Source organism: Ovis aries, chromosome 20 (assembly GCF_016772045.2).
Source record: "Ovis aries strain OAR_USU_Benz2616 breed Rambouillet chromosome 20, ARS-UI_Ramb_v3.0, whole genome shotgun sequence".
Lineage (NCBI taxonomy): Eukaryota > Metazoa > Chordata > Mammalia > Artiodactyla > Bovidae > Ovis > Ovis aries.
Window position 1 is genome coordinate 20,643,068 of NC_056073.1, and position 144,179 is coordinate 20,787,246.

Below are 144,179 nucleotides of genomic sequence, written 5' to 3' on the forward strand. Positions count from 1 at the left end.
GTCTGTTAGTTTGGGGGTGGGGGGATAAAAATAATTAAATCTAGGTCTCTGATCTAACAGAGCTCACAATCTGCCATGAGAGACAGTTAAGTATCAAAGAGTTGTCACCAGAGGTATTTATTCATCCAATCACTTGAGTAACACATTTATCGAGCTCCTACAAGACACCAGCTACTGTTCTATGTGCTGAAAATACAGCAGTGATAAAATTGGACAGGCTCCCGCCTCCATGGTGTTTACTTTCTAGTGGGGGAAGAAAACCAACCAATATTTCAATAAGCATGATAATTTGCACTGGTGATATGTATGAAGACAATACATGGAATATCATAGACAATGACTGGGGTGCTGCTTTGGGGAGGGTACTAGAGTATCAGTCAAGCTACTCTGACAACATATAGTAGAAAATCTTATGATCATATCAATCCTGGGAGCACTAATTATTTATCAGAAAAGTCCAGAAGTTATCAATCCCAGGGTGGGTTCAGTAAGTTAGTGGTATCATTAAGGACCAAGACTTTTTTCAATTTTTTTATTTCCCCATCTTCAATATATTGACATTTTCCTTTCAGTTGCAAGATGACTTCTATAGCTGCAGATGTTACATCCTCTTACAGCTGCCAAAGCCAGAAGGGAGAAAAGGGTAGATGAAGAGGGGCAAGATAAATTTCCCCCCTAGTGTAGCTCTCTCATTTTATCAGGAGAAATCCTTTCTAGAAGTTCCCTTATCCCCCAGCAGACTTCCCACTAAACCTCACTGAATACAAATGGCATCCATCTACATCTAATTCAGTGATCAGTAAGAGGACTTGTACTGTCACCTGTTGGTTGAAAATAATAATGAGTCATCAAGTCTAGATTTTTGGCAAGAAAGAAGAGAGAATGACCTTGGCTAAGTAAATAATGGCTACCAAATCAGAGGATGCCGCTCTGAAATGACATTTGAGCCAAAACCTAACTGATGAAGTGGTGCCAATCTTGTGTACCACATATCTTGGTGGTGTAGAGAGGGACCTGGGCCAGGTTCGTTGGTGGTGGATGGTCTAAAAGCGGAGTAGACACTTGAGGATAAGAATGAGTCAGCAGGTGAAGCCCTGGGTGGAGATGGGTGGAGGCCTTTCAGGTGGCAGGAGAGACCAATGGAAAGGAAAAGGGATGTGACACAGTTTGTAAGCAAGAGCGAAACGAACAAGACGGGTTAGGTGGCAACCCTGGTGAAGATGACTTCAGATGGGAAGATTCCAATCCCAACATTACAAAAGCCATGATAAGGTAATTATATGCACAAGGAGGGCACTCAGTTTCACTTTAAGCTGTGGAGACTCCCTCAAGAAAGAGACAGTGGGTTTGGCGTTTTGGAGACTTGGAACAACGTGATGAAAAGCTTCAACCAGTGTGCCATGTATGAGTCAGGGAGAAACTGGTGATGAGATTCAAGCCATGCTGGTGAGCTCTGCTTTATTTAGTTTAGGCCAAGACTTGCCTTTTCCAAAGTTGAGAGTCCCTGGTAAAAATAGCTGAACTGGTTTTCTCCTGTGGGCAGTATGAGGTTGGGCTTGGATGATCCCCAAGAACACCTCTATCTTTCATATTCTATGTCTCTAGTAGATGCTCATGAAAAGTTAACCCAGCATATGAACTATGAGCTTCAGTTTCTCCTGTTGCCACAACTTTGCCATCACTACAAACTGGAGGTGCCCTTCCAGGCCTGCAGGCTGCATCAAGTGACCCTGGACCAGTCTTCATCAACCCATCCTTGCTTTGGTCTTATGCATTTTCCACGTTTATGTTTCTCTTATTGATTGATTGATTAAGGGTGCTGGGTCTTCGTTGCTGTGCTTAGTTGCTTTCTCTAGTTGCGGCGAGCAGGTGGCTACTCCCTAACCGCGGTGCACAGGCTTCTCATTGCAGTGGCTTCTCTTGTCGTGGAGCACAGCTCTAGGGCACTCGGGCTCAGTAGCTGTGGCACACAGCATTAGTTGCTCCAAGGTATGTGGGAGCTAGTTCCCCAACTAGGAATCGAACCTGTATCCCCTGTATTGGCAAGTGGATTCTTAGCCACTGGACAACCAGGGAAGTCTCACATCTATGTTTCTTTTTTTTCCCCAACAAGACGGTGAGCTCTGAGAGGTCAGCAGTGAAATTTACATAATTTACATATATCCACTAATATAGGGGATGCTCGGGTGTATGGTACATATACAATGAAAATACTGAATTTTCCCATCTGCTGGTGGAACTTGAGTGGGTTTTGGCCCCAAAGGGGATTCTCAGACTTCTTTCCCTAGAAGATCCAGAGCAAAAGAAGATCCAGGAAGCAAAATTAGGATGAGGGATCTCTGGGATTAAAAATGAGTGCCTCTTTCTGTGTTACAAGAACCCTTTAATACAGATTTTGAAAAATGCCACATCTTAGATAAATGTGAGTGTGGTTTTTGAACATGGACTTGGGAGAGCTAGAAAGTCCATAAATGCTAAAAAAAATTGAAAAAGATTTGTGAGGGTTTCAAAGTTAGAAATATGTGTAACTACCTATGTCATCTTCCAAGAGCCTTGGTCCTTGTATCTATTAGTAGAGGCTGTTATGCTGAAGTAACAAATAGCCCACAAATTTCAGCAACTAGAAATAATCGTCAACTTTTACTCATGCCCATCACAGGTCAGCAGGCCCCATACTTGTTACTCAGGATGGAGTGGCTACCATTTTAAATTGCTGGTCCCCATGGCAGAACAACTTGTATGACCCCATCCAACTACAAGGAGGTTGGGAATGGCAGTGCCACCTTGTGCCTGAACTAGGGACATCCAGAGACAATTAGTGAACTGTACAACCATAATCTTTGTGACCAGAAAGCCAACCCAAGACAGAGTTCCAAGCACAGACATTTGTGTTTCCTGTATCCCATTTTCAGGCTTAGGCAGATGCATGAGGATGTTAGTAGCTGTGGCCTAATACTACAAATCTTGTGCCATCTCTATAGTCCCGGATCATTTGCCAGAAAGAGAAGCCTTGGCCTTTTGTGAGAGTCTGCGTGTGTTCACCTAGTGTGTGACTCATCCATTTTCCTCCACACTGCCCCTCCCACGGCAAGGGCTACTCCCAAGCAGGACTTGCCTGTCGGGCTGCAGGGCATATGGGGCTGGCTGCCTGTCAGGCAGAGCCCAGCCTGACTGTCTCAGCCAGGGGAGCCACCATTCAGGGCTAAATTGACTGCTCAGAGATACAGGAGCCCAGCTTGCTGGTTTGCTGTGAGATATGGCAAAGGGAAGTCTTTGACACCTGCGTCTCCAGCTGCCGGGAGTAGGTCGAATTTGCCAGTGACAAATTCGCCCGTGTCGTTGGCTAGCCACAGTGAGTAGCCCCATGACCTTCTCAGTCCAAGACCTTCCTTTGGAGAATTTCAGAGATGAGCAACCAATGAGGCTGTGTAGTGTGGACTTTCATTATTAATGTATACAGGGAGTTAGTCTTAAAAAGGAATTTGGTAACCTAGGGGCACTTGGCATAATTCAATAAGAGCACTAATCTGGTAGGAAAATATTTTTGTTTTAATTTATTACTCTCCACTTCTCTGATCCCATGCAAATAGAGTCCAGGAAACTAGAAACTTTAAAGGAAGTTTTCTTTGATGACTTGACAGTGATTAAGTACAGATACAGAAGCTAATTAACTTTTTTAAAATCACGATTTTCCCTCATCACACTTTGTAATGTTTTGTCTATAATTTTGGCTTATTATCAAGTCATCACCAGCCTTAAAGTCTCCTTGAATACAGAGGAATCCTTTTACACCCTTACACAGAAAAATCCTGCACTTCTAAGGACTAACTTATGGCATTAAGAATTCCTGATCCTAAACACTGTTTTCCTGAAATCAGACTTTCTCAGAAGGAATACAAAGTTTGGGTAGAATTCTCTTGCCTTGTGTTCTTTGCATGGCGGGTCGAGGAGAGGTGGTAGACACCCAAACATCTCCATGTCCATTGATTTTCATGTTCCTCCTTAAAATATTGTTGAACTTGGTGCTTAATTTGATTCTTTCCTTTTTCTGAAGGATTCTTTGTATTTGTTGAGTGTGAATTTTGAAAGTTTAGTTCTGCTTAAAAACTTTTTTCCCTTTGAATTTTGACAAAATGAGTTTTCCCCTCTAAAGTAAACTTGCCGATTAAAGAATGAAGCTTGACTAGACCTCACGTTATTTGGGTTTATTAAATTTTCTCCTAGAAAGTTCATTCATATTTTTACAGTTTGGAAAAATCTGTTTATTTGTAGCTCACAGGAATGATTTCAGGTACATTTCTGGGCAAATCTTTAGCTTTAAAAACTGTAAAACTGGGACTTCCCTGGTGATCCAGTGGTTAAAACTTTGCATTCCAATGCAGGGGGTGAAGGTTATCCCTGGTCAGGGAACTAAGATTGCACATGTCTGAGGCCAAAAAACCAAAACACAAAACAGAAGCAATATTGTAACAAATTCAATAAAGACAAAAAAAAATAAATAAAACCTGCAAAACTTAAAAGACAGCAAAAACTATTTTCTGTCTTTAGAGATATCTTAAGGTCATACAGACCTAAACCCCTTTCCAACAGTATTTGCATGATATCGAGTTACAGCTTCATTGTCTTTTTGCAAAATAAATGATATTTTGTAAACAGAAGCCAAGGCTGTCATTCGAATATGAGGTGATCAGGGGACAGCTCCAAGCTTGGTGACCGCCTGATCTTTCTAAAATTGGACATGGGTGCAGAGGCACAGGGGTTGGGAATAGAAGTGGTTGGCCTGGGTCCAGCCAGTAATGGGATGCAGTATCCATAGACAACCATATTTTTAAATATGTCTGAAAAGAATAATAGAACTAACTTGGATTCAGTCTACTTTTATTATCAGGTTTTGGTGATTCTGAACCACATCAATGATATGATATAATACTTGTCACCTCGGGGGCACACCATTCCCCTCCCTCTCCTCCTCCTCCCCACACCTCCCCTTTCAGATGGAGCCTGGTATGTGAAAGGTTTGACTTGATTCACCAACTGGCTACTTTAGTGGTTGCTGCTTCCACAAAACCATAGCCTGTGGTCTAATTATCCCACTCTCTTGGGAATACACAGATTCTGGTTTTTAAAAGGTCTTTTTCTGATGGCTCCAATGGTATAGAATCTGCCTGCCATGCAGGAGACCCTTGTTCAATTCTTGGGTTGGTAAGAAAAAAGTACATTCCTCTTAATGTAATCTTGATCTTTCAAGTCAATAAACCCTCTGTTGTTGTTGCTAATTTAGGGATGAGGTTATAGAATTTTATTGCCTCTGAATATTATTTCTGACTCTTTTGATAGCAATAAACAAACTCCTATGTCATGCTACTTGAAGCCCTGAAGGTGATTTTATGATGATGATACTAAGGTGGCTCATAGAACCCCAGGTATGAAATACAGGATCTTGAGTGTCACCAGGATGCCATTTTTAATCTTTATTTTTCTTGGTGTATCTACTTCATTTTGTGCTCTTTTTTGTTTTATAGTTAGGGGTGTTCTCCATCCCATCACACTAACATCAGCTGGGGAGTTAAAAAAAACCCACGTACCCCTAAATGTTAATAATTAGTGCAATCTAAGTGAAGGATATGTAGGTTTTCACTGTACTATTCTTTCAACTTTTCAGTACTAATGAAATTATTCAAAATAAAAAGTTTTGGGGAAAATGTTAGTGTTTGAGCCTTACTGTCAGAAATTCTGATTCAGTGGTTCTGGGGTAGGATCTAGACGCTGGCAATTAAAATAAATAAATAAAGCTTCTCTGGGAATACTAATGTGTAAAGTTGAAAATTACTGGCATGGGCTGCTGTCTCTTTCAGCTTCTGTAGAAGAGAGTGAGTGTTTTGAAAACAATGACACAATTGGAAAAATAGCTAAAATGGGAAATAATGGCTTTGGCTTATCAACAGATATTCTCAGGTGCATCAGTTGAGGACTCAATTTGCATTTCTGTTGGAGGAATACATTGGACACCTATTATTATTATTACATTATTAATCATTTTGCCTAGATAAACCCTCACCCCACCCACGCTTTTCTAGAAACTGCCTACGTCTTCCATGTTTACTGCACATGGAGCTGAAAGATGGGCCTGGCCACAGCTGATTGGATTAGGGAAAGGCAGCTGACCCAAGCTGGGCAGACCAGTCCTCACCCCAGGAATCTTCAGGAAGGAAAGATTAAGACGATTCACCACTCAAAGATCTTCATTACAAAAGTTTGAGAAGATACATTCCAGCAAGACCTAAGTGAACACAGAGAAAAGGCACAGAGAACTAAAAAGAATGTGACAGCTAAGGGACCACAGGAGAAGCAGTGTCTCTATTCTGTAACTCACACCTGAACAGGACGGACATATCATTTCAGGTTTAGGAGTTAGGTGATGCTTGTTTCCATATTGGGTTTTTTTTTTTTTAACTCCTCATTATTAAAAAAAATAGTTTTATTTATCTTTAATTTAATTTTTGGCTGTGCTGGGTCTTCGTTGCTGCGAGGGCTACTCTGTTGCAGTGCTCAGACTTCTCAGTGCGGTGGTTTCTCTTGTTGAGGGGCGCCGGCTCCAGGGCGAGAGGACGTCAGTAGTTGCAGCTCGTGGGCTCAGGAGTTGCAGCTCCCCCGGCTCTAGAGCACAGGCTCAATGGCTGTGGCGCACAGGCTGAGCTTCTCTGCAGCATGCGGAATCTTCCCAGGTCAGGGAGCAAGCTCGTGTCTCCTGCATTGGCAGGAGGATTCTTTCCCACTGAACCACCAGGGAAGCCCCTCCATATTTTTTTTTTTAGTTTCTGAAGATCTTTTGGGAAACATTCTCCTCTTTCTATTTATATTAGAAAATATTCATGATTTCCATATATGTGAGCTGTGAACAGCTATTTTCATATATACACAGTATAAATAAAGAATACCAAATGTCAAATAAGATGGAGCTAAAGTTCACAAAGAAGATAACTCATGAGACTGTTGCACCCTATTGACTGATGTTCCCATTACTATTATAAAATTATATATGTATATATACAAAACACTGCTACCTCATACTAATATATTATCAAAGCTCTTCTTAAACATTTTTAATATTTGTGCAATATTCCCTTATATAGATTTATCATAATTTACTATGCACTGTATTATTATTTGACAGTTACGTGTGCAGTCGCTCAGTCGTGTCTGACTCTTTGTGACCCCATGGATGTAGCCTGCTGGGCTCCTCTGTCCATGTAACTTTCCAGGGAAGAATACTGGAGTGGGTTGCTACTTCTTACTCCAGGGGATCTCCCCAACCCAGGCATGGGACCCCGGTCTCTCTCGTCTCCTGCACTGGCAGCCGGATTCTTTACCATGAGGTCCACCTACTGTATATTATCCAAGCGTGATCAGCAAACTTACATAATCATGCTTTTTCCTGTACTTCAAGTTACTTCTATATGACGGAGTCCCAGAAGTGCTTCAGTGCCACAGTAGTTTGGGTTTACCTAGTTACTTAGGCTTCCTTTCCAAATTTTGTATATGTTTATGATCTCTTGAATTTATCTCAGCTGCCTCTGTCAGAGTAAATTCCCTCTTTGGTTTTGTGGTGACTCATGAGGCCGGCGGTTCTTGGGGTACACTTTTACCAAGCGCCTGCATAGATGCCATCAACCCATGTTCGTGCCTGTTTGCTGTTTACCTTTCAGTGTGAGTCATTCATTACTCACCATGGCCTGAAATCTGCATGCATAAAGAGAAAAACATGCAGTTCAAAAGGAGGTTCGCGAAGCTTGCCAAGGCTCAGAGGAACCAATGAAACTGATGGAAAGTTTAAAAAACTGGGCATCTGGAGAAAACAGAGGACTGACTTACATAAACATATCAGAGGAGGTAGTTCTGTGGGTATGGTTGGGGTCATAGAGCATCCTCGTGCCCCAGAATTTGGCCCATTGACCAGGGTTAGTGCCTTTACTTCATCCTATTGGAGAGGTTCAGTCATTCAGTTGTGTCTGACTCTTTTCGACCCCATGGACTGCAGGGCATCCCTATCCATCACCAACTCCTGGAACTTGCTCAAACTCATGTCCATTGAGTTGGTGATGCCATCCAATCATCTCATCCACTGTCGTCCCCGTTTCCTCCTGCCTTCAATCTTTCCCAGGATCAGGGTCTTTTCCAGTGAGTCAGTTCTTCGTATCAGGTGGCCAAAGTTGGAGAGGTTGCCTCTGGGAAATTCCTGTTAGAATGTACACTTACCTGGGATGATTAAATCACAAGCCATTAATATTCACTGTTGCATTATTGGTAGTCAGCCTATCTGACTGAAGGTAGTTCCTTCTTGGCAGTCAGAAGAATTCCAAATGGCTAAGATTCGAGAAAGGAGGTTATTGGTGTGGCAAAGTTTGCTTCAGAGTAAGGAAGGAGCTTTGTCCAAGGACAGAGATTTTAGACTGGAGTCAAAATGAGATCCTGAACATCTGGGCACAGCATGGAGATGACTCAGGATGAAGACTGAAGGACTTCTGAGGGCAATTCTACTTAGTTTGTATATTTCTAAAAGATTATTTAAACCTAGATCTCTCTATCTATCATCTGTCTCTGAAATCACTGTTTCTGTCTGTCTCTCTATATCTATGTGTATAATTTTTTTTACTGAGAGATAGAGATAGTGATCAGTTCTTTTACATCTCCAGTGAGGACAGGAAGGAGGACAGGGACAGATCGCTGTAGTTTAAAAAGCCCTTGATCAGGAGTCAAAAGAATCTGGTTCTTCCAATAACTTGGGGTATGACCTTGGAAAAGCCGCCTGCTATCTGGACAATTTCCTCTTTGATAAAAAAGGGAAAATGGTAACTTTTTTGTTTACCGCATAAAATTTTATGAGGTCAAGGTGAAAGTTATGTGTGAAATGTTCTGAAGGAATTAACTCCATACAAAGATCAGCTCTTTCTTATATCAGAAAAGATACTGGAAAAAATTGCAGATCTGGGTTTAAATCTTAGCTATGCCACTTAGTCAGAGAAGGCAATGGCGACCCACTCCAGTATTCTTGCCTGGAAAATCCCAGGGGCAGAGGAGTCTAGTGGGCTGCCGTCTATGGGGTCGCACAGAGTCGGACACAACTGAAGCGACTTAGCAGCAGCAGCAGCAGCAGCAGCATGCCACTTAGTAACTATGAGGTTAGCCAGGGTCAACTTTCAGCCCCTTAATTAAAAAAAAAAAAAATTGTGGCAATCACTCAGTTACTTAGAACTAACCAAAGGCATTACAAGAGTGAATGTAAATATAGTGTCAGACATATAGTAATAGACAGTATCTATTTTACCAATCTCTTGCCTTTTATAGTGTCTGCATTTAGGTAGGAGGAGGGGATTGGTCATCGGCTAGGGGTGAGAGTACAATGTCTACAGGATAGACGCTATGGAATCTTCCACCCCTGAGATCATCTGAAATGTGTTTCCACAGTCTGTCTGGGAACATACATAGTGTTTTGTGGAGCTCACTAGAAGCCTCAGCAATTCACCTCGAAACCTAATTATGCAAGTAGGAGCCGCAGACTCAGCTGACCAGGCTGGTGACTGAAATACTCCTGGGTGTCTGATCTAAATATGTCTGGAGTTTTCTTGACTCTTGTTTGTGTTTGCCATGATTGCTATTCCAATACTTTCTTTTTTTCCTAGTCAAGATTTAAGGGTTAAAGTTGTAGAGTTTTTCCCCCTCAAATCACTCTATAGAACTGCTCTGGTCTCTATCACTTGTGTGTGTGCTGCTGCTGCTGAGTCACTTCATTCGTGTCCGGCTCTGTGCGACCCCATAGACGGGAGCCCACTAGGCTCCTCTGTCTCTGGGATTTTCCAGGCACGAATACTGGAGTGGGTTGCCATTTCCTTCCCCAATGCATGAAAGTGAAAAGCGAGAGTGAAGTCGCTCAGTTGTGCCCGACTCTTAGTGACCCCATGGACTGCAGCCTACCAGGCTCCTCTGTCCATGGGATTTTCCAGGCAAGAGTACTGGAGTGGGGGTGCCATTGCCTTCTCCTGTTTGTGTGAGTGTGTTTAAATTAAATAGATGTTTGTTTCTGATGGAGCCATATGCAAAACACATGCCAGGGTGTGTTTTGCAGCACCTGTGCTTTCTTTCTGCCTGTTTAGTCTTTGTCACTCAACCTATGGCTTTGGGGATGGAGGAATTTGACATAAAGATAGGAAGAAATATTTCAGAATTGAATTGCTAACAAATTTGGGAATTGCTTTGCGGAATCTGAAACTTGGGGACTCTTCCTCTCATGTCTACTTGCCTTGCTTTGACTTCAAGAGTCCGGAGATCTTCAGGGAGCAAACCCCAGCCAAGTTGCCACCCAATGGGTGGTGCTTCAAGAGTGCCATTAGACTGTGACTTCCCGAGATCTTGAGGGGACCCGGAAAGTAGTCATTCTTGCTGTCATTGTTTAATTTCTATTTAGGACACCATTGTTTAATTTCTGTTAGGGCATTGCTTGGAGACGGGAAGCTCATCTTACGTTTGTTGAGAAAAGACCTAAATGAAATTGTAAGCACTTTTGTCATATTTAGAAAGTGGCCAGCAGAGGATGAGAAAACATTCTACATTGAAACGTTATCTCTGTAGATCTAGCTATTGTAATCATTCACGTTGCTGAGTTTTTTTTTTTTTTTTGGATAAAGGAAAGGGGAGCCATTTCTTAATAAAAAGCATTCTGGCATGCTTTTGTATTTGGCATGTTTCACTGTGTGAAATTTCAGAGCTGAGGTGATTGTTTCATGAAATTTTTTTTGGTGAGAATCTCAAGAAGTGACTTTTCTCATGTTGTACATTCTGGGGAGATAAACCTTTTCTGAAATAAATGTCTTTAATAATTTTTTTTTGGCTTGAGCTGCATGGAATAAACACTTGTTTAAATTAATTAATTAGTTTAGCGGAGCCAGACCTTAGTTGCAGCACTCAGGACCTTCAGCTGTGGCAGGTGGGATCTAGTTCCCCAGCCAGGGATCAAAACTGGGCCTCCTGCATCACGAGTGTGAGCCTTAGCCACTGGAGAACCAGGTAAGTCCCTGGAATCGACATTTTTAAACATCTGTTTGAGAGGAAAGCATTCCTCTCCAGCTGTTCCTGACTTTCAGAAAGGTGTGGAGCAAACCTGGGAAGGCAGGTCTGGACCATCAGAAAGCTTGACTCTTTGAAAATAGGGAAGAAGGAGGCTGGGTGGGGGGAGTGGGTAGTCAAAGATCAGATTCCTGTTACTGTCTTGCCACTATACTTTTACTTCTAAGTTTTCTGCTTGCACGGAACTAGAGGAAGAGCTCATGACTTTGGCTAACTGTCAACAAATCTGGAAGAAAAAGGATTTTCCTTAAGTCCAGATTAAAATATATCACTTTTAGTAACTCAGACAGGGAAAGACAGATAATAGTATGATATCACTAATATGTGGAATCTAAAAAAAAGCTGATACAAATGAACTTGTTTACAAAACAACAGACTCACAGACTTGGAGAACAAATATAGGAGGAAGCAGGGGTGGGGTGCGGGGGGGAAGGGGTATTTAGGGAGTTTGGATTGACATGTACACACTGCTGAATTTAAAATGGATAACCAACAAGGACCTACTGGATAGCACAGGGAACTACTATGTAACAATTTAAATAGGAAAAGAATTTGAAAAAAGAATATATATATATATGTGCGCGTGTGTGTGTTTAACTGACTCATTTTGCTGCGCATCTGAAACTAACACAATATTGTAAACCAACTACAGTTCAATTAAAAGAATTCTTTTTAATTAAAGGAGAATAAAATACTACAAGACCTTCGGAAAACTGTTAATGATAGTCTGAAACAGGCACTGCAAAATATTTTAAATTATCATTAGATTTCAGTGAACTTCAGCTAGACAATTATTTCAATGCAGCAAACATGATTTTAAAATGTAATTTGCCTAGTCTTTAAAACAATGGCATTGTTTTTTATAGAATTATGCATGGTTGGGATAAAGACTGTTTCTTTTTCAGCTATTTGATCAAATAGTTAGTATTAACCATTGCAAAAGCTCCTGGCCTTTGTTGATGACATCCAAGTCTTCTCCTTCCATCTAAAAGCAAAGAAACAGTCAACACCTCTCAAAGAATATCTTACTCAGGGATGAAAAATATTGAAGTTATTAGAATTTATATCTATAAAGCATGGACTCTGATGCAAATTATCCGTTCTTCCAGTCTCCCTTCTCTCCCTCCCACCTTTACTCTTTCTTATGGAATTTTCTTTGTCCCCATCATGCATCCAGCATGGTTCCAGGTGCTAAGAAATCATTTTAGTTTTGACATCAGTTTTGGCAGAAATAACAATACCAGGGCATGTCTAAGATCAGTTTTGAAGAAGCTGCTACCTACCTATGAAAATACAGCTCCAGAGTTAGGTGGAAATGAGGGACCATAGGTCAAGCCTGGTGCTTATTCTCCTTCAAAAGCTATTTTTAATCTGAGCTTGCATGTGGAAATGCCAGCTCACCTTCTACCCTAGCCACCCACAGGTTTCTCAGCCCTGCCTAACCCAGAGAGTGTACCATCCTTCCTGCTCCCCAAATATGGGCTGGTATGTCACACCCCAGTAGGCAGATGCCTTTGGAGGGATTCCCATGCTAGATGTTACATGCAAGACAACAGCAGAACTTGAAGGTTATCACAGCGATTGCCTGCACCTCCCAGGGCCAGCTGGTGTGCACACCTGCAGCATCCTGATAAGGTCTAGGGAGACCAGGGGCCCCCACCTCTGGAGCAGGGGGACCCAAGCAGACAGCACTAAGGACGGAACCCAGTCTCAGGCTGACTGGTTCCGCATGGAACATCGAAATCTTCCAACTGGAGACATTTCGCCTTTTTGTTTTTTCTAATAGCCAGAAAGGCAACCGCCGAGGACGATGACTCAGATGCTTTTGCTCTTGCTGTACGGCTGCGTGTTTCTTTTGGCCACAGAGTCCTGCAGGACGTTATGCCAGGTGAGAAGAGGGAGGTGGGAGGATGAACCGGTGGGGAGACCAAATGGAAACTAGAACCCATGAGTTAGCCAGCCCATCTGAGCTGAAGGGTATGTAGAAGAAGGGGTGAAAGTGAAAGCCGCTCAGTTGTGTCTGACTCTTTGCGACCCCAGGGATCGAACCCAGGTCTCCCACATTGCTGGCGGATTCTTTACCAGCTGAGCCACAAGGGAAGCCCAAGGACACTGGAGTGGGTAGCCTATCTCTTCTCCAGGGGATCTTCCCGACCCAGGAATCGAACTGGAGTCTCCTGCATTGCAGGCGGATTCTTTACCAGTTGAGCCATGAGGGAAGCCTGAAGATGGGGTAGAATGCTCCAACCAGAAGAAACTGCAACTGCAGGCCACCAAAACCCATTTTAGCCAATAGCTGCCAGTTATTTTCCTGTCTGCTTTTTCCATAATTTCCTGAGATGCAAAGGGCTTTGAATGAGGTAAGGGTAATCCACTCTTCTTCCCTATCCTTTGATGGTGAATCTTTCAGTGGCTGGTAAACAGGGTACTGCCTCTTCCTTAAAGGCACCTGAGAATGTGGAGGCTGGGAGGAATGTGACCTTGACTGTGTGTGTGTTAGTTAAGTCGTGTCCGACTCTTTGCGACCCCATGGTAGCTTGCTAAGCTCCTCTGTCCATGGAGTTCTCCAGGCAAGAATACTGGAGTGGGTTGTCATTTCCTTCTCCAGGGGATTTTCTTGACCCAGGGATTGAACTCGGGTCTCCTGCATTGCAGGCAGATTCTTTACCATCTGAACTATAGGGAAGTCTCCAAGCTTGACTGGGAGATGGCTAATGGCATTGAGTGAGCTGGATTTAGGAATGGTCCTGGCACCGTGAAACACTGTCCCACCCAAAATGGCATCTCCTTCCAGAAGCCTGATGGTGAACACCACCAATGGGCAGGAAGGAGCAGTGAGCACCTTGGTCATGTGGCAGCCTGGATGGGAGGGGGTTTGGGGGAGAATGGACACATGTGTATGTATGGCTGAGCCCCTTTGCTATTTACCTGAAACTATGGCAACATGGTTAATCAGTTATAATCCAATATAAACTAAAAAGTTAAATAAAGAATTCTTTCTAGAAGTTTCCAAACAATATTTACCCTGAGTAATGTGCCCCTGGATGGGAAATTTCTCCATGACTCCCCTCCCTCTAATACTGAGTTACAGCCCAGTTTCTGGGAAAGATTAGAGAGCCCCTCAGAAAGGCCTTTTCTAGGAGGCACCCAACTCCACAGCTCTGTACTATTTCCTCTTCATGTCCTCATCCGTACTCTTCCACAAGACAGAACTTGGAGGCTGAGCATGGGAGGCTGGCTTTGTTTTCTTGATTATCAGGGACTCACCTTACCAGAGATGTTCCATCCTTTTCTTCTCAATTTACAAGTTGCTAGGGGCTGAGCTTTTTGGGGGGCGCTGTCTGTTTTCCAACCTCTCTCAGGCAATTCTGAGGGTTTAGCGGGTGATGGGTTTACAAGTGTCTTGTTCACAGTATTAGTCTGAGGATTGTTGTTATGTGTGCGTGTGTTAGTCGCTCAGTTGTGTCTGACTCTTTGCGACCCCATGGACTGTAGCGTGCCAAGCTGCTCTGTCTGTGGATTGTTACTAGCTGAAGCTTAAGCGGCCCAGATCGGATACCACCCTAGAAATGAAGAGATCAGGTGGGTTTGTGTACGTGGACTTTGGCAGATTAACTGGAAGTGAATCAGTTCCTTCACTTAAGAAGACAGTTTCCAGAATTTTTGTAAATAGCATGCTATTGCCTTCTGCCCTCCTATCTGACTAGCAGGATGTGACCTCACTGGAGTCTGTTTAATGGGCCAAGTGTTATCCGAATTGTTCATTTTGAAGTGCTTTATTATGGTGCATTGGAGATCATGATCCACTCAAGATGGGCTAAGGGCATCTTGAAATGCTTGCACTTCCATGCATCTATTTATTTATTTATTTGGTTGGCACTGAGTGGCGTGTGAGATCTCGGTTCCCTGACCAGAGGTCAAACCTGTGTCCCCTATATTGGAAGCATGGAGTCTTCACCACTGGACCCTCAGGGCAGTCCCTCCAGTAATAAATTAGTAACAATATTTTTATAAATAAACTGCCAAAATTTCCTTCCTACATTTTTTGGCTGCATACTTACATGTCAATAATTTTGCAGTTTTTTTCTATAACAAAAATAGAAAGATGATTCAGTTTACCTCTAAAATTGATGATCAGATTTTTTTCGTTCTTATGGCTAGTCAAAAAAAAAAACAACCTTTCAGCTTCTCAATTCATTGTTAATAATATCATGTAAACATGTAAGAAAGACTGTTTTCAAATTTGCTGCTGCTGCTGCTGCTGCTAAGTCACTTCAGTCGTGTCCGACTCTGTGTGACCCCATAGAGAAGCAGCCTACCAGGCTCCCCCGTCCCTGGGATTCTCCAGGCAAGAACACTGGAGTGGGTTGCCATTTCCTTTTCCAATGCATGAAAGTGAAAAGTGAAAGTGAAGTCGCTCAGTCATGTACGACCCTCAGCGACTCCATGGACTGTAGCCTTCCACGCTCCTCCGTCCATGGGATTTTCCAGGCAGGAGTACTGGAGTGGGGTGCCATTGCCTTGGGGAAATCAAATTTTTTTCATATGTTAGTTGCAAGATATCTTGAGCACTTAGGATTTTCTTGGTCTATGACTAATTGTAAATACTCTGAGAACGAATGCCTCTTATATGTTGATGTCCTCTTTGTAATGCAAATATGACTGCAAAATTCATAAATATATGCTATTGAAGCCAAACTAAACAAATACCCAAATCAACTTCTACCCAAAACAGCTATATCCTTCGAGTGCTCTCCAAAATAAGGGAGAATGTAAAGGAGGGGGAGTTGGGAAAAAAAAAAAAAAGAACTGAATAGATGATGGCTAAACTATTTTGCTTCTGAAAATTTAATAAAACATATGATAATGATGGAGCTTCCGTGGTGCCTCAGTGGTAAATAATCTGCCTGCCAATGAAGGAGACGTGGGTTTGATCCCTGGGTTAGGAAGATCCCCTGGAGAAGGAAATGGCAACCCACTCCGATATGCTTGCCTGGGGAATCCCATGGCCAGAGGAGCCTGGCGGGCTACAGTCCATGGAGTTGCAAAGAGTTGGACATGAATTAGCAGCTAAACAACAACAATGATCACATGAACATGTTGCTGGACTCTTTCAGCACATAGAAGGGGCCCATGCAAGCAAGGGGTTCTGCAGCTTAACCTTCATTAATTTCCAGTAAGTCCACATCTGCCCAGGGTGTATTTCCTAGATAGAAAGCAGATCATTCTTCCTGGAGTGGAAGGAAAGACATCTGTTCAGGCTGAGGGGAAATGGGACCATGGTGACAAATTCATGGTCTTAGATTTAGTGGCATGCTGGCGTCAGAGCCGATTCAGATGTGGTGAAAGTGAATCACTGGGTGCTTTTGACCTGAATTTTAATTTTCCCTTCCTAGGCTGCCAACAAGAGCAAGGAGCAGGTGTCTACCAGGCCACACGGTATGTTGGCAGCAGTTACTAACAGTTGGGTGTGTTCCTATTCATTTGTTGTAACGCAGAGCTCTTCTCAGCCCTCTGTCTCATGGCATGGTAGATGGCACACCTCGATGGCGTGTATCTGGACTTTTTTTTTTTTTACTCTTCTCATCTTAAATTGTACCTTTGACCCCTGCTCCCTTCTTGCTCCATCCTGGTCTGAGAGTTCTTTGCCATAAATCCTTTGGATTGAACTAACTCAAAATAGAGCAGTGGCTATGGGGGGGTGGTGTCTATGAGACCCCATTGATGACATAACTCCTTGTAAAGTTCTGGAGCTAAGAAATTTATTTTTTTGTATAATACTTTTTAAAATTTATTATTCTTTTTAAATTGATGGATAATTACTTTACAGAATTTTGTGGTTTTCTGTCATACATCAATAAGAATCAGCCATAGGTACACACACGTCCCCTCCCTTCTGAACCTTCCTCCCATCTCCCTCCCCATCCTACCCTTCTAGATTGTCACAGAGCCCTGGTTTGAGTTCCCTGAGTCATACAGCAAATTCCCACTGGCTGTCTGTTTCACATATGGTATCGTAAGTTTCCATGTTACCCTCTCCGTGCATCTCATCCTCTCCCTCCTCCCCTCCCCCCATGTCCATAGGTTGGTTCTCTATCTCTGTTTCTCCAGTGCTGCCCTGAAGATAAATTCATCAGTACCATCTTTTTAGAATCCATATATATGTGTCAGTATATGATATTTATATTTCTCCTTCTGACTTTGTATAATAGGCTCTAGGTTCTCCCACCTCATTAGCACGGACTCAAGTGTGTTCCTTTTTATGGCTGTGTAATATTCCATTGTGTATATGTACCACAGCTTCTTTATCCACTCATCTGTTGAGGGATATCTAGGTTGTTTCCATGTTCTAGCTATTGTAAATAGTGCTGCAATGAACATTGGGGAACATGTGTCTTTTTCAGTTTTGGTTTCCTCCGGGTATATGTCTAGAAGTGGGATTGCTGGTCATTTGTGGTTTTATTCCTAGCTTTTTAAAGGAATTGGAGCTGAGAAATTTCTTAGAGAATATCAGGCATGCTGGCTTCCAAACTGTGTTCTTGGGGAGCTGCAGGCATGAGGCCTGTTTAGGGGGTTCCTATGGGGTAAGAGAGGGAGCTAGTGGACTGAACCATGGGCTCTTCTCTCTTACTCACTTCAGCTGGGATGGTACCATTTTTATCTATTTTAAGCCTTAGAGTTCAGGATACTAGTTTGTTGGAAATAATAGGAGGTTGTCACTGAAATAGATGATGACCTCTGATCTATTTCAATCGTCCTGCGCTTTACAAAGAAAAGACACCTGATGTCCATAGGGCTGATGCGCCTTCACTGTGTGGACACTGTGGTAACTGGCCCACGTGGTCCAGAGCCCAGACCTCTCCATGCAATGCTGACACCTTTTCTTTCCTCAGGTGAATGCCATGGCACTTGTGTGGACAATTCCTACTGCAGCCAACCTTGCCCTCCAGACACTCCCGGGGATATGGGGTTTTTATGCAGGCAAAAGAAATGGCACAAAGTCACTGACACCTGTCGTACTCTCACTGCCTTCAACATCTTTGAGGTAACATCCTTTCTCCCACCTGCAAAGTGGAGCCCCACACTAGCAGCACAGCACAATTGACAATAGTCAGTGCATGGACGCAACCTAAATGTCCATCAGCAGTGAGATGGATAAAGAAGTTGTGGTATACATATACAATGGGATATTGTGTGTGTATATATATGTATATTCAGCCATAAAATATATATATATATATTCAGCCATAAAAATGAATGAAATTGGATCATTTGTAGTCATGTGGCTGGACCTAGAATCTGTCATACAGAGTGAAGTAAGCCCAAAAGAGAAAAGCAAATATTGTATATTAAGGTATATATATAGAATCTAGAAAAATGGTACAGATGAACCTATTAGTAGGGCAGGAATAAGAGACGCAGATATAGAGAATGGACTTGTGGCTGTGGCAGGGGAGGGGAGGGTGGAACAAACTGGGAGAGAAGCATTGACATATAAGCACTGCATGTAGAAAACAGACAGCTAGTGGGGAGCTGTTGCAGAGCACAGGGAGCTCAGCACACTGCTCTGTGATGACCTGGAGGGGTGGGATTGGGGTGGGTGGGAAGGAAATTCAAGAGGGTAGGGATATATGTATACATATAGCCGATTCATTTTGTTGTGCAGCGAAAACTAATACAACAATGTAAAGCAATTATACTTCAATTAAAAAAATAAGAAATCAGCAATGCATATAGCACTCACTGAGGGGCAAGTGGATGTGACGCTGTGTGGTTGGTAAGTGTGTTTGTACCTGTCCAATAAATCTATCAGTTCCAATAAAACTATATTTACTAAAAAACAGGCCATTTTTGGCAATAAGGAGAAGGCAATGGCACCCCACTCCAGTACTCTTGCCTGGAAAATCCCATGGACGGAGGAGCCTGGAAGGCTGCAGTCCATGGGGTCGCTGAGGGTTGGACATGACTGAGTGATTTCACTTTCACTTTTCACTTTCATGCATTGGAGAAGGAAATGGCAACCCACTCCAGTATTCTTGCCTGGAGAATCCCAGGGACGGGAGAGCCTGGTGGGCTGCTGTCTATGCGGTCTCACAGAGTCGGACACGACTGAAGTGACTTAGCAGCAGCAGCAGCAACCTGGTGACTGTCGCCATAACCTGGTGATCCAGTGGTTAAGACTCTGCGTTCTTCCTGCTGAGAGCCTGGGTTTGATTCCTTGTTCTGTAACTAAGATCCCACAAGCCATGCAGCATGCCCTGCCCCTGCTCCCACCCCAAATCAGGTGATTATCCTGGGGCCATAGTTTGCCCTGCTTGCTCTCAAGGGTGAGACTCAAGCCTGAATCCATGGGAGATCTATCAATACTTTCAGTCCTCTATGGATGTCCCAACAGATTAATCCAAATTCAGCTCAGAATTTCTTTTTAAAAATATGCTCATATCTCATGCTTTGGCCCTCAGGAATAGTAGAAATAAGCTTAGAGGGTACTAGAAATTTACCTACAGAATGAATGTGCAGCATACATACACAGAAGAAGTCAGAAGAGGTGTGCTAAAGACCACAGCTGCTATTTTGGGCAGGAAGCAGGTGGCTGGCAAGGCAGGGCTTTCCTTTTCTGTTGAAACACCCTGGTATTGGGCAGGTAATTCACAGCGAGTATGAACTTGAGAACGTAAAATACAAAAACATTATGCAGTATACCATCGTGTAATCAGACTGTCCTAAATTTTAGTAAAACTCTTTTTCTATTTAAAACAAAAGGAACATTAAAAAACTTTTTGTTGTTTTTTGCCATTTCTTAGGCAGATTTAAATTCGGTTCAAACATTTGGAGGATCAAAAATAAGCGAATATACCCACAAGCCTGAGACTATTACAGATTTGTTAATGGAAAAGTGTCCACAGGATCTGTCCTGCGTGATTCGGAACATTCAGAAGTCTCCCCGGATTCCGGGAAACATTGCTGTGATTGTGCAGCTCTTACACAACATCTCCACTGTGCCAATGACGGATGTTGATGAGGCAAAGATGCAGGTGAGTGGTGGTGAGGATGTGGTGGAGAATCATCTTGACGGAAAAGGAATGCAGGTGAGCTGGATACTCTGTGAGCTTTCGGGGGTCTGAGAACCGTGTTTTTCCTCTCAGTATCTCCAGTGCTTAGCACAGCAAGTGTTCAATAAATTGTCATTGAAAAGTGAGTGAAGAGCTAATGAATAGAAGAATGAAAAAGTGAAAACATTCAATCAACAAACATTTAGAGAGACCACTTATGGGGTGTGGATTGAACACCGCTGTCTGTTTGGCTACTGGAAACTGAGAACCATGGTAGATCTGCAGAGAGAAAGACTTTTCTTACTTTCATCTGGAGTCAGAACAGGTTGCAAAAAAGGAAAATAACTGAGTGCAAAGAAAACAATCATACATATCTGCCTCAGGAATATAAAATGGAACCAGATCCTTTTTTTTTTTTTGCTTTGATCTTCAAAGCAGAGGATATTAAAAAGTAAGTTTAGCCTCTAGGATTGATTTCCAGTTTGGTATGTTCCTATACGTGGGGCCCCCTGATGGCTCAGCGGTAAAGAACCCACCTGTCAATGCTGGAGCCACTGGTTCGATCTCTGGGTCAGGAAGATTCCCTGGAGAAGGAAATGGCAACCCACTCCAGCATTCTTGCCTGGGGAAAACCCATGGACAGAGGAGTCTGGCAGGCTACTGTCCATGGGGTCAAAAGAGAGTCGGACATGACTTAGCAACTAAGCAACAACAAATGTTCCTATACAGAGTGCTGCACGCAAGTGGGATGCATTAGATGCTAATTATGTAATAGGTGCTCTGACCAGAGTAAACAAATGTTAGTTTCGCTAAGGTATGAAAAGGAATTGATGACGGCAATGGGCGCGGGGGAGGAAGGCATTGCACAAAATCGGAGGAAGGCAATTCCCTTGCAGCACTAACCTCATCTGGGAGTCTCATTAAGATACTGGTTCTACATAGACATAGAAAATAGACTGGTGCCAAGGGGGAGGGTGGCGACGGAGGGATGGATTGGGAGGTTGGAATTAGCAGATGCAAACTAGTATATAGAGAATGGATAAACAACAAGGTCCTACTGTATAGCACAGGGAACTGTATTCAATATCCTGTGATAAACCATAATGGAAAAGAAATGCAAAAGAATGTGTATTTATATACATGTGTGTGTAACTGAGTCTGTTGCTGGACAACAGTACTTAATACAACCCTGTAAATCAACAATACTTCAGTTTTAAAAAAGGATGCTGATTCTGATTGACTAGGTCTGGGGTGGAGCCTGAGATTCTGGATCTCCAGGCAGTTCCAGGGGATGCCTTTGCTGCCAGCTGGAGGATCACTTTTTTATGTATGATGTTAATTATTTATTTATCTATTTTTGTATTCTTGGCTGTGCTGGGTCTTTGTTGCCGCTCAGGCTTTGCTCTCGTTGCGGCGAGCAGGGACTACTCTCTAGTTACAGGGCAAGGGCTTCTGACTGCAGTGACTTCTCCTATTGCGGAGCCCGGGCTCTAGAGTGTGTGGGCTTCAGTAGTTGTGGCTCCCGGGCCCTAGAGCACAGTCTCAACAGTTGCAATGCACAGGCTTAATGCTCCATGACACGTGGGATCTTCTCGGTTCAGGGATCCAACCCGTGTCTCCTGCATTGGCAGGTGGATTCTTTACCACTGAGCCACCAGGAACATCCCAGGACCACACATTTAAAAAGTAAATGTTGATTGTTCTGGCAGATTCAGAGAGTGGCTCAGTACTAATCCCGGTTCTTCATTGACAGAGTTACAGCATCATGGCCAACCACATTCTAAATAGCAAAAGTATCTCAAACTGGACCTTCATCCCTGAAAGAAACAGCAGCTGTGTCCTGCTACATTCAATCAATTCCTTCGCAAGAAAGCTATTTGTCAATAAGCATCCCATTGACATAGCAGATACTTTCATCCACACGGTGGGCACCATCCTCTCTAGAGACAACGCCGGAAAGAATTTCACCTTTTCAATGAGAGTTAACGACACCAGCGACGTGGTCACGGGGAAGGTATTGATCAGTAGAGAGGAACTGCGGGAGGTGCCTTCTCCTTCTCGGGCCGTCAGCATCGCATTTCCAACTCTGGGGGCCATCTTAGAAGCCAGTGTGTTGGAAAGCATCACCGTGAATGGGCTTGTCCTGTCTGTCATTCTGCCCAAGGAACTTGAAAAAATCTCACTGATTTTTGAAAAGATCAGCAAGTCAGAGGACAGGACGGCACAGTGTGCAGGCTGGCACTCCTTAGAGGGCAGATGGGACCGCAAGGTCTGCCAGATGATTGAGGAGAACTCCCAGCAGGCGGTCTGCAAATGTAGCCCGAGCAAGGCGTTTACCTCTTTCTCGATTCTGATGGCACCCCACGTCTTGCAGAGCCCCATCCTGATTTACATCACGTACATAGGCCTGGGTGTTTCTATTTGCAGCTTGATCCTCTGCTTGTCCATCGAGGCCTTGGTCTGGGGCCAGGTGACGAAGACAGAGATCTCATACTTACGCCACGTGTGCATTGCCAACATTGCGACCACCTTACTGATGGCTGATGTGTGGTTCGTCGTGGCTTCCTTTCTCAGCGGTCCAACGAAGCACCACAGCGCATGCGTGGCAGCAACCTTTTTTGTTCATTTCTTTTACCTTTCTGTGTTTTTCTGGATGCTCGCCAAGGCACTCCTCATCCTCTACGGAATCCTGATAGTCTTCCATACATTGCCCAAGTCCGTCCTGGTGGCAGCTCTCTTTGCAGTGGGCTACGGGTGCCCTTTGCTCATCGCTGCTATCACGGTCGCTGCCACTGAGCCTGGCAAAGGTTATCTCCGGCCTGAGGCCTGTTGGCTCAACTGGGACATGACCAAGGCCCTTCTGGCTTTTGTGGTTCCGGCTCTGGCCATCGTGGTTGTCAACCTGGTCACAGTCACACTGGTGATTGTCAAGACCCGGCGAGTGGCCATTGGCAGTTCCATGTTCCAGGAAGTGAGGGCCATCGTGAGGATCAGTAAAAACATTGCCATCCTCACGCCACTGCTGGGACTGACCTGGGGATTCGGCATAGCCACGGTCCTCAATGACGGCTCGCTGGCGTGCCACATCATCTTCTCCCTGCTCAACGCCTTCCAGGTAAGTCCGGAGCCTTCTGACTGAGTCCACAGTGAGAGAATTCAGGAGAAAGTTTTGTGATCAGGAGCTCGTAGCATCGTATTTCTTTATAAAAGACAAAGGATTTGAAATAGCATATTGAGTCAGGAGGACTTCCCAGGTGGTGCTAGTGGTAAAGAATCTGCCTGCCAGAGCAGGAGCCGCAGGGGATTCAGGTTTGATCCTTGGGTCGGAAGATCCTCTAGAGGAGGAAATGGCAACCCACTCCAATATGCTTGCCTGGAGAATCCCACGGACAAAAGAACCTGGCGGGTCACAATCCACGCGTGGCAAAGAGTAGGAAATGACTGATTTGACTGAGGGCGTTTGTGGAGGGGAAATTGAGGCAGGAAGTAAGGTTTTGTTCCAGAAAGGCCTGGATTGAAATCTAGACTCTCTGATTTATGAATGTGTAACACTCTCTTGGGATATTTGCTTAACTTTGTCAAGTCATGTTTTCCTCACTCACGAAATAGGTAGAAGAATTCCCGTTTTATAGGACTGTTTAAAAATGAAAGACAACAGTGAATGGGGGACTCCCCTGGTGGTCCAGGGGCTAGACTCTGCGCTCCCAGTGCTGAGGGCCAGGTTCGTTCTCTGATCAGGGAACTAGATCCCACTTGCTGTAACCAAAGATTCCTCATGTTCCAACTGAAAGATCCTGCATACTGCAACTAAGACTTGTAACAGCCAAATAAATAAATAAAATATTAAAAGCTGAGCTGTTGCTGTTTAGAAACTAAATAATACTACTCTCCCCAAAATCTGGGTATGTAAGTAGAGATATTAAGATGTGCCCACATATTATATTTCTTTCTACTTAAAATTAAAAAAATTTAATTTATTTTTACTTTTTTTCATAAAATTGTTTTCTTGGAGAATAATTGCTTCACAATGTCTGTTGGTTTCTGCTGTACATCAGTGTGAATCAGCCGTGAGTACATACATGTTCCCTCCCTCTTGGGTCTCCCTCCCACCCTCCTCACCATTTTAGAATTTTTAGTGACCATTGGAAACCATCTTATTTTAATGAGGCAAGCCATCCAGAGTGGTATTAAAGACAGTCTCTCTTCTTGTGGATTAAGCAATATTCCCAGTTTTATATATATCTTTACCAAGTTTTCTATGCTTATATACAAATATGTTTTTACATAGCATAGGGGTTAAAAAACAATGTATGTTTTCACTTAAAAATACATCCGAGCATTTTACCAGGTGACTCTGTATGTACCTTTAATGATTCCCTACTTGACTGAAAATGTTTTTTCATTTTTTCAGCTATGGTATATCAAAGAGCCAAAGTTTCTTATATTGAATGTTAAATGTAGGTAGTAACTAACTGAAAAGAGAGCTTTTAGTTTTCTAAAGCCCTCTGAAATATTGCTTTTGTTCCTAATTGTGTACTTATAAGAAAATAAGATTATTTCAAATAAATGTTTTATTTATAATAGAAATTTTAAGTCAAATGTTTTCTCGTTTTGCTCTTTTAGAATTTAAGTGTACATGATTTCATTCCACAGCAAGTGTTTTGATGTCTTGGGGACAACCTTGTGGGATGAGATGGGGAATGTGGGAGGGAGACTCAAGAAGGAGGGGATATACGTGTATTTATGGCTGATTCACCTTGTTGTACAGCAGAAACCAATATAACACTGTAAAGCAATATCCTCCAGTTTAAAAAAAAACACAAAAATAGAGGTGTTTCACCTTTTGATTTTTTTTTAAATTTGTATGAAAAATATTAATTGCACCATACATTTTTTGTATCACTCTTCAGTTCAGTTCAGTTCAGTTCAGTCGCTCAGTCATGTCCGACTCTTTGCGACCCCATGAATCGCAGCACGCCAGGCCTCCCTGTCCATCACCAACTCCCAGAGTTCACTCAGACTCACGTCCATCGAGTCAGTGATATCATCCAGCCATCTCATCCTCTGTCATCCCCTTCTCCTCCTGCCCCCAATCCCTCCCAGCATCAGAGTCTTTTCCAATGAGTCAACTCTTCGCATGAGGTGGCCAAAGTATTGGAGTTTCAGCTTTAGCATCATTCCTTCCAAGGAAATCCCAGGGCTGATCTCCTTCAGAATGGACTGGTTGGATCTCCTTGCAGTCCAAGGGACTCTCAAGAGTCTTCTCCAACACTACAGTTCAAAAGCATCAATTCTTCGGTGTTCAGCCTTCTTCACAGTCCAACTCTCACATCCATACACGACTACTGGAAAAACCATAGCCTTGACTAGACGGACCTTAGTCGGCAAAGTAATGTCTCTGCCTTTCAATATGCTGTCTAGGTTGCTCATCACTTTTCTTCCAAGGAGTAAGCGTCTTTTAATTTTGGTAATTATCAATTGCCTTACCCACATTTATGCAGCTAGTCACTGGTAGAACTGGGTTCAAAATGTAGTGTTCCTAGGGACTTTCCTGGAACTCCAATTATTCAGACTCCATGCTTCTACTGCTAGGGGCATGGGTTGGGAAACTAAGATCCCATATGGTTTGCAGAAAGACCCTCAAAATAAAAAATATTTTTAAAAATGTAATGTTCCTAAAATTTCTCTTCTGGGTACCCCATGGCCATTCATCCTGAACGCTGAATGAATTCATGTTTCACTTTTAAGCATTTTTTTTCCCCTTGTCTTCCTTGGGGCCACTTTCTTGTGACTTTTGTTTTAAACCAGGCTGTGAGCATTTATTTTGATACCATGAACTCCTTTACCTATTATTATAGGGTCAACCTGTAATTTCAGCTGTTTCTGCCTTGACTCCTGACAAGGAGGAGGGTGGGGCCATCCAGCTAAATGCCAGGACCCTTGGGACAGTGAGAAACTGAGCGCAGAGTCAGGGTGAAGGTCAGACACCGGGGCAGGCATGAGGCAGTGCTGGGCTGGAACTGGCTTGTACTGGCTTAAGAGTGCTGACTGTTACCTTTCAAGAGTGCTGACTGTTACCTTTCAGGAATTTGGGGAGCTGATTGTAAACATAGACATCCTTACAAATTAAATAAGTTAGATTGAAAACAAAGGTCATACATCCTCAAAATGCATCACTTTGTAGTTGTTTGTATCTATATTTCACCGTACTTTTGAGGTTATTGGCAACTAGTATGTCTGGGTGGTGGGAACACTGTGTAATGATGTGCCCATCGCTTCCTGACTCCATGTTCAGTGATGCCAGCTTGCTGGATTGATTGATGGATTGATATTATTTTCATTTTTTATCTCTTTTTTAATTGAAGTATAATTGCTTTACAATATTGTGTTAGTTTCTGCTGTACAAGGAAGTGAATCAGCTGTATGTATACATATATCCCCTCCCTCTTGGGCCTGCCTCCCACCTTCCCTCATCATCCCCCACCCATCATTACATAGCACTGAGCTGAGCCCCTTGTGCTATACAGCAGCTGTCTATTCCACTAGCTATCTATTTTACACATGGTAGTGTTGCTAGATTTAAATCACCTGTGGTGGAAGTGTTTAACCATGGAGAATGGCAAGTGCTACAAAATAGGCGAGTTGGTTATTGCTGTTTACCAGCAAGTCTGTGGATCAGAGTATCCTGAGGATGCCCAGTGCCGGAAGAGAGAAAGGGCAGTCATCAGCCCTCACTGATGGAGAAGACAGAATCAACTAAGCAAGAAGAAGCAGGACACGCAGGGATTAAGGAGGAACCAAGATGTGAGGCAGCTGAGGCTGATGGGGCAGATGGAGAAGAGAGACTCCTACACATGCAGGAGGTCAACAGGATGTAGGAGAAAGACCTTAAAGATTTCATGGTTCCTTCTCTGTGGAAGCATCTCCACGGATTTTAAAGCTCAAGCTGTGTGTGGGCTAAGTCCAACTGTTTGCGACCTCACACACTGTGGTCCCCCAGGCTCCTCTGTCAATGGGATTCTCGAGGCAAGAATACTGAGGTGGGTTGCCATTTCCTCCTCCAGGGGATCTTCTCAACCCAGGGATTGAACCTGCATCTCCTGTGGCTCCTGCATTGCAAGCGAATTCTTTACCGCTGAGCCACTGGGGAAGCCCCACCCTTTAGCTAGGGAAGTGTTGTTATGTAGTCAAGAGCTACCTTGACTGTTCATTTGTCAATCCATAACTTCTGACCCTTGTCTTCCTTCATATTTACTGAGAATAACTGGCTGGGTAGGAGGTTTGAGGACCCCCTCTAGCTGTTTTGGTGGGAGAAAAGTAAATGTTTCAGTCCATTTGGGCTGCTATGACAAAAAATACTATAGACTGGGTGGCTAATAAACAACAGGTATTTCTTTCTTATAGTTCTGGAGGCTGGGTAGTCCAAGATGGAGGCACATACAGATAGACTGAGTTATCTGGTGAGAGCCCACTTCCTGGTTTACAGATGGACAGTTTTGTTCTTGCCATAACCCTGCCTGGTGAAAGGGGCCAGGAGCTCCCTGGGACCTCTTTTATTTGGACCCTAAATCCCTTTCATGAGATTCTGCCCTCATGACTAATCACCTCTCAAAGGCCCCACCTCCGAATATCTTCACATTCAGCACTAGGATTTGACATATGAATTTTTGGAGGACACAAATATTCAGTCTACAGCAGTTAAAGCACGTACTTTAAAACCCTGGGAGAACATCTTGAGATTTACCTGCTCAAACTGTGCTTTTTCTAGTAAAGGAAATTCAAAGAAGCTGCTACCAGTGAATTCTTCTCACTCAGAGATAAAACTGTGACTAAAATCTTATCTGAATTTTTTGAAGGATATTTTTTCTAACTTTTCCCAAGGTGGCATGGACCAATGACAAGTGATCCTTGTGGAATGTTTTCCTGTTACATATTTATTGCTATACATGCAGGTTGTATAATAAAGCAATTAAATGCACACATGCACACACAGAAATACACAGAGACATAACTTTATTATTTCTTTTGTGCTGAGCATTATAATGTTCAGATACAAATATAATTAATCCAAACTCAAGAAATTAAAGATCTTTCAAAGAGAGAGCTTCGTCCTTTAGCCTTCAGGAAACAGACTAGAATTGTGGTTCCCTGATCTTTTAAAATTTAATTCCTGGGTAAAACTTGTGAAGATTTTGGATTAAAATGTATTCCTAGTACCAAAACCGGATTGGGATGTGTTTGGCCCAAGCATCTTTATATCTTGATACTTTATAACTGAATGGTTCACAAAATCAGTGACATTTTCTTAATAGACACAATGACAGATTTCAATGGTTGTCTTGTAGGTTAAGAGAAACAATAAAAAGAGTAATGTGATAGAATCATTCCATGCTTTGGAGCGCTTGACGGACTGGGTGAACAGGGAGGTGTATTTTAGCGTGTCTGGGGGAATAGCTGAGCTGGGCGGCCACGCACTGGTCCCTGTGAAGTCCTCTATCCTTCAGCCGTGTTTTTACAGATCATGATTGCAGGGGGTTTTATACTGTTTCTGCTGATGGTCACTTGGTTGTAACCAAGTGTAATGTTTATGGTGCCGTTTGTCTTAAATTATGTACATTAGCAGGCCTCAGCCTGGGTAAGGATCACATTTGATTATGAAATAGGAGCAGCTTAACAAGGACGCCTAAATCGAAGGTCATTATCTTACATCTCTTGTCTGGTGAGTCAAGACCTGAGTAACCTCATCTCCAAGAGAAATTTTGTCTAATGTATTTTGTTGTTGCCTTTCACATTTTTAAAGTTAAATCTCTGAACTTCCTTAGGTGAGAAATGGGACAAACACATTTCCTTCCTTCTTCCAGAGTGGTTTTGTGCAAAAAAAAAAAAAAAAAAAAAGTGGAAAACTCAAATGGACTATAATGATAGAACAGCCACTGTGTGACTCTAATGGGATCTATCTTTGTATGAATCATAAGAGATCTTGTTGTTGTTCAATCTCTAAGTCATGTCCAACTCTTTGCAACCCCTTGGACTACAGCACTCCAGGCTCTCCTGTCCTCTTTTATCTCCCGGAGTTTTCTCAAACTCATATTCATTGAGTCGGTGATGCCATTCAACTGTCTTATCCTCTGTCACTCCCTTCTCCTCCTGCCCTCAATCTTTCCAAGCATCAGGGTCTTTTCCAATGAATTGGTTCTTCGTGTCAGATAGCCGAAGTATTGATATGAGATAGGAGATATGAGAACTAATAAATTCTCTCTATAGTATAATATCTGGAGCACCCATTTCTGAACACCTATTAGTGTACTTAGAAACTCTAGAGTTTTTATGAGTATCCGTGGCCTTAATTTTTCTTCACAAGTTTTATAACAGTTTTTAGTTGTGGATGGGGGAAGGAGGTTGGAGGTATTCATAAAAGCTGAACACAGCTGCTTTTGTTATTTTCCGTGGAAGTTTCTTTCATTACTGATTGTTCAAGAACTGTGAGGTGGCCATGTATAGCCTGTCTCCTTGGACTTTCTTGGGCTATTATATTCTGATGAGATGCGCAACTCCTGATAAACATAAAACAGTTTATTTTGCCCAAATAAAAAATTCCTATAGTGTTCTTGCATGCCTCAGGGACCTCAGTCTGCTTAGTTTACTGTAGTATTCTAAGTGTCGAGAGCAGTGGCTGGTGCGTGAAAAATTCTATATCCATATTTGTTGAATGGATCAATCTAGGTGTTGCGACTTTAAAATGAGTAAGTCGAAGATTTAATAAAATGGTTTTTGTTTTTCTATTTAAGGATTTAATAAAATTATTTTTATTTACCTTCTACCACAATAAGAACTGATAATAAGTACTGGTATTTATTATTATCATTTTATTTTGTTTAATGGCTCTTCCTCCCTCTTCCATCTTTCTCAGGGCTTCTTCATCCTGGTGTTTGGAACAATCCTGGATCCGAAGGTACGATAAATTCTTCTAAATAAATAAATAAATTCTTCTGCTGTTTTCTGCATTATCAGTATTTGGCCCTGAAATGCTTACTTGTAAATACCACTTATTGGGAGTCTTTCACCTCAATCATTTGTGCAGACACTTGAACAGGACATCGAGGTCTCAACGATGCAAGTAATACTACCAGCTTTCAAGCTTTTATGGGGCTAAGCTCTTATAGTCATTAGCTCTCACCCTGAAAGCAATCCTGGTTATTCCTATTTTTAGTTCTACAGATGAGGAAATTGAAACTCAGAGTGATGCAGTAGCTTGCTCACAGTTTCTCAGAAACCCACTCTAGCTAGCTAAAGCAGAAAAAGTTATTACATCTCACAATAACATCTTTGGGAAGGTCTCTCTGTGGCTGGGAGGCATGGAGGCTATGCATAAAGAATAGTTTCTGATTCACAGCACAGATGACTCCACATGAGGCTCCCCTGCCCCTTCCCACTTTGCTGGGCACAGAGAGCACAGCTCGGCAGGGCAACATCAGAGAGTGTGTGCTAAGCTAGAGTTCCTGCTGCTGCAGCCCCTCCACGCTGCCTGGGGAGGATCACTGATACCTGCATCTTGCATTATCATGTCTGATTGGCTGAGCCCAGGTCACGTGGCTACATCTTAGCTGCAAGAGAGTCAAGTGAGGTCCTGGCTTCTACCTTAAAGAGCAGTGGACTTAAGGAAGGAAATTCTCCAAATACAGATGAGTGTGTGCAGGTGGTATGATGAAAATAAGTGGAAAAAAGGAACAAAACATCATAGTTATTCAGGCTTTTAAGATCACCCTCTTTCTATTTTATTACATTGCCTCTTGGACTGAGGAAAGCAAACCTTCTAAATCATAGATGCAAACACTCACACTGCAGGGCTTATTTTTTATTTTTAAAATTTTAAGTATATATTTATTGTACCATCAATGCTGTTTTACTCTTAAGTTAATCTGCAATGTCTGTAAAAGACATTTCACAGAGGTTCTTTTGTTTTCCCATGAGAATACAATACCAACCTAAAAGTAAAAGAGGTAAGGGTTAAGAAATGAGCCCTTTAATCCTGATATTTCTATGGAATAGCTGTGTGCTACTGGAGAGTCCTTAACTCATGAGCCTTAGATTCTTCAAATGGATCATAGACATAATAATGCTTTTCCTGCCTTCTGTGCTACTCCGTCACTTCAGTTGTATCTGATTTTGTGATCTTATGGACTGCAGTGCACCAGACTCCTCTGTCCTTGGAATTATCCAGGCAAGAATACTGGAGTGAGTTGCTGTGACCTCCTGCAGGGGCTCTTCCTGACCCAGGGATGGAACCCACATCTTCTCACTGCAATTGCATTGCAGGGGCATTCTTTAGCTACTGAGCCACCTGGGATGCCCTGCCTTCTCTGCTGCTGCTGCTGCTGCTGCTGCGTTGCTTCAGTTGTGTTCGACTCTGTGCAACCCCATAGACGGCAGCCCACCAGGCTCTGCTGTCCCTGGGATTCTCCAGGCAAGAACACTGGAGTGGGTTGCCATTTCCTTCTCCAATGCATGAAAATGAAAAGTGAAAGTGAAGTCACTGAGTCGTGTCCAACTCTCAGCGACCCCATGGACTGCAGCCCGCCAGGCTCCTCCGTCCATGGCTAGATTAGGGTAAAGAACAAATGCAGTTTTGCAAGTGAAACTGCATAAAAAGCACTTAAGGTTTTATGTAGTTATAGACCATATGATTACTTTTTAAGTGAATTGAATACCACAGCTAATATTTGTAGTCAAAGTATCAACAAGAGCAATATTACTGTTGGTCCCACCAACAGTACTTGCTGGAAACACACTCTCACAATAGTGTTTGCTGGTCTAAAGCATATGCATTAGTTCTTCATAATCTAATCCTTAATTGCTTTTGTTAACCCCCCAGATAAGAGATGCCTTAAAGGATCGAATAAACTCTGCACAATGGGTCTCCAGGATATCAGAGGTAAAGCCTTCACGTTCATTTTTGCATTTAAAAGTTTGATGAGGTAACAGCCACATTGGAGTTTCTGGCACCTGGAGTGTTGCTCAAAGCATCACCTAACACTTTTGTGGTATGGATTTTTCAGAAGAGCTTTGTGAGTGCCTCTGTGAGCTGTTCAGATTCTAGGTGGAGCACTGGGACCACAGCCACAGAGAGAAAGTAGACTTCAATGCATTAGAGGAGAGTGACAAGGCAGCAGGGCCTGGAGGGGTGACCCTCAAACTATGGAGCTGGAGAGCAGGTGATGAAACAGAGAAATAAGAGCAGATGGAAAGTCTTGGGTCCCCATGACAACTCACTCATTCACTGGGACTCTCATCAGTTGAACCATATTCAAGGTGTGACAATTCCAGAAGAACAAATTCTGACCCTACACAAAGATTTTCCTAATATCAATAGCTTGATGTTCAGGAGGGCTTGTTTCCATGGTTACTGGAGTTGTAAAAGGTAAGGGACCTGGAGGAGGCGTGGCAACCCTCTCCAGTATTCTTGCCTTAGAAATCCTATGGACAGAGAAACCTGGTGGGCTACCGTCCATGGGGTCCCAAAAAGAGTTGGACATGACTTAGAAATGAAACAACAATAGAGCTGATTAACAATATTGTGTTGGTTTCAGGTGGACAGCAAAGTTAATCAGTTATAGACACCAGTTTCAGTTCAGTCACTCAGTCATGTCTGACTCTTCGTGACCCCATGGAGGGCAGTACACCAGGCCTCCCTGTCCATCACCAACTCTCGGAGTTTACTCAAACTCAAGCCCATTGAGTCAGTGATGCCATCCAACCACCTCATCCTCTGTTGTCCCCTTCTCCTCCCACCTTTAATCTTTCCCAGCATCAGGGTCTTTACAAATGAGTCAGCTCTTGGCATCTGGTGGCCAAAGTATTGGAGTTTCAGCTTCAATGTCAGTCCTTCCAATGAAGTCAATTTCCTTTAGGATGGACTGCAGTCCAAGGGACTCTCAAGAGTCTTCTCCAACACCACAGTTCAAAAGAGTCAATTCTTCAGCTCTCAGCTTTCTTTATAGTCCAACTCTCACATCCACACATGACTACTGGAAAAACCATAGCTTTGACTAGACAGACCTTTGTTGGCAAAATAATGTCTCTGCCTGGTCTAACTCAATGAAACTATGAGCCATGCCGTGTAGGGACACCCAAGACAGATGGGTCATGGCAGAGAGTTCTGACAAAATGTGGTCCACTGGAGAAGGGAATGGCAAACCATTTCAGTACTCTTGCCTTGAGAACCCCATGAACAATATGAAAAGTTATAGATATAGATGTATTTATTCTTTTTTCAAATTGTTTCCCTATTTAGGTTATTACAAACTATTGAGCAGAGGGCCCTGTACTATACAGTATGTCCTTGTTGGTTATCTATTTTGAATATAGTAGTGTGTATCTGCAGAGAAGGCAATGGCAACCCACTCCAGTACTCTTGCCTGGAAAATCCCATGGATGAAGGAGCCTGGTAGGCTGCAGTCCATGCGGTCGCCAAGAGTCAGGCACGACTGAGCCACTTTACTTTCACTTTTCACTTTCATGCATTGGAGAAGGAAATGGCAACCCACTCCAGTGTTCTTGTCTGGAGAATCCCAGGGACGGGGGAGCCTGGTGGGCTGCCATCTATGGGGTCACACAGAGTCGGACACGACTGAAGCGACTTAGCAGCAGTAGCAGCAGCAGTGTGTATCTGTCAATTTCAAGCTTCCAATTTATCCCTCCCTCCCACCTTTCCCCTTTGGTAATCATAGTTTATGTTCTCTGTTTGTGAGTCTGTTTTGTAAATATGTCCATATGTATCATTTTAAGATTCTGCGTATAAGTGATATATGATATTTGTCTTTCTCTGCCTAACTTACTTCATGTAGTATGCTAATCTCCAGGTCCATCCACATTGTTGCAAATACCTTTCGCCTTACTCTTCCTGAAGCTTTGGTCTCCTTCCCAGTCCTTGGTCTGCATACCTGGAAGATGGCTGATACTTTTACATGCTTTCCAGCTGGAAAAAAAAAAAAAGCCATTTTTTTTTTTTACTGAGAAGAAACATTAATAGTTATCTAAAGCAATGATTTTCGATGTTGGCTGGATATCAGAAGTAACTGGGAAGTTTACAAAAAAATGTTCCTCCACCACTGCCATCCCCCAAGGTTTTAATTGGATTGTCTGTACTGTGACTTGGATTTGGGAAGATGCATAAGCTCCCTAGGTGGTTCTAGTGTAGTCAGGGTTGAGACACACTCATCTAAGCCTTCCTGAAGTATCTCAGCAATGTAAATGTTTGCCTCCAGCTGGCCTATCTGATGTATTCCCATCTCTTCCCTGGGGTCTGCCTGGATGCTCTCAGGAGAGAGGTCTGACTCTTCCAATCGCTTTCAGCTTAGTTTCACTCCTTTACGTGTGTCTGGTACTTATCCATTCGGCTACCATAGGGAAGCTCTGCTCTTTGGTGTTATAGAAAATAGTTATTTTCCCCCCTCCTTCTCTTTGTGTGTTTATATGCAAGGTAAGCCAGGATAATACCCAGAATTTCATTATTAGCTTGTTGATTGTCTGAATCAGTGGTTTTCCAGGCTGGCTGCACCTCAGAAACACCCAGAGAGCTTGTAAACAATACCACTGTCCAGGTTCCACTGAAGAAATTAAACTAGAAAGTCTTAGAATAGAGCTGAGTCATTATTATTATTTTTAAGCTCCCCGGTGATTCTAATGTACTCTTAGGGTTAGGAATCACTGGTCTGTTGAACTTCCCTGGTGGCCCAGTGGCTAAGACTCCACATTTCCAATGAAAGGGGCCTGTGTTTGATCCCTGGTTAGGGAACTAGATCCCACATGCTGCATTTAAGACCTGGCACAGCTAAATAAAATAATAATAAGTGTTGAAAAAAGAGAATCACTTTTCTGGGTCCTAGGCTAATTTGTTCTTACCGTTTTATGTCCTTCCTTCTCTCTGCCACCAGCTGTAGCCACTGTAAGTTGGTGTTTTAGCCCTACTCAGAGGAAGTACTCTTGCCTGGAATATCCCATGGATGGAGGAGCCGGGTGGGCTACAGTCCATGGGGTCACTAAGAGTCAGACATGACTGAGCGACTTCACGTTCCCTTTTCACTTTCATGCACTGGAGAAGGAGATGGCAACCCACTCCAGTGTTCTTGCCTGGAGAATCCCAGGGACGGGGGAGCCTGGTGGGCTGCCATCTATGGGGTCGCACAGAGTCGGACACGACTGAAGTGACTTAGCAGCGGCAGCAGCAGAAGAAGTATGCTATCACCTGTCTCCTCCTCTCCTGTCTGTAGGTCTCTGACTTCGGGGTCACCATATCCTACAGTCCAGATTTAAGTCTTTCTCCTTGGGCTACCTGTCTGGGGAGTGTCAGTCCCAGCCCCCCTAAACTGTAATAATAAACATACTTGTTTGCATTCACTTTATATCCTATGTGATGAATTAATCTATGTTCACGTAGTGATAATTCCACCAGCGAGATGATATTTCCAATCCACAACATGTACCTGAAGCACAAGGATAATTTAGACCCAGGTATATCGCAAGGTGGTGATGGTCCTGTTGAGAATGTCAGTAGCTGAGAAGGAGCTGTTTGAAAATAAGGTCATCTGTACCATTTTTTAGATTCCACATACGTGTATTCATATCTGACATTTGTTTTTCTCTTCCTGACTTACTTCACTCTGTGTGACAGCCTCTAGGGATATAGCTCAGGGAGCTCTCTACTCAGTGCTCTGTGATGACCGAAATGGGAAGGAAATTCAAAAAAGAGGGGATAGATACACGTGCAGTTGCTTCACTGTCTTCTACAGTAGAAGCTAATATAATATTGTAAAGCAATACTCCATTAAAAGTTAATTTAAAAAGTGGAGTTGTTTGAAGACTAGGGATTTCCTGTTTCACTCTCTCCCATGCCAGTCAACTGCCTTCTCCCCACCTCCATCTCAAACTAGAGGCTTCAGGAGAAGCATCCAAGCCATGGAGGAGGAGAATCTCTCATACTAGCCTATTTGCATGTTGTCAATGGCTCTGAAATAAAAAAGGACAGGGATGAGGTGAAGGCAAGAAATAAACTGCTGTCCATGCGCTTTAAAAAAAAATTGAGATGGAATCAATTTACAATATTATGTTAGTTTCAGGTGTACAACATAGTGATTTAATGTTTTTATAGATTACACTCCATTTAAAGTTATTACAAAATAATGGCTCTATTCCCCCATGCTGTACAGTATATCTTGGCAGCTTATTTATTTTATACCTAGTAGTTTGTGCCTCTTACCCCTCTCCCCACTGGTATCTACTAGTTTGTTCTCTATATCTGTGAGTTGGCTTCTTTTTCTGTTCACCGGTTTATTTTTCTTAGATTCCACATATAAGTGATAACATACAGTGTTTATCTTTGTCTGACATGTTTCACTAAACACAATACTGTGCTTAATGAAATAATTCTCCATGTGCTTTGAATAATTGTGATCATATTAATGACTGAATAATTGAACAGACTGCTGGTGACAAGTCCACTATCCTTTGTCTTCCTCAGAACGTCTCTTCTGATTTCTCTCATCACCCCACCAAAGTGCCACGCTAGTAAGCCAGGCTATACTCCTAACTTGGGAGGTGAGTACACACCACAGGGGACTCCATATACATGGCCTGTATGTGACATTTCTTGGGGGAAAAAAAAATCTCAATTGGATTCATTCTAATCAGAAATGATGTTTTCTTGATTGAAATGATTCTTCGCAGGCAATCTACTCTCACCTAGCTATGGTTGGAGATATATTCACACTTCTAATTCGTGGACGTCTGAAATTGTTACTGTCCCTGTAAAACAGTCAGGCTTGTCCTGCGGGAGTGCCTGTAAATCGGCCTGAGTCTTTGAGAGGGGAGTGAGCAGAGGGATCTGTGGTCCCAGCTGCTCTTTCTTCCCCTCCTTTTTATTCCCCATCCCCAGGACATCCTCCATTACATCAACAACATCCCCACATTTCCTACGGTCACCCTCTGTCTTCTCTAGTGTTAAAAGATCAAGGAATTATGATACACACTGTCTGTGGGAGGCCTTGGAGATAATGCAGAAGTCAGTTTTCATTTGCAGGAGGGTCAGAGACAGAGAGAAAGAAAGGGAAGGGAGGCACAGGGGGAGACAGACAGACAGGGACGCTTAGTGACATGAGATGGCAGCTCAGAGATGGAAGAGCAATCAGACATGTGCAGTCAGGACTTCCAATCCTCTGTCTCTGTGTCCCTCTAGATCTAGAGACAGAAGACCAGGCAGGGAGATGGAGACATCTACAGCAGGACCCCTACTTTCACAGTGAGACAGAGAGGTACAGAGAGAGGCTGAGGGATGCAGAGAGAGACATAGAGAAATACAGAAACAGAGAGAGCAACACACACACAGACTCACACAGACACATGTACAGTGCCAGAGAAAGAATTATAGAAAGAGCCTTCCTCCCTGATCCCAGTACATCAGGGCTCTAGTAGCCAGTGTGGCTGAGATCTTCTGCAGCAACCCAGGGCCTTGGTCAAAAGCGAGGTCTTTTCCAAGAGGAAAGGGAGTGGTCCAACTTGGAGACAGACATGTCCTGTAACAGCTTTTGCAGACAAGAGAGCAAAGCTGATTCCTGGATTCCCAAGGGACTTAAAGGGAAGCGAATCTTCATTTGCCAAGGGGGCTCTACCCAAAGGGGCTTCTTGTTCAAGAAAGAGTCAATCCGTGACAGTTGTCGTGATGCTTTTAGATGTTGCTGCTTGTATGTTAAAGATGTGATTGTCTGTTCTTGACCAGGTCATACATTTCAGGAGTGGCAGAGACCCCAGGAGAAACGTCCTGATTCGTGTCTTCTTGCCTCCGAAGAGTATGAAGGACGCCTCCCTCTTGGTGGTGCTGACAGAGGAGGGCATGAAGAGAGGATGGAAAGCCCCTCTGTCTAAGCTGTTCTGTGTTGCTGACGTTTTCCCCATCCACTGTCTACATATATATGCCATGCTGGGTATCCAACAGCGGACACCAGAACCTGGTCTTGCCAGGGTCTCCAGCCTCGTGTTGTTGGAATCAGGAAGAGAACTCTGGCTTGTCTTGGCAGTGGTGGCCAGGGATGTCACCCAGCTAGATTCTATAGGTGGCTAAGGGAGGGCCCTCATGCATAGTCACCAACATTGGGCCGATTCTAAGTAGGTCATTGTTCTTTGTACAAAAAGAATTCAAGGGCCAATATGTTCCACTCCTCCACATTTAAACTGATTGCATGGTCAGCCTAGCGTGGGCTTAGATACAACTTTTTTGGCCGTGAACCAAGCAAAAAGCATTGAGCTTTTGAACCAGAAAGGTGTTTAAGTTAAGGAGACTGAAGGCTGGAGTGATAAGTAACAGCTAATAGAGATTTGAGCCAGAGGTAAAAACCCAAGTCTGTTGGTTCCTAGCCCTGGACTTTCTCCTCAAGACTACGGAGCCACCGAGGGTCTCTGTCTACTCTGACTATGTAAGAGGTGCTTGCATGCTAAGTTGCTTCAGTGGTGTCTGACTCTTTGTCACCCTGTGGGATGTAGACTGCCAGGCCTCTCTGTCCATGGGCTTCTCCAGGCAAGAATACTGGAGAGGGTTTCCATGCCCTTCTCCAGGGGACCTTCAAGATCCAGGAATCAAACACATGTCTCCTGTCTCCTGCATTGGCAGGCGGGTTCTTCACCACTAGCGCCACCTGGGAAGCCCATGTAAGATGAACCCCCACCAACAATATGGTGTTTTGAAACCTGGGATGAGAAAGGAGAAATATTATATTTCAAGTAGAGAGCTACTGATTTTCTTACCTTGTATGTAAACAAATTCAACATTCAAATCAGGAGCCACCTGATAATAGAACAGTATTACAGATAAAAATCCTTCTGGGGAAAAAAAAAAAAAAAAAAAGGTCCTTTTTAAAGCAAGCACACAATCAGATGCAGAAGAAAAAAAAAAAAGTCATGGATAAAGGGCAAGCGGCAATGAGTAGCCCTTAGTTATCTCCCCATGAAGTCAGTACTGGGACTTTCCTGGTGGTCCAGTGGTTCAGAGTCCAAGCTCCTGATGCAGGGGGGCTGAAGTTTGATCCCTGGTCAGGGAACTAGATCCCACATGCTGCAACTAAGAGCACACATCCTGCAACTGAGACCCTGCCCAGCCAAATAAATAAATCAGTTTTTAAAGTTATATACAAAAGAAGCTGGTATTAATGATGTCACATTACAAATGGAAAAGGGCAACTCACTTTGTGAATCAGGGGTGTCATTTTTTTTATTTTAAACACAGAAAACTGTAGTAAAACTTTTTTATTCTCTCTCTCTCTCTTTTTTACTGTAGAAAATTTCCTCTAATTAGGAACGTTTAAGAAAGCAAAAATAAAATAATCAGAAGGTAGGAAAATATACCAACTGGGAGAATGAGTCATCTTCTAAGTGGTATTGTTCATCTTGGGACAACAATTGCACCCTTTGCAAATGAAGTCAGAAAGAAGCTTTAATTTGACATTTCCCAGTATCTCTGTAGGGTCTCTTCAAGGGAACAGAATGGAGCAGACACAGTTCTGGTTTTCCCAATGCAGAGATTTCCATATGAAGAAAGGTCACTTACCCCAAATCAACATATTGAAGGAAGGATGCAATGTCATGGAGCTAGATGGTTTTAGGATTTATAATTCTGAAAAAATCTTTAGAAAAGACTGAGTCCAAGTGCCTCCATTTGCAGATGGAAAGTCTGAACACAAGAGAGAGGGGTTGAGAGACAGAGAGAGGGAGAGACTGGCCTTTCATCTGTACTGTGTATTTGGCAACCACATGTCATGTGAAAGCACACTCTGCTCCCATGCACTCACTCCCTGAGAGAGGAGGTGCGAAAGAGTCTATTTTGGGGTTATTATTCATTAAGAAAGCCTCATGGAGGACTTCCCTGGTGGCCAGTGGTTAAGACTCAGCACTGCCAGTGCAGGGGATGAAGGTCAGACCCCTGGTAGGGAAACTAAGATCCTACTTGCTGCGTGGTGTGACCTAAAAAAAAAATTATTAAATAAAGGCTCATGGATGCTAACAGAGAAACCCCACTATCATTTGAGGATCCCTTGGTGAAGTCCACCCTCCCTCTTGCGGCCCACACTTCAGTCTGTCCCATCCTGAAAGGTGACAAAGAACTGCATGGATCAGGCTGACCGTGGAAGACCCAGGGTGGAGATACGTGGAACACCCTGTTCTCACCTCACCAAGGAAGTGACTTGGTCAGGTGGCTCAGGAGAAGCTGGTGCTAGTGGTGTCTAAGGCAGATTCTTGGGCAGAGCACTTAGTACTTGATACTCGTTGGCACAGTTATTTAAATTCCTGGGACTTAGGTTTTCCCAACCAGAAATTGAGAATAATGGAGCTTACCCTATAGGGCTAGTGGAAAGATTAAATGAACAAATGTAGATAAAATACTGAGAACAGTACTTGGCAAATAATAATTGGCCTTAAAATGTAAGCTGTTTGTATTAGAGTACCTATGAATTCATGTATGTGCAACGCACATACAGACAGCAAACAGCCATGACCTTTTGCATGAGTGTGGATGAGACACTCTCATAGGAGTTGGTTCACTGACATCTAATTTCTTCTCTTTTTTAAAAAAATATTTTTGGCCACGAAGCATGTGGGATCTCAGTTCTCTGATCAGGAATTGAACCTGTGCCGCCTGCTTCAGAAATGTGGACCACCAGGGAAGTCTTGGTTCACTGGCATCTAAATGAAAGTGTTGAGCATTGGATTCAGTTTCTTTCATCAGGGTGACCAGCCAGCAAAGTCTACTGAAGGATCTTTTCATTCAGTGTTTACAGAATTGTGTTACTTGGTATCCTGCCCTGGAAAGAGTATATTTCAGAGACTATACATGTATCCAGGGCTTTCTGTGTCTGAACTGTGCATCGCTTTTTGCCTTCCCTGTAAAGTCTTCCCTAATCAGTCCAACCAGAAGTGCTGATTCTCTCCACTGATTTCTTGCAATATGTATATCTGGGCCATTCACTGTTGAGTCAGTATTTATTGTGTAGTATTATTTACTCTTAGCCTTCTTGTGTGCATATATTTTCTTTCCCAGATAAGACCATAAGCCTTTGGAGACAGATTTACCCTTGTTACTCGATAAGTCACTTGTTTTGTATGTCCAAAGAGCAGAACGAGGTGCTTTGTACATAGAATGTTTAATAAAGTCCTCTGATTACACAACCAAAAGTTTGATGACACTGATTTTTCAGAATTTCCAAACGACACGGCACTTAACTATTGACCTAAATGGAATGACCTATTTCCACAGGCATCGTCTCCTTGAGCCTCCTGAGTACAACAGACATAACAAAACTCCTCTCACTTATTTCTTCTTCATGTCTACATCTCCCCTGGTAATAGTCAAATGAAAGTTTGCAACAGTCATATGGAGGAGCCAGGAAGGTAGGTTAATGGGAGGGGCTAGAAGTGGGAAGTGTGGGACCATTTGGGGGTGACAAGGACAATCCAACTGGCCACCCTGCCCCAAGTCAGACCAAGGGAAGTTTCCCACAGGCGAAATTCTCCATCTGAATTCCCCATGGCTGTGCACCAAGGTAGAGCCTCAGTAAGAACTCCTTGGACAAGTCATTAGAAAATAAACCGAAGATATTTTTGGTGTTAAGGCAGGGATTGGATCATGTCCTAGCCAGTGTTTTCCAAGTTTAACGTCAGTACAGGCAAAAATGGGGTCTCCTTTTAACAATTTAACATCAACAACAACAGTGGCAGAATCTTGCATTTACCACCCGCCTGTCTGAGTTCTCATTACCCCAGTAGGCGCAACAGTCTCGTGTGATTATCTGAGATAAAGAGGAGGAAAGAAAGGACAAACAACTGACTCATTTTAATGGGTTTGTTTCAGACGAGAGGAACCTGTAATTTCTCTTAGGCGTGTTTGACCGACCCACTGAGGAATGAATCACAGACTTACACAAGCCTCGAAACCCAGGGCAGGTTTACAGTTCTCACATCAGCTTCTCACCGAGGCTAGTGAGCACCAGGGCCTCCTCGGCCTCCTTTCAAACACATGGAGAAGATAGATCACAGCCGCTGACATCGTGGGGGGAGCCAGGGTGGACACAGTGATGGTGGGGCGCCCTTGGGGGGAGTCCAGCGCCGACCCCCTGCTGGGCTGCGGGATTTCCTGGATGCCGTGAGTACACACGCCACACCAGCACCTTTTCCTGCTGAAGACAGGACTGTCGTTTGACAGATCCCAGAGTGGGGAAGATGTGTGATTTATGATGGTATTTTCTGGAATGCTTGACTCTGCAGGAAACTTCCCTCTCATTATTTAGAGATTGGCTAACTCAGATCCGGAGTATTTCCTCAGTCTCGTTTACATTGGTTTCTCTTTAAAAAGTCATTTGTCATTTGCTCTAAATTGCTCACTCCTAGGGCTGAAAATGGCAATTAAATCCTCTGTTTTCCAATAGTCTCCTTTGCCTGACAATTGGATGAGAAAACTAGCTTTCAATTCGCTTATTTAGGCTGAGTATAAAGGTAGATGTTTTCTTTCTTTCTTTCTTTCTTTTTTTTTTTTAATGAAGCATGCTTTAGTAGTTTCTTCTTTTAGTGGGACTGACAAAGCTGCCCTTAAAGGGGAAACATTTCCTCCACTGAACTGCTGAAACCTTTTTGCAAAGGCATCTCGCCCTCATTTTGCGGCCAATACTATGTCATTTGATGGCATATATTCCTTATACTTTGAGGACAATTCTGGGACCTCTAAAGAGTGCATCTTAAGATGCTATTTTATTTCCTTAAGTGTCAACCCTCCAGGGAACTTTCTTCACGAAGCAGGGAAATTGCCTGTCTTATCAATTTCTTTAACTTCATGTAAGTATCAAGATAGTTGGTGAGATGCTGGGAGCTTTCCAATTCTGAGATGATGTGATTATTCAGACTTCTCAGAATTTGAATCCAGACTGCAATTTTCAGAGAAGATGCTAAACTACAAACGCCCTGGCTAGACGCCATCTAAAATAACCTAGGATGAGATGTTTCTTCTAGCAAATCTTTCATATCTTTTTCTTCCCTCAAGGCTCTCTATGAATCAACTCATCCATGGCAAGGGAGAATCCGTAAGAGAGACTGAATATATTCTATTATCGAGGCCAAGAAACACACAAGCAACTTGCCATCTGGCTATATAATCAGAGTCTTAATTACACTAGTGGAATAGACAGGAGATTAAGCTGAGGGGAGCAACACACACACACACACACCCCAAAATGTGGGTCACTGAACTCTTAAGTTCCTCACCCTCTAGTTAACCTTTCTGAATTGATCCTTCCCACCAGTGGGATTGGCTGAGGAGTATGTGGTGAGGTGCCATCTAGAAGGTTTAGAAAATGAGTTTTCTGTTCCTCTCACCTTGGGGTGAATTTCAGTGGAGCGCAACGCTTTGGGAAGGTGTCCAGGGAGTTTACAAACATTCTCAGGCAGCTCACCTCTGAGCGTTTTGCATGAGGAGGTTTGAGAGATCACACATTTCCTTGCATTCCTCCCTGCCTGACTGCGCTTACAGTTCCCAGGTTGCACTTCCTATTATTTTCTTGGCGAGTCCTGATGCCAGCCCTCGCTCAGCTTGTTCAGACAGGCAGGGAGCTCCTGAGCCTGTGTGAATCACCTGCTCCAACACCATCTAGCCTCTAGTATCAGAAACAGTTCCAGAACCCACGAAGGCTGACCGTATTTTTGAATTCTAACGCAATCAGAAACTCAGTTCCAGGTTCAAGGAAGATGGGACAGTTAGAAGATGGTGTTTAAACATAGCCAGCATCTTCTAGGTCTGTCCAGGGAAACAGTATTTTGTGATTCCCGACTTTGTGGCGACAGTGTGGAAAGACATTTGCACTGTCATACTTGTGGCTGCTGCTGCTGCTAAGTTGCTTCAGTCGTGTCCGACTCTGTGCGACCCCATAGACGGCAGCCCACTAGGCTCCCCATCCCTGGGATACTCCAGGCAAGAACACTGGAATGGGTTGCCATTTCCTTCTCCAATGCATGAAAGTGAAAAGTGAAAGTGAAGTCGCTCAGTCGTGCCCGACTCTTAGCGATTCCATGGACTGCAGCCCACCAGGCTCCTCCGCCCGTGGGATTCTCCAGGCAAGAGTACTGGAGTGGGGTGCCGTACTTGTGGAAGGCATCACTAATCTGGCAGCGCATAATTTCCTACTGAAACTAGATGAGACCCCCAAATCTTTTTTTGCATAAGGCTCCACGTAGTATAGCAAAGAGGAGGTCCATTAGACTGGGTGCATTTCAACTTACATTACCAGGTTCCAAGTTTATCCAAGGGAAGCTTGGCATGCTGCAGTCCATGGGATTGCAAAGAGTCAGACACAACTGAGCGACTGAACTGAACTGAAGTTTATCTAGCATTACAAATATGCTCATCTGTTCCCCTAAGGAAAGTGATCTTGTGATTTTATTTTTTAATTAATTATTGAGTTAATTTATTTTTATTGGAGTGTAATTGCTTTAGCAGGCTTGCACATTGGCTCAACAGGTAAAGAATTTGCTTGCAATGCAGGAGACTCAGGAGCCGAGGGTTCTACCCCTGGGTCGGGAAGATCCTGTGGAGAGGGAAATGGCAACCTACTCCAGTATTCTTGCCTGGAAAGTCCCACGGACAGAGGAGTCTGGAGGGATACAGTCCAAAGGGTCGCAAAGAGCCAGGCATGACTGAGCAACTGAATGTTCATAATTGCTTGACCATGTTATGCTAGTTTCTGCTGTACAATGAATTGAGTCAGCCATCTGCATACATATATCCCCTCCTTCCGGGACCTCCCTTCCACCTGGGGAGAATGATCTTGTGATTTTAAAACAAAAACATCAGAAGCTGGCCTTATTCACTCCTTTATTCATTTCTCCAACAAATATTTACTGAGGTTATTATACACCTTATGCTCTGCTGGATGCTGGGGACAGAGAAATGTCCTTCTATGTTTACCTCCTAACTAATGATAACCTGAGTTTCCCACAAGGTGCAGTCTACTTTCTCCAGGGTTCTGGGGCTAAAAGCATTAAGCCCAGTGCTGTGCAGACCCCATGTCCCTAGGGCTCAGAGCACAGGCAGTGAATGATGCGCGAGCTGCCTATGGCTGTGAATTCTCCAGCAAGTTAAATCCTGAGATGCAGTCCCTCTGGGACTTTTGAGTGCAGCTGTATTTTCCTTTAAGCCTCTGAAGGCTGCAAACACTATATTCTCTCTCTCTCTCCGAAGTAATCACCTTGTTAGAGCAAGGAGCCTGGCTTCCATTCAGCCACCTAGAATGGCTGCTTATTATTAAGTGAAAAGCGGAAGGAGATGATTCACACCTCTATGAGGATGCACAAAAAGAGAAGGGTTGCGGGAATAAGGAGGAGTAATTGGAAATTTTCTAATTCCTGAGAAGCTGCCATTCCAGATTGCTTGTTGCTTTTATTTTTTTTTAATTTTATTTTTTAAAGAGTTTTTTGATGTGAACCATTTTTAAAGTCTTTATTGAATTTGTTACAATTCTGTTTCTGTTTTTTTTGTTTGGTGTTTTGGCTGAGAGGCATGTGGGATCTTAGATCCCTGGTTAGGGATCAGACCTGCACACCCTGCACTGGAAGGTGAGGTTTTAACCCTGGGCCACTGGGGAAGTCCCCTGATTGTTGCTTTTATCTCTGAAATAAATCTTCTTCTGGATACTTTGGGACAAAGTGTGGAGTTGCCTTTATTGGGTGACTAGTAAAGAAGCTGGAGGGAGTTTCTTTGTAAATCAGATAGCTATTTATTTGCCTAGTTACCACAGATGGCCTCTGGTGAGAGTTCTTTTGCACCTTTCTTTTCCTCTTTTTTATTCTCCATTTCTGAGGCTCTCTTGCCCTCCCTTGTGGTCATCCCAAACTTCTGACTGCCGTGTATCTGTGCCTGCCTCCCTTCCCTCTCTACTCTGAGCATCATCTCGAGTTAGGATAATTCTGGCTTATTTCATGGACTAAAGATGACCCCTACACTGCCTCTTTCTTTCAGGATGTGCTAACACCAGGACTATCACCCTCTGCTGGGCTACTTTGCATCACAATTTGAGTGAATTTAAGGAATTAGCGCAGGACTAGCATGGGGTGAAGTAATTCAGTCGTGTCTGATTCTTTGCGACCCCATGGACTGTAGCTTGCCATGCTCCTCCATCCATTGGATTTTCCAGGCAAGAATACTGGAGTGGGTTGCCATTTCCTTCTCCATGGGATCTTCCTGGCCCAGGGATTGAATCGGGGTCTCCCGCATTACAGGCAGACCCCTTAACATCTGACCACCAGGGAAGTCCCTGGTGGTAGCATGGGGTAGGGGTCTGACAAAGGCATGGGAAGCCCAAATCTGGGGACATTAATGTGTTTCCAAATAGCATACTGTCTTTGGATAGCAGCTTTCAATGCGCCCAAGGCACTTTTGATGATGTAGTAAATTTGGTAAAACCTGGGTGACAGTCTTGTCATTTCAAGAACTCTCGGAACTTTGCTAGATGAAAGCATGTGTGTGTGAGGGGTGGGTGGTGGTGGTGCTGTACGCAGTGTTTCCCAAATGGACTTGACCATGGACCCCCTTGCTCTTCTATGAGACCAGAATGCCTTGGCAAAATCCATTAGACACCAAATCCATTAGACACCAAATTCAGCCTACTGAGAGTAAAGCAGAGAGATTTCCTGAATTTGTAGAACATTTAAGTATATAAAAGTCCTCAATGTTGTTTTTCTTCCATCCTTTTTCTCTTTACCTCTTGATGCCTGGAAAAATTGTTGCCCAACAGATGGTGGATAATATGCATTGATCCCGTGATAAATATATATGATTGCAGCGCTAGTCTACTACTGGGCCGGAGCTGGCTTGTGCTGCCTCAAGAGAGTTGACTGTTATGTTTTAAGGAATTAAATTATATAAATATACCCCTCAAAAGAATTTTCCATATTGGTTGCATTTCAACTTGAGATTTGGACCATTGAGATGAAACAACGTGAACCCAGAACCTTAAATTTAAAAAAAAATGCTAGAGTTTTCTAATAAGACATGAGTTAGAAATGAGATTCTAGTCCAACCGTGTCATTTCAAAGGTAAGGAAACCAAGGCATGGAGCATTTGTGAGATTTGCCCAAAGCCATCCAGCAATTCGTGAGAATTAGAAGTCTCCTAGCTTTGGGCTTTTTCAGTGAAAATCACACTCCCTTGAATTGAAGGGTCTGGGTATTTACAGAGCTTGAGGATGAGTTTTGACTTAGCTATCTATCTTTTTAAGTAAAAACTGAAATTGCCATCATTGTTATATTCATTAGAAAGAAATCATTTACTCAACCAAGTTTCTCAAGAAGAGCTGCTTCCTTAGAAGCAAACAAATAAAAAGCTTTCTGGACACACACAGCGTCAGAATTTATGGTCAGCTAGTACTGAGTCAGACTTTTAGTGCTGCGTACGTGAGAGCTCAGTCATGTCTGACTCTTTGAGACCTCATGGACTATAGCCCACCAGGCTCCTCTGTCCATGGGGTTATACTGACAAGAATATCTGAGTGGGTTACTGGTTCCTACTTCAGGGAATCTTCCTGACACAGGAGTTGAACCCATCTCCTGCAGCGCCTGCACTGGCAGGCAGATTTTCTTTTTACCACTGAACTATCTGGAAAGCCCCTCTTATAGTGCCATAGTTCATCAGTTCTAAGATAGGCATTTTTTCCTAACCTTTCAACATTTCTGAAATTGAAATATATTGTACAATCAGTGGCACGTCATAGTTTAATAGGCAAGCTTTTTTTCTTTTCCTTCCTTAGTGGACATGAAAATAATGATGTTGCTTACAATGTTGGGTTCAATGAAACATGATAATTTAATTCAGTGTAGCAATGTCAGTTTGGGTACTTTCTTGTTTCCATCTTTACATGTTTATCTCTAGTCAGGCATGGACATGAACATAAATATAAATATAGGTGCATTTTGGTCCATGTCATTTCTCATATTGTCTTCAGTGTTATTTTTTTCCCTTTTAGAAGGCATCATTAAGCCTAACCAATGGATTTAAATTAATGAATCACTGAGGAAAAGATATGAGTATTAAAACCTCAAGGAGAATCTTACTATATGTAGACATTGTGCTAGGCCTTGGAGAGGCATTTTATTTGTACTTCCAGAAATTTTTCAGCTTAGTATTATACAAACTCAAAGTTCTAGTTATCAAGGTTTTGTGTGTGTTAGTCGCTCAGTCATGTCTGATGTTTTGCAACTCCACAGACTAATGTAGCCTACCTGCCTCCGCTGTCCATGGAATTCTCCAGGCAAAAGTACTGCAGTGGGTTGCTATTCCCTTCTCCAGGGGATCTTCCCAACCGAGGGATCGAATCCAGGTCTCCTGTGTTATAGGCAGATTCTTCACTGTCTGAGCCAGCAGAGAAGCCACCATCAAGTCTTTACCAATGATTAATCTAAGAAAACGTGTTTCCTCCATTCTTTTCTGTACAATATCAACCTCTGATTATGGATTATGCTGGCAGTGCTTCTTATTATTTTTTAATTCCTCATTCTCAGGGGTCTTAAGCTTTCTCCACTGCTCTGCAGAGCACTCTGGTTTTGGCCTCAGCCAACATCTGAATTCTGATGGGAGGGATTCCATCTAACTCTTTCTGGTGAGAAGAGAAACAACCCAATTGGAACTAACCTAAAAACATCTATCCATCTGACTCATCCCCATCGTCAAACTGGACAGAAGTAAGAATGCTATGACTTCTCTTGAGTAATATCATTAAACAGTATCTCCCAGCATTTGTAGTAACTGAAGGAAATTTACCATATAATTATCATACCAAGTGGTATGTGGGTTGCACATACCAGACAATGATAACATGAATGATTAAGTAGCAAATTAACCTCAAACTAACAAAGAGTCCTTAGTTGAAAATTTGTGCTCCTTATGTGTATGCTTATGATTTCATATTGCATAAATATTTATGCCAGTAACATTTTTCTTAGTTTATATGAATACATAAAATGTATCATTTCATAGTCTTCCACAAAGAGCATAATGGTCTACAGAAAATGCTATGGCTATTGGGTTATCTATTCCTCAAACATTTTTTGGAACTATGGCCCTGGAGGCCCTAGCATTGGTTGGGGAATACTTTTGGATTCCATAAATCACATCATGTCACTATGCCAAACCCTTGAATTTCTTCCAGCAAGATTAGCTTTAAGCAGTATTCCTGTAATGAAAATAATGAAGAATAAGAGTGGCCTCTCACATGAAGCCTTAGATAGCAAGCATTACTATTTATAAATGCCTCCCTTTGGCTTGACTTTGATCATTTAATGGTGCATTTCAAACAATGCTCTCCAGGTAGAGGAGAATCGCACTCACCCATCAGTCCTATTCTTTGGTTCTGAATGTAGATATCTTTTCTCCCTGAGAAGTGTACCTGGGGAAGGAGATTGTGATCAGATTGTGAAGAATAGCAAAGAGAAAGGATCAACAAGACCAATTCAGCAGAAGTGAACAATTTTTGACTTGAGAAGGAAAATGAATCTTATAGTCTATATTTCTATTTTTCAGATTGCAGGTTACAATCCATTAGAGGTTTGTGAATTCAATTTAGTGGGTAACAACCAATTTCTGAGAGAATGTCAGATAGAATAAAGTGGAATACAAGATAGAAATTGTGACTATATCAGAATGTCTTGCTTCCAGATAGGAAGAATAGTATTTTAACATAAAAGTTTTTTTTTTTCCTGATAAAGAAGGTTTTATTTTTTTATTTTTATTTTTTTCACTTTATTTTTTTTATTGTTTGCTCTTTATTTTTTATTTATTTATTTTTTTTTACTTTACAATACTGTATTGGCTTTGCCATACATTGACATGAATCTGCCACGGGTGTACATGAGTTCTTAATCCTGAAGCCCCCTCCCACCACCCACCCACCCATATCATCTCTCTGGGTCATCCCAGTGCACCAGCTCCAAGCATCCTGTATCCTGCATTGAACCTAGACTGGTGATTTGTTTCTTACATGATAGTATACATATTTCAATGCCATTCTCCCAAATCATCCCACCTCTCCCTCTCCCACAGAGTCCTCTCCCACAAACTCTGTTCTATACATGTGTCTCTTTTGCTGCCTCGCATACAGGGTTATCATTACCATCTTTCTAAATTCCATATATATGTGTTAGGGCTCAGACGGTAAAGCGTCTGTCTACAATGCCAGATGCCCAGGTTCAATCCCTGGGTTGGGAAGATCCCCTGGAGAAGGAAATGGCAGCCCACTCCAGGACTATTGCCTGGAAAAATCTCATGGACAGCAGAGCCTGGAAGGCTACAGTTCATGGGGTCACAAAGAGTCGGACACGAATGAGTGACTTCACTTTCACTTTCTTTCACTTTCACATTCTCTATTGGTGTTTTACTTTCTGGCTTACTTCACTCTGTATAATCAGCTCTAGTTTCATCCACCTCATTAGAACTGATTCAAATGTATTCTTTTTAATGTAAGGTCCGTCTAGTCAAGACTATGGTTTTTCCTGTGGTCATGTATGGATGTGAGAGTTGGACTGTGAAGAAGGCTGAGCACCGAAGAATTGATGCTTTTGAACTGTGGTGTTGGAGAAGACTCTTGAGAGTCCTTTGGGCTGCAAGGAGATCCAACCAGTCCCTTCTGAAGGAGATCAGCCCTGGGATTTCTTTGGAAGGAATGATGCGAAAGCTGAAACTCCAGTACTTTGGCCACCTCATGCAAAGAGTTGACACACTGGAAAAGACCCTGATGCTGGGAGGGATTGGGGGCAGGAGGAGAAGGGGACAACAGAGGATGAGATGGCTGGTTGGCATCACTGACTCGAAGGACGTGAGTCTGAGTGAACTCCGGGAGTTGGTGATGGATAGGGAGGCCTGGCGTGCTGTGATTCATGGGGTCGCAAAGAGTCGGACATGACTGAGCGACTGAACTGAGCTGAACTGAACACTCACTTGTGTATATGTACCACAGCTTTCTTATCCATTCGTCTGCTGATGGACATCTAGGTTGCTTCCATGTCCTGGCTATTATAAACAGTGCTGCAATGAACATTGGGGTACACGTGTCTCTTTCAATTCTGGCTTCCTCAGTGTGTATGCCCAGCAGTGGGATTGCTGGGTCATAAGGCAGTTCTATTTCCAGTTTTTAAAGGAATCTCCACACTGTTCTCCATAGTGGCTGTACTAGTTTGCATTCCCACCAACAGTGTAAGAGGGTTCCCGTTTCTTCACACCCTCTCCAGCATTTATTGCTTGTAGACTTTTAGATTGCAGCCATTCTGACTGGTTTGAAATGGTACCTCATTGTGTTCTTGATTTGCATTTCTCTGATAGTGAGTGATGTTGAGCATTTTTTCATGTGTTTGTTAGCCATCCGTATGTCTTTGGAGAAATGTCTATTAGTTCTTTGGCCCATTTTTTGATTGGGTCATTTATTTTTCTGGAATTGAGCTGCATAAGTTGCTTGTATATTTTTGAGATTAGTTGTTTATCAGTTGCTTCATTTGCTATTATTTTCTCCTATTCCAAAGGCTGCCTTTCACCTTGCTTATAGCTTCCTTTGTTGTGCAGAAGCTTTTAATTTTAATTAGATCCTATTTGTTTATTTTTGCTTTTGTTTCCAGTATTCTGGGAGGTGGATCATAGAGGATCCTGCTGTGATTTATGATTTATGTGATTTATGTCAGAGAGTGTTTTGCCTATGTTCTCCTCTAGGAGTTTTATAGTTTCTGGTCTTATGTTTAGATCTTTAATCCATTTTGAGTTTATTTATTTTTTTCTTTTTTATTTATTTATTTATTTATTTATTATTTTTTATTTTTTTAAATTTTAAAATCTTTAATTCTTACATGCATTCCCAAACATGAACCCCCCTCCCACCTCCCTCCCCATAACATCTTTCTGGGTCATCCCCATGCACCAGCCCCAAGCATGCTGCATCCTGCGTCAGACATAGACTGGCGATTCAATTCACATGATAGTATACATGTTAGAATGTCATTTTGAGTTTATTTTTGTGTATGGTGTTAGAAAGTGTTGTAGTTTCATTCTTTTACAAGTGGTTGACCAGTTTTCCCAGCACCACTTGTTAAAGAGATTGTCTTTAATCCATTGTATATTCTTGCCTCCTTTGTGGAAGATAAGGTGTCCAGGACTGTCTTTAATCCGTTGTATATTCTTGCCTCCTTTGTGGAAGATAAGGTGTCCATAGGTGTGTGGATTTATCTCTGGGCTTTCTATTTTGTTCCATTGATCTATATTTCTGTCTCTGTGCCAGTACCATACTGTCTTGATGACTGTGGCTTTGTAGTAGAGCCTGAAATCAGGCAGGTTGATTCCTCCAGTTCCATTCTTCTTTCTCAAGATTGCTTTGGCTATTCAAGGTTTTTTTATATTTCCATACAAATTGTGAAATTATTTGTTCTAGCTCTGTGAAAAATACCACTGGTAGCTTGATAGGGATTGCATTGACTCTGTAGATTGCTTTGGGTAATGTACTCGTTTTCACTATATTGATTCTTCTGATCCATGAACATGATATATTTCTCCATCTATTAGTGTCCTCTTTGATTTCTTTCATCAGTGTTTTATAGTTTTCTATATGTAGGTCTTTAGTTTCTTTGGGTAGATATATTCCTAAGTATTTTATCCTTTTCATTGCAATGGTGAATGGAATTATTTCCTTAATTTCTTTTTCTACTTTCTCATTATTAGTGTATAGGAATGCAAGGGATTTCTGTGTGTTGATTTTATATCCCGCAACTTTACTATATTCATTGACTAGCTCTAGTAATTTTCTGGTGGAGTCTTTAGGGTTTTCTATGCAGAGGATCATGTCATCTGCAAACAGTGAGAGTTTTACTTCTTTTCCAATTTGTATTCCTTTTATTTCTTTTTCTGCCCTGATTGCTATGGCCAAAACTTCCAGAACTATGTTGACTAGTAGTGGTGAAAGTGGGCACCCCTGTCTTGTTCCTGACTTTAGGGGAAATGCTTTCAATTTTTCACCATTGAGGATAATGTTTGTTGCGGGTTTGTCATATATAGCTTTTATTATGTTGAGGTATAACATAAAAGTTTTTAAAATATAAAGATTATTTATTTTTAAATGTTTATATAGAGATAGCTTTATACACACATATTTTTGTCAGTATACACTGAGTCACAATGTAAGATCTATTTATTATTGTGTTATGGTAAAAAATTCTTGAAAGCTCAGTTCAGTTCAGTTCAGTCCCTCAGTCATGTCAGACTCTTTGTGACCCCATGGACTGCAGCACACCAAGCTTCCCTGTCCATCATCAACTCCTGGAGCCTGCTCAAATTCATGTTCATCAAATTGGTGATGCCACCCAACTGTCTCATCCTCTGTCATCCCCTTCGCCTCCTGCCCTCAATCTTTCCCAGCATTGGAGTCTTTTTTAATGAGTCAGTTCTTCACATCAGGTGGCCAAAGTATTGGAGTTTCAGCTTCAACATTAGTCCTTCCAATGAATATTCAGGACTGATTTCCTTTAGGATTGACTGCTTCATCTCCTTGTAGTCCAAGGGACTCTCAAGAATCTTTTCTCCAACACCACAGTTCAAAAGCATCGTCTTGAAAGCTACAGGAGAATTATATGTAAAACATACAGTTATTTTAAGACAACTCATGCTGGTACTTCTGTTACTTCTCTTTGTGAGGATCAGTTAAAAATCTATCCTAAACAATATTGATACTGAAAACTGCCTTCTTGCCTATCCACCAATTGGTTGCGTACGTGAAAACTTCTTTCTATCCACACTGTAAGACTGTGAATTCCACAGTTCTATTTCAACACCTATGCAAATCCATTACTGACTTTGCCTGTCATTCTGCCATGTCCCCTTTCCCCTGCTCAGACTTGTTCTGCAAGATGATGGTTTAAGTCAAAATATACCTTCCTTCTGTTCATTGGTTAGGAGCTCAAAGACAATTTTAAACTAAAAGACAACTTGGAAGCCTTCTTGTAAGTGCCCGTGGATCGTCATCTCAGCAGAAGGCACAGTGGCATCATGAAAGTCCCTCTTAGTCTTGACTTCAACCAGGAAGGCTTTGATCCAAGATCCATGAGTTTTGTCTGCTTCCTGGTTACAGTTTTCCTCAGGAGCCTAAATAGATCAGAGTGAGTGCATCTCCATTAGAGCATAAGGAAATTTACATTTGCTGTGAACTCAGTGGCTGGTTAGCTGACTAAATATTAGGTTAGTTATGTGGTACTGTCATCTTCAGCTCTATCCACCCTTGTCTATTGCAGGTGAAGATCCTCATGTGTGAAAATGAAGTCCCAGGCAACCACGATTTGCTGTTTAATATTATTTCTGACCACAGAATATTCTCAGAGTAGATTCCATATCCGCACAAAAGTAAGTTTGATCAATTCTTATGTGGTCCCATGAGAAATCAATCAGTTCCTGAGATGATTGATTTATGATAAATAACATGTCATTTCAAAGAAATTTTCTAGTGATTACGATGCTATCCTTTCTGATGGCAACTTTCTAAAGAAAAGGACAATGAAAAGTTGAGAGGTGGCTGGGGCTTGTGACAGTACAGTATTGTCACAGGGTGCAACAGTCTAGTAGAAAAACCGCTTTGCAAGCCATGGAGTATGTAGACAGGCAGCTCTTGAGAGGCAGAAGCACTAACTTGGCAGTCAAGCAATTTAGGTTAAAACCTTAGGTTTGTCTGTTAGCCGCATGAGTTGCTTCACTTCTCTGGGTCTTAATTTCCTTACCTAAAACACGAAGAGTGTGTTTTCCTCTTTTAGATTTTTACAGTCCTTTATAGCTACAAGATGCTTAGTCAGGAAGTTGTGTCTGACCCTTTTGTGACCCCATGGGTTGTAACCCCCCAGGCTCCTCTGTCCATGGGACTTCCAAGGCAAGGATGCTAGAGTGGGTTGCCATTTCCTTCTCCAGGGAATCTTCTCAATGCAGGGATTGAACCCATGTCTTCTGCATTGGCAGGCGGATTCTTAACCACTGACCCACTGGGGAGACTCGGGTTTGATCCCTGGGTCAAGAAGTTCCCCCTGGAGAAAGAAATGGCAACCCGTTCCAGTATTCTTGCCTGGGAGATCCCATGGACAGAGGAGACTGGCAGGTTGCGGTTCATGGAGTTGCAAAGGAGTCAGACACCCTTACCAACTAACAACAGCAATATAGCTACAAAAAGATTCTATTATTGCAACCTAGCACTCATTCCTAGTATCTGCTTACTTCTTTCTCTGTGTATTGGGTGGACCGTATTAGCTCCCTATCATAGCTACAGTTAATACAAGCAAAGAATGGTTTAGTGCTCTAATTGTCATCACTGTGCTCTCCATGGGTCCTTAAACTTTCCAACAGATGAACCTAATCCCCTGACTTTCAGAGCCTATGTGACCACACCCAGTTTCTAGCCGTCACTGCGGGCAGCATGTTCTCTGTCAGGGCTCACATCCCTTCAGCAAATTTCTGCAATATCAGGTGCCATTTTCTTCCTAGTCCTGAGCACATTTTCTCTTCATATTCACACGGAGTCTCTAAGTTAAGATGAGAGAAGAGTCCCACTGTAAAGAAAAGCTTTGAGAATTTATGTTTTACAGGATGGAGATAAACTTCAGAGTCCTGAAAGAAAACCCAAGACTGGAAGAATTCAAGGTATGTAGCTGCAGAACAGTCTTCTTCCATTTGAAGACTGGGCAGAATAAAGGAAGGGCATGGATATGGCAGATCAATCCCCAGACTACAAGTTTTCACACAGAATAACAATCTCAAATAAGTTCTAAATGTTAAACATCATCAATAGATTTTCTTGCAATTACACTATTACCCACAGCATAGTCAGTGAAACAAGTTGGCAGATATTCATACATGTTCTAGAATAGTAGATGAGCTGCTGCTGCTGCTAAGCTGCTTTAGTCGTGTCTGACTCTGTGAGACCCCATAGACGGCAGTCCACCAGGGTCCCCTGTCCCTGGGATTCTCCAGGCAAGAACACTGGAGTGGGTTGCCATTTCCTTCTCCAATGCATGAAAGTGAAAAGTGAAAGTGAATTCGCTCAGTCGTGTCCGATTCTTAGCGACCACATAGACAGCAGCCTACCAGGCTCCTCCGTCCAAGGAATTTTCCAGGCAAGAGTACTGGAGTGGGGTGCCATTGCCTTCTCTGAGAATAGTAGATGAGAGTCCCTTTTAAAACTCTAAAGGGAAATCTGAACTAATGAGCTAACAAGAGGCAGAAGAGTAAAGAGGACAGGATCATTCATTCCTTCCTTCAAAGATAATTTCAAGGTTCTTAAAAGCATGTAGCACTCTGAGGCTGAGCGATCTATTCAAGTGATGTAATAGGTATCATGTTGGTGAAACTGACAGAGGATAAGATGGTTGGATGGCATCACCAACTCGATCGACATGAGTTTGAGCAAGCTCTGGGAGTTGGTGATGGACAGGGAAGCCTGGTGTGCTGCAGTCCATGGGGCTGCAAAGAGTTGGACATGACTGAGCGATTGAACTGAACTGGCAAGACTGGTTACCCTGGAGAAGTGAGCGACAAACTGCGGAACCATCATGAGAAGTAAGATAGTGAAATCCTGTGGTTCTCACCCACATAGATTACTGGGATCTGCACAGTCATGGCCAAGTATATTTGTGGGGGCAAATACAAATCTATACATATTTGGAGCTTAGAAAGAAAAGAGGAGAGAAATATAGCTAATGTGCATTGAGCATTTATGACAACACTAATCTAAGTGCTGTACAAGATGCTGTCTCATTCAATGTTTGTAAAGACTATGGCATTACCTCCAAACTATATGAATGAGGAAATTGAAATGCACTTGGCTTAGGTAAATTGCAACAATGGATACAAGTGGGTAGATGTCAAAGAAAGATGCAAAACAACCTGCTTCTATCCTCCTGTCCAAGTAATGAATATTGGTCATCAATATTCTTTGGCTCACAGCCAATAAGGCACTTCATTTTGTATTTATTTCAATACCTTGATGGTTCTCAGTATCATCTACTTCTTCCTACTGCACTGCTGCTATCTGAAGGCAATTCTTTCTGGGAATACTTCAGCAGCTTCATCAAGTCAATCCACTCTCCTCATGGGCCAAATTAGGCTGCTGCCAGTTTTTTTGAATAAAGTTTTATTGAAACCCAGCCATGCTCACTCATTCACACATTGTCTTTGATTGCTTTTATGCTACTAAGCGGAGCCGAGTATTTGTGACAGAGACCATATGGCCCTCAAAGCTGAAATGTTTACTCTCTGGCTAGCTTTGTTATATTTAGCAAAAACATAGAATGTCTGATGAAATTTAAATTTCAGATAAGCCATGAGTAATATTTCATGGGTTATACATAAATGAAAAATTATCCACTGTTTTACTGAACATTTTTAGTTGGTTCTTTTTATTTGTGGATTTTGTGTTTGCATCTTCTCCAAATCAGCACTCATAGTGCTCTCTGAATTATTAACAGACATGTGCAGAATAATGGAAAAATGGTCAGCCAAGGTGCATGTTCTCAGTTGAATGAGGTGGCACTTGACCTTCCTACTATAAACAAATTTTTTTTTGTGGTCTATGTAGTGTCACATGTTTTGTGGGTTTGTTTTTAGTTGGTGATTTTGCTGTTTAAAATCGCACCCAAATATAGTTCCAAAGTGATGTAGAGTGTGCCTAAGAAGGTTAGGATGTGCCTTATGGGGAAAATATATGTGCTAGATAAGCTTTGTTAATGTGTTGTCATGAGTTATAGTGCCCTTGGCTGTGAGTTCAATGTCAGTGAATCAAAAGCATATATTAAATAAGGTGTCTTTATATGGAAACACACAAAACAAGCTTATATAGTGATATACTGATCAGTTGGTGAAAACGTTGTGAGCAGAAGCTTATAGGAACCTAACCTTGTATTTCTCCTAGGATCTGGAGATGGTTACGTATTCACTAATTCAGTGTTTGTGGCAGTGATTTTATAGATTGCAACTGCTGCAAATAATGAGAATTGAGTGCATCTGAAAACAAAATCAATATTTAACTGGCATTTAACCTGTATTTTATCTGGCAGCTCTATTTACCTTGTCCTTTACAGAAAAGCTTACTAACTCCTGCTCCATGCATGGTTAATTATCTTTCACAATCTAATCATGTTTCCTGGTGACCCTCATATAAGCACAGAATCCAAGGTCTTTCAGGACTTGACCCTGCCTTTCTCCCCACCCTCATCTCTTGCCACTCTCCCCTCAGACACTCTGAACCAGTCTTTATGAATGACCCTCCTTTCCACATGTTCTTCACTCTGTCCAAATATCAGCTTCACATTCTGCCTGGCAGGTCTTAGTGGTTGGTGGCTGAGAACACAGTTCAATGTCGCCTCCTCTGGGAAGCAACCCCCAAGCCCCAGGAAGGAGTTAGATATCCTCGTGGAAGTGTAGAAATGCTAATCAGGCCTCTCTCTCTCTTCTAAGAAAAATGCCACGGACCTTGCAGCGCTTCTAACTGCAGCCAGCCCTGTGCTCAGCACTTTCATGGAGAAATAGGATTTATCTGTAATGGAAACAAGTGGCAGAAATCAACTGAAACATGTACAAGCCTTTCTGTGGAAACACTCTTTATGGTGATGTATTTGCATATTTGCATCTTATTTGCATATTCTACAAGAAACATTTGAAATGTTTTCTGTTCAGCATGACAATAAGTCTCAGATCTGGACTTGAGAAATTCTACAGAGTGGGTTCAAATTTGTTTCTTATCCTTCCTTCCTCACCCAAACTCTCAACCACGTTATTTCTCCCTCTCAAAATCTTTACTCAAAAAAAGAAGAGAAAAGAAAGATCTGAAATTCATTTAGACAGTGATAAACACTTAGAGATTAAAATTTTAGCTTTAAAAATGGATTTTCATAACTCTTATGCTAATCAGTTAAGCAACTGAATTTGTCTACAGTTAAATTCATTTTGATATCTTTTTCTCATACTTTCAATCACTTGACCAAAGGAAGACAGAGGTGTGTGTCCCAGAAAGAATAAAAACCCAATGAATAAAACAATTCTCAATTAAAATATTTTATGTTGCATCCTTTCACTTAGCCACAGTTTCCTTCTGCCTCTCCTTCATCCCTGTAGAAGCACATTGATCTCTGCATCTCCTAAAATGTCAAGTGTTTTTAGAATAGGAGTATCAGTGCATTCTCTGTCACTTCAGTTCAGTTCAATTCAGTTCAGTCGCTCACTCATGGCTGACACTTTGCGACCCTAAGGACTGCAGCATGCCAGGCCTCCCTGTCCATCACCAACTCCCGGAGTTTACTCAAACTCATGCTCATTGAACCGGTGATGACATCCAACAGTCTCATCCTCTGTTGTCCCCTTCTCCTCCTGCCTTCAATCTTTCCTAGCATCAGGGTCTCTTCAAATGAGTCAGCTCTTCACATCAGGTGGCCCAAAGTATTGGAGCTTCAGCTTCAGCATCAGTCCTTCCAATGAATATTCAGGACTGATTTCCTTTAGGATGGGCTGGTTGGATCTCCTTGACATGTTGGGTGCTTAATCATTTTTGAGTGAAATAACCATCTTTTTACAAACAGGACTCAGACAGTGCATCACGCCTCTCTCTGGCAGCACCGTCTATAACTCTGCACATTCTTGACTACCGAACCCCAGAGCCCATCAGGAGTGTAGCTCAAGGAATCCAAAAGAATTGCCCAGTGGATTATGCCTGCATAATTAATGCTGTGAAATCATCAGAAGCAACTTCTGGAAATATTGCATTTATAGTGGAGTTACTAAAAAACATTTCTACAGATTTGTCTGATAATGTCACCCGAGAGAAAATGAAGGTATTCTTTGTTAATTTCATTTAAAAAGCTGACAATTTTTTTGTTTCAAAATCTTGCACTTTAATAGTTTCAAAATAGTTTTCAGGGTAAAAACTACCATAACCAGAATAACAATTCATTTCAGTTTTGGGTATGGAGTCATCCTAGTTTATGGACGTTTTCAAGAAACAGTGAAAGCGAAAGTCACTCAGTCGCATCCAACTCTTTGTGACTCCATAGACTGTACAGTCCATGGGATTCTCTAGGCCAGAAGACTGGAGTGGGTAGCCTTTCCCTTCTCCAGGGGATCTTCCCAACCCAGGGATTGAACCCATTCTCCCACATTGCAGGTGGATTCTTTACCAGCTGAGCCACAAAGGAAGCCCAATAATATTGGAGTGGGTAGCCTATCCCTTCTCCAGCAGATCTTCCCGACCCAGGAATCGAACAGAGGTCCCCAGCATTGCAGGTGGATTCTTTATCAACTGAGCTATCAAGGAAACCCCTTTCAAGAAATAAGAACATTTTAAATACAGGTTTTTGTACAGACTGAATATTTGCAAGGAACTGTCACATAATGATCTGGTGAGGAAGACTTTGACTACTGTAAAGTTTCCCAAATTTTATTTTTGTAAAATGTAATTGTACTGAGAAACGTTAGCAGAGGTTCCATTTCTTACAAGAGAGATCTGTAGTACAGCAGATACAGGAATTCTGGGGTAAATGAAGCCAAGTAGGTCTTATGGCAGGACTTTCTAGAGCTTTAAATGTGTTAATAAACTTTGGCACTCTTCACAAGGTTCGAGGGGAGGATAGGATATGGGGTGCTGTACTTGGATTTCCAGAGGACTGTTTCCTCCTTAAACAGTCATTAATATCTCATGGAAAACTTGGGTTATACAAACTGAAGTTGGAAATGCTGCTTGGGGCATATAATAAAGCAGGCAACCCTTTTCTATAGTTCATCTCATTTCATTTCATCTTATTTGCTTATTTCATTTTATTTTATCTTATTATTTTTTAGTTTATATTTATTGATTTTTTAAAAATTGGGATATAGTTGCTTTACAATGCTGTGTTAATTTCTGCTGTATGGCAAAGTGAACCAGCTTCAAGTATATATATATCCCCTCCGTTTTGGATTTCCTTCCTATTTAGGTCACCACAGAACATTAAGCAGAGTTTCTTGTGCTATACAGCAGGTTATAAATATCATCAGTTATCTGTTTTTTCCATATTAGTGTATATATGTCAACCCTCAATCTTATTTTATTTCATTTCTTTTTTATCATATTTTGTTTTTAGCATTTCTAATTTTTTTCCTCTTGCCGAAGTCCTACTAGTATGAGATTCTAATAATCAGTGCATTTGAAGAGAAACATGTCAAATAATATCAAATCATTTGATCTTTAGAAACTTGAGGTTTTAGAAATTGACTTTGTACTGCAGTGTGTGTATCTCCGGCATCGTATCTACTTCTCTCCTCTGCAGAGCTACAGCAAAGTGGCCAACCACATCCTCAACCCCGCGGTCATTCCAAACTGGGCTTTCATTCCGGACAAAAATGTCAGCTCCGATTTGTTGCAGTCAGTGAACTGGTTTGCGAGGCAACTCCACATCCAAAATGAACCTGAGCACATTGTGGATGAACTCTTCATTCAGACAAAAGGGTTCCCCATCAACAACAAGACCTCAGAGAGAAGTCTCAGTTTCTCCATGAACTTGAACAACACAGTGGAGGGTATCCTAGGAATCATAGAAATCCCCAGGCAAGAGCTGTGGAAGCTGCCCCCAAATGCATCCCAAGCTGTTGGCATAGCTTTTCCCACCCTGGGGGCGGTCCTGAAAGAAGCCCACTTGGAAAATGCCCATCTTCCCAGGCTGGTAAATGGACTGGTCCTTTCAGTGATTTTACCAGAAAAATTGGAGCAAATCTTATTCACCTTTGAGAAGATCAACAAATCACAGAATGCCAGGGCCCAGTGTGTTGGCTGGCACTCCAGGAAAAGGAGGTGGGATGAGAATGTCTGTGAAACAACACTGGACACCAAGAACAGAGTGAAATGCCGGTGTAACTACACCAACGTGATGATGTCTTTTTCCATCCTCATGTCCCCCATATCTGTGGACAACAAAGTCCTGGACTACATCACCTGCATTGGGCTCAGCGTCTCCATCCTCAGCTTGATTCTTTGCCTGATGATTGAAGCCACCGTCTGGTCCCGGGTGGTCATGACGGACATATCATATATGCGACATGTATGCATTGTGAATATAGCTGTGTCGCTCTTGACTGCCAATGTGTGGTTCATCTTAGGCTCCAACTTTAACAAAAAGACCCAGGACTACAACTGGTGTGTTGCAGTGACATTTTTTAGCCACTTTTTCTACCTCTGTCTGTTTTTCTGGATGCTCTTCAAAGCCCTGCTCATCATCTATGGACTACTGGTCGTTTTCCGGAGGATGATGAGGTCCCGCATGATGGCCATTGGCTTTGCCGTTGGCTATGGGTGCCCGTTAGTCATTGCTGCCACCACTGTGGCTATCACAGTGCCAGGGAAAGGCTACATGAGACGTGGTGCCTGTTGGCTTAACTGGGATGACACCAAAGCCCTTCTAGCCTTTGCCATCCCAGCCTTGGTCATTGTGGCTGTGAATCTTGTTGTGGTTTTGATTGTGGCTGTCAACACTCAGAGGCCCTCTATTGGCAGTTCCAAGTCTCAAGATGTGGCCATAATCCTGAGGATCAGCAAAAATGTCGCCATCCTCACCCCACTGTTGGGACTGACTTGGGGTTTTGGAATAGCTACGCTCATAGAAGGCACTTCCTTGATATTCCACATAATCTTTGCCCTGCTCAATGCTTTCCAGGTAAGTTCTGGGAGAGAGACTTATTTTATTGATACTACTGATACTATTAGCTACTTTTTTATTATCTTATAATTTGGTATTCTGGCTATACAACAAAAGATGGCTGTGGTTTAAAAATACAGAACACCACATATTCCTTCCATTTCCTTTCATATCTTAGAGACATTCATCTGTGACATCTCTCTGTCTATTGATTGTCGCGTTGGATTTCGACGATCAGGCTGATTGGGTAGGCATCTCCTTTTGTCTTTTCTAAAGTTTCAACGTGAAAAGACACTGACCTTCACTTATGGAAGACTAGTCTTTGGTTAGGGATGTGTGAGGCTACATTTACATATTATGCCTCAAAACAAGCACAATTTTTATCCTTCCTCAAGTAGTCTGGGCAATCTATGAAATAATAGTCATTTTTCACAGCATGCAGAGATGGCCCATGACCCTCACTTTGGATGTTAATCAGTCAGGGATTCTCATGCTCCTTCCCTGTTATTCTCTGTAAAATAAATGTTATTTGTTATTGACAGATGGATCCCGGCAATGTCACTTTCTCTGGTCCTCAGACTTCTCCTCTGTAAAATAAAGATGGATCTAAAATGATCTCTAATGTCTTTTCTTGCTTAACATGCTTGCTTTGATAAGATTATCCATCTAAAAGTTGTTCCACTTCATCTTGGCTACTAAGCCACTTTTGGGAAGCTGTCATTAGGGTGCTTTCTGCACCCATGAGTAATAGAAAATTTAGGAAGTTTATATATATATATTTAAATATATCTATTTATTTGGCAGCTCTGGGTCTTAGTCGCAGCAAGTAGGATCTAGTTCCCAGACCAGGGATCAAACCCAGACCCCTTGCATTAGCGGTGTGGAGTCTTAGCCACTGGGCCACCTGGGAAATCTCAGAAGGTCTATATTTTTAATATATTTTAAATCAGGAGCTGGCAAACTGTGGCCTGCTGCCTATATTTATAAATAGTTTTATTGAAATACACCTTACACACACTCATTTTGCCAATGGTGGCTTTCGTGCTACAGTGGCAAAGGTGAGATAGTTGGAACAGAGGCTGTAAAGCCTAAAATATTTATTATCCACTTCTTTTCAGAAAAATATTTTCAAAAAAATTTTTATCAATGCTTTAAATTAAATATAACTGTTTAACAAAGCAACAACGTATTCCATATCACTATTACTCTATTTCAAAACCTAATGTGAAATAATAGAGCCAACTTTAAAGTAAATCCAGCTCAGTACAATTATATATCTTATTCATAATTTCTTAATAACTAAAGAGAACATTTATTTCCTTCTTTCCTCTGTATTGCTTTAAAGAGAAACCTTTTACTTAAGGTTTTCTTTGGGAATGGGGATCAAAAGCTCTTGGAGTCACATACATCTCCCCTGCTCTTGAAATTATACTCATTACCTCTGATCTCATCCTACTTTGCAATTTAATTAAACCCCAGGAAATTTTGTTCTGCTTTTCTCTTTCGGATCATTTCTCTTTCTATTTTCTTGATGGAAAGACAATTTCTAGACTCCCTTTAGTTACACACGTTCATTTTTCTAAAACAAGGGTTCTCTGTGACTCACAGTTCAGCATTTTCCGTTTTCTGATCTGTGTTTCTTCTCCATGAAACCATCCTTAGAAACTAGGCTTCCCTTCACTCTTGTGGCAGGATTCAGACTTTCCTTGCAAGGCTCCGAACTCCCGTGACTTAAAAGGACTGACTGGCAATTATTCTGACTTTGTAGGTGACCAGATAATTTAAACTCCAAGAGACCCTGGTCTTATGGGTTTCTTTAGACTTTTCTCTCTCTCTCTTTTTTTAATGCAGTAACTTCTTTCACCACTTTTAGAGACTCTGTTACTGTTAAGTCACTTCAGTCCTGTCCAACTCTGTGCGACCCCACAGATGGCAGCCTACCAGGCTCCCCTGTCCCTGGGATTCTCCAGGCAAGAACACTGGAGTGGGTTGCCATTTCCTTCTCCAATGCATGAAAGTGAAAAATGAAAGAAAAGTCTCTCAGTTGTGCCCGACTCTTAGCGATTCCATGGACTGCAGCCCACCAGGGTCCTCCATCCGTGGGATTTTCCAGGCAAGAGTACTAGAGTGGGGTGCCATTGCCTTCTCCGTTAGAGACTCTAGCTGCCTGTTTCTTGACTTTTCCATTGAAAGTAGACTAGAATACATTTCATTTGCCCATGATACCTTCCCTGATTGTGACTTTGAATGACAAAATGTTATGTGTGTGTTACTATCATCATGAGTAAGAACAACCCCCTTAATACCTGGGAAGAAAGTAAACAGATTTAATAAGTTTGAAAACTATCCTACATTTGAAGCCATTCAAGAAATATCAATCACTCTCATGCACACGCATGAAGGTGGTCCTCTTTTTTTGAGGTCCATTCAAAGAAAACACTCATTAGTGCAAGAGAATCAGTAGACACTGAAGTTTCTAATACATGATAACTGTCTTTGAAGGAATCTAGAAGAGTGGTATTAAAATAACTTCTGGGTTATGATCTGCAGAACTGTCCCTCATACTTTGCTGAATTCTGTCACAGGGGTTCTTCATCTTGCTGTTTGGAACCATTATGGACCACAAGGTAACTTGAATTTCTGTCACTCACTGTAAATGTTTTCCATGTGGTTGGGGGGAGCAGGAGGATGAAGCAGCCTTGATCAGAGAGGATAGTGGAGAAGAGTTGAGTTTATTGGGTGGTTCAGGGCATCAGCTGTGGGGGGTGAGGGGGGGAAGGGAAGAACTATACTCTCTCTTGTCCTGCTCCTTCTCAAGTCAGCTGGAGGTTATATTTGAACATAGCCGGTAAAAAAAAAATAGAAACCATGACCAGAACTTTAATCTTAATCCTACATCTAGTTATGATTACATCTCCACTTTTATCCAAGTTTCATTATTTTTCAAGCATGGTGCTGAACCATCTGACGCTGCTTCTGCAGAGGTGCTGGCCTCAAAGTTTCAGGACCCAGGTCTAGACCTTGAGGATGCTGTCATTTCTTCACTCTCATTGCTTCTTTAGATACGAGATGCTTTGAGGATGAGGATGTCTTCACTGAAGGGGCAGTCGAGGGTAGCAGAGGTAAGCCTTTCCCTTTCAGTCTCAATACTGGAAGGTCGGTGTTCTCAGTAGAGTCATACAGAGACAAATACTATAGCTCAATATTGGGGATTTGTTAGCAAACAGAATCAAGAGGGGATACCTTTATTCATTCATTTCTTCAGTCAACAGATTTGGAGTATCCTGTTAGAGCTTAGGGTCACTGGAACATACCCCTCAAAAAAAGTTTCCAGGGAATTCCCTGATGCCCCGTAGTTGGGACTCCATGCTTTCACACCTAGGGCCTGGGTTTGAACCCTGGTTGGGGAACTAAGATCTTGCAAGCCCTGCAGCATGCCGAGAAAAGAAAAAAAGCAAAGTTTCCATACTGGTTGTATTTCAAGTAAATACATTTGGACTATTGAGAGAGAGAGACAATGTGAACGCGTAGACCATAGATTCATAAAATGCCAGAGCTGGAAATAAGACATGAGATACTAGACCACCCTTGTCATTTCATAGGTGAGGAAACCAAGGCCCAGAGTACTTATGAGATTTGACCAGAGCGACCCAGCAGTTTGTGAGATTTAGCATTCTTCCTGCCATGGGCTTCTGCAGTGAACCACACTCCCTTGAACTGCAGTGTCTGTGTATCTGAAGATCTTGAAGATGACTTTTGACCTAGTTATCTGTCCCATCAACTACCAACTGAAATTGTCACCATTGTTATATTGATGAGAAGGAAGTCATTTACTCCATCAACAGTTTCTAAATAAGAGCTGCTTTTAAAACAAACAAATAAAAAACTCTCTGGAGACATGCAGCATCAGAATTTATCAGCTAGTACTTAGAGTGACTTTTAGCGCTAAAGACCATCAATTCCAAGATAGGCATTTTTTATCCACCTTTGACTATTTCTGAAATTGGCACACACTGGGTAATCAGTGGCATGTCATGACTTCATTGGCAAGTTACTTTTTCATGTTCTTCCTCTGCAGACATAAAGTATAATGATGTTGCTTACAATGTGAGATTCAGTGAAATATGACAATTTAATTCAGGGTAGCTGTGTCAACTCTGGTACTTCATGTTTCCATTGTTACATGTTTATCTTCAGTCAGGCATAGACATAAACACAAGCCTATGTGCATTCCAGTCAATGCCATTCTTCATTGACATCAGTGTTATTTTTTCCTCTATTTAGAACGCATCGTTAAGCCCCACCTATGGATCTAAATTAATGAATCGTTGAGGATAAGACGTGAGTATTAAAAAATCAAGGAGAAGCTTCAGGAAGGGAACTGGGGATATTTTTCAGAGAATGGAAACGTCTTTATTGCCAAGCACATAAATGAAAATACACACATCTTTAAAACTCAGGTCAGCTCAGTTTACTTGATCACATCTTAAGAATACATCTTTTTTTTTTTTTTTTCTGTCCTCAGTGAGAGGATGCAGTCATCATCTCCATTCTGATACAGGATATATCTTGCTGTTTCAGTTCAGTTCCGTTCAGTCGCTCAGTCGTGTCCGACTCTCTGTGACCCCATGAACTGCAGCACACCAGGCCTCCCTGTCCATCACCAACTGCTGGAGTCCACCCAGACCCATGTTCATTGAGTCGGTGATGCCATACATCCATCTCATTCTCTGTTGTCCTCTTCTCCTCCTGCCCTCAATCTTTCCCAGCATCAGGGTCTTTTCAAATGAGTTAGCTCTTTGCATCAGGTGGCCAAAATATTGGAGTTTCAGCTTCAACATCAGTCCTTCCAATGAACACCCAGGACTGATCTCCTTTAGGATGGACTGGTTGGATCTCCTTGCAGTCCAAGGGACTCTCAAGAGTCTTCTCCAACACCACAGTTCAAAAGCATCAATTCTTCGGCTCTCAGCTGTCTTTATAGTTCAACTCACATCCATACGTGACTACTGGAAAACTATGTCTATGCCTTGGCTAGACATACCTTTGTTGACAAAGTAATGTCTCTGCTTTTTAATATGCTGTCTAGATTGGTCATAGCTTTCCTTCCAAGGGGTAAGCGTCTTTTAATTTCCTGGCTGCAGTCACCCTCTGCAGTGATTACACACACCTTCATTTCATTTTGCCAGTGAGTGTAGACACTTATAGTAGCCCCATTGTTGAGAAGGAAGTCTTAATTGATTGGAATCAAAGAAACAAGTACATCTCTCCCTAAAGAAGTTGGTGTTCAGAATCATTCCTAAAGGGATGAGGGTGGAGTTGCCTACTCACAGCCTGCCTACTCACAGCTACCCTCTGAGACTTATTTCTACACAGGTGAAATCAGAGGAAGACAAATATTAGTCAGTGGTGCAGAGGAGGATAAGTCTCACAGTGGCAGCCTGCAGCCTGAGAATCAAGAGCAGAATGTGGGCAGGGTGATCGAACTTGCTGTGCTTTTGCCTTGGAGAGGTGTCCTGGCTTTCTGCGTGAATACCGAGGAGTCTCAGATTTTTTTTTTTTTTTTTTTAACACCACCCAGCAGTAGGCACAACCTCTTTTACATTCCTTTCCTTTCTGAATCATGACTCATCTATTGAGCAATGGGGCAAAGGAAGGGGCTGAAACAATCTCAAGGAATGAAAGACTCTCTGAGTTGGAAGAAACTTTAAGGGCCCTCCTGGATTAGAGATTACACAAACCTGCTGTCCTGCTGCTGTGGACATTGGCACATGGTCCCCAGAAGAGGGAAGGGCTCTTTCATATACATTGACTGGCATGTACCAGGTGCTATGAAAACAGAGGGGAAAACACTGGTGTATTAACCTTAGATAATCACCTTCATGTTTGAATTTTAATTTTACAACTTTAAAGGGGAGGATTCAGTAGAATTTTGAAGAGCTAATGCCCCCAACTTCTATCCTAGCCCATAGGGATTTTCCCTGGTGGGACACTGCTTTAGAATTTCTTGATCAGTCAGTAAGGAGAGGTAGTTCAGATGACCAAGTAAAGCCGATCTTTCCATTGTTGTTGTAAGTCATTTCTGACTCTTTTGCAATCCCAAGGACTGTAGCCCACCAGGCTCCTCTGTCTATGGGATGTCCCAGGCAAGAATACGGGGATGGGTTGCCGTGTCCTTCTCCAGGGGATCTTCCTGGACCAGGGATTGAACTCACGTCTCCTGCATTAGCAGCGGATTCTTTACCACCGAGCCACCAGGGAAGCCCAATCTTTCCATCAAGGTTCTAATTTGATCTGTTTGGGAAAGCTTCTTAGACCAGCAGTACCCAATCTTTTGGGCACCAGGGGCTGGCTTAATGGAAGACATTTTTTCTATGGACCGGGGGTGGTGATGGTTTCAGGATGATTCAAGAGCTTTACATTTATTGAGTACTTTATTCTATTGTTACTACATCAGCTCCACCTCAGATCATCAGACATTAGATGTCAGAGGTTGAGGACCCCTGTATTAGACTATCTTGGGTGGAGGAGGCTGGGCCACCTGGGGAGACGATCTCTAATCATTCTAGAGAAGCGAGGTGTAGATGAAGTCTCCACTTTAGCTAGCTCAGCATATCTGGCCGACTATCAATAGTTGGGGACAACCAGTAGAAGACAAGGTCAGGGACTGCACCACTCAGTAGAATCAGAGGTGCTCAATGTTTGGCCAATATGAGGAGGAAATGGAGGAAGGAGGTGGAAACACACCAACAACTTTCCCCAAAGAAACGCTGACCACCTCATTCTTCAGCTTGCAACCTCTATTTCTGAACCTGTGAAGTGGGGAATGGATGAAGACTGCATTCTTTCAGCACATCTTTGGTGGGTGACCCTGGGCCTATTGAATTCTCCTGGTAATTGCAGTCTCCCTGCTTTTTACATCTGGACCCAGGAAGAATCGGAAGAGCTCAGAAGCAGCAGCTGGCACCAAGCTGGAGGCAAAACAGGCTCACAGGATAGGATGGGAAGTTCATGACCAGGGATCCTCCCAAGTCTAGAATGGAGGGCTGGCAGCCCTGGGAAGGTCTTTCAGTAGAAGAAAGCAGGTCCCGTGTCAGGGGGCTGAGAACAGAATTACAGCTCAAGACACAGGCAATTGGGGAGCACAAGGCTGGATTGTGGTTCAGGCTGGGGTTAATCATAACGCAAAGGCAGTTTTTCAGATTTTAAACCAGGACACAAAATCTTAGACTGAAGGGGTCTTGGGTCAGAAAGGGGCCCTCCATTGTTGGAAACACCACATATCCCAGGGACCTCACGTGGGACTGTTATCAGGAACAAGGTCTGGACACGTGTACGGAGAGGTCTGGGGACTGTGGAAGGACAGCAGCCGTGTGAAAACCGGGCCATTTTCCCCACATCCTAACTGGGGGACCCTGTCCTGGGAAGCAGGGGAGGAAAGGGAAGGGCATTTTTAACACGTGGCCAACGCTGCACAGCGCCCTCTGCTGTTCATATGGAGGGCCTGCCTTTAATAGGACCCAGTGCTGCTGCTGCTGCTGCTGTTAAGTCGCTTCAGTCGTGTCCGACTCTGTGCGACCCCGTAGACGGCAGCCCACCAGGCTGCCCCGTCCCTGGGATTCTCCAGGCAAGAACACTGCAGTGGGTTGCCATTTCTTTCTCCAATGCATGATAGTGAAAAGTGAAAGTGAAGTCACTCAGTCGTGTCCGACTCTTAGCGATCTCATGGACTGCAGCACCAGGCTCCTCTGTCCATGGGATTTTCCAGGCAAGAGTACTGGTGTGGGGTGCCATTGCCTTCTCCAAAAGGACACAGTAGAGCTTGTTATTAACCTAGTGTGATTTCAGAGTCACTAGGATGGCTCCTCTGTTCTTCTGAAATCTCTTCCACGTATTTGTGGTTAAACTTCACTTAAAAAAATCTCTTTATTCCAAGTGAGGAACGGGATGGATAGAACAGATACCCAGAGAGAAGCACCAAGGTTTTCCTAGGAAGTTGCAAATTCAGAGCACTGAGTCATTCTAGAGATCAAGCTTACTTAGCAGAGGGGCGAGAGGGGGCCTTGAAAATTTAGGCTCGCGGGAGTGGCGAGGAGAAGGCACAAGGCACAGAGAAATAAAGCTGGGAGTTTAGCCTTCCTGCTGTGTGACCTTGAAGAAATTGCTCAATGTTTCTGTGTCTCCATTTCCTCATCTGTAAAATGAAGCTAATAATAATAGTAAATACCTCTCAGGTGTCGGGACACAATGAGCCAACACATTCAAGATTGGTAGACTAATACCTGGTTCAAATTGAGTTATCGGGTTTGGTAGTTCTTGTTTAGTTGTTGTATCCACCTCTTTTGCGATCCCATGGAATTTAGCCTTCCAGGCTCCACTGTCCATGGGATTTCCCAGGCAAGAATACTGGAGTGGGTTGCCATTTCATTGTCCAGGGGAATCTTCCTGACCCAGGGATCGAACTTGTGTCTCCTGCCTTGGCAGGCAGAGTGTTTTTTTTTTTTTTACCACTGAGCCACCTGGAAGGCAAGTTGTCCGTACATGCCAGCTGTTATTCTGACGTAACCAGCATGTCAATCATTTTGCCTAGGTTGCTCCATGCTTCATGGAAGTCCTGGGTCCTGGCTGGAGAGTTGAACTCCTGCAGGAGGCTGGAAGGCAGGCTGGAATGTAAAGGACAGTCATGTTTCTTTGGAAGACTTTCTCTTCTTGCCAGAAATGATGCCTGAACTCTCAGTAAGAAGGTTTGCCGAGGAAAAATTGAGGAGAGCATTTGGTGACTGGGCTTTAAGGACGTGGATTTATGAGCTCTTTGATCTACCCATGACCTGCAAAAGCCTAGCTTGTTGGTCAGCATTGGCAAGATTAAGACTTAATCCCCTTTCATCCCCAAGGACTTGCTCTGCGGTTCCTTGACTCAACCTCCCATGTCTCTGCATGGATCCTGGCACTTTGGAAGGTCCGGATCTGGATCTAGGTTTGGGGCAGGTTGGGTTAGGCATGGGGGCGGGGGGAATGGGGTGGCAGGAAACATACTTTATTTACTTTGGAGAGAGTTAAAGCATGCCAGGTTTCCTAAAGACAGGGAACAATAATAATAATAATAATAATAAAAAGAGGACTTTTGGGGGAGTTGCATTGTGCAGCTTGTGGGATCTTAGTTCCCTGACCAGGATTCGAACCTGGGCCCTCAGCAGTGAAACTGTGGAATCCTAACCACAGGACCACCAGGGAATTCTCAAGAGGACTTTTCAATGTGCTTGCTATTTTGCTCTGTTTTAGACCTTGAGTAAAATAATTTTGCCCCTGGGAACTTACTTTCTTCATTTGTGAAGCAGAGAAAAAAATTCTTATGGTTATTATTATTTGTGTGTGCATGTGCGTGTATGTGTCTGTTTAAACCACTGTATATATGTAAAACGATTTGGGGTGTTGTTTTAGAAATAAAAATGAAAATTTTTATTTTCTTTTTTGTCTCTTTATTTAAAACAATTATATTACAAAATAGAATATACAATATCTCCTGCATAATCTTATGCTTTCAGAAGTGAAATACCCACCTTCTTGAAAATATTAATATCTTGTTTTCTGACTCCGGCATCCAGGAGTGAAACTTAGGCAGATATATCTTAGACCTGAGTGACTCAGTTTGAAGATTAATTTTCTCCTTGGAATTTTTCTCCTCCTGGTAGTTCTCATCTTTGGACATAACTCAATGCCTCCATTGAGAAATAGACTTCTCACCCTTGTTAGGTGGTTTGGTGATACTTTATCATCTCTTTCCACCTTACCACATCCCATTCATTGCTTAAAGAGGCGTGGCTAAACATTTGCATTGCAAACAGCAGGCGTGGCTTTCACTTGGTGTTTGGTTTCCCAGCCCAAGTCATCAAGAGCTAACAGCTGCTCAGGGAGTGGGGAATTGGCTTTCAAAGAGTTACAAGATCTCTGGGAAGCAGTCAGTCAGAAAGCAACATCACTTAAAGAGGCAACAGAGAAGGAAGCATATCCTGCTTTCCCACAATTTCCTCTTCAATCTTCTGCTAAGATGTAAGAGCCCTCAGCACAGGATATGATGAGACAGCAAAAAGAAGCTCTCAGCTGCTAAAACAAATGAAGAATGGTGAAACTCATTCAACAGGAAACAATCAAGTGTAGACAGAAGACATTTTAAGACAGTGGGTAGAACCTTTGTTCAGACACAAGAATGGGCTGTGAAACTCAGGAGGTGAAGACCACAAACACCTCAGCCTTTGGGCCTGGAGAATTGGGGGAGGGGGCAGCATGAATTCAGACTTGGTTCAGTGATGCCCTTTATACATAAGCCGGGTGGGCCAGAAAACAGGATTTGAAGACAGATGTGTGTTTAAATTTTTACCTTACCACCTCCTTCTTCTTTTTAATTGTAGAAGATTTAAATTTGTGATTTTCTTTGTTTACCTTTGGCTGTGCTGGGTCTTCACTTCTGCAGGGGATTGTCTCTAGCCGTGGTGAGTAGGGGCTACGCTGTTGGTTGCAGCCCACGGGCTTCTCACTGCAGTGACTTCTGTTGCAGAGCCCAGGCTCTAGAGCCCGGGCTCAGCATCCGTGGTGCACGGGCTTAGTTGCTTCACGGCACGTGAGATCTTCCCAGATCAGGGATTGCACGCGTTCCTCCTGCATTGGCAGGTGGATTCTGAACCACTGAGCCACAGGGGGAGCCCATCCTTGCCACCTTCTAATGAGTGACCTGGGGAAGCTATTTTAGTCCCTAGGAGTTTCCTACTTTGGTCATCTACAAAATGGTCCTATGAAACATGCTTTATCCTATTGTGGGGAGCAAAGAAGAGGATGTCTATGAATGTCGCTGCCCCCATGGGAGATGCCTGAGAAATGTTAGTTCCCTTCTCCATCCTTCCACCTGTCTGGAGATGGGGCATGTGTGCTTTGCTTTTCCTGTGGCAGAGTTTTTGACTCTGCAGCAAGCGGGGTGGAGGTGTGGACTCACAAATAAAGAAGTGAAATTGAGGACCTAGCACTTTCATTAGACTCAAGAGTAACAGCCAGAGGAGGCCTGTCAATGCGCTTCTAGTGGCTTGGCCAGGTCCCCAGATAGGAAAAGGGACAGGGTTTCAGAGCAAGGAATAGAAGTTAAAACTGGATCTGGAAGCTGATGCCAGAGAGCAAAGAACCCCACCTGGGTAACAAGAGTTTTCAGAGTAATGACGCATGCAGAAGATAAGTTCCGTTCTTGAACTACTTTAGTCACTTAATCCCACAATCCAATGTACGTTTCATGGAGGACTAGTGGTCAGGGCCCTCTGTCTGGTGAAACTGAGATCGTACAAAGCGTTCCATGGGGGGAGGAGTGACATTACTGGTAAAAAGATACAGGCAGCCTCTAAAAGCTGGGAAAGGCCAAAAAAAGAATTCTCTCCTAGAGCTTCTAGAAGGAATGCAGTTCTGTCAATATCTTGCTTTTAAGGCAGCAAGACCCACTTCGGACTTCTGACCAGCAGAACTGTAAGATAATATGTTGTATTGTTTTAAGCCAATACATTTGTAGCAATTTGTTACAGTAGTGATAGGAAGCTAATAGAGTAGCTGTAACTACATTGTCATAAATAATTCACAGGCAAATTAGTTGCAGTCTTGACAGGGCAAACGATTGACTTGAATAAATTAAACACTGTAGTGCCACCTGGTGGCTGAAATCTTACAGTGAAGGACCTGAAATGTCATCTGCCCATAGCTTTCCCCCACAAAGAGCTGGCATACTATCCCCCAAGCAGGGCAGGAGGCTAATTGTGATCAGATGATGAAATAAGTTTGAAACAGTTCTTACGGATTACCTAATTATACAGTGGAAAAAGAAACTCAACTTACACACATTCAGGGATACAGCATTTTATTACATGGACCCGTGATAGAACACAGGCAGCCCGTAAGACCTGCCTACGAACCATTAGCCAGTGATGGTGGTGGCCAGCGGCTGGGGAAACTCTCATTCTATTCAAGCCTTACTTACGCCATCAAATTTATCAAACCGCTACTCTCCCAATCCTAGTTATGCACAATCAACACTTCTCAACCTTGTATTCAACCTTATTTAACTAGAAAGCACCCTTAGATCTTTTCTGTAGAGAAAACCTGAAATGCCTGGACATGTATGGCCTATATGAGTGCCTTACTGTCGCTCATAAGGACAATGAAATGAAAACCTACGCTAAAAACTATTTCCAACCATCAGATCGGCAAAAATGCAAATGTTTGACAGCTCATGCTTTTGGAGAGATTGTGAAGAAGTAGGGATTCTCAGGTATTGCTTGTTGCAGTGAAAAGTAGTATGACTTCTATGGAGGGGACTTGACAATATTTACAAAAGAACATGGGCTTCCCAAGTGGTGCTCATGGCGAAGAACATGCCTGACAGTGCAGGAGGCCCGGGGTCGCTCCTGGGTCAGGAAGATCCCCTGGAGGAGGGCATGGCAACCCACTCTAGTATTCTTGCCTGAGAAATCCATGGACAGCGGAGTCCATGGAGTCACAAAGAGTCCGACACAACTGAAATATTTTAGCAAGCAAAAAATATCTACTTTTACAGTAGGGAAACATTTCTAGAAATCTAGTGTTAATAACACACCTCCCTGATTATTAGAGACCATATTCATAAAGTCATTCTTTATAAAGTTCCATTTTTATTAGCAGAGATTGGAATCCACCTAAATGTTGATCATTTAAGGACTGCTTGAATGAGTTATAGAGCATCCTCCCTATGGAGGCCTGTGCAAGTGCTAACAAAGAACAAGAATGTATGTTGTACAAAAAGAAGAAAAAACAGCCTAGGTGCAAAGAGTTTGCATATAGTATGGAAACTCTGTATAAGAAAGAAAGAAAATTTTGAATAAATACATATGTATTTTTTGTTAATGATATATGTACACAGGAAGCAGAAAGCAGGAGATAATGGGTAGCAGCAGGCCAGGGTAGGGATGAGAGATGGGCTGGACTTGATAGGCATGAATGTAGCTATGATAACAAGTTGCCACAAATTTAGTGTCTTCAAACAACAGAATTGGTCTTCCCTTGTGGCTCAGTGGTAAAGAATCTGTGTGCCAGTGCAGGAGACGTGGGCTCTATCCCTGATCTGGAAAGAACCCACATGCTCCAGGGCAGCTAAGCCCGTGCGTGGTAACTACTGAGCCTGTGCTCTGGAGCCCAGGGAGCCGCAACTACAGAAGCCCGCGTGCCTAGAACCTGTGCTCCAAGACAAGAGAAGCCACAGTGATGAGGAGCTTGAGCACCTCAACTAAAGAGTAGCCACCACTCCCTGCAACTAGAGAAAAGCCCACATGGCAAAAAGATCCCACATAACCAAGAAGAAATAAAACAGCAACAGCAAAACCCCCCAGAATCTTATATATTATTGTGCTGGAGGTCAGAGTTCTCAGCTGAATGTCACCACATGAAAAGATGCCCAACATGACTAATTATCGGAGAAATGCAAATCAAAACTACAATGAGGTATAACTTCACACTGGTTAGAATGGCCATTTATCACAAAATCTATATTTTGTTATCTATTATTATCACCAAAAGATAATAAATGCTGAAGAGGGTATGGTGTACTACACTATTGCTGGGAATGTAAACTGGTAGAGCTATTATGGAGAACAATATGAGGTTTTCTTAAAAAGCTAAAAATAAAGCTATCAGATGATTCCATAATCCCTCTCCTGGACATATATCTGGAGGAAAACATGATTCAAAAATATACATGCCCCCTAATGCCCATTGCAGCACTCTTTACAATAGTCAAGACGTGGAAACAACCAAAGTGTGTGGATATATATAGACTTTCCAGGTGGCTCAGTGGTAATTCGGGAGATAAAGATTTGATGCTGGGTTGGGAAGATCCCTGGAGAAGGAAATGGCAACTCACTCCAGTCTTCTTGCCTGGGAAATTTTATGGACAGAGGAGCTTGGTAAGTTACAGTCCATGGGGTCCCAAAAGAGTCAGACTTAGCAATTAAACAACAAATATATATGAGTCTAAAAATGTAAATATATATAAAGAAGACTGAGCATTGAAGAAGTGATGCTTTTGAACTGTGGTGCTAGAGAAGACTCTTGAGAGTTCCTTGGATGGCAAAATCAAACCAGTCAATCTTAAAGGAAATCGAGCCTGAATATTCGTTGGAAGGACTGATGCTGAAGCTGAAGCTCCAACACTTTGGCCACCTGATACGAAGAGCTGACCCATTGGAAACGACCCTGATGCTGGGAAAGATTGAAGGCAGGAGGAGAAGGGGACAACAGAAGATGAGATGGTTGGATGGCATCACCGACTCGATGACATGAGCTTGAGTAAGCTTCGGGAGTCGGTGATGGACAGGGAAGCCTGGTGTGCTGCAGTCCATGGGGTTGCAAAGAGTCGGACACGACTGAGCAACTGAGCTGAACTGAACTGGAGGAGAAAGGGACAGCACAAGATGAAATGGTTGAATGGCATCACTGATTCAGCGGACATGAATTTGCCCAAACTCCGGGAGACTGTGAAGGACACGGAAGCCTGGTGTGCTGCAGTCCATGGGGTCGAAAAGAGTCAGACATGACTGAGCAACTGAACAATAACAATTTTTATAAGTAATCACAAATAGCTAAAAAGTGATAGATTAAGAATTTAAACTGATTTCAAAACCCCTATGGCTTATTTATGGAGAAGGAAATGGCAACCCGCTCCAGTACTCCTGCCTGGAAAATCCCATGGATGGAGGAGCCTGGTGGGCTACAGTCCGTGGGGTCGCAAAGAATTGGACACGACTGAGCGACTTCACTCTCTTTCTTTCTATAGTTCCTTTTGGGGAAGGAAATGGCAACCCACTCCACTGTTCTTGCCTGGAGAATCCCATGGACAGAGGGCCCTGGTGGGCTGCAGTCTACGGGGTTGCAAAGAGTCGGACACAACTAAGCAACTAACGCACACACATACGGCTTATTTAGTTCATTCTATGATTTTTTTTTTCTTTTTTCATTTAGATACTACCTAGATGAAACCTGTACCACCATCTCTCTGGGTACCAATCATACTGCTGAATCACTCTCAGAAATAGGGACTCATATGAGTGGGTCATCTGGAAATGTTTGTCCTATTTTAAGAACAAATTAAAAGTTGCCACAGTTGGTGGTGTCTGACTCTTTAACTCAGATGAGAGAAAGTATTAATAGGAATCAACTCTGCTTATTTAAGAGGTCGGGTTGGTCTGCGGTATCCATGGGGACGCTTGAAGAGAAGCCGATTACCGTTGAGATGTGTGGAAACGAGATCGATAGTTTTCAGTAGCTGAGGAAGATTACCAGAAGTCAAGGAAGTCTTTGGCAGGGGCTGGGCAGCCCTGTGTCCTGGCCTGTCAAGCACTTGGCAGGCGACTGAGAAAGTCTAATTGTGGCTGACGATGAGTTGTTTTACACTTTTGTCACACCTCCAGCCTCTGTGTTCCATTTTAGGAACAGCATAACTTGCCCAGCCAGAAATTGCCTAATTTAAACCCTAACTCTTACCTGTGTGAATCAAAATGACTCAGGAGGTGCAAATAAAATGTTTGTTTTATTTCTCTCATAGGTTGTCTTCTCAGAACTGAGTCCGTAAGGATAGAAGAAACACAGGTTCCAGAGAACTGAATTTGGGTGGGAAGAAGAACAGTCCCACAGGATAATAAATCAGAGCCTACACTGTTTCCCTGACAAGAGGATACAGGGCAGGCAATTTTACAATTTATGATTACGTTTTAATTGTACAGAAAAGAGTGCCGATTCTTTAAAAGGAGAGTTGCTGCCTTTTTAATATTCTTAAAGCGTTAATAATAAAAACAGAGAATGTGTGTGTTCATCTATGTGTGTGTGTATGTTTTTTGCTCCTTTCACGTTTATTTAATAATCACGGCCTAGATTCTAAAAAGAAGACTTTAGAACTCACAAAAACTCTGCATATTCGCCTACAAAGTGAGGAACATGGAGCGCTGAGGAGCTAGACAATTCACAAGATACCACTTATTCCAGCGTACGACAAAGGCTGACGTTTATAACAAAAGCCCTGAATCATCTAGAATTTCATAGGTACCATTTTTTTAAAACCAATGATTTATTTATTTTTGGCTATTATGGATCTTTGGTGTTGCACGGGCCCCTCTCTAGTTGTGGCGGTGGGCGTTGTGGCTATCTCTAGCTGCGGTGCGCGGGCTTCTCACGGCGGCGGCTTCTCCTGCCAAGCACAGGCTGTGGCTGTGAGGGCGCCGAAGCCGCGGCACACGGAGCCTAGAGCACAGGCTTGACAGTTGTGGCCCTGGGGCTTAGCTGCTCTGCGACATGTGGGGTCTTCCCAGATCAGGGATCGAACACGTTTCTCCTGCATTGGAAGGCGGATTCTTTACCACTGAGCCACCAAGAAAGCCCCATAGCTAACATTTCTTATTTTTGTTTAGTCCTTTCAAATTCTGAAGATGCTTTATCATATATTTATCTCATTTGACCCTCACAAACACCTTGTGTGCAGCCAGAGGATAAACTTTTATTTCCCGTTTATAGGTAAGGATCAGAAATACTAAAAGCTCAAGTGATGTGCCTAACGTCTATTATCTTACAAATCATCCATATTGATTTCAAATCTAATGATGGGTAGAAATATACAATACATGATCCACAAATTTCTACCATAAAAAATTGAAGATCCCTGAAATAATGGGGATATAAAATGAATGGTTTCAATTACTCAGAAACATTACATATGTGAGACATATCTTTCTCCCCAACTGACTAGATATCACTATATTTTAAAAATATGTTTCAATTCCTAATGTGCAGATTATTTTTCCTTGATTCCTTTCATTTCATTAGCAGAGTTAGATCTTCCTTTTTTTTTTTTTAGTGTAGACATTTATCACTTTAAACTTTTCTCTTTAGAACTACTTTTGCTACAAGAGCTGCATTACCTTTTCATTTATTTATTTATTTTTGTTTATATTATCTTCAGTTAAAAAAACTAAGGACATATGGATCAAATCATCTTGTGATACACCTTAAAATTATACGATATTATGGATCGGTTATATCTTAGCAAAGGTGAAAAAAATCTAACCGTATCAATACCAAAATGTATAGCAAGTTTCTGGCTTTAAAAAGTGAATAGTCAATTCTATAACATCATTACTGTTGTAATATTAGCGCAGGACAGAAGCCATGATGGGAGGGTGTCCAGGCATCTGCTTCTCTGCAGAAGGGAGTAAGTGGCACCACTGGTGGCTGCCAGACTCAATATATATATATATATTTTGACCTACTTATCTTTAGAAATCATATATCTTTCAAGATTTTTATACCTTTATACTTCTAGAAGAAATATATGTTAGAAGAAAGATTTTAGTGGACTTCATGTGTCAGGAACAAGAGTGTGTTTTACAAATCCTTTCCATGGCATTAACTACTGGGAAATTATAAGTCCATCTAAGTATACAAATTGTGAAGCATCTCTTTGGAAAACATGACAGAGATCTTATAAGGGCAATCAATCCACTCTTATCCCTCCCAAGATTTTTTTTCCTTCAAAGTTCTAATGACAAAAATTAATAGTTGGCCATGATTTTAGCAAAGATACTTAAAAATAAATAAATAATAATCATTATTGTCTTGGGCCAGATGAGATTATTGCTTTATAGCTTAAGGGTCTGTGACTTGATATGATTATGTATTTTTTTCAGTAAGCTGTTCTTGCTAATATTAATTAATACTATTTATATTAACTTTTGGTATTTTATATGATATGAGAACCTATTTTACACTTTGGGAAAAGGTCAGCTAGTATTCAGTATATTTGTCTGGAGCACCAAAAAGCGACTTCTGATCTCCCAGGTCTGACGGTTTTTAGCCAGGTCACTTTCCAGGTGGTGCTAGCAGTAAAGAATCTGCCTGCTAGTGCAGAAGATGCAAGAGATGCGGATTCAACCCCTGGATCAGAAAGATCCCCTTGAGAAGGGAATGGCAATCCAGTCTAGTATTCTTGCCTGTAAAATCCCATGGACAGAAAAGTCTGGTGGCCTACAGTCTATAGCCCATGGGATGGCAGAGTTGGATACGACTGAGTGACTCAGCACAGCCAGGTCACTAACTATAACCATGAAAACCAAAGATTTAAGAGAAGGTTTGATGCCTTTCAATGCATAAGCAGAGGTTGGAGCATCCTTTCAATTTACTTGATACAGTTATCAATACTTTCATATGTTTGGCTTTCTTCAAGGAGCAGTCCATTTTGATTTGTTTGCCTTCGTAGCAAGTTTTATGGAAATTCAAGAAGGCAGGGATGAGAGTATTGACGCTTGTTAAATGGATCTGGTGTCTGCTGATTGAGGAATGAAAGACTATTCTAATTGTAGACTCACAAATGCTTTTGAAGAGAGGTTACAAAGTTGGCTTTCAAATTTAGTCAATTTTGAGGTCATAAAGAAAGGCACACCGCATTGCAAAAAGATGTCCTTGCTTCTATACTCTGCCTGGAACCACTGAGAAGCTACAGAGGTCCTAGCTGCAGAATGGAGAGCAACCAGTAGAATGGCATACATGTCACTAGCAGAGAGATGTTCAGAATTGCCCTTTAGATCTTTCTATCATGCCAGCCAGCACTGATCATGCCATCTTACAAACAGAAATGCTATTATGTATTATTGATCACTTGCTTGATTGTGCACCCTTCCAGGATAGGAGGCCGGGGCCAGGATATGCTCTTTACAGCTTTCAACTAGATCTCCTACTCTCATGAATTAACAACAACAAAAAAAGAATGAATGAATTCAAAAGGAGGTAAAACTCATTAAAGGAAAAATCAGCATATTCATGAATTTGTAATATACGTATAAATTACGGGTTAAGAAGAGAGAAAATGAAGAATGGTTTATTGAGAAGCAGCATTAACAGGTTATGTTACTGGATTTTGACAATAAAACATATAAATAAATTTAATATTTATTTGACTTAGGTATTTTGAATTTTTTCTTCACCAATGATCCTACTATATCACATAAGATTTGAGGTAGCTTGGGAGCAGGAGGAGAAGGGGACGACAGAGGATGAGATGGCTGGATGTCATCACTGACTCAATGGACATGAATCTGAGTGAACTCTGGGAGTTGGTGATGGACAGGGAGGCCTGGCGTACTGCGATTCATGGGGTCGCAAAGAGTCGGACAAGACTGAGCGACTGAACTGAACTGAAAGGAAAAAGAGGGCTTCCCAGGTGGCTCAGTGATAAAGAATCAACTTGCCAATGCAGGAGACCCAGGAGATGCAGGTTCAATCCCCGGGTTGGGAAAATCCCCTGGAGGAGGAAATGGCAACCCACTTCAGTATTCTTGCCTGGAGAAACCCATGGACAGAGGAGCCTGGAGAGTACAGTCCATAGGGTCATAAAGAGTCAGACACGACTGAGCACGCAAACACACACACACACACACACACACACACAAAAGGGAAGAAAACACAAAATAAAGATATAATTTTAAAATAAGGTGAGGAATAATATTGATAAAATAGCAAGGCCAGATAGAGGGAAAGTTAGAAAATTTTAATCTGCAATCTTCATCATCCTGAGCCTACAGGGAGAGAAGAAAAGTGTGCTTTGGTTCTTGCTACCAAGACTCTTCCAGCGTGTTAATGGGAGCCAGGTGATCTGTGGAAGTTTACTGTAACTCACTTTACTCTCCCTAGTAAGCCAATTTAATCTTTGCTCTTTAAATAAATATAGCTTTTGTATGGCTCCTTGCCTATTATCCTTTTTACTTATGATATTGAACTTCCTGATTGCTGCAAGGGCTATTTTTTTTTTTTTTTTTTAGAGCCCAATTAAAAGTTTAGGCTACTTCTGAGTTTGTAGAGCACAGTTCTTCTAAATCAGCCAGTTGGTGGACAATATTCACACATTCTTGGTCTCTGTGAAACAAGTACTGAAAGTGCAAATATAGAGGAAAGTGTCAGTTTCTAAAATGGCTTGTTTCCTATCCTATTTCTGCCTATATTGAACCCAAAGACAACTGAATGGTTCATTTATTTTTTCTTCTGAAAGTAGCTCCTATTTTATTTTCTAAAAAAGAAATAAAAAAAGAAGAAAAAAAGAAAATCTCTTTCAACTCTCTACCAATTGGCCCAGAAATTAAAGAAAATATATTGTATCTATTTACAAATCACGATAGTTATTTTGTTAATGGATTTCTTGCAAATTAAATCCTGTTATTAGATTCCAGTGGTAAAGATTTCTGGCTTTTTTGAAGGTGAATATTGAATGATCATTTCAGAAGCCCCACCTGTGTGAATTAGAAATTAAGTTGAGCCTTGCGAGCACGCATGCTAGTCGCTTCAGTTATGTCCTACTGGTTGCGACCCTATGGACTGTACCCTGTAGACTGTCTGTGTGATTCTCTAGGCAAGAATACTGGAGTGGGTTACCCTCCCCTCCTCCAGGGGATCTTCCCAACCCAGGGATCGAACCCTGGTCTCCTGCATTACAAATATATTCTTTACTGCTGAGTCAACCAAGTTGAGCCTTTAAAAAAATCTAACTGTAAAGTTCAAGTTATAGTGCTACTCATCATGGTATCATGTCTTTCAATTTTTTACTTTCCTTTTTTTGTAATTCAGAAATACCATTATGTAAGATCTCACTTTTCCAAGCTAATAATAAGCATGTTTAAGAAATATTAAAATATAGCCTCTAACCATTTTACTGAAAATAGTATCTAAAATACCCTGTAAGGCCCTTTTGTATAAGACTGATTTTTAAAATGCATGCTGTTTACATGTGTGTAGGTGTGTATGTTGTTTTGAGGTCTATGTTTTTATGCAACATTTATTTCCCACATGTAGTTTTTGTTCTTTACGATTTCCATTTTAATGATCACAATAATATGTACATCTGGGACATTTTTGTTTCCTTGAGTATTATAATAACCTTGGATATTTTAATTTTTTTTCTGTTTCTTTTTATTATTATAAATGTACAACAAGTGTCCTCATAAGCTTTAGAACATACTTTTGATAATTTAAATTGTTTGAAAATTATCGACACTAGCTTTAGGGCTCAGCATGTGATCAATTTCAGTAAATGTTACATGTGCACGTGAAAGTATGTGTTCCACAGTTGTTGAATACAGTATTCTATACATGTTAAGTAGAACGTTGCTCAATCTTGCTGTTAAAATTGTCTTCTATATCAGCATAGCCCAATAGAAATATAATGCTATTCTCACATGTAATTCTTATTTTAAATTTTCTAGCAGCTGTATTACAAAGTAGAAGAGCAGGTAATATTTATTTTAGTCATATTTTATTTCAGTGTGTAATTATCAGAAAATTATTAATGAAATTTTTTTGAATACAGCCCATCTCAATGCAGGTGCTCTATTTGATCCCTATTTAAATTTTATAAAATTTACATTTGAAAAGGTAAACATAGACTCACATATCCAGATTGTTCCAACCAAATTTGAAAGTTTTCAATTCCTGAATCAAGTGCCAAAACATTAATTTCTATTATTATTTAATATTTATATTCACATTGACAAAACTGGTTTATCTGTTTTAGAATACTTGATCAAACTTTTGAAGCAAAAATATATACTTTTCAAAAATATGTCTGTTCAAGTTTCATAAATTGATTAACTTTTGTGCCAGCTCAGTACTGTTATCACTGATTTTAAAGGCATATTGCTAATGCTTGTTAGTTAACAATGTATTGCAGGCGTATTGTTTGTTAGTGTTTATAGCCAGTCTCTATAACATTGTCGATTATAATAAAAAATCTTCTTTAAGTCAATTTATGTTAGCAAAATATGTGACAGTAAGTATCAAGAAACTTGCAAGTTTTGATGCTAGCACAAGTTTTCTTACCTCTCTAGTCAGGTTGCAATAAGCTCTTTTTTTTCCCTTGGAACTTGAAAATTTAGCTCATTTATATGCAGTGTGATATCAGTTAGGAAACATAAATCAAACTCTCGATTTTTGTCTTTGATTATGGGATATTTGAAAGGCATTTCTTTTGTTTCAAGAACATTTTGAACTGGAGTTAGCATACAATAAATACTCATAAAAATCTTCACAAATTCAACCAGTGGACATTCGCAAAGAATACAAGAAAATTACTCATTGTTTTTTATTTCTTTCATTAAATCCACAAATTGGTGATGAATTCTGGCATTAGAATATATATAATAACTGTGTCTATGAAACTTTTTATAGAGACTATTTCCAAAAAGTGAGGAAAAATATTTTCAATATTTATCACACGTTGGAATGAAGCAGTGAGGAAAGCACGAGCACCTTGTTTATGTTTAATTTCAATAAACATGGATTTTATGCTTATGTTTAATTATAATAAACATAGATTTTGATCTAAAACATCTGGAGCACTGTCTGTTGCGGCAGAAACCAATTTTCCATATCTGGTAGAAATTTTTCTTTGACATATGGGAAAGATTTGAGAAAACCTGTGTCACCAGCTCAGATTTTTTAAGCTGTGGATTTCCAATGCTTTTTTGATAAATTGGTTAAGTCTTTTGAGACAATGCATACCCAAAATATTCATTGGGCAGAGTCTGTTAAACTGTATGACTCATCTAAAGCTAAAGAGAAGTATTGCATTTCCACGGTATTGCCATACAAATCCTTATTTAACAAATCCTTCACCTCCTGTTGGATTTATGCATTATCCTCAGCATTATCCTTGGCAGGATGCTGAGCTTACAAAACAATGATTTTAAAAAGAACTTTACATGGGACTTCCCTGGAGGTCCAGTGGTTAAGAATCCGTCTTCCAATGAAAGGGATATGGGTTCCATCCATGGTTGGGGAACTAAGATCCCACATGCCGAGGGGCAACTAAGGCCAAGTACTCTGAAGCCTGCACACCTCAACGACTGAGCTCACACACTCTGGAGCCCCTGAGCTGCAAGGTAAGATCCTGCGTACTGCAACAGAGATCCTGTGTGCCACAAAGACCCAACAGAACCACACCCTCCCCCGCCCCGCCCAAATCTTCACAGTTTAGAATAGCAAATAGAAACAAAGAAGGTTCAGTAAGGATATATTATAGTCTTTTAAATAATGTAAATGTCATGATCTGTACATGAGTTGGGAAAGAATTTCCAGACTTGAAGCAGAATAAAAGGAGAATAAAGTTTATTAGAGCAGTGGGGGAAAGGGGGTAGCTGCCAGTAAAGCAAGGAAACTTCCTGATAGCCAAAGAGAGCCGACCCCTCAAATGTGGGTCCTTGGTCTGTTTTCATAGCCAGGGGACAAGGAGCAGGATAGAGGTATTGCAAGATATTTCCTGACTAGATGAGGTACATATACATTCCCTACACAGGATGGGAGAAGAGTAAGGCAAAAACGTTTTTCTCAAATGGGGTAGGAGCAGAGATAGACCATGCTACTCAGGAAGACTTAAAAATTCTGCAATGGTTACAGCATGGTGGGAAGGGCAATAAGGGTCTGTTTTTCTTCTGCTCCTGCATTTCAAGACCCTTCTTTCTCATCTGGTCTTTGGTCTTTGTGTGTTAATCACTTAGTGTGTCCGACTCTTTGCAGTCTACCAGGCTCCTCTGTCCATGAAATTCTGGAGTGGGTTCCCTTCTCCGAGGGATCTTCTGGACCCAGGGATCAAATCCAGGTCTCCTGCTTTGCAGGCAGATTCTTTACCATATGAGCCACTGAAGAAACTTTCATCCTTGGGGTTCCATAATATTTATTTTAGTTTCAAAAGAATAAAAGAATGCCAGTAAGACACCAGTAGAGCAAACATAAAAAAGACTCAGGCACTTAATTTAATTGGACTCGCATTAAAATGATAATTTTGACTTGTGATATTGTGATTTATACTGAGAAATAGATATTTGTTTTTTTCCTTCATTTCTGGCATGAAACTCCTAAGACACTTGGAATTTCCTAAGTGATAAGAGCAAGAAAGGTGCCTTTTGCTATGTTAATGGTCGATTTGGGGAAAACACCTAAGGATGGGGGCTGGTTGCCTGTGGAATCAATCTGTGATTAGATGGTTAGTCCATTCAGTCCCGCCCTTCAACCTCTGGGGAGAGCAGATGGGCTAGAGGTTGAATCAGTTTCCAGTGGCCAGTGATTCAACTGCACTCATCTCACATGCTAAGAAAGTAATGCTCAAAATTCTCCAAGCTAAGCTTCAACAGTACGTGAACTGAGAAATTTCAGATGTTCAAGGTGGATTTATAAAAGGTAGAGAAACCAGAGATCAAATTGCCAACATTCACTGGATCATAGAAAAAGCAAGAGAATTCCAGAAAAGTATCTACTTCTGCTTCAGTGACTACACCAAAGCCTTTGACTGTGTGGATCACAACAAACTGTGGAAAATTCGTCAAGAGATGGGAATAACAGACCAGCTAACCTGCCTCCTGAGCAATCTGTATGCAGGTCAAGAAGCAACAGTTAGAACCAGACACGGACCAACTGACTTAAAATTTGTATATTGTCACCCTGCTTATTTAACTTATATGTAGACTACATCATGTGAAATGCTGGGCTTGATGAAGGACAAGCTGGAAGCAAGGTTTCCAGGAGAAATATCAATAACCTCAGATATGCAGGTGACACCACCCGTATGTCAGAAAGCGAAGAGAAACTGAAGAGTCTCTTCATGAAAGTGAAAGAGGAGAGTGAAAAAGCTGGCTTAAAACTCAACATTCAAAAAACAAAGATCATGGCATCTGGTCCCATCACTTCATGGCAAATAGATGGGGTAACAGTGGAAACAGTGACACTTTGTTCTCTTGGGCTCCAAAATCACTGCAGATGGTGACTGTAGCCATGATATTAAAAGACGCTTACTCCTTGGAAGAAAAGCTATGACAAACCTAGACAGCATATTAAAAAGCAGAGATATTACTTTACAAACAAAGGCCTTTATAGTCAAAGCTGTGGTTTTTCCAGTAGTCATGCATGGATGTGAGAGTTGGACTATGAAGGAAGCTCAGTGACGTAGACTTGATGTTTTCAAATTGTGGTATTGGAAAAGACTCTTGAGAGTCCCTTGGCCTGCAAGGAGATCAAACCAGTCAATCTTAAAGGAAATCATTCCTGAGTATTCCTTGGAAGGACTGATGCTGAAGCTGAAGTTCCAGTACTTTGGCCACCTGATGCGAAGAACTGACTCACTGGCAAAGACCCTGATGCTGGGAAAGATTGAAGGCAGGAAGAGAAGCGGACGACAGAAGAGATGGTTGGATGGCATGAGTTTGAGCAATCTCTGGGAGCTGGTGATGGACAGGGAAGCCTGGCATGCTGCAGTTCATGGGCTCACAGAGTCAGACACAACTGACAGACTGAACTGAACTGAACTAATGATTCAATCAATCATGCCTGTGTAATGAAAGAAAGTGAAAGTGTTAGTTGCTCAGTTGTGTCAGATTCTTTGCAACCCCAGACTCCTCTGTCAATGGAATTCTCCAGGCAAGAATGCTGGAATGGATTGCCATTTTCCCCTCCAGGGGATCTTCCTGACCTAGGAATTGAACCCGGGTCTGCTGCATTGCAGGAAGATTCTTTACTGTCTGACCTACAAGGGGAACCCCCATGCAATGAACCCTCCATAAAAACCCCCCAACAGGACAGGGTACGGAGAACTTCAGTCTGGTGAACATCTGGAAATTTGGGGAGAGGGGCAAGCTTGCCCTAAGCATCTTTCCCATTTGGCTGTTCCCCAGTTGCATCCTTTTACAATAAATCAGTGATTTAGTAACGAAAATATTTATCTGAGTTCTGAGTGCTGGTCTAGCAAATTAATCCAGCCTGAAAAAAGGGTCATTAGAACCTCCAATTTATAGGCAGTTGGTCACAAGTGCAGAATAACCATCTGGACTTGCAGTTGGTGTTCTGAGCTAGGGTGGGTCTGGAGCCTCCAGTTTGTAGTCAGTTGATCAGAAACAGATAACAACCTGGGCTTGCAACTGGCTGGTGTTTGAAGTGGGGGGTGGAGGATAAATGACCTTGTCCTTCCTTGACCTGTGGGATCTGAAGCTCTCTTCAGATTGATAGTGTCAGAACTGAGTTGAATTGCAGGACATCCTGTTGCTGCCTGGAAAATTAATTACTTGCTGGTGTGTGTGTGTGTGTGTGTGTGCATGCACGTGCACACTGGAATTGGTCTCAGAACCAAAGGAGACTAAATAGCTTATGTGATCTTAGTAGCCATTGCGTTCTTCAGGGAATCTTCTGGACCTAAGGATTGAATCCAGGTCTCCTGCATTTCAGGCTGATTCTTTACTGCCTAAGTCATCAAGGAAGCCCTTTTAATGTAAAGATCCCTCTAATCTTTGATAAGTTTATTTAGGAAAAAATAATTATTTGAGGATGAATGAGGACAGTGAAAAGTCAATCCTTTCCAAGATCATTGCCCACATATATAATAAGGAGCTTCGGATTTTGACCTTTAAATGCAGATTGGTGAAGAGAATGAGTACTTTCCAGGAATGTTTCCCCTAGGACATCATGCTCATAGTTATCTCAGGGGGCTAAGGGTTCTAAATTAAAAATGCTGTTGGACAACAAATGCTAACTTTCAATTTTGTACATTTGATGAGTCAGATAAGAGCAATCAGAGTAAAATTCTTTAAAGGACATCTGATCAATCCAGTCTTTAACATTCTTACTCTGACCATGAATTTCTAATATACATATAAGACATAGATGTCAATGATGAAGGTTCAGAGATGGGGTGGAAGGGAAACAAAGACCCTGGTGTTTTTCATAGTGTGAAATGATCAATGACAACGACTATTTACTCAGTATGCTTTTTTGGAATGTTTACTATGAAGCAGACAAGCTGAAGGTATGAGGTATACAAAGATAATGAGCAAAACACAGTCTGTGTATTTAAGAATTATGCAGAGGAAATAGTCAAGGGCACAGGGGATTAACTAAGGTACAATGGGATGTGTGCTATCATAGTCAGTATAATAGTGGTCAATATAGCCAGTGAGCAATTAGTGGTTCTCTGCACTGGAACGTGATGGGTGAGAATGGAATGGTACATACAGTGACGTTTAGCTGATCTTGGAGGCGTGAGGAAAAGTGTTCCAGAAAGCAGAGTAAGAGGCAGAGAAAGATCATCTCTTTGACAAAAGTCACCTTCTAGCTAGACAAAAAGCCATAAGGCTTGTGATACTATTCAGACTTGAAAACAGGTAAGTATGACCTGTCTGGGAATGCAGGAAGCATAAGAGACATGGATTCGATTCCTGGGTCAAGAAGATCCCCTGGAGAAGGGCATGGTAACCCACTCCAGTATTCTTGCCTGGAGAATCTCATAGACAAAGAAGCCTGGTGGGCATAGCGTCACAAAGAGTCAGACATGACTGAAGTGACTTGGCACAGTAAAAGTATAGTTTAAAAGATTTTTAATAATGCAGTTGCAATCAAAGAGATTTTCTTCCTTGACAAGCTTAGTTGTTCAGTCATGGTCAACTCTTTGAGACCCTATAGTCTGTAGCCTGCCAGGCTTCTCTGTTGACAGGATTTTCTTGGCAAGAATATTGGAGTGGCTTGCCATTTCCTCCTCCAGGGGATCATCCCGACCCCGGGAGCAAACCCTTGTCTCCTTTGTCTTCTGCATTGCAGGTGGATTCTTTACCACTGAGCCATCAGGAAAGCCCTTTTATTTCTTTAGTTAGACAGAAAATTCTTAACAATTTTGTCATTAGGAAAGACCCTAATGTTAGGAAAGATGAAGGCAAAAAGAGAAGAGGGTGGCAGAGGATGAGATGGTTAGGTAGTCTCACTGACTCAAAGGACATGAATTTGAGCAATCTCCAGGAGACAGTGAAGAACAAGATAGCCTGGCTTGCTGCAGTCTATGGGGTTGAAAAGAGTTGGACATGACTTAGCTACTGAACAACAATATTTATCTTCTTGATCCATACATCTATCGATGGACACTGAGTTTACTTCCTTATGTTGGATATCGTAAATATACCCACATAGAAGTACATGTATTTTTTCAAATCAGTGCTTTTGTTTTCTTTGGAAAAATACCCAAAAGTGAGTGAGATTGCTGGACTTATTAACCTCCATAGGCATGTGAGTCAATTTCTTCTAATAAATCTCTCCCTCTTCATACACACACACACACACACACACACACACACACACATACACACAGCCCTCTTGATTTTCTTTCTCTGGAGAACCCTGACAAAGACATCATCTAATCTTTGTTCTTCCTTCCTTTTTTACTTGTATGATATCATCTTGTTTCCTTTGTTGGCTTATTAGCTACAACTCTTTGTTTTGTGATTTTAGTGGTTGCCTTAGAAATTATTACACACATAACTGATCACAGTCTACCTTTAAAGGATAGGCACTCTGCATATAACATAAGAACCACATGGTATTATATTTATTTTTCTTCACTTCTAATCTTTGTAATGTTTTCGTTCACTTTACTTTTATATAAACTATATATCCTGCAATACATTTAAAGAATAAGAGAAAATTATATATATAAAATTATATTTTTTCTGTTTGTTTCATTTATGAGTTTCTATTGCTTTTTCTTCAAATTCACCATCTTTTCTGATCTAATACTACCATCCAGAGTATTTTTTTTTAAATCTCAGGCTTTGCAGTTTTCGTGTTCAGAAGTTTGATTAGGGACGTTTTTATACTTTCCATGTCTCTAGTTAAGTTTTGAGTATACATATATAATAGAGTTATAATAATTGTTTTCATGTCTTTGTTAATTCGAACATCTGTGTCATGTCTGGGTCAGTTTTGATTGGATGACATATGGCTCCATTAGAGATGATATTTTCCTACCTTTCTAAACTCCCTATTCAGTCTCTTCAGCTCAGAGTGTTTGGATTCTTCCTCCCTGAGTTATATCTGGAAGGTATATCGACCTTTCTCCCAAGGTAGAAAGCTGGGCATTTTTATATAGGTTGACCAGGGAAGAACCACACTGTAAAGAGGTCATTGGAGTAGGATATGAAGGAAGTGAGAGAGTAGATATCTAGAATACCTAGAATGGAACCAAAGAAAGGAGAAAAGCTCTGAAGAGGGAATAAAGAAAATTTTAAAAAACAGTCACGTATAATAAAACTTAAATATTGCACTAGTGTATTTGTTACAGGGCAGGGATGCTCAAAATAGTAATTGCACATTCCTTAAGATGACTTAGATTGGAGTTTGTTCTCAGCTAAGATGGAAGTAGTCCTTTAAAAGTGTGGAACCAGGGAGCTGGATGCAGGCTACTATTCTGGAGAAAATGCCACTAGATACATTATTCATAGTAGCTCAGTTGACAAGTCGGATTATTTCAGTTGAGATACATAGGTTTTTTGCTTCCTGTGTGGGAAAAACATTCATTGAGATGGATTTTTTTTAATGGTGATTGCTTTCCTGATATAAAAGGAGACATAAATCTGCATTTCCCCTAATGCCCAAGTTTATATGTTAAATCCCAGGGAAGCAGCATTAACTTACAACCATCTGCTTGAGTATTATTGGTGTTAAGTCAAAATGACAGACAAAGAAGATTAAGGACAAATAAATGGATGAGAAAATCTTCCTTTATCAATATCTGGGGCCCAAGAGCTTATAACTGAAAAGTTGCACTAGAGGATCTGAAAAATAGCACCATGACTAATAATCAGAACAATTCAGAAGCAAGAGAGAAGGCATAAATGTCAACTCAAACTCCTACTCTTTATTTTCTTCAAGAGGGAACAGGGGGACAGTCAACATGGTCCAGTCTCGCTGTGCAAGACCTCTGCTGTGTCCACCCTGACTCCTTGCCTTTTGGTTTCAGTTCTAACATGGAACAGCTCCCTCTTCATTGATTGATCCACTCAAAAAATAGTTACTGAGTGCCTACTAAATATGCTTCTGATGGTGTGCTTGGTCCTGGGGGCACCCTTGGTCACCAAGAGTCACAGTTCCTGTAGCCATGAATTTTTCTGTCAGGCGGAAGAGACATGCATTAAGAAGGGAGCTCTATGAAAGAGAATTTCCAGATTACCTGGGAATGTATAACAGAGAACACAGGCTTCCCAGGTGGCTCAGCGGTAAAGAACACTGTCAATATTCATTCGGCCAATGCAGGAGAAGCAAGAGACAAAGTTTTGATCCCTGGAGGAGGAAATGGCAGCCCACTCCAGGATTCTTGCCTGGAGAATCCCATGACAGAAGAGCCTGACAGGTTACAGTCCATAGGGTCACAAAGAGGTGGACACAACTGAAGCAGAAAGTATACACACACAGACACACACCAGAGAACGCAATTCAGTGGACGAGGTGCTGGATACTGTTGTCCGGGGGGCGGTACTGAGACCTTTCCGGCTGAGACCCAGAGAAGGGTGAGATGTGCATCTCAAAGGTTCTTGTCTTAGGTTGGATATCAGGAGGACCCCTGGCAGAGGCTAAGTGCTGGATCTGATAAATGACAGCTTGTCTTGCATCTGAGGCTTTTCACTACCCCAGTACCTTATCAAGGCACATCTGTTACTGAAAGGTGTTCGATCTGGCTGCTTGCCACTCAAATGCCAATAAACCAGCCAGATTGGTGGAAAGTAAATTTTGCTTTATTTCAGATGCTGGCAACTGGAGCGGAGGGCAGACCTCTGTCCAAAGGCCAACTCCCCCCATTGACAATCAGAGGGGAAGAAATTTATAGACAGAGGGAGAGGGCTACATGCAAAAACAGCGTAGTCATCTCTGGCAGACATTGTGAAATTGATCATCAATGGTCAGACCAGCATCATCTTGGTTGTGTTCAGTTCAGTTCAGTTCAGTCGCTCAGTCGTGTCCAACTCTTTGCGACCCCATGAATCGCAGCACACCAGGCCTCCCTGTCCATCACCAACTCCACAGCTAATCTTCAGTTCCGGGGTCAGTTTGTTTCCATTTCTTTGAGGCCAGTTTTTGGAACTGCGGCAGCTTAAGTCACGGCTATAGTCTGGTCATCATGTAATTATTAATGACTTCTTCCACCTGGTGGGGGATTTCAGCATCTATAAGATAGCTCATAGGAAATGGCTCAGAATATTATCCATAGCCCTTGTGAAGGAACTAAAAGTGCTGAACTATGTTTGATGACTACACTATCATCATTTAGTTTCCTTGGACTGTTTCCCTGGACTGTTTCCCTTTGTTTCTGCATGTTCTTATTTCTCTGATTAAACTTATTCTTTGACTAAAGCTTTCCACAGACAAAAGGAGGCAGAGGACATAGATGGAGGACCATAGGGTCCTGCTGTTTCATACTCACTTCCCCTGGCCCACCTCTAAAATAGGGACTTCCCACCACATGACTTTAGACACTTGTAATTTCTATTAATGCTTACCGAATAAGTGCTTATCTCAACAGTAATTAAATACATTTTTGTAGTGATCTTGTGCCTCCGTTAAAATGGAAACTCCATGAAAGAAGGAACAAGCTTTGTTGTTTTACTGTTTTATTCCCAGAACCGATTAGATCTGCATGGTAGAAGAACAGATATTCTTTAATTTCAGAAATAGATAATACCACCCAAATAGTTTTATGGACACTACTATATTGCATAGAAGGTGTCACTCTCTTCTAAACCATTCATGTCTTCCTTCTTGGAATCCAGCATTTGGGACTCTCCTTGGACACTTAACTCTGATTCTCTGTGGTCATTAGTTACCTTTTTATATCAACAATAAGCATAACTAAAGAGCTTCCCAGATGGCACTAGTGGTAAAGAACCTCCCCGCCAATGCAGGAGATGGTAGAGATGCAGGTTCTATCCCTGGGTCAAGAAGATCCCCTGGAGGAGGATATGGCATCCTACTCTAGTATTCTTGCCTAGAGAATCCCAAGGGCAGAGGAGCCTGGCAGGCTGCAGTCCATAGGGTCACAAAGAGTCAGACGTGACTGAAGTGATTTAGCACACATCTAAGTAAAACTAATCCTGGATCTTGGGTCTCTTGAATCCACACAGAGATTTCATTTTGTGGCAAGAATGAATCTACACAAAAGACATGGCCTGGCATTGGTAGAGAATCCACACACAAATTTAAAAAGTCAATGTCTTTGTATTGTTTCTCCCCTCCCTCCATTTAAGCCATCCTTTCATTACTTTTCTCATTCCAACATCTATCTTCGGAGAGACATAATGATTTGTAAATTTCAAAAAGTAAATAACTGGGAATTTTCTGGTTGGTCAGCAGATGGGAATCTGTGTATTCACTGCCCAGTGCCCAGGTTTGATCTCTAGTTGGGGAACTAGGATCCTACAAGCTGTGCAGTGCAATCAAATTTTAAAAAATAAATCACATGTCTTCAATAAAGATAGATTGGTCCTTCAGGTCCAGGTTTTGAAAAACAAGGTATCTGACCTTCAGAAGGGGGGTGAGTGGGTGATGGGAAATGAGACATATTTATGGTGAGAACATTTTCAAAAGTGAGATTACAACAGTAGTCAAGAGATGGTAGCAGTCAAAGTATCCATCAAAAGTTGAATGGATAAAAAGGATGTGTAAATATGCACAACAGAGTATTATTCAGCTGTGAGAAAGAAGGAAATCCTTTCGTGCTAACATGAAGGGACATTGAGGGGTCAGAGGAGACAACGTGGTGGAGTAGGACGTGCGCTCATCTGCGAGGACTTCAAAATTACAACTTGCCGCTGAGCAACCACAGACAGGAGAATGTTGGACCCCACCAAAACCAGATATCCCACGTCCAAGGGCAAAGGAGAAGCCCCAGCAAAATGGTAGGAGGCGAGAAATCATGTCTAGAATCAAACCCCATACCCACAGAGAGGCTTGGAGGGCTCAAACAAAACCTTGTGTGCACGAGGAGACCCCACAGAGACTGAGTCAGACCTGCCTTTGAGTGTTTGAGTGTGTTCTGTGGAGGTCCAGGTCAACAGTGGCCTGACTCAGGGGCAGGAGCTCTGGGTGAAGCAGTTCTGCGTGTGGCATAAGACCTCTTGGAGGATGTCATCGATAACCCCACTATAGAGCTGCCAAAACTTACACAGGACTGGGGAAACAGACTCTTGGAGGACACAAACAAAACCTTGTGTGCACCAGGACCCAGGACAAAGGAGCAGTGATCCCACAAGAGACTGACCCAAACTTGCCTATGAGTGTCCAGGAGTCTCCAACAGCAGTGTGGGTTGGTGGTGGCCTGCTATAGGGTCAGGGGCAGTGTGTGCATGGGACCTTCTATAGGAGGTTGCCATTATCTTCAGTACCTCCACCACAGTTTGACCTGGGTAAACAGGGAGGAAACACAGCTCCATCCATCAACAAAAAATTGGATTAAAGATTTAGTGAGCATGGCCCTGCCCATCAGAACAAGACCCAGTTTCCTCCACTGTCAGTCTCTTCCATCAGGAAGCTCCCATAAGCCTCTTATCCTTATCCCTCAGAGGGCAGATAGAATGAAAACCACAATCACAGAAAACTAGTTAAACTGATCACATGGACCACAGCCTGTTTAACTCAATGAAACTATGAGCCATGCTGTGCAGGGTCACCCAAGACGGGAGGGCCATGGTGGATAGTTCTGACAAAATGTGATCCACTGGAGAAGGGAATGGTAAACCACTTCAGTATTCTTGCCTTGAGAACCCCGTGAACAGTATGAAAAGGCAAAAAGATAAGACACTGAAAAATGAACTCCTCAGGTTGGTAGGTGCCTGATATGCTACTGGAAAAGAGTGGAGAAACAACTCCAGAAAGAATAAAGAGATGGAGCCAAAGCAAAAACACCACCCCGTTGTGGATTTGACTGGTGATGGAAGTAGTCTGATGTTATAAAGAACAATATTGCATAGGAACCTGGAATGTTAGGTCCATGAATCAAGGCAAATTGGAAGTGGTCAAACAGGAGATGGCAAGAGTGAACACTGACAGTTTAGGAATCAGTGAACTAAAATGGACTGGAATGGGGGATTTTAACTCAGATGACCATTACATCTACCACCGTGGGTAAGAATCCCTTAGAAGAAATGGAGTAGCCCTCATAGCCAATGAAAGAGTCTGAAATACAATTCTTGGGTGCAGTCTCAAAAATGACAGAGTAATCTCTGTTCGTTTCCAAGGCAAACCATTCAATATCACAGTAATCCAAGTCTATGCCCCAACCAATAATGCTGAAGAAGCTGAAGTTGAACAGTTCTATGAAACCTACAAGACCTTCTAGAACCAACATCCCAATAAGATGTCTTTTTCATTATAGGGGATTGGAATGCAAAAGTAGGAAATCAAGAGATACCTGGAGTTAACAGGCAAGTTTGGCCTTGGAGTACAAAAATGAAGCAGGGCAAAGGCTAACAAAGTTTTGCCAAGAGAATGCACTGATCATAGCAAACACCCTCTTCCAACAACACAAGAGAAGACTTTACACATGGACATCACCAGATGTTCAATATTGAAATCAGATTGATTGTATTCTGTGCAGCCAAAGATGGAGAAGCTCCATACAGTCAGCAGAAACAAGACCGGGAGCTGACTGTGGCTCAGATCATGAACTCCTTATTGCCAAATTCAGACTTAAATTGAAGAAAGTAGGGAAAACCACTAGGCCATTCAGGTATGACCTAAATCAAATCCCTTATGATTATACAGTGGAAGGGACAAACAGATTCAAGGGATTAGATCTGACTGACAGAGTGTCTGAAGAACTATGGATGGAGGTTCATGACATTGTATAGGACACAGTGATCAAGACCATCCCCCAGAAAAAGAAATGCAAAGTGGTTGTCTGAGGAGGCCTTACAAATAGCTGAGAAAAGAAAAGAAGCTAAAGGCAAAGGAGAAAGGAAAGATATATCCATCTGAATGCAGGGTTCCAAAGAATAGCAAGGAGAGATAAAAAAGCCTTCCTCAGTGATCAATGCAAAGAAATAGAGGAAGACAATGGAATGGGAAAGACTAGAGATCTCTTCAAGAAAATTATAGATACCAACAATGGGCACAATAAAGGACAGAAATGGTATGGACCTAACAGAAGCAGAGGATATTAAGAAGAGGTGGCGAGAATACATAAAAGAACTATACAGAAAAGATCTTCATGACCCAGATAATCACGATGGTGTGATCACCCACCTAGAGCCAGACATCCTGGAGTGTGAAGTCAGGCGGGCCTTAGGAAGCATCACTACGAACAAAGCTAGTAGAGGTGATGGAATTCCAGTTGAGCTATTTCAAATCCTGAAAGATGATGCTGTGAAAGTGCTGCACTCAATATGCCAGCAAATCTGGAAAACTCAGCAGCGGCCATAGGACTGGAAAAGGTCAGTTTTCATTTCAATCCAAAAAAAGGGCAATGCCAAAGAATGCTCAAACTACTGCACAATTGCACTCATCTCACATGCTAGTAAAGTAATGCTCAAAATTCTCCAAGCCAGGCTTCAACAGTACATCAACCATGAAATTCCAGATGTTCAAGCTGGATTTAGAAAAGGCAGAGGAACCAGAGACCAAATTGCCAACATCCACTGGATCATCAAAAGAGCAAGAGAGTTCCAGAAAAACGTCTACTTCTGCTGCATTGACTATGCCAAAGCCTTTGACTGTGTGGATCACAACAAACTGTGGAAAATTCTGAAAGAGATGGGAATACCAGACCCCCTGATCTGCCTCCTGAGAAATCTGTATGCAGGTCAAGAAGAAACAGTTAGAACTGGACATGGAACAACAGACTGGTTCCAAATTGGGAAAGGAGTACGTCAAGGCTGTATATTGTCACCCTGCTTATTTAACTTATATTCAGAGTACATCATGAGAAATGCAGGGCTGGAAGAAGCAGAAGCTGGAATCAAGATTGCCAGGAGAAATATCAATAACCTCAGATATGCAGATGATACCACCCTTATGGCAGAAAGTGAAGAAGAACTACAGAGCCTCTTGATGAAAGTGAAAGAGGAGAGTAAAGAAGTTGACTTAAAACTGAACATTCAGAAAACTAAGATCATGGCATCCAGTCCCATCACTTCATGGCAAATAGGTGGGGAAACAATGGAAACAGTGAGAGGCTTTATTTTGGGGGACTCCAAAATCACTGCAGATTGTGATTGCACCCATGAAATTAAAAGACGCTTACTCCTTGGAAGAAAAGCTATGACCAACCTAGACAACATACTGAAAAGCAGAGACATTACTTTATCAGCAAAGGTCTATCTAGTCAAAGTTATGTTTTTTCTAGTAGTCGTATATGAATGTGAGAATTGGACTATAAAGAAAGCTGAGTGCTGAAGAACTGATGCTTTTGAACTGTGGTATTGGAGAAGACTCTTGAAAGTCCCTTGGACTGCAAGGAGACCCAACAAGTCAATTCTAAAGGAAATCAGCCCTGAATATTCATTGGAAGGACTGATGCTGCAGCTGAAACTCCAATACTTTGGCCACCTGATGCAAAGAACTGACACACTGGAAGATCCTGATGCTGGAAAAGATTGAAGGCAGAAGGAGAAGGGGACAACAGAGAATGAGATGGTTAGATATCATTATTGACTCAATGGACATTAGTCTGAGTAAACTCCGGGAGTTGGTGATGGACAGGGAGGCCTGGCGTGCTGCAGTCCACGGGGTCACAAAGAGTCAGACACGACTGAGTGACTGAATTGAACTGAGGGTATTCTGCTTTGTGAAATAAGCCAGAGAGAGACAACTATTGCATGATATCATTATATATGGAATATTAAAGAAAGAAAAGGTCAAACTGATAGAAACAGAGAGTAGAAAAGGGATTGCCAAGGCTGGAAGCTGGTGGAAATAGAGAGAGGTTGGTAAAAAGGTAGAAACTTTTAGTGATAAGATGAATAAGATCTGAACCTCTAACATATTACATGGTGACTGTAATTGAAATCTAACATTGTATTATATAATAGAAATTTACTAAGAGAATGTAAGTTAAATGTTCTCACCAAAAAACAAACAAACAAAAAAAAAACAAACCAGAGATAAATATATAAAGCAAGGAATGTGTTAATTAACTCAATGGAAGGAAGTCCTTTCACAATGTATGTTAAATCACCATGATGTACACTTAAAATATCTTATAATTTTGTGTGTCAGTTATACCTCAGTAAGTCTGAAATTAAAAAAATGGGATCTCATGATTGAAAAAGCACAATTATTGTGTTGACAGGATAGAATATTTAAAATTGAGATTATATTGGAAATTCTGGTAACATTTCTTTTTGGGACTGCTCTGAAATAGTCTTATTTTTTAGGAGACTTGCCTGAAATGACTGTGTTTATTGACACATACCCTTTTCTTCCCCTTTATTATACATATAATTTCTCCCCTTTGTCCGTGAAAACATATTTGAAACAGTGTTCTGTGTGGGTTAAATATTTGTTCATTGATTTAGTCCACAAGTTTTTAATGAGATTCTACTAGGAGTTGAGCAGTATAACTTCGCATGAGCTGCTGAATTTCTCTAAATCTCAGTATTCTTTTTTTAAATTTATTTCTCATTTATTTTATTTTTTGGCTCTGCTGGGTCTTCACTGCTGTGTGGCCTTTTCTCTAGTTGCGGTGAGCAGGGGCTCCTCTCTAGTTTCGGTGCGAGAGCTTCTCATTGCAGTTGCATCTCTTGTTGCGCAGCACAGGCTTTAGGGCGCGTGGGCTTCAGCAGCTGTGACTCCCGGGCTCTGGAGCACAGCCTCAACAGTTGTCATGCACGGGCTTAGTTGCTCCGAGGCATGTGGGAACTTCCTGGACCAGGGATCGAACCAGTGCCTCCTGCATTGGCAGGCAAATTCTCTACCGCTGAGCCATAAGGGAATCCCCAATCTCAGTATTCTTATTGACAGAAAATTATTGTCGTGGAGCTGTAATGGAACAAGGCATGTGGGACACGAGACACAGTTCCAGTTGTGCGAAGACTATCTGATCCATGCTAGGATCCCATAGATGCTTAATACCAGAGAGCAAAAATCCTCGACTTTAATTTTGTAAAACTTTAGAGCTGTAAACCAGGTCAGGACAAAGCGTTAAGGTTTATGCTTTAAAAATTACATGTGAGCTTCTCTTTTTCTATTTTTGTGCTCTCCTTCAGGAAGTTATGTTAGGTAATTGAAGAGAGTGTGCTTTGATGTTTTTAAAAAAGCTAAGAAGACAATTAATAAAAAGCTCTAGGATTTAATTCTTGGTCTTAAATAGTAATCTGAGATTTTAAAATCTGGAAATAAAAAAGCAAGCATATGGTGTTTTAAAGTACAGTCAGCAAATAGCGTTATTCTAGTTTCTGATCAATATCTGGGCCCAGTAGCTGCTGCTAGGTTTTTAATCACCAATAAGTTAAGCTTCCAAAAATTACATCTCTTCTCAATAATTCAATAAAATGAGATTATTTTTTCCAAAGATATGATTGGTCCTTTCAGCAGAGGGGTGGAGAGAGCAGGAAAGTCTAGAAAATGAGTACCTTTCACTTGATACTGTTTAAAATCAGCTGAAGGGGAAAGTAACTAGTGTTTTGGAAAGAATCAATAGGAAGACATTGCAAGATCTGAGCAAACCCAGCCCGAGAAGCCCAGGGAAAGACATTTCTGTTTGGCAGGCCCTTAAATTGGTGAGTTTTAACAAGGGGGAAAAAATATGAAGAAACAAAAAATTCTAAGATGTTTGTTGGGAAAATAGGACATTTGAGTTGAATGGTTAGTTAAAGGGAATGATAAGGATGGCCGAGGCTGACACAGAGACTGCGGTTCTTAATTCACTTGTAGGGGACGTCTCTCCTTCCTCTTTGGGGTTGTAAGAACTAGGAGCAAGTTAGAGCCGTTCTGTCTGACTCTTTATGCTGAATGCCACTGTGTAATTGATGAAGCGAACTGGATTTTTTTTTTTTTCCCTCTTGTTGAGTTTAGGGTGAAATCTATCAACTAATGCTTATCAACTTATGCTTAAAGGCATTGCAGAAACAGAATATTGGGTCAGGCATGCAACAAGGAAGAACAGTAGAGCAATGAGAGATTGCAGTAAAATTACAGTTTCGGCTCTGTCTGAAGCCCTCCGAGTTTCCTGTCAAAGTAACTGTGTGTCTAGCCAGTTTGTTCCTCCCATTTTTCTTTAACCCTCATGTGGTATGGCTGATTTCTTCTCAAAGGAATAGGAATAGATTCATTTGCTGAAGATTCTGCATGTGCTTCATGTTGGCCATTACTATTCCTGAGGGCAACGTTGTCAATAGGAATCTCAGCTACACGATCAGATGTGGAGAGTCGGATGAGCTCAGAGCCTGCAGGACGTGAATTTGGAAAGGAAGCAGGGGATTTTGTATCCCTTTTTCAAAGCCATTTTATTTTGCCCAAGGTTCTTTTTATCCTAGAGTTTAAGAACTGGGGGGAGGAAATAAAAGGTTCACTGTGAGGGTATGGACAAAACTATTCCCCACTTGACAAGGGTTTGCGGACCTGGTGTCCTATCATGATGCCAGGAGGGGTCCTGAGGTTTTAGCGTCCCCTCTGGGGCTTACATTTTCCTGTATGCTCTTGAGACAATGCCTACCTTGATAATCTGCAGAGGTCTGGGCTCTTTGATTGCTTGCTTAGGAAGAGATCCTAAGGCAGAGAGGATAGGACTACCCCAGGCAAAGAAAGAGGCAAATGTGCCTCAAGCCAGAGTTGGACAATGTTGTCTGGTACTTGTATTGAGTAGGTGGGGACTCTTGTCCTGAGAATGAGAAGTACTGAGAGCTGGGAATTAAAATAGTCATTCTTACATGAAATTTGTACTGCCTTTTGCCTGGGAAAAGTGGTTTGGAGAGAATGTGGGATAAATTAATTTCAAACTCATTACTTAGAAGTTCAGAAGTGGAGAGATAGTTGAATTGGGAATTATGTGACAGCTGACACACAAAAAGTTAAGACAAATGATTTAAGACAGTATTAAAGCAGACTTCTATAGCTTACAATCTTCCCATTGCCTTAGATTTGTCAATTTGCTTCAAGCTGAACTGCTTGGAATAAATTGACTCGAAGGTTATTATTCTCAACAGACAACTCAGCCCCCTTTTTACATGGCTTAGGAGCTATTGAGTTGAATTGATTGCTCTCTTGCTGGTTTGGTTCTGCAGCAGAAAATATTCTTTGCTTCCTTTTCCCACCTTCACTTCCTCTCTTTTCCTCTATCCCTGTCTTCCTTATGCTTCTTGTCTTAAGTGGGTCAAAAGAAAGACTCTTTTCTTCTCTAGCATCATATTGAACGACGACAGGAAAATCTGAAGGGTGTTATGTGCATTTCTGTTTGACAGCCAACCTCAGCTGATCACTAGTTTTCTTTGTGGCTGTGAATATTTCTCCTGTAGAGAAGGCAAGGATCTCATTAACACTTAACTAACTTATAAAGGTTACCTCTCCGGAGACCTGGATTGGGGTTATTTGAGCTCCCACATTATTGTTTTTTTTTTTCTTGATTGCCACTTTGTTGAAGCTCTTGCAGGGTCCTTCTTTATGCATATAGAAAACAAAAATACCATATCCTTAATACAAGGATGCCAGAATCATCCAAATTGCTTCACTAGGGTACAGATGTGGTTTACAACATATTAGTATGAGTATTATCACTGCCTGATGCACATCAAGCTTCTGCAGCTGCTGACGCAGAAAAAAAAAATCACTATGAAGAGCACGGTTTAAGCTCATTAAATTTGCAGAACACTCAGTGAGCAAGAAGAGACTCAAGAAATGGAGAGAAAATTCCCAAGGTGTCTCCTGGGTCTCAGACTTGTGGCTGACACACATTCAGGCCAGTGCTAGGCACAGATCAGGGGTAGAGATGTGAGTTGCTCCCTGTGTGTGGTGAGATTTCAGGGCTATGAGTAGAGTCTTTTGAAGAAAAATCTAACTCAGCTCCAGCGAGGCCCCCCCCCCCCCCCACCCCGCCCTTAATGACAAAGTCCCAAGGGAAGGGACTCATGAACTCAGTAGAGGCCTACCATACAGCTTGTAGTTTGTAAATGTTTATATGAATGAATGGGTGTAAAATTTTCACAAATTTCACAAATAATCTGTAACAACTCCTATATTAAAATATAGATAATACATATTACAAAAGTAACATACCCCTGATACATAATTAGAAAATGAATACATCATCAAGTGATCTCAAATAAAAAGTAGAGGAAAAATTCCTCCTAATTTCACTATGCGTAGTAACAATACTACCACAATTCATAATAAAAAAATATAACCCTTCGATATATATCTTTCTATTTTTTCTCTGACTTCCCTGGTGGCTCAGATGGTAAAGCGTCTGTCTATGATGCGGGAGACCCGGGTTCGATCCCTGGGCTGGGAAGATCCCTTGGATAAGGAAATGGCAATCCACTCCAGTACTATTGCCAGGAAAATCCCATGGACAGAGGAGTCTGGTAGGCTACAGTCCATGGGGTCGCAAAGAGTCAGACATGAATTTTCATAAGTCTTTGATAGTTCTTTTCTTCCCCACCAAATATATTGTGAACACTCTCCTATGTCAACCATGTGTGTCAACTCCAATTTTTTAGAGAAAAATTTGACAGGAAAGGATAGGGTGGGGGTGATGGCATAAGGCACTGTGGGTCTCCAGTGGGAAAGGCAGAGCCTGAGATTGAAGAGGGCAGCAGAGAGGTGAGAACAAAGCAGGCAAAGAAAATTCCTCCCCCACATCTTTAGTAGTGGTCTCCCTGCTTACAATGAGGGGCCCAGGCTGGCTGGTCATTGGGGCTGAGCTATAAGGAACTTTGATCTCTAGTTTTTGGCCTCTTACTGCAAAACTCCAGCCTAGTGAGGGGCACACATTTCTGGAATCAATGTGTGTGTGTGTGTGTGTGTGTATTTTTTTCATCTATAGGAATTCTTTTAAAAGTTTTTGACAAAATTCGACACTTATTTATGATAAGAACTCTCTAGAAAGTGGGCTAGAGGGAATCTGCTGCTACTGCTGCTGCTGCTAAGTCTCTTAAGTCGTGTCCGACTCTGTGCAGCCCCATAGACGGCAGCCCACCAGGCTCCCCCGTCCCTGGGATTCTCCTGGCAAGAACACTGGAGTGGGTTGCCATTTCCTTCTCCAATGCATGAAAGTGAAAAGTGAAAGTGAAGTTGCTCAGTTGTGTCTGACTCTTCGCGACACCAGGCTCCTTCGTCCATGGGATTTTCCAGGCAAGTGTACTGGAGTAGGGTGCCATCGCCTTTAAAGGCCATATATGGAAAACCCATGGCAAACATTATCCTCAATAATGAAAAACTGAAAGAATTTCCTCTAAGATCAAGGACAAGATGAGCGTGTCCATCTGCTTTCACCACTTTGGTTCAGCATAGTTTTGGAATTGAGGTTAAACTGTATTTAACCACAGACCTTTCGTCTTCTAGGCCTATTGTGGGTAACCTTTGAGGACAGTAGTAAAAATGGGCCAACATCCACTTGACAATGACCTAGATAAGCCTTCCATCGGACTTACAGGATTTTAAAATCTGTGCTTCCTTGCTTACATTATATCAGGCTTCATGAGAAGAAATCTGACCTCTAGAAGTTGAATATTGTCAATTCTTGCTGCTCTTCTTGCTTTGACGTCCTTTCCCTAACTCTTGGGTGCTTCTTTGTTCACTTTCTGGATATTTCATGGCCTTCCGTGTTCTTTCAAGCATCACCACGCATTACCATGTTTCCATCCTCCTTTGCGCCATAATTGATGTTATCTGTATCTCACTTATTTCTAGCTCCACTGGCTGCTACTGGGTACCAAGTAACCCATTTCATAAACTCCTTGACGTTAAAGATTTCATGGATGCTGACAGAGTCACATCTTATTTTCTCAGATAATACATGTGCATACATGCATGCTCAGTCATGTCCAACTTTTTGGGATCCCAAGGATTGTGGCCAACAATCTGTCCATGGAGTTTGCCAAGCAAGAATACGGGAGTGGGTTGCCATTTCCTACTCCAGAGGATCTTCCCAACCCAGGGATTGAACCTGTGTCTCTTGAGCCTCCTGCATTGGCAGGTGGATTCTTTACCATTGTGCCATCTGGGAAGCCCCTCAGATGGTATATACTTATAAATAAATGTGACGTTGATAAAGCCTTCAGGCAAAAAAAAAGAGCAGCCCAGTAGGGAAGCCCATTTTGGGAAGAACACTTTCAGATCCTAGTATAAGTAGCTATCTACAATGTCCATGCTACCTCCTGCCTTAAACAGTGACAATTTAGCAGGTCAGAGAGAAATTTGTGATCATTCTTTGAAGATAATTCTAAGACCAGATAAAGTTGGATAGAATTAAATCATCATCCTTGATACTGATTGATAGTGTTTACTTCCTTTTAGTAGGTGACGATTCGCCGTTCTCTTTTCCATATCTGCTAAATAGTCATTTGTAAATCCATTCAGTTTAGACAGGAGAACATGGGTCTGGCTTCATCTCAAGTTACCTCTTAATTTTTATTGTGAAATCATAGAGGTCAATGCTAGTAACTCAAAAAATATTGAAAACTTTTACAGGTGATGAGTGGGGATGTTTTTAGACTTTTCTATAGTAAGCTGTAATGAGAACAGTTTTAAGAAGCATTATTCATGGGCAAAAGACCATTAAGTAGCAAATGTGAGGGTGCCAGAGTATATTTTATTGCTCAAAGGAATATCTGAATACGAATAATGTGATTAATGACATACAATTTACTCCAAGAGGTTTTTTTTTTTTTTTTAAATCTTTGCATAGAATCATAAATCTGGGGGGGGGGGTGTCTTGAGCAGTCATTTATTTTATTCTTCACTTTTAGATAGGAGGTTTCTTTTGCAACTCTTGGCATCTTCCTGAAATATCAGACTTTTCACAGAAGCATTTGCACTGTTATATGGTATTTCTATAGCAAACAGTGGATTTAGAGGATGGATTGGAAGGGGTGGGGGTGGGCAATAATGGAGTTGCTTTCTGCTTTAAGAAACTTGAAACTCAAATCTGCCTGTGGATGAGCCTAGTGTTGTTGCTGTTTAATTACTCAGTCATGTCTGACTCTTTGTGACCCCATGGACTGTAGCCTGCCAGGCTCCTCTGTCCATGCGATTTTCCAGGCAAAAATACTGAAGTGCATTGCCATTTCCTTCTTCAGGGGATCTTCCCGACCCAGGGATTGAACCCGGGTCTCCTGCACTGGCAGGCTGATTCTTTATCACTGCACCAATTACAACCAAAATAGAGCTCATTTCTAAATGGTCTAATGTTGAAAGATACTTTGTTTTTAAATAACTCAGCTTTAAATTTTATTACTTTGTAAAATTTTTTTTTCTGTTCCTTTCCTGACAATCTTTTAGTTCTTAACTTCATTTAGTGAAGATTCTATGTCTCTTTGTATTCAATGCTCTAATAATCAATAACTATTTTTTCTTTTAGAAAAATTCGGAAGCTCACTGAACATATAAGTGACAGAGATGCTCCTCTGGGCAATTTGGATAAATTAAAAACCCACTGTACTCTGGCAAATTAAAATATTTTATATATTGATAGTATTTTAATAAATATTGATTAAATATGTCGTGTGTGTGTGTATATGTGTGTGTGTATCCATACAACATCTTTTCTTGGCTCAGACCTTTACAAGAATTGTGAGAAGCAAGCTTATGTGGCAGCCTGGATGGGAAGGGAGTTTCAAGGAGAATGGATAGTCTATGTTTGGCTGGGTCCTTTTGCTCTCCACCTGAAACTATCACTACATTATTAATCTGCTATATTCTAATATAAAGTAAAAAGTTTAAAAGTTAAAAATAATTGCCAGAAGCAGTAAAATGGATGAGATTTGGCCTTCAGCCTCTTATTCACCCAAGGAGGGTGTGAAGTGGCACAAACTGGGTGGCTGTGGGAAAAAAATAACATACACTTGGATAACCTACACATTGGAGAATTGAATATTGACAAATGTGGATACTGGAAGAAAAACGCTCAAGTGTTCACCACTTATTAGAGACTCAAACATGACCCTGCGAACTTGATTTTCATTTTAAAGCTGGGGGCACTGCCGTGAGATGGGTCGGGCGGGCTTCTTCTGGGCTGTTGTGACCTGCACGCGTCTGCCTTTCAGACCGCTGCGCTGGAGGAGAGCATGGCTTTGAACCACACGGCCCCACCCCCGGACGAGCGCCGGCCGCCTTACCTTCGCGATGGGGATCCCTTTGCTTCCAAGCTTTCCTGGGAAGCGGATTTAGTGGCTGGCTTTTACTTAACAATCATTGGTAAGTTTCCTTGTTTTCTTTCTCCGTGCAAAGGCTGCATCTAGAAAATTCACAGGCTGCTATGTTGACTTTGCACAAAGATGCAAACACTTAAGTGAATATTTTGTGATGAAGAGTGGGAGGAAGCAGGAAAAACGGGTGGCATCCGGCCATATTTATATGTTTCATAGAAATGACTCCATTATCTTTCTTATTAGGGATAAATATTCCCTCGATAATCCAAGAAGCTTTACAGCAAAATACTTTATCTTGAGACTATTTCATTTTGATTGCTTTGGTAGTAGGTTTGTCTACCAAATAATAAAATTAATGATAAGGAGATCTTATTTAAAATAGAGTGCTTTTACTTTTTGAAAAGTGTTCTTGATGTGATGATAAGAGTATAGGCTCAAAATGGACCTTAGAATGCATCTAGTTTAGCCTCTGTTTTTTGCAACGGAGGGAACTCTGTCCCCATGCTACCGTCAGGAGGATCACACTGAGTTTGCTTCACCTAAAGTCAAGTCTGGCCATGATAGCAGCACCAAGTGATTTTGGTGAGAGTTGAAAAAATGAATAATAAGTGGAAGTCAGTCCAGGGTCTAAAGTCTGTGTGCCTGATTCACAACGTGGTACGTCTTCTTACTGGCTTTGGCATCCAGCGTGGTGGCCGCGAGTAGCTCCTCAGTACTTCTGACTTCTCCAAATTGAGATGTGTGTAGTGTAAATAGAAATCAGATACTGAAAACACAGGACCAGAAAAAATAATATAAAATAGCTCATTAATAATTTTAAACAATCGGCTACAGGTGGTGCTAGTGGTAAAGAACCTGCCTTTCAGTGCAGGAGACCAAGAGATGCCGGTTCGATCCCTGGTTTGGGAAGATCCACTGGAGGAGGGCATGGCAATCCACCCCAGGATTTTTGCCTGGAAAATCCCATCGACAGAGGAGCCTGGCAGGCCACAATCTGTAGGGTCGTACAGAGTTGAGCACAGCTGAAGCGACTTAGCATAGCACACACAGCTAACCCATTAGGTTAAATAAATATATTTTCAAAATAAATATAATATTTTTATTTTGCTCGATATGACTACCAGAAAAAAATTAAATATGTATGTGACTCATATTTCTGGTTTCCATTATATTTCTATTGGACAGCACCAGCCTAGGTAATTCAATTTAACCGTAATATTTTTCTTACATTTAAAATCATTGTTTTAAATTTGAGTAACCAGCGTGCAGGTGGGTTACATCTTTAGGTATGTCTGCCTTTACTCTTTTCACATGTTGGGTCAAGCTTTCTCGATTTCTTTCTCTCCTTCTCCCTTCTTTCCTCCTCCCATCTCTCTTTCTCATCTACTTATTACTGGCTAAGACTTTCATTTAACCTCCTGAAATTAGCCAAACTCATTAGAAAAGTCTGGAGACCCCTGTATGGTCAGTGCTTGAGGAAAAGGAATGAATGAAATTGAATTAGAAATTCTACTGCAGAGGGTTTTCCTGAGTCCTTGGTTTTGTTATTAGTTATTTTTATACTGACTTAAATTCTGTTTCTTATAAATGGACCTCCACATCCTTTCAAATACAACTGTATGGGCAAAGTGCCCATTCTTTGCCACTGTTTATGTTGCTGGAAACACAGCTGTGAATGTAATGGGCAAACTGCTCTGCCCACACAGAGACTATCTGATAGTAAAATCCACATTGCATTTTTATTAAACGTAAGTACCTTCAGTGATCAGAAAAGACAGAAAAATAGACACCTTATAAATAGAATTTGTCTCAACCAGTTGTGAGGCATGAATTACAAAGTAGCACCTGTAACCTGACAGATTTCTCCAGATGACACAAAACAGAGAGGATGATTAGGGGTCTGAAGGAAAATCTACTGTGATATTCAAGTGGGAGTGCTGAGGAGGTGCCAGGAAAAGAGGTCCCGAAAGGATCCGGGAACAAAGGGAGCCTCAGATGACTCAGGGAGTCAAAGGTGGGATCAAACATATGTTCCCAGGTCTCTGTTCAGGGTGCAGCCAGATTCAGCTGGAGGGAAGGGGAGGTTGGACTCATCCTTGACCCAGTTTTGGGCTTGGTTCTGTGCCTGATTCCCCCACTTCTAGGACAGGTGTAAGGATGTGCCTGGATTCTTTTAAGGAACCAGTGGAGTGACATTCTTGTGAAATACTAGAAGTCTTAAGGAAAATGAAAAAATAACGTGAATTTGGAATAGAGGAGAAATAAACAAGAGACCCATTTCCATCCTCTGCTCTTTTCCTAGAAACAGTTCAAGGGTCTACATACAAGATCTAACATTTTTGTATTCATAAAAAGCGTCAGGAATGCCATCATCAAAAAAGTCCCCCTTGCTTTAGCTTTTACCTTCTTCATCTTCTTCTCCTTTAACTCTCATTAAAAATAAGCTTGTATTCTGTTAATATTCCCCTATTAATAACTTATATGTAGCTTGTAGAGAGTTGACTATTTTTTGATAAGCTTTGGGCACTGGGTGAAGCCTTATGAATCAGTAGTAAAAATAATTTAAGAAAGGAAAAGTAAGAAATTTAGTATTCTCAAAAGAGAAGAAAAAGACAAAGGATGTTTAAATGATCTTTGTGTATCAAATGCGTATGCATAGTTACTGCTTTTAATCTTTTTGGATATGAAGTAGAAGCCACGTGTTTATAATTTTTCCAGCCATGTTGTCACTTTTTAATTTCCCAGTGTGCCTTGCTAGCTGGTTCCCTTTAATGAGACCTGGGTTTCATTTCAGTTGGTTTGCTCTGGAATCTCCACAGTCTCTTCTATTTTTTGCCTCTTCTGTCTTAAGAAAGCTAAAGAGGTTGTAATGGCCCACAAGGCCGCTCTGACGCCTGGAATTCACAATTTCCTAAGAGCACAATGCAGTTAGTGCCTGCTGTTTTCATACCATCAGCTGAAACACCCAGCTGTGAAACACACGGCTGCCCCTCAAATGAATTGTGGTGGAGAAGTAGAAGTTAAGATAGAAAAATCTGGGTTTCTCCTGTTAATACTCTCCTTATTCCTTACTACTAAAGGCAGCTGTACCAGATTCTCATTTATACACAGCTATGAAGCAAGAATTCCTGAAGAAATCTACTCTACATGTTAAGCTATGGAAGTAGGTGTATTCTTTTCTTCACTAAAGTCAGTAGGGATTGGGTCTTTTTGGATTTAAACTGGGTTTGCAAGAGCTTTTGAACAGTTATCATTGTAATGCCAAAGCTGATCAGTCATTAATAAAAGGATATTAAAAAGTGGGAACACATTGATACCATTGTTGGTAGGTTGGTGGGTTGACGGCCACCTTCTCTCCCTTTGGTGGGAGGGGGAGAGCCCATGTTACCAACTGTCACCCACTTCCCCTCCATGCCTAGTCCAGTCGCAGCGGCAGACACCCAACGTCCATGTCCGCAGGATGCAGAAAGCCCTGGATATGTCTCCAGGAGATGAACCCTGTCCTTGCAGGGGGCCATGCCAACCTAATCTGGCCTCTGCCACTCCTGAATGCCAGTTCCCCCTCAGGAGTCCACAAGGAGAGTGAAAGCACCTCAGCTTGTTTGGGTCACTTCGTCTTCAGAATTTACTGATAGCCAAGGGGTTCACCCTTCTCATCAGAGGGAAGGAGTTTTTTCTATAAAGCCAGTACTCTAAAGATGGCTAAGGAGATGCTCCATCCTAGTGGCTAGTACAAGTACTGACCATGGGGATTCCCTCACCCACTCAACCACTGGGAAATCAGTGGTTCCTTTTTCTGGGTAAGTGCAGTTTAATAACCCCTGACTCCTATCCTTTTTGGAGGCAACCCATCCCTTGCCTGTCACTTACACCTCATGCTTTTTATTTCATCTTCTTAACTTAGATTTTTATTTAGGGTCCTCTCACTACCCTCTTAAATCAATGGTGTCCGTTTTTGAAATTGAGAAGTGTTTCATATCCGAGGGAGCTCTAAATCCTAGTCTTAATGATGGAAATTTCTATTTTTCCTTGTAGGGATTCTGTCTACGTTTGGAAATGGGTATGTCCTTTATATGTCTTCAAGACGAAAAAAGAAGCTGAGACCTGCGGAAATCATGACTGTCAATTTAGCAGTCTGTGATCTGGGGATTTCAGGTAACACTGCCATGCCATTTCTCCTTTGAGGGTTTCAATGCCCAGTTATAAAGTCCTCACTGGCTCACAGATCACCCTACCCTCAGCTTCTTTTGCTTCTCTTTTCACAAGTCATCTTTGCAGAATCTGTGGTGAGTCAGCAGAGTGGTGTCTGGCCATAGAGGTTGACCATTTAGGGTGTATCGAGTCTTTTCAGTGTGCCAGGCATGTTCCATGCTGAGGATACAATTTGAAATGATACATGATGCTTCAGATACCTCATATGGTACGAGGCTAAATGATTCCAAAAACACACTTACAGACAGGCTGTAGATCACTATTTTGAGCTCTGTCACACCCCTCCCACTCATGGAAATCTGTTAAGCATCAAGGGAGTAAGGTCTCAGGCTAAAAGATGAGTCTGAGAGGTGAGTCTAGGTCTAGGAAGGAGGGAGGGCTGCCCTTGTAATGACATACTTAAGTGTGGCTTAGGGACTGAGTGTAAGAATAGGAAACTTTTAGTTCAATAGCACTTGAATTTGGCTGCCAAAAATATCACCTGGGGAACTTAAAACAAGAACGACAACTTATGGCTGAGTTTCATACCCAGAAATTTTGATTTAATTGCTTGAGAATGTTACTCTGACATCAGGTTATTTAGGATTAGAAAATTAAAGCTTCCAGGTAAATTTGTGGTGCAGCCAAAATTTTGAATCCCTGGTTTATTTCTTGCTTTTTTGGCCTCTCTGATTACCCAGCAAGGAGGAACTGGAAGATAATTTGTCTTTAACTGTAATTCATTTTTACAAAGATGAATGATTTTGGGGTAAGTCACCTCCTTTTGGGTTCATCTATACAATCCCAATGTTGCCTCAGTAGTTCAGTTCAGTCGCTCAGTCGTGTCCGACTCTTTGTGACCCCATGAATTGCAGCACGCCAGGCCTCCCTGTCCATCACTATCTCCCAGAGTTCACTCAGACTCATGTCCATCGAGTCCGTGATGCCATCCAGCCATCTCATCCTCTGTCGTCCCCTTCTCCTCCTGACCCCAATCCCTCCCAGCATCAGTCTTTTCCAATGAGTCAACTCTTCACATGAGGTGGCCAAAGTACTGGAGCTTCAGCTTTAGCATCATTCCTTCCAAAGAAATCCCAGGGCTCTCCTTCAGAATGGACTGGTTGGATCTCCTTGCAGTCCAAGGGACTCTCAAGAGTCTTCTCCAACACCACAGTTCAAAAGCATCAATTCTTTGGCGCTCAGCCTTCTTCACAGTCCAACTCTCACATCCATACATGACTACAGGAAAAACCATAGCCTTGACTAGATGGACCTTAGTCGGCAAAGTCATGTCTCTGCTTTTGAATATACTATCTAGGTTGGTTATAACTTTTCTTCCAAGGAGTAATTGTCTTTTAATCTCATGGCTGCAGTCACCATCAGCAGTGATTTTGGAGCCCCCCAAAATAAAGTCTGACACTGTTTCCACTGTTTTCCCATCTATTTGCCATGAAGTGATGGGACCGGATGCCATGATCTTCGTTTTCTGAATGTTGAGCTTTAAGCCAACTTTTTCACTCTCCTCTTTCACTTTCATCAAGAGGCTTTTTAGCTTCTCTTTACTTTCTGCCATAAGGGTGGTGTCATCTGTCTCTCTGAGGTTATTGATATTTCTCCCGGCAATCTTGATTCCAGCTTGTGTTTCTTCCAGTCCAGCGTTTCTCATGATGTACTCTGCATAGAAGTTAAATAAGCAGGGTGACAATATACAGCCTTAACATACTCCTTGTCCTATTTGGAACCAGTCTGTTGTTCCATGTCCAGTTCTAACTGTTGCTTCCTGACCTGCATACAGATTTCTCAAGAGGCAGGTCAGGTGGTCTGTATTCCCATCTCTTTCATAATTTTCCACAGTTTGTTGTGATCCACACAGTCAAAGGCTTTGACATAGTCAATAAAGCAGAAATAGATGTTTTTCTGGAACTCTCTTGCTTTTTCCATGATCCAGCAGATGCTGGCAATTTGATCTCTGGTTCCTCTGCCTTTTCTAAAACCAGCTTGAACATCAGGGAGTTCACGGTTCACGTACTGCTGAAGTCTGGCTTGGAGAATTTTGAGCATTAGTTTACTAGCATGTGAGATGAGTGCAACTGTGCGGTAGTTTGAGCATTCTTTGGCATTGCCTTTCTTTGGAATTGGAATGAAAACTGACCTTTTCCAGTCCTGTGGCCACTGCTGAGTTTTCCAGATTTGCTGGCATATTGAATGCAGCACTTTCACAACATCATCTTTCAGGATTTGAAACAGCTCAACTGGAATTCCATCACCTCCACTAGCTTTGTTCGTAGTGATGCTTTCTAAGGCCCACTTGACTTCACATTCCAAGATGTCTGGCTCTAGATTAGTGATCACATCATCATGATTATCTGGGTCTTGAAGATCTTTTTTGTACAGTTCTTCTGTGTAGTAGTCTTGCCAGCCGTGTTGCCTAGATACACACAAATATGTCTTTGGATCCCTATTTTGTGCTACGTAGCATGTGGTCTTAAGTTACTAGAATTGGGGAAATTGAGTTTGAACTGGAGAATCCCAGGGATGGCGGAGCCTGGTGGGCTGACGTCTATGGGGTTGCACAGAGTCGGACACAACTGAAGTGACTTAGCAGCAGCAGCAGCAGCAGCAGCACACATCAACTCATCTTTCCACCAGAAATATTTTAGCAGTTTCCCATCTAAGCATCCTTTAAAAAATATTTCCTGGTATTTGTTTCTCTCTTTGTAAGTAGATTTTTCTGCTACTGCCAATCTCTAAAAACATGGCTCAGTGGTAAGTGCTGATCCACTGAGTCAATATTTATCACTCAGCAGTGGATGTGCTGCCCTCTTAGTGAGTTTGGATGATCTTGGTGATTTGGGAAGACTTTTCTCAGCATGGACAGGCTGAATATCGTCAGTTCTTTGGGAAATCCACATGCATACTAAAAGGAGCATGACAGACCCGGCCCCTTTCTGTGAAAATAAGTTAAGATGCGCCTGGGGGTGATTTGCGAGGCTGCAAAATGAGTGCCATTTTCCATTTGGACACACGATGGCGGTGTCGCAACATGAATAATCGCGCTCCCGCTCAGCTCACCATCCTGCCCCCTAGTGATGCTTGAGTGAAACCAGCCAGTTCAGCCACATCCTTCATTTGTAGCGGACAGACGCTTACAGTTGAATTAGACTAGTCTGGGGCTTCCCGGGTAGGTCAGTGGGTAAAGATTCTGTCTGAAATGCAGCAGATGCAGGTTCAGTCTTGGGTAGGGAAGATCCCCTGGAGAAGGGCATGGCAACCCACTCCAGTACTTTTTCCTGGAGAATCCCATGGACAGAGGAAGCTGGCTGGCAATGGTCCAAAGGGTCCCAAAGAATTAGACATGACTGAAGCGACTGAGCGCACACAGCACGCGTAATTGGCCGGGTCCATTGAAAATGCTTTCAACCGCGCAGGTCTGCTCTAGGATTGTATAAACCACCTGCTCTGCATATCTCTTAGAGTAATTCACCAGGAAGCGTTTTCTTATATGGGTTAGTTTTCTCTGATCAACTCAGACCGTTTTTTCCAACCTCTGGATCTCTCTCTTTTTTAATTTAATTAATTAATTTAATTTAATTAATTCATTTTTGGCTGTGCTGGGTCTTCATTGCTGTGTGAGCTTTCTCTAGTTGCAGTGAGCAAGAGCTACTCTCCAGTTGTGGGGCATGGGCTTCTCATTGCAGTGGTTTTTCTTGTTGTAGAGCACGGCCTCAAGAGCAGAGGCTCAGGTGTTGCAACACAGTAGCTGGTCTGAGGCATGTGGAATCTTCCTGGATCAGGGACTGAACCTGTGTCTCCTTCATCAGCAGGCAGATTCTTTACCACTGAGCCACCAGGGAAACCCTGGATATCTCTCAATACATTTTTTCCTTCCAATAAGTCTTAAAAATCTTTATTTTTAAAAAATGTTTATGTATTTTAAATTTTTCCCTTGCTTTAATATGTTCATTATAAAGCACCTTGAGAAGCACATCCTAGAGACCAGATTTGTTTCATCTACACAACTAATATTTGTTGTTTAAATATCAATGGCTCTCAATCATGAATATATATCACAATCATCTGGGGAGATAAAAAGTATACTGTAATGGCTTAGCTTTCTCGAGATAAATTAAATCAGATTATTTGGGAGGTGGAACTCTGGACATTGATATTTAAAATTAAGCAAAGCAAAGCAAAACAAAACAAAAAAATACTCCAGTGATTTTAATGTGCAGCTGGGGTTGGGGAGAGACATTTCCAAAATATTCATCAAATCCCTTTGGCGTGGACTTCCTTGGTGATCCAGTGGTTGAAAATATGCCTGCTTACACTGGGGACATGGGTTCGTTCCCTGGTCTGGGAAGATTCTACATGCCTCGGGGCAACTAAGCCCGTGTGCAGCAACTCCTGAGCCCCTGAGCTCTAGAGCCGCCATGGTAATGAGCAGCCTGAGCACCGCAGTTAGAGAGTAGCCCCCACGCTCTGCAACTAGAAAAAGCCCACACACAGAAACAAGGACCCAGTGCAGCCAGAAGCAAACACACACACACACAAATAAATAAAATGTAAAACAGTGCTTTGACATTCCAAAGGTTCTAGATGACATCCCAGAGGTTTGTTAAAGGCTCCACTCTAGACAGAAGCCTAACATATCTGTTTTGCTGACGGATCCCAGACATAACAGACATTACTGTACTCCATCAAGTCACTGTCAATTGCCTTTTTTGGCTGCCTTTAGCATCACCCATGGCAACCCCAATCCAGTACTCTTGCCTGGAAAATCCCATGGGTGGAGGAGCCTGGTAGGCTGCAGTCCATGGGGTAGCTAAGAGTCGGACACGACTGAGCGACTTCACTTTCACTCTTCACTTTCATGCATTGGAGAAGGACATGGCAACCCACTCCAGCGTTCTTGCCTGGAGAATCCCAGGGATGGGGGAGCCTGGTGGGCTGCCGTCTCTAGGGTCGCACAGAGTCGGACACGATTGAAGGGACTTAGCAGCAGCAGCAGCAGCAGCAGCAGCACCGCCCAGCAGACCCTTAGCTCAAACTCTGAGTTTGCTGTTGGCCCTGCCTAGAATGTTTTCCCTCTAAACGTTTGCTTGAGTTCTGGGCCACTGATTTAGCATCCACCTACACCTCACATTCACAGAGAGGTCTTCCCTGATCTGATTGAAAACAGCAGATTCTGTCTCTCTCCTTCCTCTGTTTCATTTTTCTTCCCACCACTCAGCATGAGCCAGCATTCCATCATATCGTATCTTGCAAATTATTGTTTGGTTTCCTCTGTTAAAAATGAATCTGTTAATCTTGATCTCCACATTGTCCTCTAGCACCATGTACATAATGAGCATTAAATAATTATTTGTTGAACAAAACAAGAACTCTTTTACATTGGGTTTCCCTACTGACAATGGAGTGTAGACCCAACAGGATTAGAAAGCTCTGAGATGAAGCTGCTCAGTCTAGTTAGTTGCAGTATGGCACCGGCTGTGTAGACAGCTAGAGGTGATGTGTGTCTAGCTTATAAAAGCACCTGATAAAGATGAGTTACTTGATTGAACTAACAGTGTACCAAGGGAGGGTACTCCTGGGAAGGGTGGAAGGGGCCAGCATTTGCAGGCTGTGAATGTCAGTTACTTGGGTTTTCTAATGCATGAAGGTTGGGGAACCCTCTTTTGATAGGTGGATCAGATACAGGTGTTGGAAAGCTTCCTCAGCCGTTCTCTTCAAGGAGGGGGGAGATTGAATATATATTGGATAAGGAGGGTGCAGGGTGTCAAATAAAATAGAAGACTACTTTCTAGAAAGTAACAAACAAAACAAGCTGATGAAGGCTAAAGGGATAAATAGTTTAAATCCTAGAGATCTGGGTCTGGTTGTAAACAAATTGGACCTAATGTTTCCCAAAATAGCTCCCTCTTGTCTGCCTAGGATAAGACTCCACAGCGAGTTGGATGGGCAGGGTAGAGTTTAACTGGAGGGACCGTCCCTTGACAAGTCACTTGGCGCTCTAGTTGTAGGCAAACCGTTCACCATCATCTCTTGCTTCTGTCACCGCTGGGTGTTCGGCTGGATTGGCTGCCGCTGGTATGGATGGGCTGGATTTTTCTTTGGCTGTGGAAGTCTTATCACTATGACTGCTGTCAGCCTGGACCGATACCTGAAAATCTGCTATTTATCATATGGTAAGTAGGAAGGTTTCTGTTCCCTGAGAGTCGAATCTAGGTGGATTGTCAGAGCGGTACATGTTTTACCCAGAGATAATAAACAAAGATTATGAATACACTCAGAGACTAGGAGTATTTCTACTCATAGCCTATCTTGTTCTAACTTACGCTTAAAGACTCGAACCTGTGTCCATGTAGGTTTCTTTCAATGCTATTTTTTATAGGAATGTCTGGTGTTTCGCTACGATGCTTTTATGAGAGTATCATCTCTTTGTATAAAGTGTGTAAGCTTTTACTGTGTTATGCCATGTAAGCAAAATAAATAAAATGCACTGAAAGGATATTGGGTCCAAGATGTTTTAGCTATTTCCCCGAGTAGTAAGTATAATTATATGGAAAGATTTTTCTGATTCTCCTTTAGCACTCAGGCTCCCCGTGGCTGCAGAGATGAGGAATTCTCCTCCAGGTTAGAGAACCGAGCCTGCAGGAAAGGACACACATACGAAATACCAGCCAACATTCTTTTTGTGGTCTTGGTATGTAGAAAGAGCAGTGGGTAAGAGAATCGGTTAGGGGTGAGCCAGCCATAAACACCCTTTCTGAGTCTAGTGATCAGATTTTAATGATAAGACCATTCTACATGGGAAAAATAAATTTTTAATACTTTGGCTTCTTGGGCTTCTGGAAAAATCATTGAACCCGAAAGAGACACATTTGGCCCTTTAAATTTAACATTGAGAACTAGGTGCAACCAGAGAATGATACTGGTTCACGCTACACTGCTTTGTTCATCAGTCTCAATCAGCTTGGTGATTGTCACCATGGAGACAGAACATGGCCTGGAGCCCAAAATGGAAAAGATCAAGTTGATGTGACACTCTCAATGGGGTCGAATTTTTCTTTATATTTTAAAAGTTTACAAGCCTAAATTAAAAACAAAATATACAGGAGGTTGGGGTGGGGGATAGGGTCATGGTCCAATGTGTGCACCATCCAGCGCTCATCTTTAAGAAAAATTTCGCATCGCTTTTTCTAACAGTTTAGAATCTGCAGCAGAAATAACTTGAATCAAAAATTCCAATAAAATACAAAAAATACAATTATACCTAACTGGATGATATCAGAGTCCATTTTTTCCTAAAAACTTATTTTTGATCATGTCAAGTAAATTTTAAATATACCTATAGATTTTACAGATGAAGAAGCAAAAAGTTCAATTTCCTGAAGATATTTGAGGAATACTAAACCTCAATGTCTCTGCTTTTTAAATATTTTCTTGACTTCAGGCTTCGGGTCCCATATAGAGATAATGTTGCTCACCCCCCAGAATCACTGCAGGGCACAACTCCTGTGGGAACTGTATATGCTTTCCAGCTTCTTCTAAGATTGATTCTCGATAGTCTGGTTTCATCATTTGATTTGTTGCACAATTAAACCCTCCACACGGTATCTTGGAATGTTGGAATTAGAAAGTCACTTGGGGCCATGTAGACCTTTCCCCCATGCAATGGGATAAAGTGTTTTAAGGCATCCCTGACAGACAGCCACCTGGCCTCTTCTTGAGTAATTCCAGTGACCAGTGACGGGGAGCTTACTACTGCACAAGGCAGCCCATTCTCTGATTGGTCTGCTCTGGTTGTTACAATGTTATTCCTTATATTGAGACAAAACTGCTTCCCAGTAACCTCCACCCATTGGTCCTAGTTCTGACTGCTGGAGCATCACAGAACCAATCTACTAATCTACTCCCTCCTGTACTTGACAGCCTTTCACCATAACCGAATGTAAGTATAAAACACCTCACCAAGCAACCCTCACCGTAAACGCTTCTACATATGCTTATGCACGTTCCTGTAAAATTATATAATTATCCGTGCCAATGTTTTCTGCGTTATAATGGATAACCAAGAGCTGACAGATAGCGTGGCTACCTGATTGTTACTCCTATCTGGTGGGTCCATGAGATTTGCATTTTATGACGATGTCTATTTGAAAAAAAAAATAGAGACGAAGGAAACCATCTGTTACGTTTCTTGTTAGTGCCAAATGAAACAAACACAGGAGTGAATATTCATGTCAACGTAGTCCTTCGTAGTTTGCAAAGGAGACCTGGCATGGTGCATTTCACCCTCCTCGAAATCCGTAAGCAGTAGATTTTTATTTCCTCCATTTTACTGCTAAGAACACTGACGTCTGGAAAGGTTACGTGAAGCGGGTCAAATACTAGAAATGAGAAGGATTAGGCCCTTCTGATTTTCTCAGACCTCACGTGACGCTAAGCAGAGTCTGTGCTGAAGAAATCATTTGGCTTTTATTAAATATGATTCGATATTTCTTCTCTGCTACCAAAACCCAAGGCAGGTAGGAGCCACCTCTATGGCTCTTTGGGTTCCAGGCAATAAATGGGGTGGAGGTAACTTCCTGTAGAGGCTGAAGCCCTAGAGCAGGCTGACCTGTCTTTGGTGGTGGTATTGAACTTTGTAAAATGATCACTAGTGCGTTACAGCTTTCCTTAACTGACTGCGCTGTTTCTGCCTCTTGGAATGATCTTTTGGCTAATGGAAACCAGTGCTGAAACACGGAGTTTGTTTTTTTTTTTCCCTTTGTTTTTCTGAAAATATTTTCACAGAATTACTTTTGCAGAGCATGGTATGTTCTACCTAGGTTCCCCACTTCTCCACCTTTGGCTGTGAGTGTGACTGTTGTAACATTGGAAGAGTGAAAATCTGCTCTCACCCAACCCTTATGACATTACCCCACTCGGTCATGACCCTGGCATCCACCCCCACTCCTTGAGTTCTTAGGTGAGAGGCACACAAGCTTTTTGGAAGAAGGATATTTTAAAGACACAAGCAGTGTCTTCTCATTTCTCCCCCAAAGGACTCTACCTCTGATGAACCCTTAACACATGCTTTTTGGGGCTCCATTTGTATATTCTGCCAGTTAGCCTCTTATCCTGGATAAGAGCTCCAAGGTCATTCTGGATATTTTCCCAAGATCTTCCACAGTCTTCAGCATCCTCTCATCTTTTTACCGCCACCTCTCCCCAGCTTTTGTCACGTCCCCCTCCCAAGGCTCCCAGACGCCTAGAGAAAACCTTCCTTGTGAAATCACTTCCTGTTTTATTCTCTTGGAAAAAGAGCCCAAGCTCTGGAGCTCTCCTTCCCTCCACCCAACTCTCCCTCCGGCTTTGGTTACTGACCACGTCTCCCAGAATCCAATGGATCAACTCTTTGGATGTGGAATTTGACCTGTCGAGGGGAGGTGTCTGGGTGGAGGGCAGATTACATCCTGATAATGCTCTTCTTCCACCTCCAGGGATTTGGCTGAAAAGAAAGCACGCCTACATCTGCCTGGCGGTCATCTGGGCCTATGCTGCCTTCTGGACCACCATGCCCTTGGTAGGTCTGGGGGACTACGCACCTGAGCCCTTCGGAACTTCCTGCACCCTGGACTGGTGGCTGGCCCAGGCTTCAGTAGGGGGCCAGATTTTCATCCTGAACATCCTCTTCTTCTGCCTCTTGCTCCCAACGGCTGTGATCGTGTTCTCTTATGTGAAGATCATTGCCAAGGTTAAGTCCTCATCCAAAGAAGTAGCTCATTTTGACAGTCGGATCCATAGCAGCCATGTGCTGGAAGTGAAACTGACCAAGGTAACTGCAGTCATAATTTATAGACATGTTCTGTAATCAATTAAAACTTCACAGGGTGAAGAAGCTAGGGAATGTTAAGACTGGGAGAACTTCAAATGCCCTCTGTTTATGTCCTTCTGAACTTGGTTTTTATTTATTTAAACCTTTGTAGTAACCCTTGTGTCTCTATCAGTCTCATTTACACACACTTTTAATATCTACCAAATTTATACAGTGGATCTACTGGGGGCTTATTTCCTCTATTGAATAGGATATTATTGATTTTTAAACATTATTTCACCAATAAGATTAATAACTTTTATGACTCATAAAATGCCTCGGTATTTAATGTTTCGTATGGACTTTGTTCTGGAGGAGGACATGGCAACCCACTCCAGTATTCTTGCCTGGAGAATCCCATCAACAGAGGAGCCTGGTGGGCTGTAGTCCACAGGGTCACAAAGAGTCGGACATGACTGAAGTGACTGAGCAGGCACGCACACATGGACTTTGATGGGCATGATTATGGACATTCCTTATTTATACAGTAAGAGCTTACTGTGTCTGCTTCCCTATGGGTTCTTCACACAAGAGGCGTTTCTGCAGCATTGAGTCCCTTGGCAAATGCTAGTCTCAGAGTTGGCAGTCCTTCAAATATGAGTGTTAGTTGCTCAGTCATGTCCAACTCTTTGCAACACCATGGATGTAGCCTGCGAGGCTCCTATGTCCATGGAATTTCCCGGGCAAGAATGGGTAGCCATTCCCTTCTCTAGAGGGTCTTCCCCACCCAGAGATCTAACCCAGGTCTCCTGCATTGCAGGTAGATTCTTTACTACCTGAGCCATCAGATATTGTGGTGCTCTGTAAAAGAGCAGATGATCTGAAAACAGACAAGGGTTTGGATTTTTTGCAAGGCTTGTGACCCAGAGGTAGATACTTTGAATCTTGTGTAACAGGAATAGTAACGTCTGTCTCTCTGGGCTGTGGTGGGAATTCAATGAAATAAGCCTATTATCCTGTCATCTGGTGCGTAGATGATGGTAAAGAAACCATCGGTTGGTCGGTTTAGTCGCTAAGTTGTGTCCGGCTCTTTTGTGATCTCATGGACCGTAGCCTGCCAGCTTCCTCTGTCCATGGGATTTTGCAGGCAAGAATACTGGAGTGGGTTGCCATGTCCTTCTCCAGGGGATCTTCCCGAACCAGGAACTGAATCCTTGTCTCCCGCATTTCCTGCACTGGCAGACACTTTGAGCCACCAGGGGAGCCCAAAGAAACTGTAGCTCCTCTTTTCTTTCCTGACCTGCAGGAATTCAAGTAAAGCCTAATGCAAGTGGTTTGTACACTTTCATCACACCTCACCTTTACACTGAAAAATACTTTTCAGCAATCTCAATATAAATGCCATGTTGCACCATCAAGTTTTTTTTTTTTCTGTTTCTTTTCTTTTTTTAAAATTTTTTTATTGAAGGATAATTGCTTTACAGAATTTTGTTGTTTTCTGTCAAACCTCAACATGAATCAGCTATAGGTATACATACATCCCCTCCCTTTTGAACCTCCCTCCCACCTCCCTCCCCAACCCACCCCTCTAGGTTGATACAGAGACCCTTTTTGAGTTTCCTGAGCCATACAGCAAATTCCCTTTGGCTATCTATTTTACATGTGATAATGTAAGTTTCCGTGTTACTCTTTCCATACATCTCACCCTCTCCTCGCCTCTCCCTATGTCCATAAGTCTGTTCTCTATGTCTGTTTCTCCATTGCTGCCCTGTAAATAAATTCTTCAGTACCATTCTTCTAGATATATGCATTAGAGTATGATATTTACCTTTCTCTTTCTGACTCACTTCACTCTGTATAGTAGGTTCTGGGTTCATTCACCTCATCAGAACTGACTCAAATGCGTTCTTTTTTATGGCCGAGTAATATTCCATTGTGTATATGTACCACACCTTTTTTACCCACTCATCTGTTGAGGGACATCAAGGTTGCTTCCATGTTCTATTATAAATAGTAGTGCAGTGCACTTTGAGATGCATGTGTCTTTTTCAATTTTGGTTTCCTCAGGGTTTAGGCGTAGGCATGGGATTGCTGGGTCATGTGGTGGTTTTATTCCTAGTTTTTTAAGGAATCTCCATTCTGTCTTCCATAGTGGCTGCATCAATTTACATTTCCACCAACAGTGCAAGAGCGTTTCCTTTTCTCCACACCCTCTCCAGCATTTACGGTTTGTAGACCTTTTGATGAAGGCCATTCTGACTGGTGTGAGGTGATATCTCACTGTAGTCTTGATTTGCATTTCTCTAATAATGAGCGGTGTTGAGCATTTTTTCATGCGTTTGTTAGCCATCTGTATGTTTTCTTTGGAGAAATGTCTGTTTAGATCTTTTTCCCACTTTTTGATTGGGTTGTTTGTTTTTCCAGTATTGAGTTGTACAAAAGTGAAAAAAAGTGAAGTTGCTCAGTTGTGTCTAACTCTTTGAGACCCCATGGACTGTGTAGCCCACTGGGCTCCTCCATCCATGGAATTTTCCAGGCAAGAGTACTGGAGTGGGGTGCCATTTCCTTCTCCAGGGGATCTTCCTGACGCAGGGGTTGAACCCAAGTCTCCTGCATTGCAGGCAGATGCTTTACTGTCTGAGCCACCAGGGGCTTGTATGAGCTGCTTGTATATTTTGGAAATTAATCCATTGTCAGTTGTTTCATTTGCTACTATTTTCTCCCATTCTGAGGGTTGTCTTTTCACCAAGCGGTGTTTTTAATATTGGTACACTCTAGTTTCTATCTTATATTTGAAAGGTAAAAGTTGATGTAAGGACTTCCCTATGGGTTCAGTTGTTAAGACTTCAAAGGTTCAAGTATGGGGAATGTGGGTTCAATCACTGGTTGGGGAACTAAGATCCCACATTCTTCATGATGGGGTCAAAAAAAAAACAAAACAAAACATGGAAGTTCTAATCCTTCTGGTATCCCAATCCATCATGTTGATTGATAACCATCTTCAAGTTTCCTTGCAACCTACCCTGGAGACTGCTGGCCTCAGGACCCAGGAGTAACACAGTTCCCTCCAGACCACAAGTAGCTTCCTACTAAGGCAAAACTTTTGTCCAAGTAATAGTTTTCGTCCCCCATTTCAGAGTTCTTAATGTGCAAGGACCTATTTGTTGCACAGTGTGAGCTAGAGTTTTTTCTTTTTTCTTTTGGCCTCATTACGTGGCTTGTGGGATCTTAGTTCCCCAACCAAGGATTGAACCTGGGCCAGGACAATGACAGGGTCAAGTCTTAAGCACTGGACCACCAGTGAATTCTCATGAGCTAGAGATTCTTGATAGTTCCAATTGATCTCTACTCCCTAAACTCCACATTTGAGTAGGAGGCAGTCTGAAAGAAGTTTTCATCATTCTAAATCTATACTGATAACCTTAAAATAGAGCCAAAAGTAACCTAAAAATAGATGCTGGACAAAAATGCAGCATCAGAAATCATGATCTACTTCTAGCTTATAATCAGGTGTTAAGTAAAAAAATATTTCCATAAATGCAGGATCGAGAATTAAGCTCCTCATTTCCCATTCTTCCTTTAGCTCTTGTCTGTGATGCAAAAAAAAAAAAAAAAAAAAAAAAATTTAATGCCAATAAATTAATCCAAGTTAAATGTGGATTTCACTTCCTCCAAATATTAGTTGGTACCAAGTATTGTTCTAGGAGGGCTTCCTAGGTGGCATGAATAGTAGTAGTAAAGAACCTGCCTGCCAATGCAGGAGACATAAGAGACACAGGTTTGATCCCTGGGTTGGGAAGATCCCCTGAAGGAGGGCATGGCAACCCACTCCAGTATTCTTGCCTGGAGAATCCCATGGACAGAGGAGCCTGGCAGGCTACAGTACATAGGGTTGCAAAGCATCGGACTTGACTGAAGCGACTTAGCACGCATACTTTGTTCTAGAAACTGGGTGAATACAAAAGAGATAATGTGTTTGTTTTCAACAGTTCGTGGAGGTATGCCCAGGGAACAAGATGATGTCTGTCACACGGGTGTCTGATCTCAGTTAGCCTTGCAGCCCTGTATGTCATGAAGGCGTGATGTGAAGCTGCTGAGATGTCACACGGCGTCCTCTCCTCCTTCCGTCCCTTTGAGACGTTTGGCTGCTCTTGAGCAGTGAGTCTAGATCCACCTACCCATGAGGTCCTTCTCCTGTTTCTCTGAGTCTGTTACTCATCAGCCTCTCTCTCATTAGTTGAATTCCTTGGCTCAACCTACTAATGGCCGGTTTTTACCAACATTCTAGAAATTGGTTCTTTGTGTACTCTTGAGGGTAGGTAGCTCATTAGAATTTCTGAAGCTCATTATGCATATACATGCAAGCATAGTGGTGTACAGTTTAATGCATTTTTTTGGTATTTATTTTTATATAATTAAAAAAATTATATTGGGGTATAATTGATTAACAATGTTGTTAGTTTCAGGTGTACAGCAAAATGATTCAGTTATACATATATATGTATCTATTCTTTTTTCAATTTTTTTTCCTATTTAGGTTATTACAGACTTTTGAGCAGAGTCCCCTGTTTTATACAGTAGGTCCTTGTTGGTTATCTGTTTTAAATATAGTGGTATGCATATGTCAATCCCAAACTTGACATATTGTTATCATTCTCCTTAACCTGTGCTAAGTAAACCAAACAGTCAGGCTCACCAAGACCAGATTAACCAAAGTGATGCTAAATGAAAACTGTAGGCATATATGTGTATGATTTTATTTTATATGTAGTTTCTAACATGTATTCTAAATGATAGTATATTATATATGATGTCTATATTCGATATTGGGCTTCCATGGTGGCTCAGATGGTAAAGAATCTGCCTGCAACGTGGGAGACCTGGGTTTAATCCCTGGATCAAGAAGATCCCCTGGAGAAGGGGACAGCAACCCACTCCTCCAGTATTCTTTCCTAGAGAATTCCATGGACAAAGGAGCTTGGCAGGCTACAGTCCATGGGGTTGCAAAGAGTCAGACATGACTGACATTTAACACATGTAATATTATGTATTACATCTATAGTTCATTTGTATATATAAAGTCTGTATCAATATAATCTAAAAATACATCTCTAATTATTCTCATTTGTGCAAAAAATTTGTCACAGTTCGACCCATATTGAAAAATAAACACATCTTTCTACTGTGGCACCTTCTTTACTAAATTTAAGCTGTTTTAAAATACTATTTAATTTTTATCCTTTTTTTTTTTTTTTTTTTGTACTGAGTAAAAATAAGTAGAAAAACCTTCGCTGGACCTTTTCATAATTTTAGAAACCTTGTCCTCATTCAACTACCTCTTGGGATCAGGAGTTTGCTTGTTCACTTGGCGCTTTCTGATCTCCAGAATGGCTTGGTCTAAAAGCTTATTACTTAAAGGCCACTTCACTGCATTATGGGATCAAAATCATTCATTTTTGATGTCCTCTAATTATTTCTAGGTGGGTAATTATCTAGGCCTACATTTTGCCAGTCTGATCTCATCAGCTTAAATATGGATGTTCTAGCTATAAACCTTTCTCCACATTATAATTTCCTTCTGATTAATTAAAAAATGGTTTTGCCAGACTTTTATAGCAGGGTGAAATTTCACAGATTACCAAAATTGCAGAGGTGTGCAAAATAAAAAACAAAGAAATCAACAAAACAAAACAAAACACCTCTTTTATTCTTACGACACAATACAACCTCATTTTTATGCCTGCATTTGACCTTATAAAACAAACAACATTACAGCATCAGGATAAATTCAGTTGAATCAGGTTTTCCGCCTTTTCCTAGACTCTATGTAAGTTCCAGAGAGGTCTCTGTAACTCTGTGGGACCCGTGGGTGGGGCTCTTGGTTTGGTTGTTGTCAGTTTATTGACCCTAGCTCCTTCTGGCCTCAGGCATCCATTGTCATAGGTCACTTTGCATCCTATCTCTTTCAACTGTTAAGGGCTCTTTGGGCGCATTAGAAATTTGAGCTACTTCCCCATCCTTCCATGGCAACCCACTGGGTGGATTTTGGGAGCTTGGCTGGCACCCTAGGAAGTGAGGCAGGAGCTTTCTGCTCTTGCAAATGTATTGACAGTCTATTGTTCCTCCCTGTGCTTAGTTCAGTGAAGTATTTTCAGGACAGCTTCTCAAGGTAAGTTACTAGCTCCTCTAAGGTTCTCCCTTGCTAAGAGCTACAGGCCCTTGACTCACTGTGGGCTTGGAAAACTGGCTCCTAAATCCATGTACATCCCTCTGACATGTCCACACAGTAAGTACATTTAATGCCTCTAGTTTTACACGTCTCTGATTGTAAATACTCACAGTCATTTTTGTCATACTCAAAACCCTTTTCTCTCAACTGTTTCCTCTCTTGTAAGTTTCAAATTTCTATTTTGAAATTCAGAAGCTGAAAAATGAATGTTTTACTTCTTTGGGCATTTCTGCCTGTAAAAATCTTTGTGCTGTTGTAGTGAACACTTCTGCTGCTGCTTTAACAAAGGGGATGGTAGGGTAGCAGGAAGGAAATAAAAGAAGCTTTGATGAATATTTCTGTATATTACTATGTTGTGTATATTTGTACCTCATATTTATTCACTTGACACACACCTGAGGGCTTTCCCGGTGGCTCACTGGTAAAGATTCCTCCTGCCAATGCAGCAGATGTGGGTTCAATCCCTGGGTTGGGAAGATCCCCTGGAGGACGTAATGGCAACCACTTCAGTATTCTTGCCTGGAAAATCCCATGGACAGAGGAGCCTGGCAGGCTACAGTCCATAGGGTCACAACGAGTTGGACAAAATTAAGTGCCTGAACATGTACACAACACACATAGATTATCCACAATATCCCAGGCCTGTAGTTAATATCTAGATCCTGTGGACACCTGGGTATCTCTTAATGTCTCTTTCTAGCAGGAAACCTTTTTGATCCCTCCTGGCTTGTTGAAGTCCCTCTGCGGTGGGCCATCAGAGCACTTGGCCTATCCTCTTTGGTTTTGTTTTGGTGACTCTCTGTGGCCTGTGGAACTTTCCCTGCCATGGACTGAACCCATGGCCCCTGCACTGGTTGCTTAGTCTTAACCTCTGGACCATGAGGGAAGTCGCACGTTCACTTTTTTGAATGACACAGCCTTGTGGCTCTTTCACGAGACAGTAGCTGGATGAGGGCAAGTGCTGTTTGCTCTAGTTCTCCAGTGCCTGGCATCTGTGAGATGCTCAATCAGGATTGGTGGGATGACCAATAATTGAATACACTGTGTTAACATAATTACCTTGATCAATGCTAACCGTTCTCTTCACCCCTGGCTTGAGGGCGTCTGTCCCTTGCATACCCAAGGAGGTATTTTGTTTTGCTTTGTTTTTTTCACATTGACTGTGAAGCCTTTTTAAGATAACTTTGTTTTTATTTGGCTGTGCCAGGTGGCACAGGGGAGCTCAGTTCCCTGACCGAGGATCGAACCCATGCCCCCTGCACTGTGAGCAAGGAGTCTTAACCACTGGACCACTTCAGAAGTCCCTGAAGTCTTTCTAAAACTAAAAAAACCTCTGCTTCCTTCAAAAGACTCCTCATCAGCATTGCTCATTATTATTGAGGGTTCAGAGTCAGAGGACCCCCACGTGGACTCTGAGAGCAGTTGGTGGGAAAGCTGAATTGTATTGCTTTTTTAAACTAATTAATGAATTCCTTTTTTCTGGTTCTTCTTATTTGTTCTTAGCTTAAATGTTTTTTCCCCTAGAAGCAGTCTCTGAATTGAATTCAAATCCTCCTATATAAATGTTTCATTGTTGCCTTTACATTTTCCTATTAGAATTTGCCACAATTTAAAATTAATTTGCAATTGCATACCTATTTTGTGACTGTTTAGTCAGTGTCTGTCTTTGCTACTAGTCAGTAAGGCCCATGGGGGTAATAACCATGTCTTTTGGTTCATTTTGTGTCCCCAGGACTTAATACCATGCCTCAAGAGAATGAATGGATGTGTGGACATGGTTGGGAGAGGAATGAGGGTGAACTGGGAGACTGGGATTGACATGTATACACTCTCATGTATAAAACAGACAGCTCTTGGGAGCCTACTATAGAGAACAGGGAGCTCAGCTCAGTGCTGGGCAAGTGGGCGATGCTGCCCATGAAACCCAGCTGGGGACCTTGGTGCCACCCTCAGGTCCCCTGTGTGTCCCCCCTGCCACTGTGCCGTGGCCTCCCAAATGAGGCAGGCCCCTGGCCCCAGACGTCAGAGTGGCAGCCGTGTGCAGCTTGAACCCTGAGAGCTGATGCACGGTATCAGTAACTAGCTGCACAGTATCAGTGACCAGATCAGGGCTGGGTCAGATGACATTGTCTGGGTAAACAGAATTCCTGCTGGGACCGCTGTGTTTGGTGGCCCCATGTGTGGATCAGTTGGGGTGGAGGGGCCGGGCGGGGTGTTGCAAGGTAGCTTCTGGGTGTGCGATTCTAGGGGTGGGGTGAGGGGACCCAGAGAATGATGTTTGTAGAGACAGGAAGGCAGAGGGGTGATGGGGGCCCAGTGGAGGCTGGAGCCCAGAGCTTCTGCTCCGTGGAATTCCAGGCTGTCCTCAGGCCTCCCTGACCTGCCCAGGGAGCTGTTTCCTCCTAGTGGATCTGCGCTCCTTTGTCCCTGAAATCCCACCAGGTTCTAGGAGGCAGCTCTTAGGGGGCTCTGTTGAGTGACGGCCACGAAAGACAAAAAGCGTTGCTATGGAAATGGCTGGCGTGGTTGGGTGGTTCAGCAGTCTGTGGAAATAGCTTTCGTTACTAATATCTCTGGGCCTTTGGACTGTGCATGCGTTGCCCTCTGAATAGCCGTAACCCCATCTCGGAGGCCTCGGTTCATCTGGAGTGAATAGTGAGGTCTCCCTTGTTTGGTTGAACTTGGTATTTAGAAATCTGTATGTTCTGTTCTGTAAGCCAGCCACTGCCTCGGCAGGGAATATTGTGTTCAGTTTTAGACTCAGAGCCCCAAACACAGATGCGCAGAGTGACATGACCTAATTTACATCCGCCGCTTCTGGTCACAGCTTTTGCTTGTTCATGGAGTAGTGGTATTTCAAGATTTGAGAAAACTGCAATTGGGAAGTGAAGACTCCTCCTCTTTCTCTACTTTTTTTAAAAAAGTATGAATTAATATTTTCTAGTTGGATCGCGACCAGGGCTAACAGATGTATCAGGGCTCTCAGAAAAAAAAAAAATTTTTTTTTATCAGTGTATGAAGGTGGACCTGAGACAGTTGGCCTTTGTCATCATTCTGCTGATGAAATAGAAGGAAAGAGGAAACTCAAACTAGACGTGTTTGGAATGGTCAAATTACTTAATTTCTTACAGGTGATGTGAAAGCGAAATATTACTACCCCACTTTTGTATAGATGAGGGAATAGAGTGCCAAGGAAGGTAGGTCACCATTGTCCAGCTCCCTCCGTGCCATCTCTCAATGGCAGGCTGCCCACATGTGGAGGACTGTAGTCTCACAGCTGGCACTTATCACTGCAATGCTATCTTTTAATATCATTTTCCCCTCTGGTTGGGAACAAATCCATATACTTGCTGGCTAGACCCCAAAGAGGAAAACCAGATCTGATCCCGCCTGTGCTCCTGCCAGCTGTAGGCTTTCTGTTGGCAGGTGGCACCCCCTCCCTGCCCTGTCTTTCAATGCACAGATGTGGTGATTTCTCTTCTTGGGAACTGATCTCATCCCAGCTACTGAAATTTCTTTGTTATCGGTAGTCTATCTGGTTCTGGAGTGTGATTCAGCCTCGTTCTTGGTGGGGAATTTATCCCATCTCTTTGGCCCTGACTCGGGGCCTTCACTGTCACGTCAAGTCATCTCCTCATCTCTTTTGTTATCCAAGGTAGCACGCAGCTTCAAGTGTTGGCTGAAGGCTTATTTATATCTGGGCAAAGGGGGAAGGAACTGAGGTGGCAGGGCTTGTGAGTCAGGGATTCCCTCACGGTGCTCAGTGGAGATGAATGGGGACTGGAATCCAAACCCCTGAGCACTTCCATGTCAGAGTGTGTGTGTGTGTGTGTGTGTGTGTGTGCATGTGTGTGTGTATGTGTTTGTGCTCAGTCACTCAGTCGTGTCTGACTCTTTGCAACCCCATGCACTGTGTCCCTCCTCTATCCATGGAATTTTCCAGGCAAAATACTGGAGTGGGTTGCCATTTCCTCCTCTAGGGGATCTTCCCGGCCCAGGGCTTGAACCTGAGTCTCCTGTGTCTCCTGCATTGGCAGGCAGATTCTTTACCCCTGCACCACTTGGGAAGCCCACCTCCATGTCAGACTTTCCCACTATTCCACGCTGCCTCCGCACACCAACAAGACAGAGGACTTTCCTTCTTGGAAAACTCTGCTGTAATGTCTCAGGTCAGAGGTAGAGGCTTATAAAGCCTTTTCATCTCTATTCTATTCTTGCTTTAATTGGTTAATTCACTGAAATTGATCCATGGTGGGCAGTTTTGCTTGTGTGACACTTAATACCAGCTTGAACCATAGCTGTAACATACCGGTATTTCTTGGTCTTCTGCAGCAAGATATATTTAAAATCAACTGGGTTGCAGATGTGTGATTCTTTTGTAGAAGCTAAACACATATTCTGTGAATTTCCTCCCACAAAAATGGTCTAATTTAAGAATTTAAAGTTTTACTCCTCTCTCAGTGAACCAAAAGACAGTGATAAAAATGAAGCAATTAAAAAATAAACAACTTAGAAGAGACTGATGGTGCAGGTGCCTGTATTAGAACTGGTTTACAGATATTTAGGAGAGAAGTTTTGGAAAATAGAAATGAAGACACATTTAGAAATGTGGAAAGTAAAGAACAGACTGGTGGGAAGATTAAATGTGTTCCAAGTTAAGTAGAAAGTTTTGGGGAGGGACTGCCCTGGCAGTCTAGTGGTTAAGACTTCGCCTTTCAATTCATGGGGTGCGAGTTTAATCCCTGTTTTGGGAGCTCAGATCCCACATGCCACACAGTCAGAAAGCCAAAACATTGAACAGAAGCAATATTGTAACAAATTCAACAAAGACAAAACAATTTCTGGGAAAACTGTCACAGTGAAAGTTTTGCAAATTTTTGTAGTCTCTCCTAAAGTAACTTTCATATTTAATATTTCAATGTTTAACATTTTGTGGAGTATATTTTGACATGAGAAGGTTATAGAAAATAATTGTGCCTTGTGTTAACTGCATTTTCACTTCAAAAACATAAGTAACATTATGCAGTAGTTTGAGATGCAAGTTTTTTCCCCTCTTTCTACTTTAAAACTTGATTTCTAGTCATTCAATTTAAAGTATTTAGCTTTATTCAAGTCTCAGAAAAACCACATGGGTTCATTTGCTATGTATTTAAAAGGTTTGGTATATTTTAATTCTCTTCTCTCCTTTTAAAAAGGATAACAAAATGCAAATATCTTAAGTCTTTACTGTTCCCCATTACACACGCCCATAAAAAAGGAAATATGTAAAATGTAGAAAATATTATGGACTAAGAGCTAGTCTATTTTTTGTCAATGACTTTGGCAGCAACACAGAAAACAGCTTTTGAGATACTGTGAAACCATCTTATGACTCACCAAAGGAAAAAGGATGGAGCTATGTTAAGTTTCCAGACATCTGCGAAAGCAAGCTTTATTTATATTGTTATTGTTTATTTGGGGATTTAGGAGGGAAAAAAAAAAAGACCCTCACTGTGAGCTTTGAGGCATCCAGTCCATTTACAAAAAAAGTCACGGACCAAACCAAATACCATTTCTCCTGGGTTAGCTTCTGCAGAAGGGTGGGAAAGCAAGCATGCTGGAGAGTTGCACGTGTGCTTTAGGTCTTGATAACTGCTGAGCACAGGTGAGAATTTTGGTCCAGGACCCTAACTTGGGGCTTCAGGATGTCCACGAGGTCTGGTCTCATTTGATTCATCTGCTTGGGATTTCGATTTTCACAGCAAAATGGATATTGCTGAGGTTTTTCTCTGCTGCTGTTAATATTTAGAGATGAGCCTGAACTTTCGGGGTAGAACTTTAGAACCTGAGACTTTCTGGTGGATTTCTTATGCTTCCTCCTTGAGACTCCTGACAAATATGGGGCTCCCAGGGCAAGCACATCCTACTGACAGGCTGTTCCACAGGTCAAGAAGACTGAGGGGTACAGACCATTTCTTGCATACAATAGCTCAGCTCTGCAAAAGCATACTGCACACAGAAGACTTTGTTATAAGGAAAACTTTTCCAGTTGAATTTCAAAAACAAAAAAACATGCACAAATATTGCCGCTTTAACTATTAAGAAAACATTTGGTATCTCATTCCTCATCCTTGATCCTCCACACCAGCTTGTTGTGACTTTATTGATGGGAACTGTTATTTTACTTCTTTTAAAAAGTATGTATTTATTTAATTGCATCAGGTCCCCGTTGTGGCTTGCAGTCTCTTCGTTCGTGGGCATAGGCGTCTCTAGTTGCGGGGGAGGGGCTTAGCTGCCCTGTGGCATGTGGGGTCTTAGTTCCCTCATGAGGGATTGAACCCACATCCCCTGCATTGGAAGCCAGATTCTTAACCACTGGACCACCAGGGAAGTCCCTATTTTACTTCTTAAATGAGGGCATGGGGCCTGAAAGAGGAAGTGGTACCTGACCTCAAATAGTTCCATCCTCTCATCCTCCCAGGGCTGTAGGGAACTCAAAGATAAAAGGAAATCGGACTTTTCCTAAAACTGCCTTATGAAATCCCAAGGTGGATCTGATTATGCTGTTAATAGTCGAAAGTCCAACCTTGTTCCTATGACTGTAGCCAGGAGCCCGCAGTCCTTTGGTTAGACCGGGCTCATGTAACTCCTATGACACTAACTCCATAAAGGACTATACAAGGCAGAAGGGATGTTGGCAGTGCTAACCAAAGGTACAAGGGAAACAGGAAAATAAATACAAATGAGCAACACCAGATCTTCATCACACAGAGGGCATTTTGAGTATGTTTCATTATTCATTTTACAGAAAGAATAGTCTAGTAGATAACAGTGTAAGGAAGCTTTGAAGTTAGGTCACCTCTCAACTAGGGCCTGAAATAGCTCCAGATTAAAATAAAACCCAAGACTTGGACTTCCTTTTCAAGTCTAAAGAACTCTCATGAAGATCCCTCTTGTTTCTTGTTTAGATTACGGCCTTAACAAACCTGCTCAGAATGGAAATTCTAGGCGAGGAGGGATGCATCTGCTTTGTTCATTATCCTCAACACAAACATGCAGGAGATGCTCCGTCATGCTTGTCGGCTGAATGCATAAACAATGACTTTTCTGCTTCCTGTGTTCTCCAGCCGCATTTTCTTTTACGGGTTAATCTTCCTAAACACACCTCTCATATGTCTCCTGCCCAAAATCCTACTAGTGCTTTCAGGCACATGGAATTCAGTGCAAGCTCAGTAGTAGGTTTTACAGACCCTTGAGAGCATGGATGTTATCTTTCTTTCCAGTCTCATCTCCCTTTGTTGTTTGCTCATACACCAAAGCGAACAGCTCACTAGGTCCTGTACAGACCTCACACATAGCTGTCTTTGCCTTTGCTTGTTCTGGTCTCATGTTCCTTTGTTTCCACTTGCCAATGTGTAGGTTGAATTCCACCTTCCTCCTGCGATTGTTTCTTACTTTTCTCCATAGCATGTAACTTTGTCCTCCTCCAAGCTGGCACTTAAACCATATTCAGCTTTGTTGAGCCGTTGTTTGTGTTTTAGAGAAGGGGTCTTCAACTTCCAGGATCGAACATCGGATGATCTGAGATGGTGCTGTTGTAATAGTAATAGAAATAAAGTACGCAATGAACGTAAGTGTGCTCGAATCGTCCCGAGACTATCCCCCACACCGGTCCGTGGAAAGATCATCTTCCGTGAAACTGGTCCCTGGTGCCTAAAAGGCTAGGGACTGCTGTAGAGGGGTGGAGCCAAGGCGGGAAAGCCTGCTGGTGTCCCCACAGCACCCACACAGTACCTCACACAAAATACTTGCTAAAGAAGATTTGTTGGATTCAAGTGGGATAACTACAGGGTCAGACTACTGCAGGGTCAGACTACATTCTTAAAGAGACTGAATTGGAGGTAGTGAGGACCTAGTCAGGTGGGTTAAACCTCATCTCTAACTAATTCTTTGATCTAAAAGTTAAGAGGTTCCTAAAGGTAAATATAATTTGGTGAAAGAGAAAAGCACTTTCTGGGAAAGTCTCACTTCATAAAAAGTCACTTTGGTTTGAATTCACTGACTCTCTTTTCCTCTGTAGCGAGTGGATTTCTACTACCTGAGCCTCAGACTTGAGAAAAACTTGAGCCGAAGGAAATTACATTTCATAGAAATCTCTGAAGAAGATTCCTATTAGAATTTCAAACAAAGGCAGAGTTTCTAAGTTTCCTGAGGCAAATGTGGGTGATTTAAAATTTCATCAAGGTGAACATATTCTTCATCTAGTTTTCAAGTGAACGTGGGTTGAGAAGTCTGGAAATTTCAGGTGCACAGATGTCTTTTTAGCATGCTTTTCCTGCTCAATGTAGGCACATTCTGACAGCTTTTATAGGGTCAAACGTTGGGTCTTTTGGGTATGTTCAAATTCTGGAGCGGAGAATGCAGTGAATAGGGTAAGAATAGTCATTACCTTTTCTGGCTGAATATCTCAGAAATCCATATGATATGATTCCCACTGGCAAGATAAATAAAAGGATGGTAGACAGACTTCCCTGGGTGTGAACAGGCTATCTGCTCCTCCCCACCCCCTATCATTTCCACCAAGTGTCTCGATTTTGTTCTCTGTCGCTTTCCCTCACCAGGTGGCGATGTTGATTTGCGCTGGCTTCCTGATTGCCTGGATTCCTTACGCGGTGGTCTCTGTGTGGTCAGCTTTTGGACGGCCAGACTCCATCCCTATACAGCTCTCTGTAGTGCCAACGCTCCTGGCAAAATCAGCAGCAATGTACAACCCCATCATTTACCAGGTCATCGATTACAAATTTGCCTGTTGCCAAACTGGTGGTTTGAAAGCCACTAAGAAGAAATCTTTGGAAGACTTCAGGTAAAATTTCAGAAGCTGGAAATGAATGACACGCTCTTTGTTTCAGAATTCCGTGGGGGTTCAAGCCACCAGGACATGCTGCCTTCTTAGGGTTAGAGCTCATTACTGAGGATGAATGTGAGAAGGACTTTATTTTCTGTTCACCAAAATTCCTGAAATCAAGTAATCAGATATGGAGGAGTTGGACAACAGGAGTGGAGGGTGAGAGCAGTGATTCGGTTTTTTATTGTGGAGCAGCTAAGATACGGAGCTATGCCCATTTGAGCATCCATCATCTTCCTTATGTGGAACCAGATTCAGCTCACGCCAAGAGTACTGTGCACATGTCATTGATCCCAAATTAACTTTTCACAACAGAAAGGAGTGTCTAGTTTGATATAGTATAATTTAAAAAAATTAAACAGGAAAAAAAATCTATATTTTTGCACTCCCTTCTCCTACATTTTGTGATTTTGATGTCCTGTTTTACATCTTCTGCTACACAACAGACCAGTGAGTTTGGGGATCCAACATCATTTTTCCTAAAGGCTAGAAAGGCTCAGACTGAGTCAGCAGTGAGTTGGTCATCTTCTATACTCAATCAGGGACAGTCTCCTTTGAATGTGGAACAGGCCCCAAATTGCAGGTCTGAGGTGAGGAGTGTTGAGAAGACCCCTTAATTCTTACTCATTTGAGGTCCAGATAGTTTTCATTTTCCTTGAGTGAGTATGGAGCAGCAGAAAAAAGTGTAACTAATGAGGAAGATGTGGGTTGTGACCCTGATCTTTCACTGTGCTTGAGCAAGGGACAAATCTTTTGACCCAGAATTTCCTTAGCACATAGGTACAACATCAAATAAAATAGATTTAAAAGGCACAAAACAAAAGGTAGTGTTGTCATTGCTGCTGTGGTCTAGGGGAAGGAATACACAGCCTGGAGGTAGGAGAGCACTATTTAAGAAGGATTTTGCTATTTATAGGGCTTCCTCTTTGGCTCAGTGGTAAAGACTCCACCTGCAATGCGGGAGATGCAGGTTCAATCCCTGGGTCGGGAAGATCCCCTGGAAAAGGAAATGGCAACTCACTCCAGGATTCTTGCCTGGGAAATCCCAAACAACAACTATATCTTTGGGAAAATGAACTACTCAGAGTCTTGGATTGGGATGACCTGGGATTTCATCTTTCAGGTTGTTGTAATTACAGAAAATGCCCATGTAAAAAGAGCTGGGTGGTGTTAGTGTTCTTTTCTTCCACATTGCTCGTGGTTATTACCATCTCTGTTGAACTGAATGAAGTGAAGTGAAAATCACTCAGTTGTGTCTGACTCTTTGCGACCCCATGGACTATACAGTCCATGAAATTCTCTGGGCCGGAATACTGGAATGGGTGGATAGCCTCTCTCTTCTCCAGGGGATCTTCCCAACCTAGGTCTCCCGCATTGCAGGCAGATTCTTTACCAGTTGAGCCACCAGGGAAGCCTACATTCAAATGCTAAAATGCATCTACTTTGGATGTAATGTCACTTTGCCCTCATCAGCTATTAATACTATTATGAATGCAGGTGGAGAGAATAGTTTTAATAGAGCAGTTGTGGGAGAAATTAGTGAGGCACTTTTTCTTCTGAAGGAGATGGGAATTTGACAGGCATGGCTGAAGGCAAATTTCACGTGCCTCGTAATTGTGCTTCAGACTGACTCTGTGTTCTGTATATTTGCTCACAAGTGTAGCACATAAATATTCAACACCCCAAAATAAAAGAAGAAAAAAATTTATGTGGAAGAAAGTGACTAAGGGCCACAAACCTTTGGAAAAATCAACCAGGCAAGAGAGAACTCAGTTCACGTGCTCCTATTAGCCATTTATATGAAATATAGAGGAAGGCAAGGATGCCTTCCTTACTCCAGAGTTTCAGCTTTTGGTGGAAAAATCAGTTACTGGTGATAAAACAGGGTGGAGCCTAGAGCTTGGAGCATCTTCAGGGAACAAATGCTGAAGAGGTGTGATGAGTTTCAGAGTCTAGAAAGATCTATTTAGGGGAGAGCTAGAAGATGGAGAAGTGGCCACCAGAATTTTCTTTTTAGCTTTCCAAAGAAGACACACAAAAGGAGTCTTATTTGTCTTTGTTTTTATTAAGAAGCTAAGAAAATAGGTAATGTGGAGGGCTATAGAGTAAGGTGTCGTGATGGGAAACCAGTCCAGAGTGGTTCATGTGCTACCAGAACAACTCAACTGAATTAAACTGGATTCATTTAATCCTTGGTCTTTCCTTTTCTGAGCTCCAAAATGTATTTACTCCTACTGGGAGACCCTCTTGGGAAATATTTTGAATTCAAATAAAAGAGCTGATGTGTTAAATATGAGATTGTAGAAATAAATTTTGAGTAATTGCAATAGTTCATTAAAAGTTAACTCATTTCTCCCCCCTCTGAATTGAGGTCTCCTGAGATTTCAGTAGCAGCTGATGCACTGAAGGGGAAAATGTGCCCAAGAGCCCCTTTTTAAGTGTCATTATTCACTGCACTGTATTATCCATAATGCTTGCCTGGTGGCTCAGATGGTAAAGCATCTGTGTGCAGGGCAGGAGTCCCAGGTTTGATCCCTGGGTTGGGAAGATCCCCTGGAGAAGGAACTGGCAGCCCACTCCAGTACTCTTGCTTGGAAAATCCCATGGATGGAGGAGCCTGGTAGGCTACAGACCATGGGGTACATTATCCATAATAGCCTCCCATATTTTCTAAGCAGGGTTTCTGTACCTTGGCTGTGTATTAGAAACACCCAGGGAAATTTGCAAAAATACTGCTGCCTAGATCCATCTGCAGAAATTTGGATTTAACTGGTCTGGATAGGGTCCGAGTTTCAGTTGTTAGGTTGGTTATTTCCCCTGGATGATTCACACACACAGCCATGACTGAAAGTCAGCGAACCAGAGGCTGGGGAGGGAAGACATTGACACTGCAGCTCTTGAAGTCACAGGCCTTCCACCTCACCTGAGGACCGACGAGTCCACTCATCACCGGTAACAGGTGACCCAGACTTCAGAGGCAAGGCCAATTGTAGATGGAACAGGCATGTTCAGAAGGCTCTGGAGGTGCATAGTGAAGGACCGAGGCGTTCTACATCCCTAATATCTTAGTAAAGATGAAGAACAAAGCCCCAAACTCTGGCATCGCTTGTAATCAAGCCTCCCCTGACCACCTTTGCTGCGTGAGTCACTGGGCCCAATGGAGAGGTAGGTTGTGTGCAGTGAATTTTGTCTTAGAGGACGGGAAACTCACTAGGGCACAGGAAATGTGCCTTGCTTTTGGAAAGCTCTGCTCAAGGAATTTCTTGACTTTGAATATTCTAAATTGTTTACTATTTCCCGTCTCTTTGAAATTCAAGTTTTGTACAAATAATCTTCATGGTACTCAAGTTTGACATCATCATCATATTGATGTGTATATAACTGTGTGTATATATACAAATATGTGTGTGTGTTATGTATTAAATCGTGTTTTTCTTCTCCTGTGTCCAGGCTGCACACTGTAACCACAGTCAGGAAGTCTTCTGCTGTGCTGGAAATCCATCAAGAGGTATGAAGATGGACACAGCATTACTCATGGACATGATGATTCACTTACTTGCCTCTTCACTGCTCTTAATGTTTGATTGTGACCACACTTTTCTCTTGATATTATATTTTTATATTTTGTACACTTTTCCTTTTTTTCCTTGCTAGGACTTGCTGAGAAATCCAATGGCCAAATGGAAACTAGATGATAAGTTACTACTTTAAGGAATATTAGGATGAGCCTCCCTGGGTTTTTTTAAAAATTCTATTTTAAAGCCTATTGTCATGCAAAGTATCAAGCCTGAGATATTGAGGACAATGTTTAAAAATTTGATTTATTAGGGCATACTTAATTTCATTACATCAGCATTATTATTATTAATGTAGGGCCAGGGAGGCTGTTTCTGAGGCTCATGTAGGTGGGTGATTATAGAGACTGTGTGTTGGACAGTGACTCTTTGACCGGGAGATGCTCTTGATTCTTGCAGCCTATCTCTTCTCCTGCCGAGAGAGGTCACACTCTAATGGTAGTGATGCCCCAAAGCAGTCCTCTAGGGAAATCAATTTGCCTTCAATCCCTAAATGGAAAACAGTTCTATCTCAGAATTTGAGGACCAAAATAATTCCCACTGATGATAATTTTAATCACATGGAATTTTTCTCATATTAAGTTCTGCATACTAATACAGTGGGTGATACAGAGTATTACTAGTTATCCTCTTTAGGAAACGAATGCAGTGAACATAGCCGTGTTGTTCCTTTTATTCATTTGTTCTTTGTCGCCTTTGTTCTTTTTCATTCATTCTCTTTTTCCTCTGACAAATACCTTGTGAGGTCTGCAGGTAAAGAGATGCAGTTAAAAATGGCATAGAGTGATTTCACTGTATGTTTTCATGTCTCATATATTGGTGCAATTTCTTTACAATAGGCAGATTTAATTTGTCTTCATGTTTAAAGCAGCTTTAGAGATATATTAGGAAATTGAGTTTGGAAGAGGAAGAGCTTGAAGCTAGGATACTGAAGGGGTCACTGATGTCTGCCAAACAAAATATCTTAAAGACTGTCCAAATGTCAGAGGGCGCTTTATACAGGGAGACCTCAGAGGTACTGTGGACTGGGTTCCAGACACTGCCATCAACTGACGAATTCAATAAGGCAGGTCACACAACTTTTATAATTTCCCAGCGCATCTAAAAGTTATGTACACTACGCTGTAGTCTCTTAAGTGTGCAGTAGCATTGTGTCTAAAACAACAACGTACATACTTTAATTAAAAAATACTTTATTGCTAAAAAAAGTGCTAACCATCATCTAAGCCCTTAGTGAGTTTAGTAGTAACATTAAAGATCACTGATCACAGATTACTACAACAGATACAATAATAATAAAAAAAATTTAAAATATTGTGAGAATGAGAAAAACGTGACACAGAGACACAAAGTGAAAAATGGACAATCAGTGCCCCTGGATCTGCTCAAGGTGGAGTTGCCACAAACGTTCAGTTTGCAAAAATGCAATATCTTTGAAGTGCAGTAAAGCAAAGTACGATAAAATGAGGAGCGCCTGTATGTCATTATAGAAAAAATGTTAGGGAAGATAACATCAGCCTTTGATTCAGTAACTAGTTTTGTAGAAACTGAGCCAGATCTATTACTCAGAAGGCCAAAGAGTTCACCAGTCTGCATTCCTCTTGTGAAAAAAGGGGCAAATATCAAGAAATATAACAAGCAGAGAGTATTTGACAAGGAAACACATTGGAGGGCATGTCCAAGTTCAAGCACTTAACCTCCACCACAAAGTAAAACCAAGGTTCCCCACTGTGACCTTGAGTGATTTTTCAAAGGTTGTACAACTTTGAATATATATGTTCATTGGGTTTTGAAATTGTGTGGAGTATATTCTGAACAGTTTTATCTAAGAGATTTTAATCAAGACAAACATTGCTAATACTTTTCTCAATTACTTTGAACTTGCTTTTCTGAACCATGCTAGAGTAATTGTACGTAAGGGTCTTTCCAGATTGATCATAAAATAAACTATATATGTTTATATATAGTTATATATGTAAATATATTATATATATAGTTATATATATAAATATTAACCCTCACATGTATTACAGCCTCTAGAATAGACAAGCATACATTATATACATTACATGAAACATATTTGAGAGCAAAAGTCATTCAGTCTGTACAAGTACGTTATTATTACTTTTCTTTCAATTGGTTTTAACATTGACCCAGTCTGTGTAGGCGAATACTGCATTCTGTCATTCAGCTTTGAATTCCAGAAGCTTTTATTAAAGGGCCTATCGTCTACTCTGTCCTGAATGTTTTGGGAGACACAAAAGAGAGGGAGGCTGTGCTTTCAGCTCTCTAAGAATTTGGGGGTTTTGGCAAAATCTTGACCTCTGTCTACATTATAAATGCTTTTAAAGATTATTTATTTATTTATTTATTTTTGGGCGCGCTGGGTCTTCCTTGCTGCACGCGGGTTTTCTCTACTTGTGGTGCGTGGGGGCTACTCTCTTGTTGAGGAGCCTGGGCTCTAGAGCTCATAGACTCAGCAGTTGCGGTGTGTGGGCTTAGTTGCCTCGTGGCATATGGGATCTTCCTGGAGCAGAGACTGAACCTGTGTCTCCTGAATTGGCAGGCAGATTCTTAACCACTGTACCACCAGGGAAGTTCATATAAATGGTTCATATTATTTTTATTAATAATAATAATTTTTAGATGGGGATCTATGGACATCAGTAGGGTTTACTTTGATGGGATACTTTGAGAAAATGCAGAGCGTCAAGACAGATCCAGGGAAGCTGATTTACATAGGTGCCTCTGTGCTCCAGATGTAGGGGAGAAATATGGGATTTCTACCAAGTCTTCCAGAACTGAATTCTTTCCTTGCCCAAGGCAGTAACCTGCTGTGGACTCTGGATATTTGAACACTTGGTTTGAGCAAAGGAAAAGTTCACAAATCTTCTTTTCCCGGGTTACGTCAAAATTAGGCTGATAAGCGGTTTGAGGGCACAGTGAATTAAGCATTGTCTCCCCAAAACAAAGATGAGAGCATCAGAGAAACAGCATCGGGTAGAAGTACAGGGTACAGATGTTCACTTAGCCGGAGCTAATCTCACACTCAGGTTCTCTCATTTACCAGCTGCTTGGGCCTGGGCAGATAACTCACTCTGTCCTGTCGTCATTTATCCTAGCTGCAAATAGGGACAGTCTTACCTCACTGGAGTTTGTGGTGAGTGATTTAAGTTGGCAAGGTTCTTAGGACAATTCTGGCCCTTTGAAATTATACCATAAATGAAAGCTGCTATTATTAACATAGCTAGTGTTAAGAATACCACCTTGGGGATATGCTTACCTGCCTAAACCACAGCTGGGGGTGGCAGGTGGTACATTAGACCAAGAGAGTAGAGGTTTGCTGCATTCCAGTAGGCACCCTTCTGGAAGGAGAAGGAGGCTGGAGTACCTTGTCTATTTCATTCTAATGGAAGGAT

At 42.0% G+C, this 144,179-nt stretch overlaps 3 protein-coding genes across 11 annotated transcripts; all 3 read left to right on the forward strand.

Moving 5' to 3' along the window:
- Positions 1-3,125: 3,125 nt before the first annotated feature.
- Positions 3,126-41,387, forward strand: LOC101121719 (putative adhesion G protein-coupled receptor F2P). 5 transcript variants are annotated; one of them, XM_042236789.2, is made up of 10 exons: positions 3,126-11,061; positions 12,908-13,009; positions 16,518-16,560; positions 18,015-18,166; positions 19,926-20,156; positions 21,928-23,289; positions 30,085-30,126; positions 32,047-32,106; positions 36,691-36,767; positions 37,945-41,387. In XM_042236789.2, exons 2-9 carry the CDS (start codon positions 12,932-12,934, stop codon positions 36,736-36,738), a joined length of 2,016 nt encoding a protein of 671 aa, XP_042092723.1. In that variant the 5' UTR covers positions 3,126-11,061; positions 12,908-12,931; the 3' UTR covers positions 36,739-36,767; positions 37,945-41,387. The 5 variants fall into 5 exon arrangements, with proteins under 5 accessions (XP_042092723.1, XP_042092722.1, XP_060259667.1 ...); XM_042236788.2 differs by having other exon boundaries at positions 3,126-3,352; XM_042236790.2 differs by lacking the exon at positions 3,126-11,061 and adding an exon at positions 13,310-13,481.
- Positions 41,388-42,168: 781 nt separating this feature from the next.
- On the forward strand, positions 42,169-72,370 carry LOC101121979 (adhesion G protein-coupled receptor F4). Of its 5 annotated transcripts, none has more exons than XM_042236792.2 (11): positions 42,169-42,354; positions 48,750-48,929; positions 54,504-54,612; positions 55,836-55,890; positions 58,702-58,850; positions 59,820-60,071; positions 61,542-62,921; positions 65,489-65,530; positions 65,966-66,025; positions 67,188-67,244; positions 71,494-72,370. In XM_042236792.2, the coding sequence occupies exons 3-10, from the start codon at positions 54,526-54,528 to the stop codon at positions 67,233-67,235; spliced, it is 2,073 nt and encodes a 690-aa protein (XP_042092726.1). In that variant the 5' UTR covers positions 42,169-42,354; positions 48,750-48,929; positions 54,504-54,525; the 3' UTR covers positions 67,236-67,244; positions 71,494-72,370. The 5 variants fall into 5 exon arrangements, with proteins under 5 accessions (XP_042092726.1, XP_060259670.1, XP_011956190.3 ...); XM_060403687.1 differs by lacking the exon at positions 48,750-48,929 and adding an exon at positions 54,169-54,371; XM_012100800.5 differs by lacking the exon at positions 48,750-48,929.
- A 35,628-nt stretch (positions 72,371-107,998) lies between these two features.
- Positions 107,999-140,699, forward strand: OPN5 (opsin 5). Its single transcript, XM_004018872.5, has 6 exons — positions 107,999-108,128; positions 112,118-112,237; positions 118,288-118,458; positions 121,759-122,093; positions 136,902-137,143; positions 140,636-140,699. Exons 1-6 carry the CDS (start codon positions 107,999-108,001, stop codon positions 140,697-140,699), a joined length of 1,062 nt encoding a protein of 353 aa, XP_004018921.2.
- The last annotated feature ends 3,480 nt before the right edge of the window (positions 140,700-144,179 follow it).

Bases quoted from the DNA above. Each gene is read 5' to 3' on its own strand.
- LOC101121719 (XM_042236789.2), top strand. From the start codon at position 12,932: ATGACTCAGATGCTTTTGCTCTTGCTGTACGGCTGCGTGTTTCTTTTG. The intron at 18,167-19,925 runs GTAACATCCTTT...GCCATTTCTTAG, and splicing joins CTGCCTTCAACATCTTTGAG to GCAGATTTAAATTCGGTTCA. The intron at 30,127-32,046 runs GTACGATAAATT...TTAACCCCCCAG, and splicing joins GAACAATCCTGGATCCGAAG to ATAAGAGATGCCTTAAAGGA.
- LOC101121979 (XM_060403685.1), top strand. From the start codon at position 54,526: ATGAAGTCCCAGGCAACCACGATTTGCTGTTTAATATTATTTCTGACC. The intron at 60,072-61,541 runs GTATTCTTTGTT...TCTCCTCTGCAG, and splicing joins TCACCCGAGAGAAAATGAAG to AGCTACAGCAAAGTGGCCAA. The intron at 65,531-65,965 runs GTAACTTGAATT...TTGCTTCTTTAG, and splicing joins GAACCATTATGGACCACAAG to ATACGAGATGCTTTGAGGAT.
- OPN5 (XM_004018872.5), top strand. From the start codon at position 107,999: ATGGCTTTGAACCACACGGCCCCACCCCCGGACGAGCGCCGGCCGCCT. The intron at 108,129-112,117 runs GTAAGTTTCCTT...TTTTCCTTGTAG, and splicing joins CTTTTACTTAACAATCATTG to GGATTCTGTCTACGTTTGGA. The intron at 118,459-121,758 runs GTAAGTAGGAAG...TTCCACCTCCAG, and splicing joins AATCTGCTATTTATCATATG to GGATTTGGCTGAAAAGAAAG.